A 129,957-nucleotide genomic window follows, 5' to 3' on the forward strand; every position below is an offset into this window, starting at 1 on the left:
GTGAGCGGCCCTCGCTCCTCCCCCGCGCCTGGCGACCATAAAACAAGCTTAACACTGCTAGCGAGACATGTTATTCTGATGCATTGGAAGAGCCCTCGTCCCCTCTCACACACCCATTGGATAAAGGATGCCCTCTTCTTTGTCAAATTGGAAAAGATGAAGCATGCTATCCGTGGTTCAAATGAAAAATGTGCACAGATTTGGCATTCATTTTTAGAACATGTTGGCTCTCTCCACCTTGAAGTCATGTCCACTGACTGAGAAAGCCGGATTGAGGGTATGTGTCCTGGTCGTATGTATACTTTTTACAACCCAGTTTAGGTGAAACCACGCCCCCATGTGTCACGTCACTTCCACTCGCTCGCACCGAAACCAGCAAGCTTGGAAAATACTTGGGAAAGATGAATGAAGATCTGCCGTTATGCAGCAGAGCAGATATAATACACTTTAAGCATAATATGACACATTAATTAGGCGGATATATATCACTATGCTATAATATGACATTATTTAAGTAGTAAAACTGATATTAACATAGTTTTTTCTTGGCTTTTAAATGTAATCAACTCTGATTCTATAGTAGTAGTATTGGGGTCTGTGTCACCCACACAGCCATTTAACGTCAGTATGAAAGCAATGCAATTATAATTTTTAAACGGTGATGGTAATCTGAGAAAAATAACAAGTTAATGACCATAACATGATGCTGCATTTGGATTTTGCGACAATCGACTGTATCAATGCACCGCAATTAAAATAACGCTAGTTTTTTTTTGCTCGCAGTCGGATTGCAGGCAGTCTACAGTAGAAGGGCGTAAAAAACTATGTGTAAGTGGATGATCACAAAAAAACAAAAAACAAAAGGCAAATGTAGTTCTCAACGTAAGTTCAAGCAGGAAGACTATAATATCTTTTACCCTTCCTCAATTCACTTTATATCTCCACTCTTCAATCTACTCACAAGATCATAATAAGCTGTCAATTTCCGGGTTTCAATGAACAATCAGCTGGTTGCCGCCCAGTCTCTGTTAACCAATTGCATAGTCACATCACTGCTCTCATTACCTCTCACCCTACGCACCTCCAGTGTAAGCCTATCACGCTGCTCCACAACCCAGTCGTAAGCCAATTGCTTGGAGGCGGGTTCCTTAAATATGCTTGTTTCTGTCTCATTCAGCCTCTCAAACACCGCTGCTGTCAGGCTCGCACCCTCCTCCTTCCCTTCTCCTCCCGGTCATCGCAGACCTATCCGATTTCAGTCTGAAGAGTCTCATCATGATGAGTCTCAGAAGGAAGATCACCAGCACCACCAGTATCTAGACACTGCAGGGGGATATACTGTATCTGGATGCTGATCTGGGCTGATGCTGCTCTTTCAAGATCTCCCTGCGGTGTCTAACCGCCAAAGACTAATAAAAATACTTTATTCTCAACATTCTTTCTGTAGTAAATTATTCACTTTATTGTAATAAATATCACTTTATTCATCCTTTGGTCTCTAGTCTCTCCTGATTGAACTGCACATGTGTCGGAGGAAGCATGGTGCTAGTCTACAGCTCTCCCCAGATCGGCAGAGGGGGTGGAGCAACAACCGGGCAGCAGAGAGGAATTTGGGGAGAAACAATTGGGGAGAAAATGAGGGGGGAAGCAGAAAAAATGATTGGGGGAAAAAACATTTTATCCAGTGAGCTCATAGTTTCAAAAAACTATCTCACTACTACAATAAAATGGCTACTATGGGAATTAACATAATCACACATTAATACAATTGGGCTCATTGAATCATCAAGGGTCTCATCTTTAGTCATATCCAAATGATTATGACTAATGATTATGAATAATTATGACTTTTTAGGGACCCCAGTATGCACATATATTCAAATAGAAGAAAAAATATGAAATGTATATCCTTTATGTAAAATAAAACAAAAAGTAAATAAACAAACAAACAAATAAATAAATAGTGTTCATACAGTATATAAGCCTGTAAAATAAATCCAAACTTACGGGACTCTGGGCTCTCCGCAGCCAGCAGGCAGGCCCACAACAACCACATCAGAGTTACAGAAGGCCACATCCTCTTCTCTCTAACCTATAGTATAATACAGGAGATTACAGTATATTAAAGTATATTACCGGATATTACAGTATATTTCATGATCTTACAGTATATTACCGGATATTACAGTATATTTCATGATATTACAGTACATTTCATATTACAGTATATTACAGTATATTGTAGTATATTACAGGTTATTACAGTATATTACAGAAATGGATGAAACATGTCAAATAGTTAAAAGTTTAAAGGATTACAGAATATATTAGTGATGGGTGAGTTTGAACGAATCATTCGGAACTTGAGACTCTTTTTACTGACTCGGGAGTCGCGAGTCATCATCTGACTCGACTCGATAGTGTTGCATTATATATTTGAGACATAACTTTTGCTTGGAGAAATACATTGAAAACTACTGTAGTCAGATATGACTTGAATGCCACTTGTAACATAAAGACAGGAAGTCGCACACACAAAATCTCCTCTGCTGTTTAATGGTTTACCCCAACATGTTTCGGCGAAAGTGCCTTCGTCAGGGTGTAGTGCAACATCAGTAGGTGTGACCCTTTTTATAGGGCACACCTCAAATCAGTTGCAGGTGAGACATGACATTTAATGTCACTTTTAAAATCATCCAGTTTAACGTTAGTGCGACCACTATTTTGACTGGCTCGTTTTGGGCGATGTAACAAGCACTCACTTTTGGCACATTGCCACCCCACGTTATCGCCTGAATAATGCATTGAAGGGTTTTCATGGAGTGGAGAATTGCTTTCTGAAAAATATCTCTGATCAGGCTCTGATCTTCCAGTTCATGGCTCACCTGATCCAGAGCAGAGAATTGAGTGACTGGTGTTATCGTGCCATTTGAGTGTGTTGCTGATGTGGGTAGCAAGGAATTTGTGATGGTTATGGGTTCTCCAGAGATGTAGAGGGGTGTCTTGGGGGATGGGTTCCGTCTGAAGTCTGTGATGAGTTCTTTGGTTTTGGAAGAGTTGAGTTGGAGGTTATTGTCCTGGCACTAAGTGACAGCTTGGGCCACCTGTTCACGGTACTGAGTCTCGTTGTTGTTGGTGATGAGTCCGGTTATGGTGCTATCATCGGCATATTTATAGATGGAGACTGACCTGTGGTGGGATGTTAGAAGATTGGTGTAGATGGAGAAGAGCCAGGGAGAAAAGACGCAGCCCTGGGGGGCACCGGTACTGACAACAAGAGGGTCAGGATAGGCAGCCTCCTGTCCAGCCCCCTGACCCTCTTGTTGTTATTTATGTTACCTATAGGGTATTTATCAGGGAAGATTTGTCATTAAGAAGTTAAGAATAGGACGAATCAGCCTAACGTCACTTGCCACCTACAAATGCGGAACCCCGCGGCAGTTAATAGTATGAGTTGTGCCAAACAAATGTTAATATCTCAAAAACTATATATCACATCGCTTATATTTTGACATTCTGAGTGAGAGCAGAATTAGCTCAAGAGTTTGATGTATAATACATGCATGTCATGTTAAAGTTGTGTGAACTGTTGCAGTTTTTAAAATGTAAACAGAGTTGGCCGGCTAGAGTCAGACACTCAAGCCTCACGCCACTTGGGCTCCATAGGGTTCCATTGCCGTTGCCACCCAGTGACGGGGTTTGTTTACCAAAATGCTGCTCGGCTGATCCCTCGTATAGGTATTACAATACAAACCAGACTTAATGAAGGCAGCTGACTCAGTCATGAAGAATAGACACCCCAGTTTCAATAAACACATAACCCAATGCCTCCTCATGCTTGTTGTGTTTACAGATTTGACCAAATTGATAAAGACTCAAACTAAAGACATTTTCTGTATGTTTTTTTAGTTGGTTTTGTAACCACAACCATTGTTTCAGTTAGTTTTTTCTTAAGCCTAGTTTATTTTGATATAAGTTAACTAATGTTTTTCACATTAGCTTAAGAGTTCTCCACATTCCTTAGTCAACGGTCTCAGGCTTAGCATCTTTGTGAACAGGTTTTAATACAAAACTCAGAGCTAGGAACTTTTCATGCAATTTTTATTTAAGATAAAATGCTTTGTGAATATGGGCCCTCTGAGGAAGAGACAGCACAGGTCAGCTGATGTAGTTCTACCTTGTCCACTAGATGGAGACATTAACCACATCATACAGTGAACTAAACAGACCATAGCAGAACAGCAGAGAATGTTGTTTATGGTCACAAAGAGAACCCAGGTTGGATATGATGGCACTATGAAGGCCATCTGCTAACAGCAGGTGATTTGAAAGACTTTAGCAGCTGGTCTTCCAACAGTGGACTATATATACACATCAAAGCCATCCATCAAACAGTCATGTTACAGTACATGTACCAGTACAGTACCAGTACAGTACCAGTACCAGTACAGTACAGTACCAGTACCAGTACCAGTACCAGTACCAGTACCAGTACCTGTACCAGTACAGTACAGTACAGTACAGTACAGTACCTGTACAGTACAGTACCAGTACCAGTCATGTTACAGTACCTGTACTTTGGAAGATGTTTGCCTTGTGAGTTCACAGCATCAAGTCACAGAGACCTTCTGTCTTAATCTGGAGAGGAGACACAAACAGAGAAGACAAGCCTCAGTTCAGACTGTCTGTCTGGGAAACTTTTCTGAGGGTGCGGCCATTTCCTCATAACTTCTGCCTCCCTGTGCTCTGCCTTGAAACAGGAAATCAGTGAAACAGCCTGGCTAAATAAGTCAATATAAGACATGGAAATAAAGTTTCCACAACATCACTCATGTTGAACTAGATCTGCTCACAGAGTCAGGAAAGTAAAATAGACTGGAAACTGTCTGGACAAAGATGTTACAATACCTTTCCAAAAGTTCGGTGACTCCGGATCCGATGATAATCCAAAGAGAGAGGGAGGAGCAGAGGAAGAGAGAGAGGGAGGATCAGGCATGAGGGAGAGACAGAGAGAGAGTGAGATAGAGGGGGGAGGGGGAGGGTGTGTTTGCAGGTAACAAAATGTAGCCTAGGCAGATTGTTGTGAAATATGTTTTCAATGCTCTGATGCAACTACACCACACACACACACACACACACACACACACACACACACACACACACACACACACACACACACACACACACACACACACACACACACACACACACACACACACACACACACACACACACACACACGGTGTGGTAAACCACCCGGAAACATGAACTCACATTTCATTTACTTCTACCAGACAGTCTGGCCTTCAGCCCTTCATCTTCTTTTGTGGTGTTTGGAGATTATACCTGCCAACACGCGGGAGTCTCCCTATTCTTAACCCTCTCTCCTGTTGTGATAGATGACAAGATTTATTGAGTTTTTGGGGGTTGTTTTGTTTTTCTTTGAGTCCGGTGTCATGCCGAGTTTTGCACCCCTGCTGAGAATTGCATCCCCACCACATTTTGGGGCTGTTTTAACTTAAAAACAGGGTTGCAAATCTCGGCAGGTACAAACAGCCGAGACTTGCCGAGTCTCGCACCGGAAGACGGTGTTACACTTGCGTAACAGACTAGGCCCCTGGGGCAGTGGTGTGTGAGCAGACGCTTGCGTGACAGACTAGGCCCCTGGGGGCAGTGGTGTGTGAGCAGATGCTTGCGTGACAGACTAGGCCCCTGGGGGCAGTGGTGTGTGAGCAGATGCTTGCGTGACAGACTAGGCCCCTGAGGGCAGTGGTGTGTGAGCAGACGCTTGCATGACAGACTAGGCCCCTGAGGGCAGTGGTGTGTGAGCAGAGGCTTGCGTGACAGACTAGGCCCCTGAGGGCAGTGGTGTGTGAGCAGACACTTGTGTGACAGACTAGGCCCCTGGGGGCAGTGGTGTGTGAGCAGAGGCTTGCCTGACAGACTAGGCCCTTGAGGGCAGTGGTGTGTGAGCAGACGCTTGCATGACAGACTAGGCCCCTGGGGGCAGTGGTGTGTGAGCAGAGGCTTGCCTGACAGACTAGGCCCTTGAGGGCAGTGGTGTGTGAGCAGAGGCTTGCCTGACAGACTAGGCCCTTGAGGGCAGTGGTGTGTGAGCAGACGCTTGCCTGACAGACTAGGCCCTTGAGGGCAGTGGTGTGTGAGCAGACGCTTGCATGACAGACTAGGCCCTTGAGGGCAGTGGTGTGTGAGCAGACACTTGCATGACAGACTAGGCCCTTGAGGGCAGTGGTGTGTGAGCAGACACTTGCGTGACAGACTAGGCACCTGGGGGCAGTGGTGTGTGAGCACACTTGCGTGACAGACTAGGCCCTTGAGGGCAGTGGTGTGTGAGCAGACACTTGCGTGACAGACTAGGCACCTGGGGGCAGTGGTGTGTGAGCAGACACTTGCGTGACAGACTAGGCCCTTGAGGGCAGTGGTGTGTGAGCAGACGCTTGCGTGACACAGACTAGGCCCCTGGGGGCAGTGGTGTGTGAGCAGACGCTTGCATGACAGACTAGGCCCCTGGGGGCAGTGGTGTGTGAGCAGACACTTGCGTGACAGACTAGGCCCTTGAGGGCAGTGGTGTGTGAGCAGACACTTGCGTGACAGACTAGGGTCTTGAGGGCAGTGGTGTGTGAGCAGACGCTTGCCTGACAGACTAGGCCCCTGGGGGCAGTGGTGTGTGAGCAGACGCTTGCCTGACAGACTAGGCCCCTGAGGGCAGTGGTGTGTGAGCAGACACTTGCGTGACAGACTAGGCCCTTGAGGGCAGTGGTGTGTGAGCAGACACTTGCGTGACAGACTAGGCACCTGGGGGCAGTTGTGTGTGAGCAGATGCTTGCCTGACAGACTAGGCTCTTGAGGGCAGTGGTGTGTGAGCAGACACTTGCGTGACAGACTAGGCACCTGGGGGCAGTTGTGTGTGAGCAGACACTTGCGTGACAGACTAGGCCCCTGGGGGCAGTGGTGTGTGAGCAGACACTTGCGTGACAGACTAGGCACCTGGGGGCAGTTGTGTGTGAGCAGACGCTTGCCTGACAGACTAGGCCCCTGAGGGCAGTGGTGTGTGAGCAGAGGCTTGCGTGACAGACTAGGCCCTTGAGGGCAGTGGTGTGTGAGCAGACACTTGTGTGATAGACTAGGCCCCTGAGGGCAGTGGTGTGTGAGCAGACACTTGTGTGATAGACTAGGCCCCTGAGGGCAGTGGTGTGTGAGCAGACACTTGTGTGACAGACTAGGCCCCTGGGGGCAGTGGTGTGTGAGCAGACACTTGCGTGACAGACTAGGCCCCTGGGGGCAGTGGTGTGTGAGCAGACACTTGTGTGACAGACTAGGCCCCTGGGGGCAGTGGTGTGTGAGCAGACACTTGCGTGACAGACTAGGACCCTGAGGGCAGTGGTGTGTGAGCAGACGCTTTTGTTCTTTAAACTGTGCTGACTCCACTCTCCTCCGCTCCGTTCCGTTCCTCTCTCTTGTCATCAAGGCTCACTGACAAAAACTCACTGACAAAAACTCACTGACAAAAACACTATATAGCCTATCTACTTTGCTTTTGAGATCTGCTTTTCTCTCCCTCTCTGCTTCCCTCCCTCTTTACACATCCTCTGCACGCTGCTAAAATTGAGGGAAACATTAGTGATTATTCGGGATTAAGGTTTGAATGAAACACATTACGTTTTGTTAACTATGAGCGAGAAGCGCCCCGGCTAGCGGGGTAAGTCCAACGTGCCAGAAAACCACAAAATAAACAATGATGCTGATAAGAATACAATTATATATGGATATATGATTCAGTTTCAGTTGTTCTAGCCTCATAGTCTCGCAGCCTATATGGGCGACTGAAGTTTATTTATCCACCTTTTTTTATATAACAGCACGATGTGAGAAAACTGCCTCAGAAATTAGTTTATCCACTTTTTTGACTAGTGACCACTAGAGCACTGCTCCACAGAAAGAAAAGAGCTGCATGATGTTTATAATTGACGAATGGTAGGTTCATTTAACACAATATAATGTTGTGCCAAATAATGTTAAACTTCCTTTTTTTAGGCTACATTTTCCCCTCCAGATAACATCCAATTCCGCAATCATCCTATGAGAAACATGATATGTGCACGCTTTACCACACCGGCCATCATAGGCGATTCTAGGCTTTCCAAACAGGGGTTGCACCACCAAGAAGGTAATATGATTCCGACTGGGGGGTATCTAGGGGGGGCTGTGCCTCCCCTCGACAAAGACATTTTGTACATTTTAAAATAAAATGCATTAATCTGGTGCACTCTGAGAGCAAAATGAAGCGGCTAGTAGATATGATATAACTTGTCGCAGAACATCAATTTTGGTTTATTTGGTAAAAGTGGAACTGTATTCCTTCTGGTTTTCTTCATGGTTCATGATTTTGTGGAAAGTATTCACTAAAGAGTCTATAGTGAATGCTGCTAGTAACTTGTGTTTACTTTTGCTACTAAACCAACATCAGGACATCCAAGCAAGTTCTGACAGAGAGCAATGCCATTGGACCCATTGGACAAATACATTTGCATATCCCCCAGCATGCATTGTTCCTTCCAAACTTTTGACCACAAAGTAAAGTAACCACATTAAATAAGTGGTGAGTGGAAATAATCATTAGCCTATTCTTAGTTAAGCATGCAGTTTTGGAACATTCAATAAAGACAAATAAAAAAATAGACTATGACTCGACACCCTAAGTGATACACACATGTTATGAGAGTGGTATCACACTAACATCCGTTTTAGTGTAGAATGCTTAGTTCCGCTTTGCTCTCCCCTAGAGTGCAACAGACAAACAACCCCAGTGAGCCAGCCCTCATCAACCATGGTTTATATGTCAACATAAAATAAAAAATCATCTGGCCACTAGGGGTTACACGTGCAGCCAGTGCACCAACGTACAATCGCCTATGCCGGCCATATGCTAGGTTTCGACCTAGCCTTGTTTATTTATTTTTCAACTGTTTTATATATGAGGGGCGAGACTTCTCAGACATGAATACCGGCAACCAGCAGCTTTACAGCTCACTCTGTCAGTGGGTTGGTGGGTTGAACGGTCCACAAATATGTCTCCGCCCTCTGGCAGCCACAGTTTTCACACCTATAGAGAGGCAAAGTGACCCCCTACTTCCTGCTTCAGCACTGTACCAGAGATTTTCATCCACCATTTATTTTCCCATGGACATTTCGTAAAATGCTTATAAAAATAGTTTTACTTCGTCAAACCAAACTATATTTAGAATCGGGAGAGACCATAGAACATTTAACTCCGACCAAAACTTTAAAAAAAATCCATGATTTGTTTACGTTTGGGTCAGAGTAAAATGTTATGCGGTCTCTCCTGTTTGTTTCTAAATATATCTGAACCGTTTGGTTTGACGAAGTAAAACTATTTGGTAACCCTTTATTTTACAGGTACCCTAGTTACATATGAACTATTTGTAATTACACATGAACACCAAATGTAATTACACAGTAATTACCAATAGTTATAAATGAAGTTCATATGTAGTTACATTGTAACAGACCTGTAAAATGGAGTGAGTCTGTTCAACTGTAGTTCATATGTAGTTACATTGTAACAGACCTGTAAAATGGAGTGAGTCTGTTCAACTGTAGTTCATATGTAGTTACATTGTAACAGACCTGTAAAGTGGAGTGAGACCGTTCAACTGTAGTTCATATGTAGTTACATGGTACCGGACCTGTAAAGTGGAGTGAGACTGTTCAACTGTAGTTCATATGTAGTTACATGGTACCAGACCTGGACCTGTAAATAAGCTCCCGGCTGGGACAGAGATTGCTAAAACCCAGTGGTGGATTCGAACCACTGAACTTCTGATTGCAAAGCAGGCGGCTTTAACCCCTCAGCCACGAGGGCTTTCCAAATTTCATGGTGGAGTTTAAGAGGATAACTGTATGTCAGTCAGATGTAGTTGCTGTCACTTCATAGCTTTGTTATTATACACAGAGACTTGGGGGAAAATATTGATACTTTATTTAGTTGTAGGTATGATTTTGTCCAGAATTCCCATACAAAAATTCTAATAAAAGTATTGTAGATATAGAGGTAACAGTGAAACTATAATCAAAATAGCCATTCTTCTACATTCTAATTGTTAGCTTATTGTAAATGAGTCATTTCCCCATCAATTTCCCAATTTCTCAATTTGTTGGGGACCCAGTCGAAGCCCCTCAAAGACCCCTTTGGTCACCAGACCCCCGGATCATCTCTCCCCAAAGTCTATACCCAGCCCAGCCCCCCCACCCCCCACCCCCCAAAGTCTATAAATCCCCTAATCCGCATAAGGGGGGAACTCCCCCCTATTTGCTAAATAAATTGTATGAACTGTGCTCTAGAAACATTTAGTTATATTTAAAGATTTTAAATAAAAAAATTCATTCTAATAATTTTCTGAATTGTGGTGTAAATAGTCCCACGAGCCATTTACAGCTCATGGGGGGGAGGGGGGGGGGGGGGGCTGGCACAGTCACACTGCAGAAATGCATTCACATTAATCAATATTGCCTGTCTTTCAAGCTACAACTAACAAAGTATCAACATTTCCCCCCAAGTCTATGCTTATAATAAAGCTAGGAAGTGACAAACTACATGTGACTGACATACAGTTATCCTCCCAAACTCCACTAAGAAAGTTGGAAACCCCTCGTGGCTTAGTGGTTAAAGCCGCTTGCTTTGCAATCTGAAGTTCAGTGGTTTGAATCCACCACTGGGTTTTAGCAATCTCTGTCCCAGGCCAGAGCTTCTTTACAGGTCCGGTACCATGTAACTACATATGAACTACAGTTGAACAGACTCACTCCATTTTACAGGTCTGTTACAATGTAACTACATATGAACATCATTTATAACTATTGGTAATTACTGTGTAATTACATTTGGTGTTCATGTGTAATTACAAATAGTTCATATGTAACTAGAGTACCTGTAAAATAAAGGGTTACCAACTATTTTTATAAGTATTTTACAAAATGTCTATGGGAAAATAAATGGTGGATGAAAATCTCTGGTACAGTGCTGAAGCAGGAAGTAGGCGGTCACTTTGCCTCTATAGGGGGCTGAAGTTGGTGCAGCTATTGCAAATTCACCTTTTTTTCTTTTCTGAAGTGTTGCTTCTTCTCTTGCAGAAAGACAGAGACCACTTCCTGTACTTTAGTCAGACAGCCTCCATCTGACAGGTAGGCTACTGTTGTATAGGTCTACTGTTGTGTAGGTCTACTGTTGTGTAGGCTACTGTTGTGTAGGTCTACTGTTGTGTAGGTCTACTGTTGTGTAGGTCTACTGTTGTGTAGTTATAGCTTTACTAAAAACTCAGAGAAACAAAGCCAACACTGCACCGTTCTTTTGTTTTTAGGTTTCCTTTTCTCTAGCCTGCGACAACAGAAGGTAAGCCTATACTGATACTTTTTCAGGGGTGATAGTTTGCTCTCAGCAGGGTGACCACTTTAAAATTGTGTGGCTAAAATAAAGTCTAGATACAAGAAGTCAAAATTTAAGTAAAACTACTAGCCCTCTTGGGATATCCAGCTTCTATAGGCCTATGTAAGCTAAGGTTGGGTTAGCGAGCTAAAGGGGAAGGGACTCCCCCCACACTAAACCAAGGGCCTGTGGGACGAGTGAGGCTACAGGGTTTGTAAGTGATTCTGAAGAGCATCCACCATTGTGCCATTTCATGTTATGTTTTATTGGTCCTAATTTAGTCAATAAATACAGACCTTGGATTTTATTGAAGTTCCCAATGGCACAACGACAAAACAAACATGTTTTCTATAGAGCTGTGTTCAAATCTAATGTGATTGTAATGGAGCCTCTGGTGTCCATGTTATAGTTTTGCAGGTACATGTAAATGGGACATATCAAATTGATAGATTTTTTTCCTCAGTATTTTTTTTAATAAACTTCCTTCATATAAACAGCTAGAAACATTCAACATAAAATACTAATTCATTCTAATTCATTCATTCTACTTTCATTCTAAGTGACTACACGTCTCTAAGAAAGTAGAAAAAAAGTCCAAGGCAACTCTTCTTATGAATAAAAAGCCTTTATTCTATCTTGGCTAGTTCAAACACTCCAACATGTTTCGGCCTAAGCCTTCATCAGGGACAATCAACGACTACACGTCTCTATACAGTATGCTTGTTGTGGAAGTTGTGTCCCAAGACACGTCAATGAGTCATGTGACCTACCGGGAGACACACACACGCGCACACGCACGCACGCACGCACGCACGCACGCACGCACGCGCACACACACACACACACACACACACCCACACACACACACACACACACATGCACGGTCTGCAAAAACCCTTCACATGGTGGGAATTTGACATTTTCATTTTTTGACATTTCCATGAATTAGAAACTCTCCCCTGGCTATTTATAACTTTTTGAATGATCAAGACAGCTCTCTCAGATCAACAGTTATAAGCAGGGGCGGAGCGACCCTATCTGCCCAGGGGGGGTGAAGCTCTTAGGGGGGCCCCCCATCCCAAAAAAAAAAAATCAATTAAGGCCGGCGGCGAAGAAAAAATTGCCTTTTTTGCATGTTTGAATCTGTTTTAGCCATGCATATTTAGTGGAATAGCTCATTTTAAACACATCATTGTTATTGTCTATTGATTGAATTGCTCTCACCAGGACTGGCCTGGAATGATTTTTTTTTTTTTTTTTTTTTTGATGGGGGCCCACTGACGAGTGGGCCCGGGGCGGGCGCACCCTCTGCCCCAGTGTATGCTCCGCTACTGGTTATAAGTATTTAATGTGTTATGTGTCTAAAAGTAAAGCGTGAGAAAAATGGCTTTAAACATTCCACAAGGTTGTATTTTCTACAGTGGCAGTCCATCAAAACCATACAAATAAATAATTTTCCTTTTGTTTTATGAAAATAATTATTCACCATGATGTACTACGGAGATGAAAGTAACCAAATCACTCAAAATCTCAAAATACATGAAAAACTAATTTTCGTCCTTTGGCTTATTACCAACAATGTGCAGCAGTGGCATGTGAAGGGTTTTGCACACCACACACACACACACACACACACACACACACACACACACACACACACACTGTGTGTGTGTGTGTGTGTGTGTGTGTGTGTGTGTGTGTGTGTGTGGTGTGCAAAACCGTGACCTGGGACACACACAACTTCAGCTATAGCAGCAGTCTGACTACCAGAGCTCATCTTGACCAGCTCACACTCCTCACATAGAGAGCCGCAGGGATGACGTATTTTTGTAGTCGGAACGCAGAAGTCCCGGACTTCATGGTTCTCCACTGTTTCTGGCCTATGGGAATTTTGAATGGGTTTTTGGCGCGATGCTTCAAATAAGGTCTCTGGGCAACGCAAGCTTAATCAAACGCGAACCAGTGTTCAGCGGGATAATCTTCACACATGAGGACCACTTTCATGAGTTGTGAAGCATAAATGCGAGCCCTAGAAGTAAAAAGCTTGTGCTAAGTTAATCCAGAACTACACAGTATCGCATAGGCTTCCACGTCACGCCACCACTCAACCTGGAGTGTTGTTGATGTGTGCGCTGCTGTGCACTGATTACTCCGGGCTGAACCAGGTGAGGGAAAGAGAATTTCCGTGTTCGTCCTTTGAAGTGGTGACGTTATTGACGTATAATATACCCGTCGACTCAACAGTGTAGTCTCATTCAACCGTTTGCTAGCTAGCCGCCCTTTTAACGGCACTTAAAAGCTTAAAAACTCATGAAAGTGGCTCTCATGTGTGAAGATTATCCTGCTGAACACTGGTTCGCGTTTGAATAAGCTAGCGTTAACCACAGACCTTATTTGAAGCATTGCGCCAAAAACCCATTCAAAAATCCCATAGGCGAAAACAGTGAAGAACCAGGAGTGTTAGCATCGATGTTTTCCGGACTCATTCCTGCGGCTCTCTATTAGAACATCAGGGGCCCTATCTTCCCACAGGCCTTAGGCGCAAACCTGGCGTTAAACGCAAAAAAAAACGTGCCTTGCGCCTGCCTCGGGAAGATAGCAACATGGTTTTAGGCCCCGAAATGCGCTTTACGCCAAAGAGGCGTGGCGCAGTGCCAGAATAGGCCAGAATGGGCGTTTCGGCCTTAAATACCGGCCTAACGATATCTTCCCCCCTGGCATTAATTTAGCGCTTAGCGCTTTTCATAACCAGGCCTTATTCAGTGCGCCGCGGATATTGTGCATATTTACACACAGTTCTCCTCTACCGATCTCACACGCTCTCCCCCTCTCTCTCTCTCTCTCCCTCTCTCTCTCTCCCTCTCGCGCGCGTCTCTATCTCTCTCTCTCCCTCTCTCTCGCGTGTCAGACAGGCACAAAGACCAATGGAAAAAAGTTGTTATATCTCGTTTTAAGCCCCTGTCATTCAGAGGCTGTTGAGCTACATGTGAAATCTCCCAGCATGCATTGAGGCTAATACATTGACAAGAAATATCAACCAAATCAGCCTAAATTGCCTAAAGTGGTAGATAGAAATAATGCTCACACAACATGCAATTCTCGAACATTTCAATATTGGCCAAAATAAAACATAGAAATCCAAACACAACCCTAATGCGAAACATATATGTACCCCAGGTGGTATATATATCCCTCGCAGATATAACGTGATTGAGATGAGAGACGGCCGTAACACGGTTCTACTGTGATGTCCGTGTTTTACAATAAAAACACATTTATGCAATGACTTTACATAATGTAGGCTATATTTATGTGCATCATCTGCGGCACTGGAGAAGAAAAGGTAGCGAGAGAAAACAATATCATTCTAATCTGGACAAACTTTCACCAATCTAATCTCATCATGACTTAGGCCACATAGGGATAGGCTATATTTTTCTAGCCAATGCGTTTAGAACATTCTTTTCACTTTGATCTTGCTATAGTGTAGTGTATTTACATGCTTGTAGTATTTAAACTGCAGTGAGATTGGTTTGAGAAGCATAATAATATGGAATATTATACATGTATATGGAGACAGACGGGGATGAAACAGGGAGGGGGGGGGGGACTCAGAGCGCTTTGGTCGGCTTTTCTGACCAGACCGGACTGGATCGCTTCGTGGAATTGGAGCTTATAAAAGGGAAGCTTGTGATTTGTTTACTGCACTTCTCCAATGAGCAGGTTGTGCATAATTTTACGCTTAAAAGGCGTGGTTATAATGCTTAAGGCTGCGTGTAGCGCCGACACCAAAATATCGAGTGGGCCGGTCCACGCCCACTAATCTGCGCTGCGCCTGGCACTAAGCGCAGTTTTGAGGCCGTTGCAACGATAGAGGGCCACATGTTCAATCTATAGACCTAAAAATTCGATGGGGATATTAACATATTTACTTTTGTCTAATATTGACCTAATAATATATTATTAATGATGAATGATTAATGATTAAGTATTAATTATCAATTATCAATTATCAATTATTAATTATTAGTCTGACATTAATGTAATCTAATATTGATTAAATAGGATATAAATAGGATAGTAGAAATTATTTGATTATGGTGCCATGCTAGCATTACTTACGTCAGCAGCATTTTGAGTTGACATAAGTGCTGGTAGAATCCTCTATGCACAAGGCTTTCAGTTTTTGTGTAATTAAAATGGGTGAAAATTTCAGTTGTGTCCTTTTGTCACTGAAACAATCTTTCAATTGATATAATGCTCATATTCGCTCCAAAAAGCGCTCGATATGTACATGGACCCTATAAGTCTCAGCTGTTCTGCTCAAATCCTCTTTCACTATGAAGGAATAACACACAGTCCATTCAGTCTAGGCCAGTCGTCATGTTTGTGGATACTAAAGTGCCTGGAAACCAAAACATAAATATGTGTTTTGAGTTTGTCACACCAAAGGAAAATTTGTTATTAACAAAGCCGAGAATATTAACTTATATTAACGAATATTAACTTATACTAACGAATATTGCTGTAATGCTCATTAACAGTGTCAAAATACATTTGCCTCGGAAACTTGGCAAAAAGACTGTTCTGTGTGTTATGGAACGCATTTGTAGCCTACCAGCGGCCAATAGAATGCTACAACGACAACTGGGCAGCTGTCAAGTTAGAGAAAGCGTGTTGTAAACCAGAATCTACGGGACTATCTAGAGGAGAAACAAATGAAAAATCTGAGCTGGAGAGGTTTTGTTGTGGATGTGCAGTGCATGGAGAGGTGCACTATACTGTATAGCTACATCAACATAGAGGTGAGTATTTCTTCTTTGTGAAGAAGGAATGGAAAATGTTATTCTACTGGGCTATCTCAATTTGTCTGTTCAATTTGATAATTGTAAGAATTTTGAGCATAATATGCCTTTCTTATCTCATAGTGCAAGTCGAGCTGGTTATGTGCTTTGTCTAATTTTGTCCCATGCCTGCCTTTATTGACACTGCGTTGTTTCACAAGCGATTTGTTCACACAAAGGTGGGATTACAAAATATGCCTGCCTGGTAAATGTGCACGGCTGGTACAATTTCAAATCGACCAGCCACTTTGGCTGACAACAGGCTCATCAATGCTTTCCCACGCCGGCCATACAGTATGCTACGTTTCAACCTAGCCTTGTTTAGGGTACAGTTTGACATTTTGACTTTTTTAGGGTACAGTTTGGCATCTGTCTGAAAGTGGCGACTGGCTCAGCTGAGGGTGAACAGAGACATGGAGGCTGTGATTGGACTGTTGATGGTGCTACTTGGAGTCTCTCATGGTGAGCTGTTTCACTATTTCTCACATAAATACATTGATGATTGTATATTGTGTGAATAAGCTGTTTTGTGTTGAATCAATATAAATGTGACCAGGCCAGGCCAAAAATGGGAGGTCGTCCTGTCAGGCCTAATGGTTAAGGAACCTCTTTGTGCCTTACCACAATGTTCAATATCCAAGGTTTCAGACAGAGCACGACACATACATTGAGTTCACACAAAATGTTTATCTGATTTTCTCTAAACAAAGTGAAAAATTTGCAAGGAAACCAGAAAGATTTTTTTTAACAATAATCTGTATAGCAAATAATATAAATTATATGGATACAATTTTGGCTGTAGCCTGATACAAGTTAGCATCAAAGGCGGCAATAATTTAAGGAAACCAACACTAGGTGGTTGTGAGAGTGGGGCGTGTGGAAATGGCCGGCCCTCTACATCTGGGGGTCCTAAGCAGGGTAAATTTGGGGGTCCTACCTCGCAGTAGATAGGCGGTGAAGTATTCATAGAACCAGCTACCATATGCAGTTATCAGTTAACACTCAAAGTAAAGCTGACTGACTGCACTTGCAATTCCAGAATATTAGATTCAGAGATTTCAGAAGTGTTTTACTTCGTTTCGAACTCAAGCTCTACGCAGCCACTGGAAGAATGTTATTTTTCCTCCAAAAATGATCTTTATATAAAACCAACCACCCACCAACAGGTGACGTGGTACCCCCCTGGGCTGAGGCGGCCACCCTCATTCCTTACCCACGTGACTACGTCACGTCTGCCAGATCAGGGGAGGCCACTCCTCCGTTCTTCCAGCTCGCTAGTGGACGTGTTTTTTGAAGCTCCGCGTTAACTCATAGTTTGCACTCTTAAGCTAAAGCTAATTCCGTCTCATTTGCCCACCTTAAGAAGGCTTGCGTGGACGAGATTCTTCAGGCTTCGGGGACCCGATCCTGCATCTCTTCAGCAGTGGCAACGGACAAGCTCATCATAAGCTAAGAGCATCTTGCCTTATTGTGTGGTTAACACCTGTTGCTACCGCCGTGTAGCTTGCTTCATCCACCCCGGCTGGGGTGACGATAGAGAAAGGGCATTCTGAGAGCTAACTCGAGTGGTTGCTGCTCTCAGTTATTGAATAGATAGCTAGCTTGCATCCGTGCGGATAGCATCTATCTCGTGTTAGCACATTACAATAGGCTACCGCCGTGTAGCGCTCTTACGTTCACTCCGGCTGGAGTAACGTTAGAGAGAGTAGTAGCTCAAGAGCTGTGCTCTCAGTTTTTAGCTAGATAGCTAGCTCGCACCTGTGCGGCTAGCATCTGACCATATTGTGCGTTAGCACTTCTGCTACCCTTTTAACGTTGCACGCGCAGGTTCGCTAGCCTCAGGGCGGCTTACTGCATAGCTTCATATGGTAAAACCTCCGCTAAACCGGGTACAGCCTGCGAGTGCTTGCTACGAGTTAGCTTAAAACTTAACTCGTGCAATGAGCCATGAAGAAGGGAGGGACAGCCAGGGGCTGCGAGGTATGCAGGGCTACGCTGGCCGAGTACGATCAGCACGATAGCTGTGTGTCCTGCCTAGGGCACGAGTACGCTGCACAGGCGCTGCTGAAAGCGAAGTTTTGCAGCGTCTGTGCTGGCTTTAACCTGGTGGAAGAGGAGGACAGTCCACCATTTGCCGGGGCTATGCGCCCGGCAGGGGCGGCAGCTCGCCAAGGCCTGGGCTCGGAGCCAGCCTTCGGCTTGTAGCTTAAGGCTGGGTTCACACCGGGGACCCAAGCCTTGCCTATGCCATGCCTTTACCCACGCTTTTAAATAGGGGTCCGTTTTAGTCAACGAGGCTGTGTACACCGGGCGCCTGAGCGTGAACCCTGCATGTACCCACGCCTTGCCTGTGCCTTGCCGATTTTATCATTTAGGCGTGAGTTCTATTTTCAAGCCGACTAGGCGCGTGCAGGCAGGCTTCTTCTGTCAAGCCATGAAAGAAAAACGCGACAATATTCGTGGGAAATGGCAAAGTCAACTGAATTTCAAAATAAAATGGAGTTACTACAACAGTGTTGAGCAGAGAGAGAAAGAGAGAGAGAGAGAGATTGACGGGTGGCTATCACGTGGGGCTTTATCCCTGTCTGCAAACAAATCTTCATGAGAGAATAGCGACCGGAGAAGCAAGATGGACAATGTTGTTGTGCCAGCACATATTCTTGCAAGATCACCTCTCTAAAATGTCCGACTATAGTCAGACCTGGTTATACATATCCAGCATCAATAGAACATTAAATATATCAGATTTATTTGACCTACCCATGATAATTCGGGACCACACGTGAAAAAATACAGTCGGGAGAGAGGAGAGGCGCTTGTGACTCGGCTCAGGTTCAGCGTGCAAAGGCATGCGGTGTGATCGCAAAAGCGTGTAATAGGTTCACGCCCAGCTCAAGGTCTGCAGGCGTAGGCATGGGTTGAGGCAAGGCAAGGCGTAGGTTCTCTGTGTGAACTAAGCGTTAGGGACAAGCCCACCGTCCTCGGCGCCCAAGACCCGAGTTCGGTCGGGAGCCAGTCCCCGCAGTCGCTTAAGGTGTACGTAGCCACGATTTCTGCTTGCCACATGGGAATTGAGGGGAGCCCCGTAGGGGCGTTCCCTCTGGTCTCGCGCTTCATGAAGGGAGCGTGTAGGTTGTGCCCGCCGTCGCGGTGCGTCTTTCCCAAATGGGACTTGGTTACGGTGCTGGACGGGCTCGCGGGTCATCCGTTTAAGCCCTTGGACTCCGCTGATCTGAAATTTCTGTCTTTGAAGACCGCGCTGCTGCTGGCCTTGTCATCAGGAAAGAGGGTTGGTGACCTGATTGCCCTCTCGGTGCAGCAGGCCTGTATGATTTTCGGGGATGATGGGCGCAGGGTTACGTTGCGACCTAACCCGGCATATCAACCTAAGAATATTAATGCCAGCTTTACGTCTATGGTCATAGACTTGTCAGCATTCTGTCCCCCGCCGTTCAGTTCGGGCGAGGAGAGACGTTTGCACATGCTGTGCCCCGTAAGGGCGCTCTCGGCCTATGTGGCCAGGACGCGTTCATTACGCACTACAAACCAGTTGTTGGTCTGTTTCGGGCAGAGGGCCCAGGGTGGACCCCTTTCCAAGGATCGCTTATCACACTGGATAGTGGAGGCGATTGCTTTGGCATACTCTGCCGTGGGTAAGGTACCCCCGGAGGGTATCAAGGCGCATTCTACGCGGGGCGTTGCGACGTCTGCCGCGTTGTTGCGTGGTGTATCGGTGGAGGACATGTGCGCTGCGGCCTCATGGTCCTCTCATCACACGTTTGTTAGATACTACAACCTTGACGTGTCCGGTTCGCGTTTCGCGCATGTGGTACTTGTCAGTGGCAAGAAGGTAGTATCGTTGCCGCTCCAAATGCCACACGGTTTGGCATGGGCGTTTTGCCATGCGGCCGTGGTTCACCGATGACTCTCGGGTCGCTCTGAGGAGTCCTCCCGGCAGCAAGGGCGGTTGAATTTGGCACTAAAGTGAGAGCTTGAGTTCGAAACGAAGTAAAACGTTAGGGTTGTGCTACAACCCGGGTTTTACGAGTGAGAACGAGAGCTCTCACTACCCAGCGTCGCTGCGTCGTTGCATGCGTCGTTCTCAGCGAGCTGGAAGAAGGAGAGGCCTTCCCTGGTCTGGCGGACGTGACGTAGTCAAGTGGGTAAGGAATGAGGGTGGCCACCTCAGCCCAGGGGGGTACCACGCCACCTGTTGGTGGGTGGTTGGTTTTATATAAAGATCATTTTTGGAGCAAAAATAACATTCTTCCAGTGGCTGCGTGCGCAGGGGAGATGGCAATAGAGTGAGAGCTCTGGTTCACACTCGTAAAACCCGGGTTGTAGCACAACCCTAACGTTTTAAAGGTCCCATTCCGTGCAAAAGCTGTTTTTACTTGTAAATGCATATATACTGCTGTCAGCCCTCCCTGTAATGAGTTGTCACAAGCTCAGAACTGCCACAGTTGGATTTGTCCCTATACAGCTTCCCCCTGCAATCTCCTCCAAGCCACACCCCCAAACGCTTCGTTTGCCCAGAGGGGGATTTGGGACGTCACAAGCTTCCTCACGCATACTGCGCGGGTCTCTCTCACACAAGCTACCTGCACCATTTTGTCTATAGCCACAAAATTAACACTTCTAGCTGGAGCGACGCCAACTGTACGTGATCCAGCAACTGCAGAGGTGCATTCGGTAAGTCTAGGCATTTTGAGATGTCCTCTTTAGCGTAGTAACCGTTAACTTAACGATAACTCGCAACCTAGCGTGTTGGTCCACAGACGCTAATCTGATTGGCCGCTGGGAGCCTGGGGCGGGCTCTCCCTCAGCGGCCAATGGGAACTGTTAGTTCTGAATATATTATAGAAACAGACCGTTCTTGGGAAGCGACGAGATGAGGAAGTGAGAACTCCGTCACAACAAACGGGGTTGCTATATTTTCGACAAATTAATCCAGAATCATGTTTTATGGACCAGAGACACACGTTTTTAAGATGTTACAGCTGCACGAATTGGGACCTTTAATGACCATGGAGCTCTTAAACCCTATATCGCTGACATGTCAGAAATGGCTGACTCATGTGACTTGTGTGGTTGGTTCTAATTAGTCCAATTTCATTCATTCATTCATATCTTGATGTGAGAGGTCAAGGGACCCGTTTGAAAATAGTCAAGTCCATTTACCTTTGTCAAAAACACCAAATTTTGAGCTATTTTTTGAGTGCTTGCCAGCGAGCTAGCATACTGTCAGTTCCAACGTTTTCGTCTGGATGTCTAATTTCCAGAATCTTCACTGTAGCTTGAGCGCACAAGAGCTCCAGTCCTCAAACATGGACTGCACTGTGCCATATTCTTCTTCCCACAGGGGCCCCCTGGTGGCTGCGGGGCTCTAAGCAGCTGCTTAGTTGGCTCACAGGGAGAGCAAAAAGAAACTAGATACCCATAAACACTGTTTCATAATCAATACATGAATATTTCCCCACAACTCAAATCATGGATATGGATATTGATTGTGACATTTATTTTTTGTGTCTTATTTTTCTGAATGTCTTTAGGTGTGGAAACCTACTGTGATGGCAGACAGAATGGAACTCAATGTTTTGGAGCTCTGGGAGAAACTGTCATTCTCCAACTGGTCACTCAGTTCTCTGAATCATATAATTATAAATGGATGAAAAACAAAGCTCACACAGTTTTCTTTATGAGAAATAATATGGTTACGGCTAACATGTTAGAAAACAGATTCTCCTTTACTCCCAGTAATGGAACTTTTAGGATAAGTAACATCAACCCGACTGACAGTGCTCAATATACCCTTCACATCTATCATCAAAATGGAAGTACAATCGCAGATCAAAAACTACAACTGTCCATTCAAGGTAAATAATTACTCTTATGAACGGTTGGAGAAATTGGTAATAATGAAATAAGCCACATATTCCAGTATCATAGCCACTTGTCAATTTGCAGCACAAAGTACTGGTCTAGTAGGAAGCAGGTTTCCCATGCACTAATAGGTTTGAAAAGTGTGTTTTGCATCAGGATGTAAATCGAATGATAACAGACATTTAGCTAGCACTGGTGTAATGCTATCACATATTTTCTAACTCTAGAGATGCGTATACATTGCCAAAAATCACTATGAGCACTAATCCCAAACCTACTGGCTCACGACTAATAGGCAAATATTTTGCTATTTGCCATTTTTACTATACCAAACTTGCTAAAAGTGAAAATAACCCTCTCAATCAATAACTCGTGCCAAAATTACACAGAAACTCTTTGTCATTTGTCTCTGTATGTCTAGTTCAAAAGTTATGATGATGATCCATTTTCATTGGAATTCCAAGAAGGCTGCAAAGATTGCCACCAAGACCCTTGCGACAATATTTCGAGTTAACATCAAAAAACTAATTTTGATGTTAACATGTGGACACCTTGAGGATTACAGGGGGTTCATGGGGACCCCCTCCCTCCATGCACCCAATTTATCCCCCACCCACCCGACTATAGGGGGCATGCTGTCTCAATTTGGATTCATGAGAATACTCAATATCAGTCATTTAACTGAGAATAATATAATGTGTGATTAATATAATTTATTATAGTAGATTATCAGGCCACTATGCGGCCTGCAAGTCTAGTTTGGGACTCCGGCCCAAGATTGTGTTGTGTGTGAAAGGTATTGGTAGGTGGCGCTATGCTGAATAGCATGAAATTCAGCGCTGAACTCTGTCAGGTACCGCTAAGCGCACTCCCTCTATGAGTAATATCTTTCTTCTGTATAAAGATAAGATAAGATATGGTATAAACCAAAGCTAAGAACCTATTGTCTTATAAAAGACAGTTACTGTGTAGAACCCTATGTGAAGTTTGATTTGGACAGATGGAAAATACGCTCTGGAACTCTTCCCTTGGCATTAGAGACTGGCAGGTTTAATGCTACCCCTGAAGAAGATAGATTATTACCAAATTCCATGATTCTGTCTGTTTTTTCTGCATTGCAGAAATCATATAGACCTACTAATTCAGGCCTGACACCAGACTCTGACAACGGGCTGCCGTCTGAAATCGTGTTTTTTAATTGCATTGCTGATTCTGTCAAAGTGCAAACTGATGTGAGTCTATTCCCTCAGCCCGTGTGTCCTCCCCCCTGCTGCTCTCTGAGTGTCTGTCCCAGGAGAGGATGAGGGTGTCCTGCTCCTGTGAGGGGGACAGTCCTCAGTACAGCTGGACTCTGGACGGACGAACACTGACAGACCCCCAGCTCTTCTCTGGAGATCATGAGAAGAAGAACAACATCATCACTCTGACACCAGGCCTGTCAGGAGAGCTCGTCTGCTTGGTCAACAATCACGTTAGCAACGCCACTGCAAGCAAGAGACTATCAGCCTGTGAAGGTGAGCCAGAATGTAACATATCAGCCTGTGAAGGTGAGTCAGAACGTAACATCAGCCTGTGAAGGTGAGCCAGAACGTAACATATCAGCCTGTGAAGGTGAGTCAGAACGTAACATCAGCCTGTGAAGGTGAGCCAGAACGTAACATATCTGCCTGTGAAGGTGAGCCAGAACGTAACATATCAGCCTGTGAAAGTGAGTCAGAACGTAACATATCAGCCTGTGAAGGTGAGCCAGAACGTAACATATCAGCCTGTGAAGGTGAGCCAGAACGTAACATATCAGCCTGAGAAGGTGAGCCAGAACGTAACATATCAGCCTGTGAAGGTGAGCCAGAACGTAACATATCAGCCTGTGAAGGTGAGCCAGAACGTAACATATCTGCCTGTGAAGGTGAGCCAGAACGTAACATCAGCCTGTGAAGGTGAGCCAGAACGTAACATATCAGCCTGTGAAGGTGAGCCAGAACGTAACATATCAGTCTGTGAAGGTGAGCCAGAACATAACATATCAGCCTGTGAAGGTGAGTCAGAACGTAACATATCAGCCTGTGAAGGTGAGTCAGAATGTAACACATCAGCCTGTGAAGGTGAGCCAGAACGTAACATATCAGCATGTGAAGGTGAGCCAGAACGTAACATATCAGACTGTGAAGGTGAGCCAGAACATAACATATCAGACTGTGAAGGTGAGTCAGAACGTAACATATCAGACTCTGAAGGTGAGCCAGAACATAACATATCAGACTGTGAAGCTGAGCCAGAACGTAACATATCAGCCTGTGAAGGTGAGTCAGAATGTAACACATCAGCCTGTGAAGGTGAGCCAGAACGTAACATATCAGCATGTGAAGGTGAGCCAGAACATAACATATCTGCCTGTGAAGGTGAGCCAGAACATAACATATCAGCCTGTGAAGGTGAGTCAGAACGTAACATATCAGACTCTGAAGGTGAGCCAGAACATAACATATCAGACTGTGAAGGTGAGCCAGAACGTAACATATCAGACTGTGAAGGTGAGCCAGAACGTAACATATCAGACTGTGAAGGTGAGCCAGAACGTAACATATCAGACTGTGAAGGTGAGCCAGAACATAACATATCAGACTGTGAAGGTGAGCCAGAACGTAACATATCAGACTGTGAAGGTGAGCCAGAACGTAACATATCAGACTGTGAAGGTGAGCCAGAACATAACATATCAGACTGTGAAGGTGAGCCAGAACGTAACATATCAGCCTATAAGACCACTTTAACGGGAAGAAGCCTTCAGCAGCTGGCTCTAGGTGGGCTTCCATCTGCCTTGACTGGTTGGCTTGAGAGAGACAAAGAGAGAGAGCAGATAGAGCTCAGTGTGTCATGGAAAACACTCCCCTTTAAAGGGAAGAAAACTCCCCTTTAATTGGAAGAGAAGGCAGTCTAAGCCTATAACAGAATAACTAGGGCCCCTAACTATAAGCTTCATCAAAGAGGAAAGTTTTAAGTCTACTCTGAAATGTGGAGACTGAGGGTGTCTGCCTCCGGGACCGAGACTGGAAGATGGTTCCAAAGAAGATGAGCCTGGTAGCTCAAGGCTCTGCCTCCCACTTCTACTTCTCAGAACTCTATGAACCACAAGTAGTAGTAGTAGTAGTAGTAGTAGTACTATGCACTCCGATATGATGGTGCCTGACCATTAACTCAATCACCGCCAGTTTAGGACTGCCAATATTTAGCACAGGCCAAAGATTTTCATAATTGTTGGTCATCTTTCAAGACCCACAGTAAATTATCTATTAGCACCAGAGTGATTTGCAATACCTCAAAATGAAGATGTACGTCTCTGGGTTCACCAGGGGAAAAAAAGTGAGCTTTTAGCATGTTCTGTACTCTACTTATAGCCATTTATATACACCCTGTTTTCCCCCAAAATGTCTCTCTGAGAAAAGAAATAGCAGAAAATGGCATTTATGTATTTATGCACACAATCTCATGCAGAACTCGCTCTCAATTCTTTTATTTTGAACTGTATTGACATCAGACATGTAAATATTATTTGTTAGGACACAAATGACAAAAAAAAAATATATATATATATATATACACATGAAGTGCTTTTTTTTTACACAGACAGACAGACAGACAGACAGACAGACACACCGACAGACAGACAGACAGACAGACAGACAGACAGACAGACAGACACACACACACACACACACACACACACACACGATCCCCCTTTTAGATTTCTAACCCCACATATGATAAGCAATAACCACGCCCTGTGGCGCTGGGATTGGCCAGGAGCAACACTGGAGGGCACGCAGCCCAGCGATTACATGAACCAACTGAATAGCTCTTGAGAAAGGACAGCGGGCTGCTCTGACTCCCGCTTCTGCCTTGTGCCTTGCTGTTGTGTGTTTATTTTGCACCCTTCCTCGTCCATGTCTCCCTGTCATATCCCCTGCTATCTGATCGTTCCCGTTTTCCCCTCGGCTATTCAACACGTCCTCACCGCCCTCGCAAACTGATCGATCATTTCCTCATTCCTCCGATGATCAAACACATCTCTTGATTACTTTCTCCCGGCTGGCACAGAGGAAGGCGACTCCAGCTCGTGCAGCGCGCCGAGGCGCGTTTCAATGGCGTTTCTCCTGTCTGCACAAGGAAGCGTTACCAGTTTTCTGCTTTTCCTCCTGCTCAATTTCAAAACAACAGCTGCGGTATGTGTTTGTTCACGTGTTGTCTTAGATGATAGGGACCTGATACCATGTGACAGGCTGGGGAAGTGTTTAAACTACGCCCTGCAGTAATAAAAACAAAAACACGTCAAACACGTCATTGGCGGGGAGGGCTATTTCTGATAACACGTCAAAGACGTCATTGGCGGTGAATGAGTTAAAGGACGGCTTTACCGTGGGGAATATGAATATATATTAAATCTCACGCCCCTAAGGTTTTAGAATCCGTTGAAATTTTTGAAATTGGAGCTTCACTGCCTGACCTATCAGGCATCTCTCACATTTTTAGGGAAGCCGGATGACGCGTTACGCGTCACCCGGCTTCCCTCCCCGCTTGCGGAACTTGAGCGCCTATGAACTACAAGTCTTGTGAGCCATGGTCCCGCCTCTAGAGGTCCTCCACGCCCCTTCAGAGCTCTCGACGAAAAGCAAAAGGCAGCCATCTTGTTCAACCGCATAGCATACTGTAGCTAGGTTAGCTTTCCATAGCTCCTTGCCAAGAGACCATATCTCTGGAACGGAAGCACCAAAAGACACGGGACTGGCGGCATTGGAAAGCTCGTCAAATTTTACATCTAGTAGTAGGTGAGTTGAAGTAAGGAAATCAACGCTGAGCAATGTACCCAATTTTACACATTTTTACAGAAAATAGTTACAACATCAGATGCGCGTAACTCCTACGAAAATGCCTTAAAATGCATGAATTCTTTTTTTATGAAGACATCTCCCGACATATATACATCGGTTTAAATTTGGTGCAATTTGGTGCAATTTTATTTTCGATTTATTTTCGATTTTTTCTTGTTCTCTTGTTTTATTGTCGAAGCCTTCTTCTTCTTCTTTGAGTTTTATGGCGGTTGGCAAACATATATGTGCATTACCGCCACCTACTGGAGTTTGATATCAGCCAAATGCCTGAGGGGTGGGCATGTAAACGAAGGCCACGCGAGCCCAGTGCATTGTGGGAAATGTAGTATTTCGGGTCCCCGCACCCGCCCCTCCCCTCCACCACCCCCCCCCTCCACACAGAGTGGATTTCTGGTGATATCTCTGGCAGGAAACAACCAATTTAAAAAATTTCAACGGATTCGAAAACCTTAGGGGCGTGAGATTTAATATATATTCATATTCCCCACGGTAAAGCCGGCCTTTAAGGGCCTTGTAGGTGAGGAGAAGGATTTTTAATTCTATTCTGTATTTTACAGGGAGCCAGTGCAGAGAAGCCAGTATGGAGAAATATGCCTATTATATATGCATATATATATATATATATATATATATATATATATATATATATATATATGCATATTCCTAGTTCTTATCAGAAGATATGCAGCAGCATTCTGGATCTAGTCCAGCCTGAGACGTATAGGTAGATGATGAGACAAAGCGTGCCTGGGCACACATACAGCTTCTGGAGAGAAAAAACAGCTTGAGTCATGTGATGTTTGCATGTGAGTGTGAGAGAGAACCTGACAGGCAGGAAACCTTGAGCAATACTGAGAAACAGAGAGCTCTGCTAAACAGGATGAGGTTAGGTAGAAGAAGAGGCATTGTCACATCTGCCTCTGTCACAGATCAGAGAAATGTTGGTTCATAGAAGCGGGGGTGGGGGTGAGGGGGGGGGGGATTGTCTGATGAGCTCTGGGTTAAGGCCCCCTGAGCTCTTGAGCCTCTGGGCCAGTTCCCCATTGGTCCGTCCAGTAATCCATCCATGGGTAGAAGAACAAAAATGTATGATAAATGACCAAATCAAGTTTAAAGTGGAGCTGAACCCAAAAATGACTTTTCTTTTCTTTTAGTTCAAATACCTGGGTATTCAGTGCAGCTATTTAATAATGTATGCCAAAAAAACGAGACATACGAAAACATACAACATTAAGGGAGCAATAGAAATCAAACAATGGTAAGAATTAGATAGAAAATAGACAGATAAAAGTAAATTAAAAAGCAATACAAGATAACAAAATGGGAGAACTATATAAAACAGGGAGACACTACAGAGGCACCTTATCCAACAGCCATGCTCTAGTTAATGTTTTTAACCCATTGATACCTGATGCAGCATTTGTGTGTGTATCCCTTTGCGGTCTTAAAGGGATACACACACAAATGAGGGATATACACGCAAATGCTGCATCATGTATCAATGGGTTAAACTATGCAGGATGCGAACAGATTTGATGTGCAAGTCTAGGCTGTTCCACTCGGAGGCTCCTATGTAAGAAAAGGTACCTTTGCCAGTGAGATTTTTGAACCTATCCACCTTATTTTTGTGAGGCTCCCGCTGTAAAATAATTCTGGGAGCAATATCCGGTCTACAACGTGAGCAGCTGTGTTTACGCTGGCTTGACGCTGCCTGGATAGTACTCTGCACTGCAGCCCATGACTGCAGCGTGTGCTTCCTCGCATCGCATTTCCTTGTCGAACTCCGACGTTAAAAGTTTGCTCGTCACAAAATAACACTTGTTTCGGGAATGTAGCCCATTGAGATAAATAAAAATGGAGGGAGGATCTCCATCTCCTGCCTGTATTGTCTATTGAAGCCAAAATCTTGTCAGATCAGAGAACCAGAGTCTGCGCAGTAGCTCCGTTGAGTTAGAACCTCTGAGAGCTCCCCGCCCCTCTGAACTTTCTTCTGTAGAGCTGCTGTTTCTAGAATGCGCACAGTGCGTTGTGTATTTATATACAGTCTAGCTCTGTAAATATTACACTTTAAGTTGTAATATTTTTTGTCTCGCCAAAAGTAACCAGGAAGAGTCCCACTATGAGATCAGTTTATCAAAATGACGCCTGTACGAAAATCTGATTTTGGTTGTCGGGGATTTCAGGCCTCCCGGTCTGCTGCTGACTGCTGCTGTGCTCTCAGCGCTCTCAGCGCGGGCCGGAAGTGGAGGCAGGCCGCCTCACTCAAGACAACAGCCTCACTGGGGCAGTGTAGTCCATGGGCCAAAGCCCCAAATTTCACTCATTGGTATCACTCAAGGTGGCAAAATCTAGTCACATTTTTTGAAAAGGTACATGTCCATAGATGATATTTTGGTATGATAACCTTTGCTAAGTGGTAGCTTTGTCACAGTTATCAGCACATGAAGTTAACCACCCCCTACAATAAATTGGTATCTAGGCGCTGGTGCATATCCTACTTTAGGCTCATTTTCAGGACCTTTACTCATGTTTTATGAAGGCATGGTTGGTCTAATTTTAAAGGGTAGACTCATAGGTTCATTTAAGCACAGTTGTGAGTTTGTCTAATAAACATAGAGGTCACATGGGCTCTTCAAAGTGTCAACAACATTCGTTTTTGCACCATTTCCGCCTAAACTATAGTCTTTATTTGAGCATTGTGACATGTAGGAACATCACTGACACAAATAACAAAACCTGAAATACTCACAGGACTGTAACAATTGAGGAAATGTATAATCTTCCCATATTATCCCACTATGAAGGCTGATTGTTGGATTTTGATGGGCCCGGGCCAGAATTTTCACTAATTTATTTATCCTGGTTGCTGCTCCACCCTCTGCCGATCTGGGGAGAGCTGAAACTGGCTCCATGCTTCCTCCGAGACATGGGCAGTGTAGCCAGTCACTTCTTTTCACCTGACAGGGGAAGCTTCACCGGTAGGACATAGCACGTGGGAGGATCACGCTATTCCAATGAGTTACCCTCCCTCCGAACAGGCGCCCCGAACGACCAGAGGAGGAACCACATTAGCAACCAGGATATTGCATGTTTTGGTGTGGGGTTCCTATATGAAGGAAACCCCCAGGGGTCACGGGGAGAACATGCAAACTCCACACAGAAAGGCCCTTTTGACGACCCCACCCGGGCGGTGGCCACTCGAGGACATTTGGTGCAGAGCAGCAGGTAGCAAAGATTGTTGGCATCACATACACTGGATGACGGTGCATACGTCCTGCAGACAAATTATTCCATATTGGAAAGATTATGGTAGACCAGACAATTGAGGAGACGATAAACAAGGACAATCAGACTGCTGGAGGAACCAAGGGTTTCAGCCTGAAAGCTGGTGCAGTCACTTCAGACAGAAGTCAGTATCTGAGGCAGCTCAGGAACACGAGAGGCAACAAGTCCACAGACTGTTTCAGTCATCACGATCTACAGAAGCCCAGAATAGAGAAGGATAGGGCAGATGTGAATGCCTTTGTAGAGCTTATGGAGAAAAGCTGGGTAAACCCTCTAGGTCCAGATCAGTCTAATATCATCAGCCTTTCCACAGGAATTGCTGTGTCACCAAGTCAAGTCAGTCAAGTCAAGTGTATTTGTATAGCCCTAATTCACAAGCATGTCTCAGGACTTCACATAAAATATGTCTAGCTAATTCTAGCTACCACAACAGTAGCAATTACAGTAGTAATAATAACACATTGAACAATCATATGATAGAGAAAGAGTAACCAGCAACCAAGTTCCATGACAAAGTGGGAAAAAAAGAATCTGAAAGACATTCTCAGGCATCACAAAAAGAGGTAGAGGAAACCAAACACAAAACAAGGAGCTGGTCTTGAAAGCAGATAGAAATATTTTTGGGCATATGATCATTGCTTCACAAAGTAAAGATCTGCACATTGAAGATGTCCTGGCTCATGGTCCACTGCCTTGGTCACTTTCAATCCAGATGTCTCATTGCGGAAAACCAACAAAGCCGCTGCACTCGCTAGCGACTTAGAGAAATCAACATTAGCAGTTGAGGATATTGGAGACACTCATGCTGAAAGATGATGGCAAGACTTTTGGAGAGATTGCTGGTTCTGTGTTGAACCTAGCGTTGCATGAAGGAGAAAGAGTTACTCTTTCTCTCTCTTTCAGTTACTCAGTAACTGAATAGATGTGGTGTTTGATGTGTACTGAAAAACATCAATCAAGAATGGCGAGAGATGCAGTTGTGGTTCAGCAAGTAGTAGCACTCAATGGAAGAACATTGCCCCAGGACACAATGTCGTGCAGTGGAGAAAGCTTTTAAGTAATCCAGACAGCAAAACTGCCTTGATAACATTCATTGTGGACCAGTGAAAGCTACCACAGAACTGGGCAAAGCTTCAGGACAAACAGCTATTTTCAACCTGTGGAGAGACATGCTATTGTCTCAACAAAAAAGATTGTAATGTTGAAGAGCTAAAGTCTTCCCATGAGGAGGCCGTGACCCTGGATGACTATGATGATAATGATGATGATCAATAAAACAGAATATGAATACTGTTTAATATTATATTTGTGATAGTGGTGATGATAAAGATCATTGGTTAAATAAATGATAAGTTAGAATTCTTGATTTTTTTCTATCACATGTTCTGTTCAAATAAAGGGACACGATTGTCTCTTTCTTTGGATCAACGTTTGGTGTCATTGAGGGTTAACTGTGACTAATATACCACTTGGGAAGGTTTATCAAGTTCAAATATCATCTAAAGGTACAGACCTTTTCAAAATACAAAACTAGAATTTGTCAACTTGGATGGTACCAATTAGTGAAAATTCTGGCCCGGGGTCATATTCTACTTTAAGGCCCACAATCAGCCTTCATGGTGGGATAATATGGGAAGATTATACATTTCCTCAATTGTTACAGTCCTGTGAGTATTTCAGGTTTTGTTATTTGTGTCAGTGATGTTCCTACATGTCATAATGCTCAAATAAAGACTATAGTTTAGGCGGAAATGGTGGTTAAACAAATGTTGTTGACACTTTGAAGAGCCCATGTGACCTCTATGTTTATTAGACAAACTCACAACTGTGCTTAAATGAACCTATGAGTCTACCCTTTAAAATTAGACCAAACATGCCTTCATAAAACATGAGTAAAGGTCCTGAAAATGAGCCTAAAGTAGGATATGCACCAGCGTCTAAGATACCAATTTATTGTAGGGGGTGGTTAACTTCATGTGCTGATAACTGTGGCAAAGCTACCACTTAGCAAAGGTTATCATACCAAAATATCATCTATGGACATGTACCTTTTCAAAAAATGTGACTAGATTTTGCCACCTTGATTGATACCGATATCTGGTCTGGCCCATGGACTAGTGGGGGGATTGCTGTGTTGACTAAGCTAGCCTAATGTTTTCGTGGCATTTTGATTAACTTTATGATTTAATTCCTTTTGGAGCAAATGTTGGTGTTACAAATCTAACCTTGACGCTTTACGCAACGTTGTTTGCTGGTGTTGTGGGTACTGCAGCCTGTAACGTTCTCCGTTGTCGGAGAGTTGTATCAGCCAGACAAGTCAGACCTCCGGGCTGCTCTCAGCCCGCAAGAGGAGCCAGGGCTGCTTGGCTCAGCCTCTCACTGGGGGTAAATTCTCGGATGAACAGCTCTGTGTTGATTAGCCTAATGTTTCCGCGGCATTTTGATTAACTTTATGATTACATTTCTTTTGGCGCAAATGTTGGTTTAGCAAATGTAACCGTGAGGCTACGTTGTTGTACCCGCCTGGTAGTGTGTGTAGGCAGGCCAACCTACGTTAGCCTAGACCTGAGCCAGGCTGCCTGGTCTATTGCCTGGTATATCGTTACTAAGAGAGGAGCTTGTGAAGAATGAACATCCCCACAGTCAAAGCATTTCCCCCAGATATGCATATAAAAACGTTTGTTGCTTTAATAGCCTACAAAAAATAAAACGTCTGTTTGTATGTCATGCTAACCTGTTAGCGATGAGCTAATGGTGCTTGTGTACTACTAGGCCGCATCTCATCTTATACCCGGGACGGGAGTTAACGTTATAAAACACATTTCCTGTCGGTTGGGCAACCTGGTCAGTTCTGAAAACATGTGTCTATTATTGTGTTATTCCAGCTATCTTTATCGGTTGTTAAAGGAGAATTTCGTTTTTTTACACCACGGTCCTCATTTCCAGTTTAGAATATGATGTTTTACTCACCAAAATAGTTTCGCGTCATTCGGATGCCCAGGGAAGATTTTGAGCTCCGAGTACACTCTTCAAACAGGCTAGAACCGCTAGAACGTGAGCCCACGGGGCATTCTGCACGGCAGTGCACGCGTTCTCTAAATGACACTTTTTCTGTCAGATCACGGTTCATTATGGTTATAAATATAATTATTTAGCTAATAGCTAGAAGCTAGGCTAACAACAACACCGCAGTCAGTGTTGATCTGCCCCGGATGGGGTTACAGTGCGTATCGTCCCCCTCTGTGAAACCACTTCTTCAGAGAAACCACAGAAGGGGGACGATACGCACTGTAACCCCATCCGGGGCAGATCAACACTGACTGCGGTGTTGTTGTTAGCCTAGCTTCTAGCTATTAGCTAAATAATTATATTTATAACCATAATGAACCGTGATCTGACAGAAAAAGTGTCATTTAGAGAGCGCGTGCACTGCCGTGCAGAATGCCCCGTGGGCTCACGTTCTAGCGGTTCTAGCCTGTTTGAAGAGTGTACTCGGAGCTCAAAATCTTCCCTGGGCATCCGAATGACGCGAAACTATTTCGGTGAGTAAAACATCATATTCTAAACTGGAAATGAGGACCGTGGTGTAAAAAACCGAAATTCTCCTTTAAGTTATAGTAATATGAAAAACAGCCGACTAGCGCAAGCAGCTAATGCTAGTGTAGCACTTATGCTGCAATATATATGAATATATGTACTGTATGGTCAAAGTATATAACAAAGTATGCAAAGTATGGACTAGTTTCTAATTTCCAGGTTTGACTACGGAGCTGAGTGAAGATTAATGACACAGACACAGCGCTGCAATTACCGGTTTGTATTGAAGAAATTTAACATAAAACACTTGAAATATAAATCAAGGAAAATAACCAATAAAGAAAATATAAAGAGGCCTTTCAAAAATAGCAAAAAGTGTGAGCACTTTCAATATGGAAATCAGTAAGTTAACTACTAGCAGGTAATCCAAATACTCTTAGTCCATCAATTCTTAGTTTCACATTTCTTTTCAGTTCATAAACATCAATTCAATCCCCATATCAACTACCATATATTGCACAATACTTAATTGCACACTCCCTATAAAGCCTTCAACTCAATGCATACACTTTAAAGTGACTGCAGTGCTAAAGTGCTTAAAGTGATAGTAGTGCAAACAGCGTGTTGGTAATGATATATATATTTAAATTATTGCACAGTCCGGACATATTCAATGTACAGCAATAATTAAAAAAAGGGGAAAAAGAAACTGATTAGGGTGAATCAGAATAAATAGTGTACAGCCCTACCACCCAGTGGGAATGGGGCCTATGGGAGTTCAGGCTTGAGGCCTGCTGGGGGGATCTGTTCACGGAGGGTGGTTTCCATCAAGGGTCGTTCCGGTAGCTCGCCATCCATTTGTTTGCTCCAACCTTAAAGCCCGACCTGTTGCGATGAACAGGTATACATTGTATGAGCTAAAAGCATTTTATATTATTGGCATCATTTTCTCTCCATACAGTATCACATTGCATGTTTCCAAATCAAACTCCTGTTGCGTCTCACCAGTGTCCTAGCAGCAAGTCTCTGTCCACAGCAGCAGCAGCAGTCACATCATGGTCAAAACTGTTGGATGGTGAATGGCTTGGTTACAGTTTGCATGTAAAGTGAAGGCAGCTGGCATGCTAGCATTTAGCTTCATGGATAGCATTGTTTGTGTAGCATTGCTGCTAGGTTTTAATGCTTGCTGTAGTGAGAATCACTCACCAATTCCATCATCCAAGTTGAAGAGGTCCATGGGCTTGAGTGTCCGAGTTCCAGTCTCCAAATGTAAAGTTTCAGTCCATAATAAGTAGATTGCCTTTCTTAGAAGGGTTGCTGTTAGAGAAGTTGCTGCATGAGGTTCACCAGGTGGCTGTGAGTGCCATGGAGAGGGTGATTGCCACCTCACAAAGAGAAGGGGGCGGGGACAAGGCAGAGGAGCCTACAGCCGATTGACTCAGGTGTTTGGACTGACAGATTGCTAGTCCAATGCTTATAGGTGTGACTGTGGTTTGATTGACTGACAGATGAGCTATGGCAAAGTTGACAGAGATTTGGCCATTATTTCACCTGTGTTACATCCTCCCCTCTTGAAGTAATGCACGTCCCGCTGCATCCCTTTAGTGGCTGCGTGGTCACGGGGCTGTCAAACATGGGGAGCATTTGCATAGAGGGTACAGTAGATTGATAATCAGGAGGAACTAAAGAGTGAGTGACAGCGTTACTTAGGCCTTGAAACAAGGACTGAATGACAGAAATTAAGGGATTTCCCAATGCAGTATATTGGAAATGCTCTGGTTTCTTTCTCTGTCTTTTAGGATATCTGTCAGACTCCTCTGGTTGAACAGGTTGCAACAGGTCATTCTCCTGATTAAGTTCTTGATTGACATTGTCCTCTTCGACTTCATTTCTGTCTCTTTGATCGGGCAGTTCATCATCCGAGATTACGTTTTGGTCAACATTGTTTATTTCAGGTAAATCCTCTCTTTCAGGTGTGATGTCGTTTCCAGCATTGTTTCGTTCAGGTGAGTTCTCTCCGTTTTCCACTTCCGGTGTGTCGTCTCTTTCAGGTAAGTCTTCTTGGTGAGAATCATGTTCCACTTCAAAATCATGTTCCACTTCTGGTGTATTGTCTCTTTCAGGTAAAGTTATATCAGGTTCTATTTCAGGTTCAGGTACTTCAGGTTCAACCTCTTGTGAAATGCTGGCCGGGAGCTGTACAACTGGATCAGACACTCCAACCTCTTCTGCCAAAGGAAGTGCAGCAGATGGAAGAGGAGAGGAAGTTGTAAGCGGAGGCCAAGGACCTTTATCAAGAGGCTGATTCAACTGGTTTCCTTTGCGAACTCTGGTGAACTGGTAGGGTTCAACAGGTACATGTCTTTGCATAGGAATGTCATAATCGGAATCAGAATTAATGACATCCTCTTCAGCACTGTCACTGCTGGGACCAGGATGGTTACGAGTGTGGGGCCGTCTGGGCAATTTGGGAGTGACAGGAATATCTGTGGCAGTAGCGGGCAAAAATCCACATGGCAGAAGTAAGTCCCGATGTAAAGTACGAAGGGGGCCATCTTGGCCTTCAGGCTTGACTGTATACACTGGAAGGTCTCCTGTCCGTTTAACAACAACATAAATGTCGGATGCCCATTTATCTGCCAGCTTGTGTTTCCCTCTCAGTCGAACATTCCTGACAAGGACTCTATCACCCACATTGAGAGTTGACTCAGTGACTCGTTTGTCAAAACGTGCTTTGTTGCGGTCTCCACTTTTAACAGTGTTGCGACTTGCAATTCTGTAACTCTCCTCCAAATTACTTTTGAGCTTTTGAACATACTGAGAGTGCGATGGGGGTGCTTTGTCAAGGGGAAGACCAAAAGCCAAATCAATCGGTAGACGAGGTTGTCGACCAAACATGAGCTCATAGGGACTAAAACCAGTGGTTTCATTTTTTGTACAGTTATAAGCATGTACTAATGGCTTAACAAAGTCTTTCCAATGAGTTTTGTCCTTGGGGCTTAAGGTACCAAGCATTTGCAGAAGTGTTCTATTAAAGCGTTCCACAGGATTTCCTCTAGGATGATATGGGGTTGTGCGTACTTTCTTTATTCCTGTTATGTCACAGAGTTCCTTGATGGTTTTGGACTCAAAGTCAGGTCCTTGGTCGCTGTGGAGGCGTTCAGGAAAACCATAATGAACAATGAAATTATCCCAGAGTGCTTTGGCAACAGTGCGAGCCTTTTGATTCGGAGTGGGTATAGCAAGTGCATATTTGGTGAAATGATCAGTGAGAACCAATATGTCCTTAGTATTGCTGCGATCGGGCTCCAAGGATAAAAAGTCCATGCAGACCAACTCCAATGGTCGGCTGGTCAAGATGTTGACTAAAGGCGCAGCTCTTTCTGGAAGGGTTTTGCGTCGTACACAACGCTCACACGTGTGTATTTTCCTCTCAATTGAGGCTGCCATTTTGGGCCAGAAGAAGCGAGCTCTTACAAGGTCCAGTACACGCTCAACTCCCATATGTCCCATGTCATCATGGAGACTTTGTAATACCATTGCTCGCAGTTCTGTTGGCAACACCAGTTGAAGAGTTGTGCTTGCACCTTCGTTTCGTTTTCTGTACAGAATACCATTTTTGAGCATTAGGCGATTCCACTCTCTGAGAAGAAGAGGAAGTTCTGGAAGTTCGGCTCGGACTGTAGGGGATGGTGTCACTCCTGACTCCATTTGATATATGACTTCTCTGATACAAGGATCAGCTCTTTGTTTCTCCCTCAGATCATCTTCTGTTAGATGAGAAATGACAGGGAAACCACTTTGGTGTTCATCAAGAAGATGTTTAGGAACAGCATCAGAATGAAATGCAAGTGATTCAATAAGTGGTAATGGATGATAACCATCACTCACATCAGCCACAATGGTATGACAGACGATATGTTTATCACAAATGGCCTGGACATCTGACTCAGACAAATGCTGTAAAGCAAATTGACGAATTCTTTCATTCTCCTTTTGGGAAGAATAATCATCAATTAATTCACCATGGGGAAGTCGTGATAGGGCATCAGCATCAACATTTTGTTTGCCGGCTCGGTACTGCAGCTTGAAAGTGTAGGTAGAAAGATCGGATAGCCATCGATAGCTTGTGGCATCCAGTTTAGCGGTGGTCAAGATGTAAGTGAGTGGATTACTATCCGTGACAACAGTGAAATCAATACCATATAGGTAATCACTGAATTTGTCAGTGACCGCCCACTTAAGAGCTAGAAACTCTAACTTGTGTGCCGGATACTTGGACTCACTGCGAGATAACCCTCGACTGGCAAAAGCAATGGCTCTTAATTTCCCTTCTTGCTCTTGATACAATGCAGCACCCAATCCTGTGGTGCTAGCATCCGTATGTAAGATGTAGGGCAGTTTCGGGTTTGCAAATCCAAGAACAGGGGCTGTCGAGAGGTTTCCAATGAGTGTTTCAAATGTCTGCTGACATACTGATGTCCATCGAGATCCAAAAGGTTCCTTTGGGTCATGATAAGGAAAACTGTGGTTCTTTTTCTTTCCACGGTCATGAGGGGGTGGATATCCTGCGGTGAGGTCATTCAAAGGTCTAACCAGTTTGGAGTAGTCTTTAATAAATCTCCGGTAGTAACCAGAAAAACCGAGGAATGATTTCAATTCTTTGAGAGTCTGAGGTCGTGGCCAGGTCTGTAGAGCTTTGATTTTGTCTGGATCAGTTTCAACACCATTGGCAGAGACAATATGACCAAGGTAGCGCACAGAAGATTGGAAGAATTTGCATTTTTCTGGTGACAACTTCAAACCGTATTCTTTCAGCCGTTGAAGCACTTTGAACAGGCGAGTTTCATGTTCCTCCAGAGTATCAGAAAAGATGATGATGTCATCTATGAACACCAACACTTCTTTCAAGTTGAGATCTCCCATACATCTTTCCATCAAGCGTTGAAATGTACTGGGTGCGTTAGTAATTCCTTGGGGCATTCTGTTCCACTCCCAGAACCCCAAGGGACATACAAAAGCGGTTTTTGCTTTATCAGCTTCGTCCATTTCAATCTGATAATAGCCGGATTTGAGATCCAACACCGAGAACCATTTGGAACCGGTCAAAGCACGAAATGCTTCCTCCACATTGGGAAGAGCATAAGCATCTTTAATGGTTTGCAAGTTTAACTTTCTGTAGTCAATGCATAGGCGGACAGAATTGTTTTTCTTCCGAATGACCACAATCGGTGAAGAAAAGGGAGATTCTGACTCTCGAATAACCCCCGCTTCAAACAACTCTTGTAAGTGTTTGCGAACTGCATCGACATCTTGTGGATGAATAGGTCTGGCCCGCTGTTTAAATGAGGTTTCATCACTCAGTTTGATATGGTGTTTCACTTTATCAGTGTGGCCAAAATCCAAATCGTGCTGAGCAAATACTTCTGGCATAGCATTAAGATGGTTTGTTATGCTTTCTTTCCATTCAGATGACAACGGTGAATCCTCAAAATCAAAGTTGAGTTTAGAAGGTTTTGTAGGTTCTGGTGTCTTGGATGAATCAGGCTGAGAAGAATCTGGTTGAGAGACAGACTGCCGTTTGATTATGCACTGTACCACACTCAATTCCGCCAATACAGTCTTTGCTGGTAAGATTACATCATGTCCACTCTCATTGTGCAGTACTACTGGCAGTCGACTGGATTGCTTCTGGGATAAAGTGATGAGACAACTGGGTACTAACACCCCACAAGGTAATGAAGAATCTGAGGGGGGTTCTATGAGGGCCCATTTCTCTGAATGAGAACGTCGATTGTTGATTATCCCCTCTAAGACTACAGTACTATAAGCAGGGATTACTTCAGGGGTTTGGCCTTGGAGTTTTATTAAACCCAGATCACCATTTTGAGAGTACTTGTGCCTTACTTCTAAGATTTTTAAGACAGCACGATAACCATGTTGTGCTGGGAGAAAACTGGGGTTATCACAATACTCTGAGTAGAGGAAGTCAAGTGTATTAGTGCCAATCAATACTTGTTCTGCAGTGTTGCCACCAAGAGGTGGAACAACCAAAGCGAGTGTGGGAACTTCTATTTTAATGCCAACAAAGTCCTTTGGAAATGTTACAACTAGTTCAACATAACCAAGATAAGGCACTTCTTGTCCATTTGCTCCTTCTATCTCTAGAAGAGTAGTTAAAGGCTTGATCGGCTGATCGGCCAAAAACTGGGCATGGAAAGACAGAGGAATTGTAGTGACCTGAGAGCCTGTATCAAGTAAACAAGTTGTTGGGTGACCAGAAACTTTGATTTGTGCTGTACTCTTTGTTCCCACAAGCCCTTTAGGAAATCTAAAAGGGTGATCATTGGCTTTGGTTTCTTTCAGTGCTGCCCGCTTTGCAGTGGGACTCTCTTCATTATCCCCAGCTCCTGCGTGTCCCTCCACAGAAGCTGACTTCAGTTTAAATGACTGGAAGAGTCTTGGGACTGCACTTGTCGCCGTTTCTCTTGCAACTGTGTCCTTTTGAAGGCGACCAAAGAGGGATTTGGTGCTTGATCACAAGTGGGTGCGATATGTCCATCTTCTCCACATTTAAAGCAGTATCCTGGGCGAAGCGAAGTGCTTGGCTTAGCGTATGCTTTAAACTGTTTATCAGGCTGTGAAGACCCTTTTCGTATCTTGGTTTTATCTGCAGGACTGTTATTGTTCACTGGCTTACTGTTTGAGCCTTGATAATGCAATGTGGTCAAGGTGGACAGTTGACTTTGCATTTGAGTAACAAGCTTCTTCAATTCCTCAATCTCTGAAGATGGATCAGCAACTGTACAGGAATAAGCACTATGCACATGTGATTTGGAAGCACTGGATGTGGGCTTGACTGTACCAAGATGATGTTTCATACGACATGCTTTAGCTGATTGCTTATCCTCATCAACACGAAGCAGTAACAGTAACTCAGCAAAAGAGGGAGGTTTGTCTCTCTTCTGTTCCAGCTGAAGGTCACTGATTAAGGCATTGTCCCAACAGCCACGACAAAATTGCTTCAAAAGATGACGATTCAATTCAGTGGCAGAGACACCTCGTTTCATGGCTGTATTCAAGACCACTTGAAGACGATGTAGATACTCAGAAGGCTTTTCACCAGTATTTTGTAAGGTGCTCAAAAACTTAGCAAAACACTCATCCCCATCTGCTACGGTGCCGAATGCTGACTCCAGGAGTTCAAGATATGCATTGGGTAAGGCTTGAGGGCCTAAATGCTTGACAATATCAGCAGCAGGTGGCAGCAGACTATCAAAAATCCTGCGAGACCGATCCAAGTCAGATATGGCTGGATCAGTGAGAAACAAGTCCACATTGGTTCGCCAGGTGTCATAGTCCGCTTCATTACTGGGTCGTGTGACTTTCCCAGAAAAAGCTCTAAGACGAGAAAAACCATGATAATGGGACGCAGCATTCTCTGTCTTGACAATGTGTTCTACTACCACCTTCTGGACGTCAGGGGGATTGAGCACATCACCGGAGAATGTAGGATGGCGTTTTACAGTCGTAGGAGGGATAAGAAAAGAGGCAAAGGCAGTGGTCGAGCTGGTTGGAGTCATTTCAATCTGGGCTGCATTGTCTTTAACTGGAGGTGTTTTAGGAGGAGGTTTCACCACCGGTCCTTCAGCAGCTGGTGGCGCTTTGCCAATACTGGATACTTCAGATTTCACATCAGGTGCCAAAGAAAGTGATGGGTGAGAAACTTTTGCCATCTCCTCTTGAAACAAGACATCAAAGGACTTTCCAGAAAATTTAGCAATTGCCAGCAATTCCCGCATGTAGGTCTGGGTGGCGCTACTACAGGCGAGAGGACTGTACACACTAGCCAAAGTATTCACCTTAAAGGTGATGGCTTCTTTAGTAGGACTTTCATAGAGTAAAGGAAGCAATGGTAAAAGAGATTGCATTGCGGTACCATGTTTAAACTCTACAATGCAATGTTTAGGATATTCAGGAGTGTCAATCTGGAAAACACGGTTAATGGAACCAAATGTTGCAAGGTACACTTCAAGTTCATGATCTGCGTCTGTGCTAGTTAACCCAGTTATGATAACTGAATCAGGCACTTTTATGGACTCTTGCATCACTATTTCCATGATTGCAGTTTTTTTCAATTTTTTTTTTTTTTTTACTGCAATAGGTTCAGAATATGTTCATTAATCTTCAAACACAGCTCCTGGCTAGCTCGCCAAGTTTATGTAGCACTTATGCTGCAATATATATGAATATACGTACTGTATGGTCAAAGTATATAACAAAGTATGCAAAGTATGGACTAGTTTCTAATTTCCAGGTTTGACTACGGAGCTGAGTGAAGATTAATGACACAGACACAGCGCTGCAATTACCGGTTTGTATTGAAGAAATTTAACATAAAACACTTGAAATATAAATCAAGGAAAATAACCAATAAAGAAAATATAAAGAGGCCTTTCAAAAATAGCAAAAAGTGTGAGCACTTTCAATATGGAAATCAGTAAGTTAACTACTAGCAGGTAATCCAAATACTCTTAGTCCATCAATTCTTAGTTTCACATTTCTTTTCAGTTCATAAACATCAATTCAATCCCCATATCAACTACCATATATTGCACAATACTTAATTGCACACTCCCTATAAAGCCTTCAACTCAATGCATACACTTTAAAGTGACTGCAGTGCTAAAGTGCTTAAAGTGATAGTAGTGCAAACAGCGTGTTGGTAATGATATATATATTTAAATTATTGCACAGTCCGGACATATTCAATGTACAGCAATAATTAAAAAGGGGAAAAAGAAACTGATTAGGGTGAATCAGAATAAATAGTGTACAGCCCTACCACCCAGTGGGAATGGGGCCTATGGGAGTTCAGGCTTGAGGCCTGCTGGGGGGATCTGTTCACGGAGGGTGGTTTCCATCAAGGGTCGTTCCGGTAGCTCGCCATCCATTTGTTTGCTCCAACCTTAAAGCCCGACCTGTTGCGATGAACAGGTATACATTGTATGAGCTAAAAGCATTTTATATTATTGGCATCATTTTCTCTCCATACAGTATCACATTGCATGTTTCCAAATCAAACTCCTGTTGCGTCTCACCAGTGTCCTAGCAGCAAGTCTCTGTCCACAGCAGCAGCAGCAGTCACATCATGGTCAAAACTGTTGGATGGTGAATGGCTTGGTTACAGTTTGCATGTAAAGTGAAGGCAGCTGGCATGCTAGCATTTAGCTTCATGGATAGCATTGTTTGTGTAGCATTGCTGCTAGGTTTTAATGCTTGCTGTAGTGAGAATCACTCACCAATTCCATCATCCAAGTTGAAGAGGTCCATGGGCTTGAGTGTCCGAGTTCCAGTCTCCAAATGTAAAGTTTCAGTCCATAATAAGTAGATTGCCTTTCTTAGAAGGGTTGCTGTTAGAGAAGTTGCTGCATGAGGTTCACCAGGTGGCTGTGAGTGCCATGGAGAGGGTGATTGCCACCTCACAAAGAGAAGGGGGCGGGGACAAGGCAGAGGAGCCTACAGCCGATTGACTCAGGTGTTTGGACTGACAGATTGCTAGTCCAATGCTTATAGGTGTGACTGTGGTTTGATTGACTGACAGATGAGCTATGGCAAAGTTGACAGAGATTTGGCCATTATTTCACCTGTGTTACACTAGCCTGCATGTTAAAACCATTGTGTAGCCTACCTATAACGTAGCTGGAGTAACTCATAAAACACATATTTTCTGAACTTACTTCAGTCCCCAACCAACGTTAATTCCTCGCGCACAAAACATTTGTTTTCATTCCTCAAAACAATGTTCTTTTTATTGGGGTCCATTGATGTCTGGTAGCCAGCACAGCCAACATGAGCCACCGACCTCCAGGCAGCGTTAGATAACATGAAGCCGTGTATGTTGTCTATTGACGATAGATCTATAATGTGCAGAGCCCGTCCAGCCAATGACGGCTTGAGACTGGCTGCCACAGCTGTCAATCATCCATTTTTATCCCTTTTTATATGTCAAATAACTACTTAAAAACAAACTGATCAGAAAAATGACCACTTGCACAGGCATTAGCATGATAATGACTATCTAAAATGATACAAACCACCTTTGGAAAAAAATTATCTGACGTATACTGTGATTATTTCGGTTGTGATTTTCCCATCCACTAACATGGGGAGGCGGGCCTTGTGACCTAATACTGGATTCAACCGCCAGAGCGGCGATCTAACATGCAGCGGCTTCACTAAACGGGACCAGGGGCCGGTTGCACCAACTGGTCTTACACTGGTCTTAAGCTAAGTTGGTCGTAACTTTACGACCTACAGCTACGCCGGTTGCACCAAGACGACTTAAGCCTTATTTTCACTAAGACCAGGCGTAACTCCTACGCCTCGTCAGGAGGAGGCGTAGAGCCTGCCTGTAACAGAGATCTCCGCGGAGACCTTTTTGACCGTCATCGTCGTAACATCGCCAGTTCGCCGTCTTTGAAAGCACGACGTTAGATTATAACTAACTACTTGTGTGGCTTAGCCTTCCCAAATGTTGGCGTTAATTCTTTTAGAATTTAATACATAGAATTGGGAACGTTACATTCAATTTCATTCAGACTGCCTGATACTAATGGGCGCTGCCATTTTCCCCCGGGGCTTCCACAGGAGGAGGGGGGTGGGAGGAGGGAGGGTGTAGTGACGCACATACAGTAGTGGGTGACGGCGCGAGGCACATGTGGGCCAATCAGAGGGCATTCCCCGACAATTCACATGAACGCGCATTGCTATGACCAGCGTAGTTAAGACCAGAGTAAGCCGTGTTGGTGCAACAGGCGTAAGTCCATGGTCTTAACTAAGACCGACGTAGGAGTTACGACCAGGCATAGTTAAGACCAGTTGGTGCAACCGGCCCCAGGGCTGCAGCCTTGATGTAGCCTAATGATGTTATCTATCACATCCGCTAACCTGTTGTTGTTCGGCATTTATCAGCTCAGCTGCACCGTTTACAGACGGGTACATTAGACGGGCTGTGTTGTGTCAAGCTAGACGTAACAGGGGAAGAGGACAGCAGAAGGAAGCAGCACCCATGGTGCATCATGGCCGCCAAAAATAAGGTGGATACAAGCACAGGTTAGCAACACTGGATCTAGTAAAAACACTATGAGCTTCCCTGACATGAGTACTTGTCTAAGAACTCGGGGACAGAGCCATAAATGATCTTGTGGACCATGCTAAGTCTACCCTTTCCCATGGTTGTGCCTCCACTGGAAGCCAGCTGGGAATTTGAAAATGGCTCCTGCCAATGTGAGACCGAGGGCTCAGTTTCAATATTACCCTCATCAATTTGTTCTCTGCAGTCTGAAGCCTGTTTTTAAGAATTTTTGTCAAAACAAATAATAATAATAATAATAATAATAATAATAATAATAATAATAATAATAATAAAGGTAATAATAATAATAATAATAATAATAATAATAATAATAATAATAATAATAATAATATGGCCCTAACCTGCTCTCTCTGCCCCCCCCCCCTCTCTCCCATCTTCCCCACTCTCCCTCTAAGTCTCTCACCCAGTTGACTTGCAGGTGTTGGTGATCTGTGTGACAGTGGGGGTCGTGGTTGTGCTGCTGACCGTCAGTCTGCTGCTGCTCTACAAGTGGAAGAAGACAAAGAGGGACAATGATGGTGAGTGACACACACACACACACACACACACACACACACACACACACACACACACACACCTTTTAGCCACACACTTGCTTCACTTGCTTGGTGTTGGCGGTAGCCTGCAGTTGGTCTTGTGGAGTGTTGCATTATGGGGCACTTGGTAACGCCAGGTTATCCTCAGGATGTGTTGCAGACAGAGATGGGGACTTGAGACTTGGTGACTTGGACTTGAGTCGACTTGAGTCCCTGTTTCAATCACTTGCGACTTGACTTGACAAAAACGCAATGACTTGAATCTTGACTTGGACTTGGAAGTTAAAGACTCGGGACTTGACTTGACTTGAGACGTAATGACTTGGATGACTTGTTTGTGTTCATCAGTTTAAATATTAAATATTAACTTGTTCAACGTGTTCAAGTGTCTGTGTAAAGTTATCCGGTATGCAAGTTCCCATGATAACCCATTCTCATTCAAATATCTTGAGGTGAGAGGTCAAGGGACGTCTTTGAAAATGGCAATGCAATTTTTTTTCCCTCGCCAAAATTTAGCCTATAACTAACTAAGTTTCTTTTCTTTCTTTCTTTCTTTCTTTCTTTCTTTCTTTCTTTCTTTCTTTCTTTCTTTCTTTCTTTCTTACACTTTCATGGACAGCATGAAGGAAGCAGAGCTAACAGACTTACCGTTGTTGTAAAATGCAGTCAGTGACCCATACAGTGTTCACTGTGGGGAAGTTGTCAGTCAGCAAGTTAATGAATTGTGAATTGTAAACTAATAAATTAAATGTGTTGACATCAGACGATATGAGGATCTGATTCTTATCTCTGATCACAAGATCCTATTGTTAGAGAAAGCACGCTGATGGCACAGTGGCTCAGTGCTTTACACTGTTGCCACTGTTGCCTCACAGCAAGAATGTCCCGGGTTCGAACCCCGCTCCATCCCAGGTCCTTCCTGTGTGGAGTTTGCATGTTCTACCCATGTTTGTGTGGGTTTCCTCCGGGTGCTGCGGTTTCCTCCCACCATCAAAGACATGTACAGTATGTTAGGGTTAATACGTCAGTGCCCCTGACCAAGGCAACGGCAAAAGAACTGGAGTTGGTCCCCGGGCGCTGCACTGCGGCTGACCACTGCTCCTAGTTCTAAGTAGAGGATCTGTCAAATGCAGAGGATGAATTTCTCCATGGGGATAAATAAAGGATAACTTAACTTAAGCACCAACATACTAATACTAATAATACTAATTATTATTTTTGCATATAGCCAGCATGAAGGAGTTCATACAGTATCTAATCTCATGTCAGGGTGAAGTAGGCTAGTAGTAGTTTCAGATTCCATTTAGATTCCATATTTAGATTTCCATATTTACCGTACCCCCTCCATATTTGTACTTTTTGATTACATTTAGATAACATTTCTATGGTGCAATTACTTTTGAGTTACATCTTCACCCATAATATTTTCATCTCTTAGCATTTAATTTTATTCTCATCTGAACTTCCATGGCAAATTTGTTCAACTTGAAAAACAAACTTCCTGTGGTGTAAAGTTCACAGCCCGTGACATCGTCATCAGGTTCGGTGGAGTCGCCCTTTGGACTTCCTTCTCCGTCTTCATATCACATGCTTTATGGTTCAAACGTTCACATCTTTATTATCCCCGAGGAGCAATTTGTTGTACAGCCAGCAGTAACCATATAATCATCAGACAAAGCCAAATACTGAGGTAACACTTTACAGGTTAGCATGACGGTTGTTACCAATGGATGCATTCGGTCTGGTCTTCTAGTTTCATGATGCTATCAGTATCGTCACTATAGCTTTATAAATGAGTCTGCCTCAGCCTCTGAAAGATAGTCATGTTGGCCACTGGAAATGTCTTGCAAAAAGGGCACAGTCAGAGGTTAAAAAGGCAGCAGTTTTGGCACCACCTGGTGGTCTACCTGTGCACGTCCCTGTGTGAGTGCAAGCTGGAAATGGCATCGTCATGATTGGATGACTCACTCATGCTCCTCCTTACGGCATTGTCATGATTGGATGACTGGCTGTCAGTCACACTCCTCTCACTGGATTTTTTCCCCATGGAGAAGGCACTTACATTAGTAGTTATTTAAGCATACAGTTATTTGACTTTTGTTTGGTTTGATTTCATTTATTTAATTATAATACAAATTAATTCATTTGTCATACTTTTTGAACAGGTTAGATGTATTGGTCAATAATATCACTACAGTATTAGACAGATATGCTACTAATACTGTACCGTGTCTTTTCTCTTTATAAAGCAAGGTAAGACTAGTATCTTGGGAGGGGGGGAAGTGACTTGAGACTTGACTTGCCTTAACTAAGGACTCGACTTGACTTGACTTGATATAACCTGTGACTTGACTTGACTAGACTTGCAAAAAACAAAATGACTTGGGACTTGCTTGAGACTTGGACCAAATGACTTGGGACTTACTTGAAACTTGGACCAAAGTGACTTGGTCCCATGTCTGGTTGCAGACATCTGATATGGAAGGCCTCATGCATCCTGAGGTGGGACCGTACAGTGTTCACACCTTACAGCTGGAGAGGAGAGTTGTCATGACGTCTGCCAGCTAAGCAGATATTTTGGTTTAGAAGTTGAGGTCTTTATTTTGAAAGACTTCTCCTGAGTCTGCCAAAGAAGCGAGCTGACCGGAAGGTCGTCGGTTCAATCCCCGGGACCGGCAGGATAAATCTGGGTGGGGAAAGTGAAAAGGCAGCGCTTGCCCCTCCCTCATCAACACCACTGAGGTGCCCTGGATAAATCTGGGTGGGGAAAGTGAAAAGGCAGCGCTTGCCCCTCCCTCATCAACACCACTGAGGTGCCCTTGAGCAAGGCCCTTAAACCCAACTGCTCCAGTGGAGCTGCTCAGTGGCCAGCAGATCAGACTGTGGTTGTACTGGTCAGCTTCCAGGTGTGAATGTGTGTGTGAATGTGAACAGGGCGCTCCTGAAAAATTGCTCTCAGGGAGAGTCTGTAGAAATAAAGGTTAAAAAAAAGAAGAAAAGAAAAGATAATGCTTGTTTAATATGGTTTTGTATCTTGCTTTCGATGCTGCACTGGTCAGAGAGGAAACTGTCCTGGTATTTGGAAGATTCCACTATTGCAAGTGGTTTGTCAGATATGATGAAAGCTGGTATATGAAATAGGGGAGTAGATGCCCACTAGCATACTACTTTGGTGTTTGCCACATGTACAGAGAGATGCAGCCTGCCATATGCTCTAGCAGCAGCTGTGAGGGTAGCTTGCAGTGCCTCCGGTGTGTCGACCACAACTGCACAGTCATCTGCATCCTGTAGTTCCATGACATGCTCACATGTTATTGTTGTGACTGCTTGAAGCCTTCTGACGTTAAAAAGGTTTCCATCAATTCTGAAGTCTACAGTTAGCCCACTGTCCCCCACAGTATACAATAGTATTACTATAGAGTACCCTCCCCCACCTCAAAAACACACACACGCACGCACGCACGCACGCACGCACACACACACACACACACACACACACACACACACACACACACACACACACACACACACACACACACACACACACACACACACACACACACACACACACAACCTGTGTACTGTCTGTCCACAGGTTCGAACTCCAGGGGAAACTCGGATAGCAGAAACTTGCAGGTGAGTTTTTCTTCTACTTTTTCTAATGTTCTACTTTTTCTAATGTCATTGTTGGTTTCCATGGTTTCTAACACTAATATATATACACACACACATATATACTGTGTGTGTATGTGTGTGTGTGTGTGTGTGTGTGTGTATACATGTATATATACAGTATATATACAGTATATATACTGTGGGGGCGGCTTTAGCTCAGGAGGTAGAGCGGGTCGGCCAATGACGCAAGGGTTGGCGGTTCGATCCCCGCTCCCTCCCAGCTGCCGTCGCTGTGTCCTTGGGCAAGACACTTAACCCTCCTTGCTCCCGATGGTGTGTAGGCACCCTGCGCGGCAGCCTGCCGCCATTGGTGTATGAATGGGTGAATGTAGACTATCTACTCATTGTAAAGCGCTTTGGATAAAAGCGCTATAAAAATGCAGACCATTTACCATTTTACCATATATATATATATATATATATATATATATATATATATATATATATATGTAACACCCGTCCCATGTAGCTAGAGTATCCAAATAGGCTTAGCGTGATAGTACTATGGGGCGGGGCCTGGGTTATGGTTTCAAATTTAATGGCGCCATATACCTGTTCATTAAATATTCACTCTTATTCATAAAACTAATATAACTGGCGGTGCCTCCAATAAAGTTCAGGAAATATAAAATATATATATATCCCTGTTGTTGTATATTGTGTGTTTTTAATCTACCTTTTTAAACAAATATTTATTACCCAAATATGAATTACTTGTATATGAATTACACAACAAGTATGCTTTAACTACAATAAACCCAAAACGTGGGGATTTATTACTATAGGTAACAAAATGTAGAAAAAAGTGCTTCGGATCACATATAAAATAAATGCAAATAAAATAATATGGACAATTGACAAACAACAATTATTATTTATCTATTTATATTCCAATTCTTTGTTATTGATTTATCCATTACCTCTAATTTATATGTCCAATTACTATTATGTATAACCTCTTTGAAAACAATACACCTCGAAAATATAGACGGTTTTCACCAGAGCGCAACCCCACCGCACTTCCTTTTTCTCAGCATTCGGCAAACTGCAGAAATATTCACTCGATATCATTACTTTTGTTTTCGCTGCTCAGCTGTATAGACGGTTTTCACAGAATGGTCAGTCCTGCACTTGAATGTTTTCTTTTCTTTTATGTCCATGGCAAACACTGCAAGAGGAAGTGAGCGGGGGTTCAATTTAGAATGTTTTTGTTGTCAAGTTAAAACCGTCTATACTGTGGGCCCACACTCACACACACACACACACACACACACACACACACACACACACACACACACACACACACACACACACACACACACACACACACACACACACACTCACTCAAACCCAGAAACCCCTGTTGCAGGCCTGAGTGTAGCTTGGGAGCATGGAGGCCTGAAAACTGTAATGGCCGCTTCACTTGTTCACACAAGCAGGTAAAACAAAAGGCACGTGCAGTCAGTACTCACGGAAACCAGGGACTAATCAGACGGGGGTAGTTCATGGAAGTAGGGGGTAGATGATGGATGGGGCAGATGAATGGCAGAAGAAACAGCAGACAGTCCAACAGCAGCAGCACACCCACAGGACAGAGGGGGAACTTCTCCACATGGTCCAAACAGAGCTTTCCTGGTCCGCTCTCTCTCAGTGACCACTGTCCGTCTCCTGAATCAAATATATCAGCTAAGCAACAAGTCCAAACACTATTTCATGGCGATTTAGCAGTAGCTTGTCTTAACCAGTTGCTTCAAATGCAAAGCTAACAGTTCGACTGCAATGCTAATGACGATTTAGCTAAGCTAACGGCTAAACGCTATTAGCAACAAAACATAGTTTTTACACTTCTAACATTCAGTTACAGCATATAAAACAACACACAGACTTGTATTTACCTCTTATAGATAACACAACGTCCAAAACCACAGGATACTGGTCGTCAAACCCTTGAGTTATGAACGAAATGCTCTCAGTAAAATATCTCTTGTTCTCTGAATGGCAACAAATTGCTTCTGTCATTCCCCAACTCCGATAGATGCTCAGCTCACCACTAAGACCCGCCCCTAACCCTGAGACTGGACTTGGGTTGGCTGTTTGATTTACGACTTCCAATTACATTAAAGAAAACCAATGATGGACAGATTAGGCTACAAAGCAAGTTAGGCTGATCGTCTGACTACACAAGTTTAATCCTTGAATGAACAAACAAACTATATGGTCATTTGCATGAACTCCAAACTTTGACTCTTAAAGCTGTAAACAGCATGACTTCTATTTTATTTTATACATTTTATCATCCATGTACAGTTTTATATTTATTTATTTATTTTATCCATGCATACATATTTAAACTGTATTTATGCATTTTTAACTTTATTTTTACTTTAACTATTTACATCCTGATGTCTACATATATGTTTTACCAGGGCTATATATATATATATATATATATATATATATATATATATATATATATATATATATATATAATTATGAGAACGGTGGCCTATTTACACCTGAGCAGGATCTAAAGTGTTAAGTGTGTGTTAATACAGAACAGATGTAGGATACATGCAAGATGTAGGTCTGTTTCCATGGCTCGCACTGTATTTGAGGTGTGCTGTCCTGTCTTGTCACCTTGCTATACTTCACATTGTTTGTTGCAGAGTGTCACCTTTAAGAACTCTGCTCCAGCCTCCAAATCCAATCCAGACCCCACCTACCAGAGCCTCAATCCAGCCACCATGGATCAGCACCAGTCATCCTCTAGTGCCAGACAGGTGAAGTCAACATCAGAGATGCTTTGCTACAAGCAGAAACTGCAGGAGCTACTGAAGATACAGATGCAGCCACCTTGATTTGGCAGCGGCTCCCTGACAGGTCCTTGGCAGATTAAACAAAGATAACACAGAAACTTAACTTAATACTTAAAGGAGAACTTACCTCCAAAACACTTTTTTTCAGCTTTTAACCAATATATCGTCGCTGTGCAATGGAAGCCACTTATCTCCAAATCGCCAACTTTTCAGGAAACGGAAAAAACCCCGTGCTCATAAAATACTGAACACCACGTTGTCATATTTGACACATGTCTTCATTGTAGACAGTTTATCGCTGAATGTGTTATTACATTATAAATATCTCACCTGAATAAGCTCAAATGCTGTTACCGGATTATCACACGGAGTCTTGAGCACTTTCTGGCGGCCAGACAGCAGCGTGTGGGAGCCTGCCTTTTAGAGAGCGCGAGCACGAGCCGCTGTGCTCCAGGCAGCGGGGACGCACGGGCGGAGAGCTTCACTCTGCCAAGCCGAGGAGAGTGGCTCTGTCATGGGTTGAGCAGTCCCGGAGTAACGTGACATTATTCTTGTCAGAAACAACTGCGATTTGCATACTTTAAATGAGTTTGCAGCCCAAGGACAACCCGAAAACACCTTATTGATCTATTTACGTCAGACGATGCCAGAATCACACAAAACCAAGCCGAAACACAGCCGGCATTCGGGTCAGCAGCTGCCTGGTGACTTTTCTGGGGAAGTCCTCATGACGTGGGGCGGAGCATGGAGGTCTGACTGTCACATACGTGAGGTGATGGGCGGGTCTAGCATCCAATGGTGGTACGTGTTACATACTTTACCCAGTAAAACGTGTTTTTATTGGTCATTTAGACGCCAAAACCTGCCAGTAGATGCAGGAGAATGGATATATTCCATTTATACTCAAAAGTAAAAATCATAAAAAATGGACTTAGGTGGTTTTCATTGCACAGCGACGATATATGACTTTGGGGGTGATGTGTGAAGAATTCTGGTCAGAATTTCCACATTTGACACCAAACTGTTGCCATTTTACCATTTGTATCATTTTTCAGCAGCATACCTGGCATAACACTGCTTTTTTTTTTTCTCAAATGAATGGGATATTTGACACGTCATGACGTCATGGTGAACCAAAGACTATGGGATTTCAAGATAGTTACTCCCCTACTCCCCCTGTACCCTTTCGGCTCCTCACAACTCCAAGCCTATTGCCATGATGTCACTTGACCTGTTAATTTATTACAATCGCCTGTTATTTTCCTACCAACTCCTATGTAACACAATACTATCAATAAACGCCACTATAATCATAAAAGGAAGGACATAGCAAGTAAATCATTCCCAACCTTTTTCATACTAAGGGGCCCTATGATGAGATTTGGTCTCATGTAAATCTTATTTTTTATTTTTTATAGCCTAGATATGATTTTGTCCAGAATTCCATATAATTAGGTTGAGAGACAACGAATGCTGGAATCCTCTCAAGGACGACTGGTGGTCTTCTGTGCCCCTTTTCACTGGGGACACAGAGCTGCTGCACTGAATGCCCGGAGGGAGGGAGGGGTTTATTGTGTGTTTGCAGCAATCAGCTCCGAGAGCCCAGCATCAAAGTGAGAACCTCAATTTCATCCTTCCGCAAACAAATCTTATCGCAGCGCACATGTAAAATATAACGCTATACTACGACGTGAAAGCAGCAGCAGCAGCAGCTCTGTGCTCTCAGAGCACAGAGAGCACAATCTGACATTTCCGCGGCTATCAGTCCGACTTGGAAGCACTTTCTCTCGGCCAGTCTGCTCTCTCATGCACCCGCGGGGGCGCGCGGCAGCAGCACACAGCAGCAGTGAGAGGCGGGGGCTTTCAACAGTGACATTTCAGCAAACAAATCTCGTCGCAGTTTAGCGGACATGTAAAATATAACGCTATACTACGACGTGACAATGTGACAAAGCTTCTCTAAACATATCGGCTAATATAATATCATCACTGTGTACAAGCAACGCCAACTTTTCTGGAAATCAAGTCAGCAGAGCAGAGCGACTGGCTCTGTCTGTGTGTGTGTGCTGCTCGGGGGGATTCGCATGGGAACAGTGTGAGGAGGAGAAGAGCTCTGCGCTGCCTCCTGCGCCCTGAGAGGAAAAATCAGAGGTGTTGTAACTTTCAACAAGAATCACGAAAAGCCCCAAAACGCAAATTAAAAACGGATTTCATTGCGCGGTTTATCTCTAGTTAGACGAGGGAATTACGTGGAGAAATCTCGCATTGTGTTACCCCAGAGCGAGAGGTTTGTCCTATTGTGGGTCTGCTGCTGTTAACGAGCCCATGTCACTTTGCTCTCGTAACGTAGTTTGAGTAGTTTCCATAGAGATACATGCAGAAAAATAATTAAATTTCTAGTTCGCCACTGAATTACCAAATTTATATAACTTTCAACCATTTTGAGCAAAGCTCTTTCCAAACAGGCCACCAGCGTTGGCTAGTTGTTGATATTTATAAAGATATAAAGCCCCTCTCAAATAAATTATTTTTGAGGCAGTAGGCAAACTGTAATGGCGTCGATTTCCGAAAAAAAATCTGGACTTGAACACAGCCAAAGAGTCCAGTATAGACAAGAGTATATGTCATTTCTTGGTTTTTTCCATAGGTATTTTCAAATCACTGTTCTAATACATATCTAGGGGGTAAGTCCTCCTTTAACTTGACTCAACTCAATTTATCCTAAGTTTAACCAATTCAACCTCTTAATAAACAATACATATATTCTTAGTTACTCCAAAGCAGGGTCCCTTATGGCGTAACAAAGTTCAGTTCTTTGCATGGCAGCCACCTGGCAGCTGGCTGGGATCTGGCTGTGAGCGCCAATTCAAGATGGCTGCCACTGTATGGTGTTGCCAGTTCCTCCTCATGGTGGTCTTCCTTGGTTAAGGGTGGTCAGAGGATTCACATTTTTGGGAACACTTCTGCATCTTCAGCAGGTAGGTTCACAAGCGTTTTGTCCCTTAGCCTGTAGGCTACACCTCGCCTGAGGGGGGCAGCAAAGAGAAAATTAGCCTTTGCTTGCAGAAGGTTTCCAACTGCGGGCTCTCGTCAACACAACCATCTTGAGATGGTCTCAGATGCCATGGCTCCATCTTCCCAGTGGATTCCTTCAGTTGTTTGGGTTCCAAGCCGACCTTCTGTAAGAAATATCACACTGATGTTGCTGGGAAACCGCAGCAGCTGACTTCAGTGGGGAATAAGGTTGCGTGCCATCCTTTGACAAGAGCCAGTCCAGTCTAACTACTGTAGACAGCGGCCTCTGTTGGAATAGAGTTAAACAGCAGTACAGACTCATTGTAGACATTCACCTCCAGATGTATTAACATGATGCTGCCTTTTATTGATTTTTTGGGGTTCGTTTTGTTTTCCTTTGAGAACGTTGAGGGCCAGATTGAGATGATAGATGGTCCAGTGGCCGGGGTCCGGCTCTGGGGCCGTATCTTGCTCATGAGTCATGTGTGGTTTAAACTTTAGAGTGTTTCGTGTTAATGCAGAACAGTTTCAGCTCCAGCCTCTAAATCCAATCCAGACTCCACCTACCAGAGCCTCAATCCAGCCACCATGGATCATCAGGACCAGTCATACTCTACTGTCAAACAGGTGAAGTAAACATCATGCAGAGATGCTTTGATACAAGCAGAAAATGCAGGAGCTACTGAAGATACAGATGCAGCCACCTTGAATTGACGACGGCTCCCTGACAGGTCCTTGGCATATTAAACAAAAATATCAACAACACAGAAACTTAACTTAATATACTTGACTTGACTCAACTCAACTTATCCTAAGTTTAACTAAGTTTAACCAATTCAACCTCTTAATAAACAATATGTATATTCTTAGTTACTCCAAACCAAGGTCCCTTATGGTGTAACACAGGTCTGTTCTTTGGGTGGCAGCCGCCTGGCAGCTGCCTGGGATCCAGCTGGGAGCACCAATTCAAGATGGCTGCCACTGTATGGTGTTGCCAGTTCCTCCTCATGGTGGTCTTCCCTGGTGAAGGGTGGTCAAAGCATTCATATAGTTGGGAACCCTTCTGCATCTTCAGCAGTTATCTCAGGTTCACAAGCATTTTGTCCCTGATGCCGGGATTCCACTGAGTGCATTTGCATTGAGTTGCTGCTGTGCTCCGGTTTTGCTCCGTGCTCTGCCAACACTAACCGGCGGCGTGCAGAGCACGTCACGGCTCCGCTCCGCCAGACAGCTGGAGTGACGAGACCGACAAGTTCTTGCGGTGAAATCGCGTGCATTCACGCGAGACAATTTTTATGTGGGATAAATACAACAACAAACAGGCAGAAGATCATTGTTGATCATTGTAGGAGGGGTGGACTTGCTTGGTGTTGTCCTTGTTAAAAGGATGTGTCGTGTCATATATTATTTTGTGGTTTTCCACTTCAATGATGAACTTTTGCTCATCCATGTTTGTCTTCTGGCTTGATCTTGAATGCTGTAAGCACCTCTGACCTGTTGACTCCAGGCCTGGCTCCGCCCATTGTGACGTTATGTTGATGTGATTATGTGAAATACGATCTGGGGTCAACACGGAGTGTTTTATTCTGAAAACCACCGGATGTTTTATTTTGTTTCTGTGTCGTACTTCCTGTCCCACTCTACCCTTATCTGTGGGAACTTGCTGCGGCTTTGCTCCGACATCCGGTAAAAATAGAAGCCTTGCGTATCTGCTTCGGAGAGCTCTGGATTGTTGGAGCTGGGACGGAGTAGACACACAACGCAGCGGAGTTGGTGGAAGTTGACACATTGATTAGAGTGGAAACGTATCGGCTCCGAAGCCATACCGGAGCGCAGCCGGAGCATGGCTCCATCTCCCCAGTGGCTTCCTTCACTTGTTTGGGTTCCAAGCCGACCTTCTGTAAGAAGGTCCGCCCTCCACCAGTGCAGGACGCCTCGCCCCTCCTCTGCTACGGGGGCTCAAAAGTCGCTCATCCCGATCGCGACTCTTCTCGTCCCTGGATGGAACGAGCTCCCACCATCGGTCAGGACGGCCGAATCACTGCCGATCTTTCGGCAAAGACTAAAAACACACCTTTTCAGGCTCCAAAATATCTAGATGTCCTCTCTTAGTTAGAAACTCGACATTCAGAGGCAACATTTCTCTTTTTTGAAGAATTCATCCTAACTCTGTTTCTGTCATCGCAACCGCTAACGTTATAACCTGCCACTTGAGTTGAGCAAGACTCAACTTGAGTCCTTTAGTCCAGTCTAACTGTAGACAGCGGCCTCTGTTGGAATAGAGTTAAACAGCAGTACAGACTCATTGTAGACATTCACCTCCAGATGTATTAACATGATGCTGCCTTTTTGGGGGTTGTTTTGTTTTCCTTTGAGAACGTTGAGGGCCAGATTGAGATAATAGATGGTCCAGTGGCCGGTGTCTGGCCCTACGGCCGTATCTTGCTCATGTGTGGTTTAAACTTTAGAGTATTTTGTGTTAATGCAGAACAGATGTACATGCAAGATGTAGGACTGTTTCCATGGCTCCCACTGTATTTGAGGTGTGCTGTCTTGTCTTGTCACCTTGCTAAACTACACCTTGTTTGTTGCAGATTCCCACCAAGAAGAAGTCTGCTCCAGCCTCTAAATCCAATCCAGACTCCACCTACCAGAGCCTCAATCTAGCCACCATGGATCAGGACCAGACATACTCTACTGTCAAACAGGTGAAGTCAACATCACAGATGCATTGATACAAGCAGAAACTGCAGGAGCTACTGAAGATACAGATGCAGCCAACTTGAATTGGCAGCGGCTCCCTGACAGGTCCTTGGCAGATTCAACAAAGATAACACAGAAATTTAACTGAATATACTTAACTCAACTCAACTTATAACTTTAACCAATTTGACCTCTTAATAAACAAGACAGATATTCTTAGTTACTCCAAAGCAGGGTCCCTTATGGTGTAACAAAGTTCAGTTCCTTGCAAGGCAGCCACCTGGCAGCTGGCTGGGATCCAGCTGGGAGCACCAATTCAAGATGGCTGCCACTGTATGGTGTTGCCAGTTGGTTCCTCCTCATGGTGGTCTTCCTTGGTGAAGGGTGGTCAGAGCATCCACATTGTTGAGAACCCTTCTGCATCTTCAGCAGGTATCTCAGGGTCACAAGCCACTACTAACATGATGCTGCCTTTTATTGATATTGTGGGGGTCGTTTTGTTTTCCTTTGAGAACGTTGAGGGCCAGATTGAGATGATAGATGGTCCAGTGGCCGGGGTCTGGCCCTGGGGCTGAATCTTGCTCATGTGTGGTTTAGAGTGTGTCGTGTTAAAACAGAACAGATGTAGGGTACATGCAAGATGTAGAACTGTTTCCATGGCTCCCACTGTATTTGAGGTGTGCTGCCCTGTCTTGTCACCTTGCAAAACTTCACATTGTTTGTTGCAGATTCCCACCAAGAAGAAGTCTGCTCCAGCCTCTAAATCCAATCCAGACTCCACCTACCAGAGCCTCAATCCAGCCACCATGGATCATCAGGACCAGTCATACTCTACTGTCAAACAGGTGAAGTAAACATCAGAGATGCTTTGATACAAGTAGAAACTGCAGGAGCTACTGAAGATACAGATGCAGCCAACTTGAATTGGTAGTGGATCGCTGACAGGTCCTTGGCAGATTAAACAAAGATAACACAGAAACTTAACTTAAAGTGAGAATACGAAGATTTTAATGCAAATAAATATCTGTAAAGTCACTATATATCCTCAAGTGATTTACACAATGGTGATTGAGCCCATCGCCCATTGATGAAAGCCCTTGCATCTCTCTGTATTGTAACATTTAAGAATGTGTGTCTACTACACATGCCACTTGAGTTGAGCATAGTCTGGGGCCAAAAGCGTAGCACCACGTCATCCGGTGCAAACACACTTGGTATTCCGGCGGAAATGCGGGGAACGGCCCAAAAAAAGTAATTCTGCTCTGAAAACAGGGCATCATAGTAACGTAAATAAATGTAATGCGTGTTATCTAGCTATGTAGCTACACAAAATGATCTAACATCATATAAAACAATCCTTCTATGGGGGACAAAGCGGAAAGAGCACCAGAACACGGGGCGGGTCTTCCTGTCTGTAGTAATGGCAAAGAACTTTTATGGAAAGAAATGACAGCTCCATATTGCCCCATTGCAACATCAGCGCCCAGCAGCCTCCGCCATTTTTTATTTTTGGAAGCGTGACAGCGCCAAAAGAACCTCGCACAGGCTCGCAGTGGTCAGCTGCGGTAGCGCTGGCCCCTATAATCAGCCTCTCTAAACAGTAACTCAACGGGAGAACACTCTAAACTTTGGGGATTCACATCTTTTCCGGGCGTACTGCAAATCTTGATTGAAGTGGTGTAGTACAGGGATGTAAAACAACAACCATATTGTGAAAACTAAGCAAAATTTTTCGTTTTCTTTGTTTAGTTTTTTCAAGATAAATACCTAATGAAAAGGACCCGAGGTTCAACTCCCATTGAGTTACTGTTTAGAGAGGCTGATTATAGGGGCCAGCGCTACCGCAGCTGACCACTGCGAGGCGCATTCTGTTTCCAAAAATGGCCGGAGTGTCGTCTCTTTCCTTCCACGCTCTTTGGTAATGGGTACCAGACTCTCTTGAGAGAAGTTGAGCAAGAGTCAACTTGAGTCCTTTAGTCCAATCTAATTGTAGACAGCGGCCTCTGTTGGAATGGAGTTAAACAGCAGTACAGGCTCATTGTAGACATTCACCTGCAGATGTATTAACATGATGCTACCTTTTATTGATTTTTAGGGGTTGATTTGTTTTCTTTTGAGAACGTTAAAGTCCCTGGAAACCAAAATCCACAAAAACGTTCTAACTATGTTATTTAGGGTCTTATGTTAGTAATTGTGTGGCTCAGAAATTATGATACATTACTTTCAACCCAAAGCCTTAAAATCTACACTTTTCTACAAGATTCTACAAGGTACTTCCTCATTGAAGAGAGCAGTGCGCGAGGTGCTAAAATGCAGGAGCTTATGATGTCATAAGCTCTATATAACCTTTGTACATGCGCGCAACCCGCCCTTGCGAGTGCACAGCGCTTCTGTCTCCCTCCCACTCTGTGTGCTGTGTGTCGAGCGCTATGCTGCCTGCTCTCTCTCTCTCTCTCACTAGTCCCGAGAGAGAGAGAGAGAGAGAGAGAGAGAGCAGGCAGCATAGCGCTCGACACACAGCACACAGAGTGGGAGGGAGACAGACAGACACTGAGCGAGCGCTGTGGGGGCAAAGAACGGACAAAAGCGGCAGAGCAGAGATCTGTTCCTCTCAGTACGCTATGCGTGGAGCAACGCGCGAACACAAACACACACACACACACACACACACACACACACACACACCATCTCTCTTTCCTTCTCTCTCTCTCCTTCTCTCCCTCTCTCTGAGAGAGAGGTCTCCTCCGAGAGAGAGACAGAGGGAAATTTCCCTGCTGCAGACGGGACACGCCCACACAGTCCGCGGGAGAAAATCTAACTCTAAAACTCTAAAAACTAATTGATTCTCATGACTTTTGCCATGACTGTCAAACCTAAATTTATATACTTTGCGATGTTCATCATCGTTCAAATTTGGCTGGTGGCTTATTAACATAGGGTCCTGTGATGTGATGAACTCAAAATGCTAAATAATAAAGACATATTTCTGGTTTCCAGGGACGTTACGGGTCGGATTTAGATGCCCATGTGTGGTTTAGAGTGTGTCGTGTTAATGCAGAACAGATACACGGCTCCCACTGTATTTGAGGTGTGCTGTCCTGTCTTGTCACCTTGCTAAACTTCACCTTGTTTGTTGCAGATTCCCACCAAGAAGAAGTCTGCTCCAGCCTCTAAATCCAATCCAGACTCCACCTACCAGAGCCTCAATCCAGCCACCATGGATCAGGACCAGGCATACTCTACTGTCAAACAGGTGAAGTAAACATCAGAGATGCTTTGATACAAGCAGAAACTGCAGGAGCTACTGAAGATACAGATGCAGCCATCTTGAATAGGCAGTGGATCGCTGACGGACGGAGGCTACTTCAACTTAGAAACAAAAGAGGCCAGGTCCTCCCCCCTTCCCCAGCAGGGGCACACAAATGGCACTGAACACAACCATTTACAGCCTTCAAAATAAAAACATACACTGTTCTGTGCTGCGTAAATTCTTACCAAAATAATCTTAAATCACTCAGAGCCAGATAGGAGGCAACTCAATCAACTCAAAAGGTAGCCTACACTTCTGCCATTTAAAATCAAGCTACCCGTTTGAGTCATTGGTTCAAGTGTAGATATATAGTATTGTGACGATTCAGGTATTTGTCCAGGAACTGGAGACTTATAGTTGGTATAGGCTTTTATTCATGGCTCACACTCATGGCTCCTAGCGGTAGCTGCGCTCCTAGCTATACACACGTCTACTCCAGCTCCTCACATAGCTTGACTGGCATCACACACGAGACAGGAAGTGCCACTTACACACCGTTCCCCCCAGGAACACCCCCACACATCAGTTCCTAGCTACACCCCCGAATCACCACATTACACGTAAAACCCCGGATCGCTACAGTATATTGAAATATACTGGAGGTCACGCCCACATGACCCCCCCTGATTATTTCACCCATTCTACCATGATATGAACTAGGAATATTTGGGGCAGATTGCCAGGTCACCACCTAAAATCAGTCTTGTGGTAGGTTTAAATGAATTGATTTAACCATGCAATAGCCAATGAAAAGGCTAAATAACACCAACACAGTACTGTTTCAAAATCAAACTTATTTCACAGCGGGGAACTTTTGAAGTCAGTATTATTATTATTGTTTATTATTATTATTAATAATAATAATATTACGCTACGCCGTACAAAGCACTGTATGCTTTTATTTTGAAGGCTGTAAATGGAAGTGGTTCAGTGCCATATGCCCAACACTGTGTGTGCGCCAGAGGGAAGGCTGGTGTTGTCAGACTGTATAGTCACAATGTCTGCAGTTGTTGCTCGTTTGGTTTGGCTGCTCTGCTGCCGATTCCGGTGTGCCGCTGCTGCGTCGGTGGCGGTGTGGCACTGGTGCTGCGGTGGAGTGGCCGGTCAGAATGAGTAACAGCTGTATGTATTCCCTATAGGGCTGGGCGATACTTCAGTACTATCATTTTTTGTCTTTAAGTGGCATATCGTGATGATATGACAATTGCCAGGTAATTATAATATATGATTATTGGATTACTAAACATGACTTTGCTTGCATGAACCATATTGTGATATACATTGTTTCCAAACTGACCCCTGAGATTATGATGACATTGATTTTAACCGTATCGCCCAGGCCCAGTATACCCTGTTTGTTCTGCTCTCTCTCTATCCCTTCTCTCGCTCTCCTCTCTCCACACTCTCTCTCCCTTCTCCCCCCCCTCCCCCCCTCTCCCTCTCACATATAAGATTGTTTAATTATGTTTATTGATAGTGCAAGACTTAGCTAGACATATTCTCTGTAAAGCTCTCTGAGACATGCTTGTGAATTAGCTATACAAATGTAACCGAATGAATGTGAGCCCTGAGTGGTAGCGAGGAAGTTGGTTAAACTCACTCCCCCAGTATAAAGGCCTGTTAATCAGCTCCGCCAAGGGAGCTAGCTCTCTTGTTGTAGTGGTTAGCGTGTGCGCTTTGGAAGCAGGAGGTCGACAGTTCGAATCCACCCCTGGGCAAGCCCTCTTAACATGAGTTGCTGCAACTACCATCAACACAACGCTGTTACAAAAATCAACTTGACTTGACTAGACTGCTCTCCACTTGAGTGTGCTGGTGATTAGAAGAAAGAGTAAATGAATAAGGACATATCAAAACGAATCAAATGAAAATCTGATCATTATTATGTGCAACAAGGGAACAGTTTAGTAATACTATAATAACTACTATAATAACTAACATTCCAAATAATGACAAGGAAATGAATCTGAGGCAAATTTATTTGTCATAGTTTCTCAAACAAACACATTATTACTGTATGGAATGATGGTTTCTGTAACAGACAGAAGTTCATGCTCATGTTCTCTGTGATATGGTCAAACCTCGGGGGGCTTCGGGCACAGCCACCAGAGGTGCTGTTGCAGGGAACTGCAAAGTGCCGCTCTGGAAAACCTCCCTATAGGACAAACAGCCCTCACTGTACAGGGGGTCCAAATGTGGAAGTCTGCCCACACACATTAAACAGCATCATAGCTAGGAGAATTTTAAAACCAATATAAAGGAGTTACTGAAGAATAACTACCAATGGTCCCACAATTGACTGTTTGTGGGTGTGTGGGTTATGACCTATATAATGTTTATATCCTTTGTGAATGAAATGAAATCATTATCATGCAGAACTACATTATTGCTCTCATTAGGAGGCAGGGCAGACTGATTGAGAGCCATGAATCTTACACTGCAGGCAGAGATGGGAAAAGTACACACACTCTTTACTTAAGTACAAGTACAGTTACTTGTGTAAAGAAAAGACTAAGTAGAAGTAGCCTACTGATTCAACTTGTTTACTCAAGTCAAAGTAAAAAAAATATATACAGCCTCTGAAATGTAGGCTAATAAAGTATAAGTATTTCTACCGGCTGTTTCTGTGCAAAGCTAACTGATACTCATGTCATATTAATATCATTCAAAGACTATTAAACTTGAAAGATCCCCTCCAAACATGTTTTAAGGTGTATAAAGATACTTGTTTAATAGTTTGTGTGATCTGATTTTTCCACCAAAAAGGTGCACATAATGCGTGACAACTGGGAGGCTGCGAGAAGAGAGAGACAAACAACAGTTACAGTACGTCATGTTTGTCTGTTGTGCGTTAAAACTAAAGTAACTCTGTTTTGAAAATGTAAGGTACAGATAGTTGGGTTAAAATGTAGGGAGTAAATGTAAAAAGGTAGTCAGAAAAATAAATACTCAGTAAAGTACAGCTACCTGATCTTACTTACTGTAAGTACAGTAACAAAGTATTTGTACTTAGTTACTTCCCATCTCTGACTGCAGGACAGGGACAGGGTCATTTCGGACCAACGAGATGTCAGAACAATGAGCTTTTGATTTCTGTGATAACGAGCTGTCGGACTAATGAGACATCTGTCCAATGCTTCATTATTTGGCCTATTGAGGTGTCGGACGCATGAGGTGTCGGACTAGGAGGCAGTCCCTAAAATATCATTTTGCATTGTGTTCTTCTATTGAATGTATGTATACGATGCACTGTACTGTGATGTCTGAAATGATGAATTATATTAACAGAGGGATACAATGTTATAGAGTCCATGTAGTAGAAATAGCTAGTTCTGAAAAAAAAGAAATGTAAAAAAAGGAAAAGAAAAGACAAAATGTTATCGTCCATGTTGGCGGAAAAAAATATATTTTTTGTTGTAAAGTTTGCTGCTCATTTTCTTGCTGGTGCATTATGTGATTGCTGTTTCAGAGCAAAGTAATGGAATTAAACGCACTGAAAGTGACAGAATTGTGTCCGTCTTTATTTACATGCTAATATCCAGTTATAGTCACAGCGCCACCTACTGGCAACAACAAAAGTGGTGTGTAGCTCGACTGTACAGGGTCACAGCTGCTCCAAATGTCATATTTTGATGAGCATCCCAGCCAGAAGACGCCCACCTGCCAATATTCAGTTGTAGGCATAGCACCACCTACTGGCAACATGAAATCAGCCATACATATGTGACAAACATAATTCTAATACAAGCAGATGTGACTACTGTGGGCCAAGAGGAACAGTACAGCCTCTGCTACACTGTCAGAAACATTTGCCAGAAAGAAAGTAGCAGAATTCAAACCTCAGATAGGTGAACGTACACATTGAGCTAAGAATATTGTGCAGAAGAGCTCATAGGCATTATCAAATCTGAACAGTGTTTGAGTATCGTAGCTGAGCAAATATGTCGAGCCAAGTAAAGCGTGAGGGCTAACCAAGCCAGATATTGCCAAACCACTGCCCCCCCCCCCCCCCCCCAACTCCCACCCCCAGGTGCTGTTGCCATGGTAGCTAGGAGAATCTCCCAAAATGTGGAATTGTTCCTTTAACTGTAACAACCAACCTTTTTTAATTCAGCATTTAAGAATAACATTAAGATTAACATTAACCAATAAGAAAAACATTCTTAACAATTTAAATGGAATCAACCTTCATTCTCCTGCACTGCAGTGCAGGCAAAGGCCAAACCCCTCCACCACAAGCTCTTAACCCACCATTTCCTCTGGACGATTTTCTCCTTTAAGCATGACCATAATACCCTTTTAAATTCTCTAAACAGCTCAGCTCTGTGGTAAAAAACAGCGTTTTCCAAAGACCAATGCCTTCCCCAGAGGGACCTGGAGAGGGTGATCCATGCCTTCAGAACAACTCGGCTAGATTACTGTAATTGGCTGTATGTTGGCATGGATCAGTCGCTACTCCGTCACTTACAACTGGTTAAAATGCAGCTGCCCGACTCCTCACTGGCACCAAGAAGGGCAACCACATCACACCAATCTTGGCCTCACTCCACTGGCTCCCCGTCCACTTCCGCATTGATTTTAAATGACTGCTGACTGTTTTTAAAGCCCTAAACGGGCTGGCTCCACCGTACCTCACCGAGCTCCTGCACCACCATACCCCACCCAGAGCCTTGAGGTCAGCTGACCAGCTGCTGCTGGAGGTCCCTATCAGAGCATGTGAGCGGAGCGGAGCGGAGCGGGGAGCGGAGCGGGAGGATCTTGGCTTGAGCGTGGAGCGGGGACCAGAGCGGTACTGATCACCCACTCAGTACCGCTCAGTCCCGCTCCAGTTTGGATCACAACATGTTCGAAACAGAATGCATCTGTGCGTGGCCATGCTGGCCTATGCTGTTTTTGAAGATTTAGCTTGAATGAAAAGTTTGTATGGTCTGCTGTCAACGAGCCTCAGCCCAAGAAAATCATCTCAGAGCTCAGACTTCAAACTTTCTATTTCTCATAGTACCACAGGGATGACGGATCTTTGTAGGCTTACCCAGAAGTCCCTGCACTTCCTGGTTCCTATGTGTAAAAGTATTGTGAAATTTGATTAAATGCATGAAATAAGGTCTGTGGTTAACAAAGGTTTGCGAAACAGCGAACTTTGTATTCAGCAAGATATCATCTTCACAAATGAGAACCACTTTTATGACTTTTGAAGCATTTTCTTGAGGGGAAAAATGCATTTACGCTTCTAAAATCATAAAAGTGATCCTCATTTGTGAAAAGTATCGTTGCACAACACAAAGCTCTCTGTTTCATAAAATGTTGTTACCACAGACCTTATTTCAAACATTTAACCAAAATCCCCATAGAAAAACCCCATTGACTTTTACACATACTGTAGAAACCTGAAGTGTTAACATGCAGGTCTTCTGGACTCATTCCTGCGGCACTATTATATTTTCTCTGTTTTGATGTTTGTTCTTTGTTCCCCCCAAAGAAATCTGAATAAAGAGAAAATGTGTTTGAGGAAAAGGAAGTGTCCGTCTTGTTGAATGTGCTGCAGCCTTTCTGCAGTGGAGGAAGTCAGTCTGTGTGTTTACAGCTCTGCAAGGCTGTGGTTGACACAGTGTATTGAGAGCGCTTTGGGGTTTTTCTCTATTCTTTTTGCCTCCTCTGTCATCTTCCCCTGAAGCACAGAGGCAGCATCATATGTCTGGCCTGCATCTGCATGATGTCAAGTCCACACCGACAAATTATGTCTTCAATGGTCTCCGTTATGGACTGTGCATCCATACATTCCAATCAAATCTTCATACACTGTGTGATCACTGGTGATGCATCGAATTGAAAATGACAGCTGCTCTCTCTTGTCTCTGCTGGTGATATTATTTTTTACCGAGCTTCCGACCAGTGGCGCTGTTGAGCGCTGTGACGGCTAGGCTCTAACAATAATATAATATAATATAATAATAACAATAATATCACCAGCACAGACTTCAGATGAAAAGAGGCATTTATGAGCAGCGTCGAGCTTTCAAACCCCGCCGTCCAGAAGCTATGAACCCTTCTTCCCAAGTAGGTGGCTTTTAAATGTTTCAGTGACACTTGTAAATACGGGCGTCTCGCTGTTTTAGACAGCTTGAGAGCGAGAGTCGCAGGCAAGTCTATGTACGGAGACGGGACTCTTGTAGGGTAGACAATGACGTCATAACCGGAAGAGTCATAGCGGGGCTAATCCGCCCCAACTCTGCTCAACTCGACTCCACTGCATGTAAAAAGTACATTAAAAGCTATCTTTGTTTTTTCCAAATGCTTCACACTAGGCTACGCCACCAATTCAACCCTCCAAGTGTATTTTGTCCAAACAATGGTTGTTTGTCAATCATTTTAACATTTTAGTTAGAAAATAAGAGCCATGTAAAGATAAGGGATACAATTAAATAAACACAACAGTCTTCCTGGATCACAACAGTCCAGCCCGCCATCTTGGATATCATCAGAAATTAGAGAAGCGACACTTTCCATTGGTATATACGGCATATGATATTCTGACTTATCTAGCTCATGTAAGCCCCTTTGCAATGACACAGTCAAACTTCAACACTTCAGAGTCAACCTGTCAAATGTTGTGTTTTTGTCTCAACATTCCATCAAGTGATTGTCATCAAAAACAACAAATATGGTTTACTCACTGTTTCATAGTCATTTGAGTCCATCCAAGCGCTTATCCCATCAAAACAGACAGCACTGGACGATATATTGGCGAGCTATAATGCTGAGCTTCAATTTCATACACAGTCTTTTGCTCCCATCTAATGGATGTTTGGTGGTATTGCAGACTCCAAACTCAATGCAATCGTATGGTAAACATTGCAAGCTTTCCAAAGAGGTGTCACCTGACTGTCAATGTCACTTCCCTGAAAACATATCTTCATCATGCGCAACTTATGCGCAGTTATGGGCTTTACGGGCTGCACTTATGACTGCACACAGCGCATGCACCTCATGCAAACGAGGAAGTAGTAGATATTTCTGTGGTGTTGTGTTTGATATTACACATTAACTCCTGTATGTCTCTGTTGTGTTTGATATTACACATTAACTCCTGTGTGTCTCTGTTGTGTTTGATATTACACATTAACTCATGTATGTCTCTGTGGTGTTTGATATTACACATTAACTCCTGTGTGTCTCTGTGGTGTTTGATATTACACATTAACTCCTGTGTGTCTCTGTAGTGTTTGATATTACACATTAACTCCTGTATGTCTCTGTGGTGTTTGATATTACACATTAACTCCTGTGTGTCTCTGTGGTGTTTGATATTACACATTAACTCCTGTGTGTCTCTGTAGTGTTTGATATTACACATTAACTCCTGTGTGTCTCTGTGGTGTTTGATATTACACATTAACTCCTGTGTGTCTCTGTGTTTGATATTACACATTAACTCCTGTATGACTCTGTGGTGTTTGATATTACACATTAACTCCTGTGTGTCTCTGTAGTGTTTGATATTACACATTAACTCCTGTGTGTCTCTGTAGTGTTTGATATTACACATTAACTCCTGTGTGTCTCTGTGGTGTTTGATATTACACATTAACTCCTGTGTGTCTCTGTGGTGTTTGATATTACACATTAACTCCTGTGTGTCTCTGTGGTGTTTGATATTACACATTAACTCCTGTGTGTCTCTGTGGTGTTTGATATTACACATTAACTCCTGTGTGTCTCTGTAGTGTTTGATATTACACATTAACTATATGTCTCTGTGGTGTTTGATATTACACATTAACTCCTGTATGTCTCTGTAGTGTTTGATATTACACATTAACTCCTGTATGTCTCTGTGGTGTTTGATATTACACATTAACTCCTGTGTGTCTCTGTGGTGTTTGATATTACACATTAACTCCTGTGTGTCTCTGTGGTGTTTGATATTACACATTAACACCTGTATGTCTCTGTAGTGTTTGATATTACACATTAACTCCTGTATGTCTCTGTGGTGTTTGATATTACACATTAACACCTGTATGTCTCTGTAGTGTTTGATATTACACATTAACTCCTGTATGTCTCTGTGGTGTTTGATATTACACATTAACTCCTGTATGTCTCTGTGGTGTTTGATATTACACATTAACTCCTGTATGACTCTGTGGTGTTTGATATTACACATTAACTCCTGTATGACTCTGTGGTGTTTGATATTACACATTAACTCATGTATGTCTCTGTGGTGTTTGATATTACACATTAACTCCTGTATGTCTCTGTGGTGTTTGATATTACACATTAACTCCTGTGTGTCTCTGTAGTGTTTGATATTACACATTAACTCCTGTATGTCTCTGTGGTGTTTGATATTACACATTAACTCCTGTGTGTCTCTGTGGTGTTTGATATTACACATTAACTCCTGTGTGTCTCTGTGGTGTTTGATATTACACATTAACACCTGTATGTCTCTGTAGTGTTTGATATTACACATTAACTCCTGTATGTCTCTGTGGTGTTTGATATTACACATTAACACCTGTATGTCTCTGTAGTGTTTGATATTACACATTAACTCCTGTATGTCTCTGTGGTGTTTGATATTACACATTAACTCCTGTATGTCTCTGTGGTGTTTGATATTACACATTAACTCCTGTATGACTCTGTGGTGTTTGATATTACACATTAACTCCTGTATGACTCTGTGGTGTTTGATATTACACATTAACTCATGTATGTCTCTGTGGTGTTTGATATTACACATTAACTCCTGTATGTCTCTGTGGTGTTTGATATTACACATTAACTCCTGTGTGTCTCTGTAGTGTTTGATATTACACATTAACTCCTGTGTGTCTCTGTGGTGTTTGATATTACACATTAACTCCTGTATGTCTCTGTGGTGTTTGTTATTACACATTAACTCCTGTGTGTCTCTGTGGTGTTTGATATTACACATTAACTCCTGTGTGTCTCTGTAGTGTTTGATATTACACATTAACTCCTGTGTGTCTCTGTAGTGTTTGATATTACACATTAACTCCTGTATGTCTCTGTAGTGTTTGATATTACACATTAACTCCTGTGTGTCTCTGTGGTGTTTGATATTACACATTAACTCCTGTGTGTCTCTGTAGTGTTTGATATTACACATTAACTCCTGTGTGTCTCTGTGGTGTTTGATATTACACATTAACTCCTGTATGTCTCTGTGGTGTTTGATATTACACATTAACTCCTGTATGACTCTGTGGTGTTTGATATTACACATTAACTCCTGTATGTCTCTGTGGTGTTTGATATTACACATTAACTCCTGTATGACTCTGTTGTGTTTGATATTACACATTAACCCCTGTATGTCTCTGTGGTGTTTGATATTACACATTAACTCCTGTATGTCTCTGTGGTGTTTGATATTACACATTAACTCCTGTATGACTCTGTGGTGTTTGATATTACACATTAACTCCTGTATGACTCTGTGGTGTTTGATATTACACATTAACTCATGTATGTCTCTGTGGTGTTTGATATTACACATTAACTCCTGTATGTCTCTGTAGTGTTTGATATTACACATTAACTCCTGTGTGTCTCTGTAGTGTTTGATATTACACATTAACTCCTGTGTGTCTCTGTAGTGTTTGATATTACACATTAACTCCTGTGTGTCTCTGTGGTGTTTGATATTACACATTAACTCCTGTGTGTCTCTGTAGTGTTTGATATTACACATTAACTCCTGTGTGTCTCTGTAGTGTTTGATATTACACATTAACTCCTGTGTGTCTCTGTGGTGTTTGATATTACACATTAACTCCTGTGTGTCTCTGTAGTGTTTGATATTACACATTAACTCCTGTGTGTCTCTGTAGTGTTTGATATTACACATTAACTCCTGTGTGTCTCTGTGTTTGATATTACACATTAACTCCTGTATGACTCTGTGGTGTTTGATATTACACATTAACTCCTGTGTGTCTCTGTAGTGTTTGATATTACACATTAACTCCTGTGTGTCTCTGTGGTGTTTGATATTACACATTAACTCCTGTGTGTCTCTGTGGTGTTTGATATTACACATTAACTCCTGTGTGTCTCTGTGGTGTTTGATATTACACATTAACTCCTGTGTGTCTCTGTAGTGTTTGATATTACACATTAACTATATGTCTCTGTGGTGTTTGATATTACACATTAACTCCTGTATGTCTCTGTAGTGTTTGATATTACACATTAACTCCTGTGTGTCTCTGTAGTGTTTGATATTACACATTAACTATATGTCTCTGTGGTGTTTGATATTACACATTAACTCCTGTATGTCTCTGTAGTGTTTGATATTACACATTAACTCCTGTGTGTCTCTGTGTTTGATATTACACATTAACTCATGTATGTCTCTGTGGTGTTTGATATTACACATTAACTCCTGTGTGTCTCTGTAGTGTTTGATATTACACATTAACTCCTGTGTGTCTCTGTGGTGTTTGATATTACACATTAACTCCTGTGTGTCTCTGTGGTGTTTGATATTACACATTAACTCCTGTGTGTCTCTGTGGTGTTTGATATTACACATTAACTCCTGTGTGTCTCTGTGGTGTTTGATATTACACATTAACTCCTGTGTGTCTCTGTAGTGTTTGATATTACACATTAACTATATGTCTCTGTGGTGTTTGATATTACACATTAACTCCTGTATGTCTCTGTAGTGTTTGATATTACACATTAACTCCTGTGTGTCTCTGTAGTGTTTGATATTACACATTAACTCATGTATGTCTCTGTGGTGTTTGATATTACACATTAACTATATGTCTCTGTGGTGTTTGATATTATACATTAACTCCTGTATGTCTCTGTAGTGTTTGATATTACACATTAACTCATGTATGTCTCTGTGGTGTTTGATATTATACATTAACTCCTGTATGTCTCTGTGGTGTTTGATATTACACATTAACTCCTGTGTGTCTCTGTGGTGTTTGATATTACACATTAACTCCTGTGTGTCTCTGTGGTGTTTGATATTACACATTAACTCCTGTATGTCTCTGTAGTGTTTGATATTACACATTAACTCCTGTATGTCTCTGTGGTGTTTGATATTATACATTAACTCCTGTATGTCTCTGTAGTGTTTGATATTACACATTAACTCCTGTATGACTCTGTGGTGTTTGATATTACACATTAACTCCTGTATGACTCTGTGGTGTTTGATATTACACATTAACTCCTGTGTGTCTCTGTGGTGTTTGATATTACACATTAACTCCTGTATGACTCTGTGGTGTTTGATATTACACATTAACTCCTGTGTGTCTCTGTAGTGTTTGATATTACACATTAACTCCTGTGTGTCTCTGTGGTGTTTGATATTACACATTAACTCCTGTATGTCTCTGTAGTGTTTGATATTACACATTAACTCCTGTGTGTCTCTGTGGTGTTTGATATTACACATTAACTCCTGTATGTCTCTGTAGTGTTTGATATTACACATTAACTCCTGTATGTCTCTGTGGTGTTTGATATTATACATTAACTCCTGTATGTCTCTGTAGTGTTTGATATTACACATTAACTCCTGTGTGTCTCTGTAGTGTTTGATATTACACATTAACTCCTGTGTGTCTCTGTGGTGTTTTATATTACAGGTGAAGTAAACATCAAAAGATGCTCCGCTACAAGCAGAAACCGCAGGACCACCGCGAGGACAACACACTGCAGCCCCCGCGGACCCCGCCCGCAGCAAAGCACCCCTGACGTTCACTTCACATCAAAGATGCCTTGCCACAAGCAGAAACAGCAGGAGCCACGACATGCCGCCCCCACGGCGGTATTCCTTGGTGAGAGTGTGGCCAGAGCACTCACACCGTTGGAAACCCTTCTACATCCTCAGCAGGTATCTCAGGGTCACCAGCGTTTCGCCCCCCAGCCTGTACGCCTCGCCTGAGTGGGGCTGCGAAGATTAATCTTCGTCTGTAGAAGGGCTCCAACTGCGAGCTCTAGTCAGCCACACCCATCTTGCACCCCCTCTTCTTGTGCTCTGAGCAATTGAGCAGAGAGGTCCAGAGCACTGTGGTTTGACCCCTGACCCTGGTCCTCAGCCGACTAACAAGCAGTACTAATAAACTCAGAGATAAATCTCTGGGTAGTATCAGGTGCTTTGCGTTGCTGTAGCTGCTCTTTGCACTTGGTCTTGTACTTGTGTGTGTGTGTGTGTGGTTTGAGAGTGTGTCTGATGATGACGTATATAACGTTCATATTCACGTTCAGGACTGTCGCATGTTGGAGTACGTGGCTGGGGCCTACACTGGTGGTGTAGCGTCTTAAGAGCAAGAAGAGAGTGCTTTAACTTTAAGAGAGTGTTTTAACCCCAACCCAAACCATAACACTGTCCCTGACCTCAACCAACCTGCTTTGTTGCCTAAACCAGTGGTTCCCAACCCCCACTGGCCGTGGACCGCCATGCGGGCTGCGAGGAGAAGGGGGGGAAAATAGGGAGAGAGACAGAAAGACTGACAGAGAGAGAGAGAGAGAGAGAGAGAGAGAGAGAGAGAGAGAGAGAGAGAAAGACTATTTGTGTTCAATGAAGAACTTGGCATGGCCTGTCTGTGTGGACCAGTGCGGTGCTGCCAGCCGTCACCTCTCCTCGGTCCACAACACGCACGCCAGGTCATCAGACGGTCATCAGACGCTCGCGGCCCGCTGACCAAAATAGATGGGCGAGTTCCAGCGAGTGAGTTTGAGAAACGTTGCTTGAGACTTTTTTCAGAAGAGGTGAGACAGGTAAAAGGAGACCTGACCTATTAAATGACGATGATAACACAGAAACATTTTGAACTTGGCATCTTGGCATTCTGGAAGAAAGTCAAGGCTGAATATCATTTAGCCATTTTGATTTAGCCACAAACGCACTAAAAAACATTGCTTCTATTTCCATCATCATCATCATCATCATCATCATCATATCTCTGGATGTGACCGTCTTGTTGTGTTGTGTTTTATATGTTCATGAGAGGAAAACACATGTACGTGCTGTGCCTTTAATATCCAACGTATGAACGATGCACTATGTGTAGCCCCTCCCCCCGCCGCCGGTCCGCCGCAATAATGTCAGTAGCCTATTAAACCGGTCAGCGTTGCAAAAAAGGTTGGGACCACCTGGTGTAAACCTAACCCAGTTCTTTCCCTTGTCTAAACATAACCAACATTGATGTATTTGAGTTGAACGTTGGAAAGGCAGCCAGGCTTTCTAAGTAACCAGCGTTTTAGCTCAAATGGCTCATTTAAAAAAAACTACAGTAGGGCAATATCTTACACTCAAGTGTAAGGGCAAATCTTTGCTAGTTTCCAGCACTCAGTCTTTTTTCTTTTAATTACCACTGGGTCAGTACATCAAAGGACCTGTTTCAGTGACCCAGTGGTCATTAAAAGGAAAACATTTAGATTTTGAGTGCTAGAAACTAGCAAAGATTTGCCCTTGCACTTGGGTGTAAGATATGGCCGCTAGTCTGACGTTAGCTCCCAAATGTCCCCGCCTCTTGGAGGGGAAAGTTGGTCAAAACTGATGTTAAGGCGGGACACCTGCTCATTTCTCCAATCACCTATCTCGGTTTTGTTTACATGTGTCGTGATTGGTCAAATACAATTGAACTTCCTTCCACAATCTCAAATTATAAATGTTAAAGTGCAAAGTAAAAGTCCTTTATAGTGACGTGTGTGTGTGGGTGTGTGTGTGTGTGTGTGTGTGCGTGTGCGTGTGCATGTGTGTGTGTGCGTGCATGTGACGTGTGTGTGGTGGTAATGAGGGACATGCAAGCGCTGCCTTTTCACTTTCCCCACCCAGATGTATCCTGCCCGTCCCACCAGGGGATTGAACCGACAACCTTCTGGTCACAAGCTGGCAGGCCACCACTGCCCACATATGGATGACGATAATGATCATGAAAGATTATCCATCCTCATCAAGTTTGCTTTTGACAACAAGAAAAAAAAAAGTGCAGTGGAGAAGGCCTTGTTGTCCCCCAGGTCCTCCAGTTTCTACTGTGGTAAGACCTCACCATGGTACCCCAGGTCCTCCAGTTTCTACTGTGGTAAGACCTGACCATGGCACCCAGGTCCTCCAGTTTCTACTGTGGTAAGTCCTGACCATGGCACCCCAGGTCCTCCAGTTTCTACTGTGGTAAGACCTGACCATGGCACCCCAGGTCCTCCAGTTTCTACTGTGGTAAGACCTGACCATGGCACCCCAGGTCCTCCAGTTTATACTGTGGTAAGACCTGACCATGGCACCCCAGGTCCTCCAGTTTCTACTGTGGTAAGACCTGACCATGGCACCACAGGTCCCCACTTTCTACTGTGGTAAGCCCTGACCATGGCACCCTATGACCCCAGTTTCTACTGTGGTAAGACCTGACCATGGTACCCCAGGTCCTCCAGTTTCTACTGTGGTAAGACCTGACCATGGCACCCCATGTCCTCCAGTTTCTACTGTGGTAAGACCTGACAATGGCACCCCAGGTCCTCCAGTTTCTACTATGGTAAGACCTGACCATGGCACCCCAGGTCCTCCAGTTTCTACTGTGGTAAGACCTGACCATGGCACCCCAGGTCCTCCAGTTTCTACTGTGGTAAGATCTGACCATGGCACCCCAGGTCCTACAGTTTCTTCTGTGGTAAGACCTGACCCTGGCACTGCAGGTCCCCAGTTTCTACTGTGGTAAGACCTGACCATGGCACCACATGTCCTCCAGTTTCTACTGTGGTAAGACCTGACCATGGCACCACAGGTCCTCCAGTTTCTACTGTGGTAAGACCTGACCATGGCACCCCAGGTCCTCCAGTTTTACTGTGGTAAGACCTGATCATAGTACCACAGGTCCTCCAGTTTCTACTGTGGTAAGACCTGACCATGGCACCCCATGTCCTCCAGTTTCTACTGTGGTAAGACCTGACAATGGCACCCCAGGTCCTCCAGTTTCTACTATGGTAAGACCTGACCATGGCACCCCATGTCCTCCAGTTTCTACTGTGGTAAGACCTGACCATGGCACCCCAGGTCCTCCAGTTTCTACTGTGGTAAGACCTGACCATGGCACCGCAGGTCCCCAGTTTCTACTGACCATGGCACTTTCATGCTTGTTATCATTTTCAGTAGCTTATCTTTTAGCCAAGGTCATGTGTATTGTTCTTTGTCAGGACTTGATAACGAGCCCGTATGCTAAAGCTAACACTGGCTTTTTCCCTGCACATTTTCTTAAGAGATACGTCTTTTTTGGCGAGGAATACTCTATATTTGGATTTCCCTGTCACTGTCAAGACCTAAACCACTATTACTCCCATCACCACTAACGGCAGCAGAGAGGCTTATATCATAAAGAAACAAACAGGTTAATGTAAGACATATTAGTACATTTTACTCAGTATTTCTCAGTAGTGTCTTAAGTAGGCTATTACTGAGATATGATATATTTTCTAGTTATTAGGGTTAGTTTCTCATCATCATCCAACTAAAACAAAATTCAACATAAATAGAGGACATTTGACTGTAGAGTATCTCCCTTGCATCATCATAAACTGTACAATAGAACAGAAAATGTATCTTGTTCTCAATTTCACACAAGTCACAAAGCAAACAAAGTCTATCTTCTTCAGGGGTAGCATTAAACCTACCAGTCTCCAGTGCCAAGGGCAGAGTTCCAGAACACACACAGACAGCACAACTGTGCACACAGGGACCTTTTTCGTCTGTCCAAATCAAACTTCACATAAAGGGCCCTATTCTCCCACAGGCCATCGGCGCTATTACGGGCCTTAACCGCAAAAAAACGTGCCTTGCGCCTGTTTCGGGAAAATAGCAATAGGCTTTAGGCTGCCAAATGCGCTTTAGGCCGAATGGGCGTGGCGCAGTCCCTGAATGAGCCAAAGTGGGCGTGTCGGCGCTAAATACCGGCGTACTGCTATCTTCCAGCCATCTTCCGACCTGGCCTACTTTTAGCGCTTTGCGCTTTTGAAAAGCAGGCCTATTCTGTGCACGGGGACAGGAAAGTGAATGGAGAATAGAATATATAGAAAAAAATAGTTTAGAATACAATAGAATATAAGATTGCAACCCTTCTCAGGCTTTGGGTGAAGCTGTAATGCACAGTTTCATTAATTTAGTTTAGGCTATCATAATAATCCCTATTTATGTGTAATATAGCTCAACGTTTTATTATCCCCCCCCCCCCCCCCGAAATTAGCTAGGCTACTAATATTACTAATATTCCTAATTAATATGTATTATTATTTAATTCAGATAATTGACATTATAGGCATGTATATCGTTTAATGTGAGAGAAAGGGAGAGAGAAAGAAAGAGAGAAAGAAACTGGAGAAACGTTTGTGTAGCGCTTCTTCATACCCCACTCTCATTACAGCTATTCATTACAGAATTGTCTGTTGTATTTATATTTTCTGTTTGCAAAGCAGAGTAGTTAGAATTATTTCCAAATGTTTCCCCCGTCTGTGGCAGCGGAGCTGTCCGAGGTGCCGTGTAGCCTACATTAAGTGCAAGAAAGAATGAGAAAGAGAGAGGGGGATATTTAATTAGGCTACAATTCTAAATAAAATATGAAAAACAATGACAAAGCAAAAGATTAATTTAATAGGGGCGTCCTCTATACGTTCTCCTCTCCCTGCACGGGGCCGTCCTCTCCTCCTCACAGGACGCCGCATCACGCAGGAGATGCGGGGAGCGGAGCCGCGCTGGTGCGCTATGAGGCGCTGGTGGTCGTGCAGGCGGGTCGTGCAGCAGTGGAGCTGACTGACAAACAGATTGAGTGCTCATACAATTATTTGATTTACAGCAGTGGAAACCACTGAGTCGGAGGACGACGGCGAGGGCTCTCCTCCCATCCACTCCCCCTCCCCTCCACCGGGACCTGGGGTGTGCGGCGCGCGGCCTGGGTCGCCGACAGGCCGCTCGAGGCCCGGCCGCTCCCCTCCCAGGCACCCCCTGGCTTTTAAAGCCAGTCTGATTGATTACTGAAGATTTTATTGAGAATGAACATATTTGTCAGAGCCTGTGGGCAGGGGGTGGGGGGGGGGGGGGGAAAGCATAGGCCAAATAAAATACTATTACTCAATAATAAAATCCAGTAAATTAAATAGAATAAAGTTATCAGATCCAGTAAAAGTGATAGGTGTCATTCAGAGGATGTTGCATCGTGCAGTGGGGGAGAAGAGATAAAACGATATCATTCTGCCCAAACTTTCATCTAATCTCATGACATCCAGCCATAGGCAATATTTTTTTCTATCCGATGCATTTAGAACATTATTTTCACTTTGATCTTGCTATAGTGTAGCGTATTTACATGCTTGCAGTATTTAAACTAAAAACGATTAAAAAAAAAAAAAAACGAAAAACTGCAGTTAGATTGGTTTGAGAAGCATAATAATATGGAATAATAGCCTATATATGGAGATAGACAGACCGGATGAAGGGAGGGGGGGGCCGCGGAGCCCTTGGCTTTGTCTGGTTTTACCGGATTTGTCCAGGAATTGGAGCTTAAAAGGCAAGCGTGTGTCTCTTCCCTGCAATTCTCCAATGAGCGGACAATGCATAATTTTACGCTTAAAAGGCGTGGTTATAATGGTTGAGGCTGAGTTTAGCGCCGATACCAAGATATCAAGTGCGCTGGTCCACGCCCACTGCTTTGCGCTGCGGCTGGCGCTCGGCCTAGAAACTGCGCCGCTGCAACGATAGGGCCCAGTGGCTCCACACACTAACTGTCTTTTATGAGACGATAGGTTCTTAGCTTTGTTTTATACCATAAATCAACAGACTATTTGTCTTTATACAAAAGAAACATATTACTCATATAGTCTCTTGAATATCACAAACTAACCTGTTATGAAAAATAAACGACAAATCATTCAAATAGAATAAGGATTTCAATTCAATTGCATGTCTTTATACTCTTTACACACTACCCCTCAGCTTTTAGGAGGTTGTTTCAAATGCTCCTTAGATTTTAGAATGCTTTTCTAGACGGCCGACCGGAGCGCACCACTGCGAGGGAAAGGGGTGCGCTGGATTTACAACACGAGACAAAACGAGAGCTGATGCTAAACGGAATGCGGCACGTTTTACAGCGTCTCAATTTGATCGTGATTCTCTTGTTTTCATGATTATGCGAAAGGCAAAAATCTTGATCACGAATCATGATTAATATGAGATGAATTGTGCAGCCCTTAGTTAGTTAGTGCAGAGAGGTCAGGACAGGAGGACTCTCCAGTCCAGCTATTCAGCTGTCATGCCGAAGCTTGTGACGGCACAAACATAAACAGGCGTTATGTAAGCCTCCTAAATCACATGTGACAGTGCTAACGTACCGCCGCAGGCCCTCACTCACTCTGGATCATTAGAGAGAGTGTGTGTGTGTGTGTGTGTGTGTGCGTGTGTGTGTGGGGGGGGGGGTATGGGGGGCGTCGTGCTTCACTGGATTTTATCCGTCAAAATGTTTATATAAATAACTTTTATTTAACTAGGGAGTCACGTTGAGATTAAAAACCTCTGACTTTTACAAGTGAGACCTATAGCCAAGGCAGAGGCAGGGTCAAATAGCAGCATCAGATCACATAACAGGACAACAACATCAAATTACAACACAGCAACAAATACATCAGAAACAGTGCATAAAAAAGGAAGCAATATTTAGTCGTGTGTTTGTTAATTGATGCAAGTGCAGCTAACAGCGACCACTTCCATTATCCTATATGTTTAAAATAATTTAAAATCAGGGCCTGCAGGTCATTCCAGGACCAAGGGCCATAGTCGAACAGGCTTGCTTTGCCAAAACTCTGTTAAAACCCTGGAGAAAAAAAATAATAATGAAAATACACGTAAGGTCTGAAATGAGTATTGCAGAGCTGTTTTTTGGGGGAAATGTCATTTTGAGGAGCATGCAGAAAATGTGTTCAAAAGTAATCCAAAAGTAGCGTAAAGTAATCAGTTACATTGTGATACTTGGATTACATTACCCATTACAATTTTTAACAGGTAATTAGTAATTGTATCGGATTACATTTTTAAAGTAACCCTCCCAACCCTGGTTGTAGCCTACGCAAAGTGAGGGGTGACCATCCTAGCATGCTGATGTGTAAGGTACAGTGATGGGTCCTCAAGCTAGAATACGTGATATTCCTCTCAAGGCTGAGTGATGCAGGAGGTCCAGGTTGGAGCAGGTGGACGATGAAGCAAACCTAGTATAGTGATAGTACCATAATCAATCTGAGAAGAAGGCCAGCAGCTAAGCCAGTGGTCAGTCCTTCACAGTGCACTGAGCCATGGCTCTTCTGATGGAGACTCTCGCCTCTCTCGTCTCTTCTGATGGAGGCTCTCATCTCTTCTGATGGAGACTCTCATCTCTTCTGGTCCAGAAAGGAGCAAAACATGTTTTGCTTTGACAGCTGCTGTTTGCTGGATTTGCCAGAGTACAGAGAGAGAGAGAGGGGGATGTTGTGGAAGGAGTCCAAGGCTGGATTTGAACTTGGCACATGGTGGGGTCATCTATCTATCTATCTATCTATCTATCTATCTATCTATCTATCTATCTATCTATCTATCTATCTATCTATCTATCTATCTATCTATCTATCTATCTATCTATCTATCTATCCATCCATCTAAATAAAGGCAGAATGTCTGTCTGTCCCTCTGTCTGTCTCTCCTTCACATATCTCCCGAAACCGTTTGTCCAAACGACTTCTGTACACTGCTGTAAACTGGGGGGGGGGGGGGGGGGGGGTAATACCGCTATAGCCTAATAATACAATAATAATACAATATAATACTATAGCCTACCTACCTTGTGCTAAAAAGAATCAGCATGACGATCAGGCAGATATGGCTCATAGACAATCGGGATCGGTGGCAAAAAAAAAGGGATCTGCGCATCTCATGTCTTCTAAGGGCTCTGTAGTTTGTGCACTATTTTGGAGAAATACTTATTGTAAAGTGTCTGGTTGCTAGCTACTAGTCCTAAGGTTACTGTAGACTACCACATAATAACTGTTGAGCCTGTTGAAAGATGAAAAATTTTCCTTACTGGGGCTTCCCTAAACACCTCTTGGGGGGGGGGGGCAGATCAAATGAGATGTTTGGTGAAATATGGGAGGTAATTTGAGGTGGAACTGATGTTACTTGAATTATGGACACGGCAGATTCGCACGGGATTACGATCACAGACAACCTCCGCAATCATTACAAATGACCTAGCAGAGGTCCCCGGGCTCTTTTCACAGCAAAGCAGGAAGTAAAGCATGTGTAACCAATGACATTAATGAGGAGGGCCCCTGGCACTGGAACACTGCTTTACTTCCTGCTTTTACCACCTCAAAACGGTTGCTGTGAGATGGGTCCATACTAGTGCCATGTGAATAAGGGCTTTAGCCAACTGAGTCAACACTAAGTTTGTTTATTCCCATTTGGATTTGGTCCAGCTGAGCTGTTTCCACTGTAGGGCCAAGCTGGGCTGATCAGGGCTTGGACATTGCACCCCTTCCCCCGCCCCCCTCCTTCCCCCCATGGCTATTGATTCAAATATAGATAATTGATGTGATCTTTTGGTCACCACAGAGCTAGTTAGCACCCAAGGAAAGACTTCCAAGAAAATGGCAACTTGATTTGAGATTGTCTATGTGATTATTAGTAATAATAATTAATCCATACTTTCCCATTCTTCAGCTCCATATGCTCATTAAATTACAACACTATGTGTATATCATTTTGGGGTCAGTGGAAATAAATAGACCTATTCTGTCATTTTATCTGTCTGGATTCCTTCAGCCAATCAGCGTAGCCAAATCCAGTCCTTCAGCCAATCAGTGTCGGATCCAGTCAAAACCAAATCCACTCGGAAGAACGGCGAAAACGTCTTTTCTTGTTCTTGTTTAATTGTTGTTTTTGGATTTGCGTCTATTTCTGCAATATCTACACTTACGGCCGTGTAAACTCTACCAACCTTAACATTACTGCCCGTGCCCGTTGCTTCGGGAGCCGCAGAGCCATGGGAGCAGCCATTACTGTTTCGCCAGCGGCGTCCCTGATTGGCTGGTTATGTTTTCAACTACCAGCCAGGTCCCTGATTGGCCTGTGCATTTTGTAATTTCTGAAAAGGCCCGCCCCTGGCTGGAGGCCAGACGGTCCCTCAGAACCAAACAATGTGAGATCACGTGACCGGATGGTTTAGCAGCTACTTCTGACCCGTTCTTATGTCTTCCCTTCACTTCTCTCATCCAAGATCATTTAAGGTTACAGGAAGATCTGTTCTCTTGTCTGGGTGCTGTCAGCCCTGTATCTTACTATTGGTGCCTCATTCTGGTTAAGCCTGTCAGTTAGATGCTTAAAACGTAACACGTAATTGTAGGTTGAAGACCAAAACACACCCTAAAAGCAGCTGAGGCAGGAGACTTGATGGTAATGATAAGGTGGTTTTTGGACAGTCAGTAGTTGAAACAAAATGGAGTTGAATCAGCGAATCCCTCCTGGTTTTATTTTAAGAGCTGGGATGCCTTCAGAAGCTTCTTTGAGTCTGTGTTTTTTGTCTTATTACCTTATGTCTTTCAGCAGGATATTTAAAGAATAAATGTGTACATGTATTTGGGTGAAATTTGACGTACAGATGTAGCATATTATGTGTTTTCAGGATCAAGAAATCGCTTGAACTGTACGTCAATGATTTGGGTGTAACATAAAGTCAGAGAAGTTTTAGGCACACATTTTGATCATCCTGTGTGTTAAACTACGCCTAACCTTTACAACCTCCACACCCTCTCTCCCCTACCTTCTCCAGGGAACATCATCGGCTCTGGGATCTTCATCTCTCCCAAAGGGGTGCTAGAACATGCGGGCTCGGTGGGGCTGTCGCTCATCGTGTGGGTGCTGGGAGGGGGCATCTGCGCCCTGGGGTCCATGTGCTACGCCGAGCTGGGCGTCACCATCCCCAAGTCTGGAGGAGACTACTCCTACGTGACGGAGATCTTTGGAGGGCTGGTGGGGTGAGTAGTTGTCATATTTCAACACGTCTGGTGGTAGGGCTGTGAATCTTCACTGGCCTCACGATTCGATTCGATTACGATTCAGAGGGCTACGATTCGATTCGATTACGATTATTGATGCATCTTGATGCATCTCGATGCATCTTAAATCGATGCATCACTTTTTTTCCCCAATACATGATTTATTTTTTCTCACTTTATTTTTTCTCACTGTGTGCCTACTTTTAAAATAAAAGTGCATTTGGAATTGCATTGTATTATGATCCATAATTAAAATAAACAACTGCATGTACTTCCATTATATTTTATTTGATTATTATTATTTTTTATTTTTTTTACATTTTAGATTTTTGACATTTGTGAATCGATGCAGAATCGTGCACGTCCGCATCGCGATGCATCTTATAATCGATTATTTTTGACACCCCTATCTGGTGGTGTACAGTTTTGGATGCTGGTCTGTCTTTAACACAATATACAGTATGTTCATAACAACATGAGACAACATGTTACACTGTTGTCATGTGAAAACCTCGTCACTTCAATTTTACGTCATTTCCATGGTCCTCTGTGGGACCTTCTGGGCTTATGAATCTCAGGTTCTCACCTCTTGGTGTGGACCTTGTTATACAGCAGTCGAGATACAGATGTATGCAGGGAGAATGGTTCAGTTTAGCCGGACTCTTCATCTGGAACCAATCAGCTGTGAATGTGTTGTGAAGCTCATGTGGTCATGTGATATGTAAAGTGACCCTGGAGCAGCACTGTTAGTCTGAGAGTCAAAGAGGCCCTCCTCTGCTGTGGGGACGGATCACTCCTTTCACTTCTTCTGTCTCCTTTCATTCATTCATTTGCACAAACGGAGGGGAAACGGAAAGAGCAAACATTTGTGCATCAAAACGCCAAAGAGCCTAATCAGAGCCTTTCACGTCAAACCAAGCAAAGTGAAGAGAGCAGTCCTGCTTTGAACACAGTTGATATCGTCGTCTTAACATCCATCTAGTTGATTTAACTTTTGAATCAGCCCGAGTCGCCACAGGCAGAGAGAAACCTAAAGCTGGGCCAAAAGCTCCTGGCTGTAGTTCTGGCTACTTGGCTAGTAATTGCGGCTATTGACTGGAGCCTTTTTTGGCTACAAGTGAGCGACTGTTTTCAGCTCATTGTAAATGTTTTGCGGTGAGACACGCCGAGATCCAGGATGTTCTTGTCTTCTCATGTCTCCTCTCCTCTTCTGGTGGTGAAGTGAAGTGTTTGTCTGAAATGATGTTCGGACCACAATCAAACAACCACGGAAGTCTTAGATCATCAATGAAGTTGTAGCAGCCAGTCAGCCAACAGCAAACAGCAACACAGCAAAAATGGCATCCAGGACTAGGTAATTTCAATGATTGTAACATGAAATGACACAATACAGTAATATCGCTAGGGGCACGGTGGCGCTGTCGCCTCAGAGCAAGAAGGAACCTGGGTTCGATTCCCACCTAGGATGCTGTGGCCCCCAGGGCATGCCCCCTTTACCGCATGCCCTCAGGGCCTATAGTGCCCAGCTGAGGTATCTTGTGAAAAGGGCCTTTCTGTGGGGAGTTTGCATGTTCTCCCTGTGCTCCCCTGGGGTTCCTCTATACAACATCGGTATGGACCCACACTAAAAACATGCAGAAGATCGTCATCTGACCAGCGACGACTACAACAGAAGTTGGTCTTCAGGCGCTGTACACTAGAAAGCTGGACACTGCTCATCGCTGCCCCCAAGAGGAAAGACAAACTTGGATGGGATAAATGCAGAGACTATTTCACCGGCCACCGTCAGCATGAGTGTGTATGTGTGGCTGTGGCTATGGGTGTCATGTGAGACTGGTTTGTCCGTCCGGTTCTTCTAAATTAAGTCCTGTAAAACGACCACAATGGCTTCCATTCCATTGACACAGATAAGGAATGTGGTCCTCTTTCAGGCACCATTTTTCGAACAGCTTCCACTTGTTCTGAATAGTAGGAGACCGACCGCGGACAGCAGGGGCCACGCCCACAGTGCCAGGCTCTCTCAGGGGCCACGCCCACAGTGCCAGACTCTCTCAGGGGCCACACCCACAATGCCAGACTCTCTCAGGGGCCACGCCCACAGTGCTAGGCTCTCTCAGGGGCCACACCCACAGTGACAGGCTCTCTCAGGGGCCACACCCACAGTGCCAGACTCTCTCAGGGGCCACGCCCACACGGTCAGAGAGATGTGTGAGAGATCATGTGCAAATAAATCAGTATAGTTTTTCGGTGGAGTGCCCCTTTAATGTGTTTGAATTGTCAGCTTCATGTGGATGTGTCATTAAAGTGCTAATAATTTGTCACATATTAACCCTTGGTGTCTTGTCCCTGTAGTTTCCTGCTGCTATGGAGTGCTGTCCTCATCATGTATCCCACCACGCTGGCCGTCATCGCCCTCACCTTCTCCAACTACGTCCTGCAGCCGGCCTTCCAGAACTGCGTGCCTCCATACATGGCCACCAGACTGCTCTCCACCGTCTGTATCTGTGAGTCCCACACAGTCTCACTCATTTTAACCCAGTTTGAACACCTTTCACTGGTAGTCTGGTAGTCTTCTCTGATTTTGTCTCCAATTTGTCACTTAGGTTGAGAATTGCAGACATCTTTGTTAAAATTGGCTAAGTGGTGCGGTCACGGTGGCGGTGTCTGTGGCGGTGTCAGTCCCGATTATGATGTCATCAGTGATGTCACTCGAGCAACTGTGATGTAATATAAGCCGATGGCGCACAGTTGCATGATGGCGCCTAAGTGGGTGGGCGGTGTGTGTCTCTCTGTCTGTCTGTCAGTCACAATTTTGGGAGGCTGCGGAGCGGGCGATTACCATAACTGCAGCCATGGCGCATCATCTCCAGAGTCTCCACGCTACGCGCTTTATTTTTGTACTTTGTCTTGTTTCATGTGTACAAATGTGCTCTCTTTATGTTTATGAATATGATGATTTTAGTGGTTTTGTATTCTGCGTCGTTTTCAGGACACTTTACTGCAAGCATGAATTAATGAAGTCAAGTCAAGCCAGCACAAACAAACCACTAACCATCTCCTGGGGTGGTGCTTTGTTTTAGAGGGGTCAGAGTTCATTTGGCACGTTCACATTATGGACAAAGAAATGGCTGAGTCAGGACTGAGTCCACTGGAACGACTGCACTGTAGCTCCTCCCCATACTGTAGGCCATATTTTTTTCCGGATGATGGCGAAGGCTGGAGGCACCCTCTCTGCCTGTGATTGGCCTAGCGTCAAACGTTCATCCAATCACATTCGCTTGGCTATCCTGCGTCTATTTCTACAGTCTGTGGTCAGACAGACAGCAGTTTCGCTTGCTAGCATGCATGAAAGACTGTGTGTGTTTATGTTTTTGATATAGTCTGGTCTCTGATTTATAATGCTGCCGCTACTCTTGGCAGTGCACGTATGTAGCCTACAGACAAATAAAAAAGAAAAGGTAAAAGATGAATGAGAATTGATCAAGGGTTATATAAAAACAGTGTCAATGCCCATTTACTCATTCTAACACAAGAGTGACATGCATTTGAATTGAAATATATATCAGTATGTGGTGTTTGCCCAGCCCTTCATTGGGAAATGCAGCTTTATGGAGTGGGATCAGGTGGAGATGGTCTTCAGAAACTTTGATGAGATTGACAGTAAGTAAACATTGTTTCAGATACATGGTGTAGTTGTGGAAAAGTGTGTGTGAGTTTGGAAGAGGAGTGCACCACTAGGTGGAGATATGCATCCATAGCAGTGTTGATTTCGTCGACGAAAACTACCGTATGAGGAAAAATGTTAGTCGACTACCTATTTTCACTGGTGAAAACTAGACTAAATGTTAGGGAGGGACGAATTGGGAAGAGATCCAATCAGAAGAGAAGAAGAAGTTAAAGATCTGTGTCTGTATTGCACATTCAAACCTTAAAGGGCCCATATTTTGCTAATATAATGTATTATTATTTTATTGTTGGCCTCCACTAGAGTAACTTATTGCATCAGTCATAGTTTAAAAAACTCAGTTTATCTTGTACTGGCTCTCACTGCCCCCTTCAGTTCACCCTCTGTCTGAAACGCTCTGTTTTTAGGTCCTGTCCCTGAACCCCCACCCTCCGGAAAATACTCCAGGTGGGCAGCGCGAGGAGTTTTTGCGTTTGCAAACTTCTGCCCAGAGAGCTATAGCGCTGTAGAAGCGAGACTGTCTGTCTGTCTGTCTGTCTCACTATCTATCTATCTATCTATCTAGATAAGATAGATAAGATAGATAGATAGATAGTCATGCATAACAGAAACAGACAGGCGATCTCTGCTATGGCTAATAAATTTGGTAGTTGTAAAACAATTATATCAACGAGCAACGGATTGTCAAAACGAATTTGACCATCGGTGAAAAACGTGACTTGGACATAAAGCAAGCTATCAATTGATTTATCAACATCCCCCTAGCTATCTACAGCTCCGCTAGGCCCGGGCTGCACCCGGAGATTTCCTTCGGTGGCTGGCCAAGCAGGGATTCTATTACCACGGCCTGCCATAACGTTACACCCTGCCCGGGGAGCTTCACACTAGCTAATGTAGCTAGTTAGCTAACTTCCCAAATGCTTGTGACTATAGTGTGCCTCTCCTAGCAAAGGCTACACGGACCAAACCAAAATGAGGACTTGGAGAAGTCAGCAAGTTGGACTAACGTTACAAGTTCTGAAAATATGTGCCTTTCGTCATTCATCGGTTGTTCATATGTCTATAAGGCAGCTGTGCTGCTAGGCTAACATTGCTAGTGCTAACGTTACCCAGCCGGTAAGTAACGTTAGCGCTTCCTAGCAGCACATTGGACCGATGCTGGAATGAGACACATATTTTCAGAACTTACCACTTCAGTCCTACATCCTGGCTCACTTCCATGTCGTCTCCTTGTTTTTGCGGTCTGGAATCCGTTATTCCATGAGACTACGTCCCAGACAGCCAGGCTAGAGAGAGCCTGGTGAGTGGTGACGCGGGTTAGAACAGGGAAGAGAGGGGAAGGGTGGGAGCTAGCGTGCGCGCGCTGCGCGCCGGCCGGCGGCAACGCTTTGTTGCCAGGGTAACAAGTCCTTACTGACGTCACAAAAATTATGGTTCTCGCACAAAATCGCCATAAATCCATGTCATCTCGTCTACGAGAGTTCATAGGCGCGAGGGGTGGTTCATGGGGGTAACATTAAAACACTTTCACATATTTATTTGAAGCTTAGCCCATGTTTAATATGACCATCCAAGATTGTAACAACATATATATGATACAAAATTAAGAAATGCATAATATGGCCCCTTTAAAACAATTCCAGAATAGCAGATTAATATATCTTTACAATAAGTTTGGAAATTCTAATGAATAGTTACGGTTTTCTTTGACTAAGATGAGATGAAAATACTTAGACACTTAATCGATGAAAACTTGACTAAATAAAATCAGGATGAGCTTGACTAAATTTGATAAGAGCTTAAGAGAAAGTGGATTATAGCTCACTCAGATAAACATGTGAATGTTGCAAAGGTTTTTGGTTCAATCCCAGCCTCAGGCAATTTCTTAAAAAGTACTCACATTATAAGCTGCAGCAGTGATCCTTCTTTATCATCACCAGTTGTTTGAACACTGATAGAAATAAGCGGATGAAGGAGACTAGTCAGTCTAGCTAAACTCACTGGAACAAATCTCACCTGTCTCACTCTTTATGCTCTGTGTTATTGTCAGTGTCAATACAGTGTGTAGAAATCAGAAGCTTAACTCCCAACAGCTCATAGCTCAGTCGTCTGAGCGGCTGTGTCATTGTCTCTGTCTGACAGGTAGACTGTTGGTTCGATTCCCGATGGAGGAGACATATTACAGCACTGCCCTGACTTTAACATCACCAGGTGACATCATGGTACATCCCTGCTGCAGGTGACATCATGGTTCGTCCCTGCTGCAGGTGACATCATGGTACATCGCTGCTGCAGGTGACATCATGGTACATCCCTGCTGCAGGTGACATCATGGTACATCCCTGCTGCAGGTGATATCATGGTGCATCCCTGCTGCAGGTGACATCATGGTACATCCCTGCTGCAGGTGACATCATGGTACATCGCTGCTGCAGGTGACATCATGGTACATCGCTGCTGCAGGTGACATCATGGTACATCCCTGCTGCAGGTGACATCATGGTACATGGTACATCCCTGCTGCAGGTGACATCATGGTTCATCCCTGCTGCAGGTGACATCATGGTACGTCCCTGCTGCAGGTGACATCATGGTACATCCCTGCTGCAGGTGATATCAGGGTGCGTCCCTGCTGCAGGTGACATATTGGTACATCCCTGCTGCAGGTGACATCATGGTACGTCCCTGCTGCAGGTGACATCATGGTACATCCCTGCTGCAGGTGACATCATGGTACATGGTACATCCCTGCTGCAGGTGACATCATGGTTCATCCCTGCTGCAGGTGACATCATGGTACGTCCCTGCTGCAGGTGACATCATGGTACATCCCTGCTGCAGGTGACATCATGGTACGTTCCTGCTGCAGGTGACATCATGGTGCATCCCTGCTGCAGGTGACATCATGGTACATCCCTGCTGCAGGTGATACCATGGTGCATCCCTGCTGCAGGTGATATCATGGTTCATCCCTGCTGCAGGTGATATCATGGTACATCCCTGCTGCAGGTGATATCATGGTACATCCCTGCTGCAGGTGATATCATGGTTCATCCCTGCTGCAGGTGATATCATGGTACATCCCTGCTGCAGGTGATATCATGGTGCATCCCTGCTGCAGGTGATATCATGGTACATCCCTGCTGCAGGTGATATCATGGTACATCCCTGCTGCAGGTGATATCATGGTACATCCCTGCTGCAGGTGATATCATGGTTCATCCCTGCTGCAGGTGATATCATGGTACATCCCTGCTGCAGGTGATATCATGGTTCATCCCTGCTGCAGGTGACATCATGGATCATCCCTGCTGCAGGTGATATCATGGTACATCCCTGCTGCAGGTGATATCATGGTTCGTCCTTGCTGCAGGTGACATCATGGTTCATCCCTGCTGCAGGTGATATCAGGGTGCGTCCCTGCTGCAGGTGATATCATGGTACGTCCCTGCTGCAGGTGATATCATGTTGCGTCCCTGCTGCAGGTGATATCATGGTACGTCCCTGCTGCAGGTGATATCAGGGTGCGTCCCTGCTGCAGGTGATATCATGGTACGTCCCTGCTGCAGGTGATATCATGGTACGTCTCTGCTGCAGGTGATATCAGGGTGCGTCCCTGCTGCAGGTGATATGGTACATCCCTGCTGCAGGTGATATCAGGGTGCGTCCCTGCTGCAGGTGACATCATGGTTCATCCCTGCTGCAGGTGATATCATGGTACGTCCCTGCTGCAGGTGATATCATGGTTCATCCCTGCTGCAGGTGATATCATGGTGCGTCCCTGCTGCAGGTGATATCATGGATCATCCCTGCTGCAGGTGATATCATGGTGCGTCCCTGCTGCAGGTGACATCATGGATCATCCCTGCTGCAGGTGATATCATGGTGCGTCCCTGCTGCAGGTGACATCATGGATCATCCCTGCTGCAGGTGATATCATGGTTCATCCCTGCGGCAGGTGACATCATGGATCATCCCTGCTGCAGGTGATATCATGGTTCATCCCTGCTGCAGGTGACATCATGGATCATCCCTGCTGCAGGTGATATCATGGTTCATCCCTGCTGCAGGTGACATCATGGATCATCCCTGCTGCAGGTGATATCATGGTTCATCCCTGCTGCAGGTGACATCATGGATCATCCCTGCTGCAGGTGACATCATGGTACATCCCTGCTGCAGGTGACAACATGGTGCATCCCTGCTGCAGGTGACATCATGGTACATCCCTGCTGCAGGTGACATCATGGTACATCCCTGCTGCAGGTGACATCATGGTACATCCCTGCTGCAGGTGACAACATGGTGCATCCCTGCTGCAGGTGACATCATGGTGCATCCCTGCTGCAGGTGACAACATGGTACATCCCTGCTGCAGGTGACATCATGGTACATCCCTGCTGCAGGTGACATCATGGTACATCCCTGCTGCAGGTGACAACATGGTACATCCCTGCTGCAGGTGACAACATGGTGCATCCCTGCTGCAGGTGACATCATGGTACATCCCTGCTGCAGGTGACATCATGGTACATCCCTGCTGCAGGTGACAACATGGTGCATCCCTGCTGCAGGTGACATCATGGTACATCCCTGCTGCAGGTGACATGGTACATCCCTGCTGCAGGTGACATGGTACATCCCTGCTGCAGGTGACATGGTACATCCCTGCTGCAGGTGACATCATGGTACATCCCTGCTGCAGGTGACAACATGGTACATCCCTGCTGCAGGTGACAACATGGTTCATCCCTGCTGCAGGTGATATCATGGTACATCCCTGCTGCAGGTGACATGGTACATCCCTGCTGCAGGTGACATGGTACATCCCTGCTGCAGGTGACATGGTACATCCCTGCTGCAGGTGACATCATGGTACATCCCTGCTGCAGGTGATATCATGGTTCATCCCTGCTGCAGGTGACATCATGGTACGTTCCTGCTGCAGGTGATATCATGGTGCGTCCCTGCTGCAGGTGATATCATGGTGCATCCCTGCTGCAGGTGATATCATGGTGCATCCCTGCTGCAGGTGACATCATGGTGCATCCCTGCTGCAGGTGATATCATGGTGCATCCCTGCTGCAGGTGATATCATGGTACATCCCTGCTGCAGGTGACATCATGGTACATCCCTGCTGCAGGTGATATCATGGTGCGTCCCTGCTGCAGGTGATATCATGGTGCATCCCTGCTGCAGGTGATATCATGGTACATCCCTGCTGCAGGTGATATCATGGTGCATCCCTGCTGCAGGTGACATCATGGTACATCCCTGCTGCAGGTGATATCATGGTACATCCCTGCTGCAGGTGATATCATGGTGCATCCCTGCTGCAGGTGATATCATGGTTCATCCCTGCTGCAGGTGATATGGTGTGACCGTACAGACCTGTATGAGATGAGTTGTGTTTTGATGATGTGTCGGACTAACAGCTGACAGTTGACTCCAACGAGGAGACATGTGTTTACGATGAGAGAACTTAGGAAGCCTGGTCTCAGTTGAACTCTTCGGTATAAAAGAAGATGATAATAATTCAAGGAAAGTTACAACACTAATGGATGATTTCTGTAAACAAGCCCAGTAACCATTAACTGATCAGTTATAGGGCCAACGGTCTAACCTTGACCAGGATCAAAGACTTCTAATCTAAATGACACAAAGACACTACTGATACAGATGGATCAGTAGATAATCAGTCTGGATGTCAATAGACAATAGTTAGTGTCTCTCTCAGATAGGCCACGTCACTATAATAAAATACGATTAAAATAAACTCCTCAAAAAAAGTTTGGAAACGTTATTTTGCTCGATTATTTCTCCCCTTTAATAATACCAATTGGTATTGTATTTTATATAGTTGGAAAGCCTGATTAATCACCTTTACAACGGGGTACAACTTGTAAGGATTGTGCATTCGTGGAATGAGAAACACACAGCTAAACGTGTGGGTAGCGCCCCCAAAAAATGTGCAATATTCTTCTGTTGGTATTTTTTTTTTTTTTAATCTAGTAGCCTAGATTTCCATTATCCATTCATGCACATTGAAAATCGAATATAACATTATACTGTAGGCCTACATCTAATATAAGATGTTATCTTAGCCAGTACAGTAACATGTTTTTGATTATTCTTTTTATTAAATAGAAAAACACATTGGGTTATGCGGTATAGATTTCAGTAGTGACTGGTAGGCTATAGCGAGAGGGCAATATGTCAGAGAACTCATTCATGCACTGTTCTATACATTAACAATAATAATAATAATAATAATGTAACTGTTTAGATTTGCTGTCATTTGATGGGAGAAGTGTGTTTGCAGAAGATGGTGGTGACTGAGGAAACGTAACGTTACAGTAGGCTCATGGGTGCATGAGAAGACTCACATTCAGTGGCGGACTGCATAATCGGGCACGTCGGGCAAATGCCCGGTGGCCTGGCCTGGCCTGCCAATTTTTTTTTTTTTTTTTTTTTTTTTTTTTTTTGCAGGCCGATGTCGATTAATTAAAAATGCCAATAATCGGCCCCAATTAATCGGCCGGCCGATTAATCGGTCGACCTCTATCACAATCTGATAGTAATTAGGCCTGACATTTTAAAATGACTGATTAGCATGAAGTGGGCATGTCTGTGAAGGGGAGACGTGTGCGCCCCATAGAAGCCATTCTCATTCACATATCTTGAGGTCAGAGGTCAAGTCACCCCTTTGAAAATGGCCATGCCGGTTTTTCCCCCTCGAGTACTTTAGCCTGAATTTGGAGCGTAATTTACTGTAGCGCCCTTCCCGACAAGCTAGCTGCTAGCATGATATAGTTGCTACAATGGATGCCTTAGGGCTTCTAGTCTCATGATACACATCTTCACTAGCCCCGGTCAAATCGCTAGTGGATACAGCACCCCAAAAAATATTAATAAATAAAAAATACAAATAATTTATTTGACGGGGTTCCGTGGACCCCACTTTAAGAACCCTTGGCCTAAGCAAAGGGAATTAGCATTGGAAGTCGATTTACTATGAAGTGATTTTTGTAAAAAAACAAACAAAACAAACAAAAAAACAGACATGTTCCTGGTGGGAGTGTTTGGCTGCTGGAACAGCCAATCAGGTGACAGATTAACTGGTTGTTCTGGACCCCTGCCAGGCCGACTAAACTGTTTTTAGTTTAGCGCTCTGAATGTAAGTCAGTCTAGATATGTGCTCAGCTCACACACACAAACACACACGCTATCTCCCTCCCCTATGAATGTACTCAATGAGAGTCCAGAACACATCCAGTCACATTACCAACAGTGTGTGTGTGTGTGTGTGTGTGTGTGTGTGTGTGTGTGTGTGTGTAGAGTAGGTGTGTGTGTGTGTGTGTGTGTGTGTGTGTGTGTGTGTGTGTGTGTGTGTGTGTGTGTGTGTGTAGAGTAGGTGTGTGTGTGTGTGTGTGTGTGTGTGTGTGTGTGTGTGTGTGTGTGTGTGTGTGTGTGTGTGTGTGTGTGTGAGCCGGTCGGGACCAGTTAACGCCTGGCTGTTCTAAGAACTTCTAAGAATAGGAGCCTGGTCAGTCATGTGTCCATGTCAGGACATTCAGTAGCACTGCTCTCATCACATCACCACACATTAACATATTCATATGAATATATGAATTCATATATTCATATTAATAACTGCCAAAAGACCCAAATGCCAATCTGCAAAAAGTACATGTATGTTTTCCCAGGAATGATGGACAATCATCATTTCAATCACGAGAGACAAGCGAAGTATTAAGTACAGTAGTGGGGCAGTTAATGGTGTGTGTGTGTGTGTGTGTGTGTGTGTGTGTGTGGGGGGGGGGGGGATGTGATAACGGCAGCATGAATGGACTAAAGTGGACTGAGAAACATATTAAGAAGCAGCAAGATGATTGGCTAACAATGGAGGTGTGTCGCTGTGCTATGTGACCAGCTGATGTGAGCAGCTGATATCTCGATCGACGAGCCGGGAAATGACAGCAAGAGTTATGAGAGGGCATGTGTGAGAGATGGCAGGATGGTGTGAGACATCAAGCTACTGTAAGCATGCAGAAGTTAAGTTAAGTTAAGTTATCCTTTATTTATCCCCATGGGGAAATTCATCCTCTGCATTTGACCCATCCTCTACTAGGAACCTTCCTAGAACTAGGAGCAGTGGGCAGCCGCAGTGCAGCACCCGGGGAGCAACTCCAGTTCTTTTGCAAGTGTCTTGGTCAGGGGCCACTGACAGGAGTATTAACCCTAACATACATGTCTTTGATGGTGGGAGGAAACCGGAGCACCCAGAATATGCAAACTCCACACAGAAAGGACCTGGGACGGACTGGGGTTCGAACCCGGGACCTTCTTCTTTTTTCTTTTTTTTTTAGACTTCCTGATAGGAAGATAGACTTCCTGACTGGACCGCCATTACTGAGAACCATGACTTTTTGAAATTATTTGAAATCCATACATGATCATGGAAACTTTGATCATGATCATGGAAACCCTGTGCCTGTTTATATTTTTTGTCTCACTAATTACCTTCTGGCCTCTTGTGTTGTTATTTTTTGTGTTTGGTGAGCCAAAGACAATGTTCTACCTTAAGGACAATAAAGTTATATTCAATTCAATTAAATTAAATTCTAAATTCTCCGTTTTCAGCTAAACACATGACAACTTGGCATCTAAGGGGTTCTGGAGACTTGGATTACGCCAGACGAGCAGGATGGAGCCTTTCTTATGCCTCCGCCGGCGATAGCCAGGCTTGACGCATTATGGATTTGGCTTGTCCGTGTGCCCGTCCGTCCATCTGATGTTCGTTAACACGATATCTGAGGAACCCCTTGACGGAATTTCATCAAATTTGTCTCAAACGTGGACTTGGACTCAAGGATGAACCGATTCGATTTTGGTGGTCAAAGGTCAAAGTTCAGGGTCACTGTGACCTCACGAATGCCATTCCCAAGTTTGTTACCATGATATCTCAGGAACGGCTTGACGGAATTTGTTCCAATTTGGCTCCAATGTCAAATTGGACGCAAGGATTTTGGTGGTCAAATGTCAAAGTTCAAGGTCAATCTGTTGGTTCCAGCCTTAAAACTCATAAGCATTTTCCGAAATGTCTATGGAGAAAATTAATGGGGAACTCTCTTCCAGGGCAAGACACGTCATGGAAAGTCATGTGACTGTTGAGCTCTATAAGCCACAACCAGCAAGATCCTACTGCTTAAGACCTCCTCAGAGGCCTACATTTACAACCTAATGTCTGTTCAGCACTCTTTGGCATTGCATCAACTGACCAACTGACCAACAGATTATTAATAAGCATGAGCACATGATGACCTTCATGACTCTGCTTGGCTGTAGGATCTTGTTGCACTGGACATCCTCCAAACCAGCAAACTCCTCACTATGGACGAGTGATCTGATGCTCCACTTCAAACTTGATCCAAATGAAATACACACCCAGAGGGTCCAAAGAGCAGTTCTACTTCACCTGGAACTCAGTAATGTATCTCAGCAAACTCAAATCCCCGTGCTTATAACCCAAAACGATGTATGCATTTATTTTGCTAGAATATATCAGATATTAGCCTTTCTTTTTTTATTGTCTTTTTCCCTATTGGGATGCACAATCAGGGATTTGGTGGCATGGGTGGAAGGAGAAGAAGAAGAAGAAGTTTCGATGTTGGCATTCCAACAAGAACATGAATGGTTCTGTCTGTTATCCAATTCTTCCCATAAGATGACATGAACAGAGCGTTTTCTGAGCTGCATCCCCGACATTCAATTCAATTCAATTCAATTCACTTTATTTGTGAAGGGACAGTGTACATTAATCAACATAGTCATGTAAATATACCCGATTTAGCCAGAAGGCTAATTTTCCCTTTGCCTGGTGTTGATTGGCATCCTATAAAGAAAAACTTGCAATAGTTAAAAACAACAGCAAAAGACAGGAAACAAAATAAAAAATAACAGCAACAACAAAAAACACCATTGTTAGGAAAAAATAAGGAAGTGCACATACAGTAGAGGTAAAACAGGATAAAAACAACATAGGTAAATCTGAAGTTTGACAGACTGAATTTTATTTTATTGCAGATTCGTTTATTGTGATGTCCGTAGACATGACTGTAATCAACATGGCAGCATTCAAGTGTTTTAAGCTTTCAGGTGGACTTTCAGGTTTCTGCTTGTGCATGATGATCTAAGCAAAAGGAAATAATTTTTCTCCATTGATAATTAAATGTATTAATATAAAGCTATATAAACTATTAAAAAAACGACTTCAGTGAGTGAGTGAAATCAGTGTGTGAATTTGTGCGTGCTGTTGTTGGGTTGGGTAGTGGTGGGAGGGGGGTCACGAACCCCAGCCTAAAGTTTTTTCGGGGGCTCAAAAAGGTTGAGAACCACTGCCTATAGACCTTATTCACAGCGCGGCCATCTTGGATTACGTCATCGCACAGGGTGGCAAAGTTGCGACAACAACAATGTATTGTTGCTGTGTGCCCGGGCTGCAACTCTGATAAACGTTGGGAATCTGGCAAATCATTGTCGTTCCATCGTTTCCCAGCTAACGACAAACTCAGGAGACAATGGATTGTGAAAATCCGGAGGGATATTGGACCGAATTTCCAGGTAAAACAAGATTTTGCTTATCGTTAGCCCCTGTTAGCGTTATCTAGCACCACGTTAGCATTACAGCCTAGCTAGCTTTCAGATTGCATTAATACATGCTATGTAATGTACACGAGCTGAAATATATAATAATAATATCAACGCACATCTTTGACTTAATATTTAAGAAGCAAAACCCACCAGATTTAACCAAGATTTCATGTGTAGCAACCATGTAAAGACTCACATCCCTTGCAACGTCAACGTTACTGTAACTTGTCTTGCTGTCACCCGACCTCAAATGTTCAGGTTTATAAATGCTAATTCAGTAACGTGATGTGGTTATATGCTCAATGGAACACATATTTATTCTGTGTAATGTTCATACAGATTACATCAAACACAAAGGTGTGTTCAAAGCACATCAACCCTGAGTGTTTTGAGGCTGGCCTGGCTGGGAAGACATACCTGGTTCCAGACAGTGTCCCCCAGCTGTTTCCATGGACTAAACCCACCCGTGTCAGGAGATGTATCACCATAGTGTAGTAAGTGAATATTATATATTATATTATATGTATTTTAAGTACTGTGAGCACTAATGAGGGTTTGTTTATATACTCTCTGTGTGTGTGTGTGTGTGTGTGTGTGTGTGTGTGTGTGTGTGTGTGTGTGTGTGTGTGTGTGTGTGTGTGTGTGTGTGTGTGTGTGTGTGTGTGTGTGTGTGTGTGTGTGTGTGTGATGTGATGTAATGCCTCTTGAACTATGACTGGTAGCCTCTATTCTTTTTTCCTTTCTGTAAGAGGAGCTGTGTAGTATTGTGTATTTATCTGTTGTGTTTTTTGTGTCTATCTATCTATCTATCTATCAGTAAGGAGCGTGCAGGTGGAGAGGGATTTCAAACGGGTTTGCTCCAGGCGCGCAGACTTTGAGGGTCTTGCCTCTGCACTACGCAAACAGAAGTCCAGCGACATGAAGAGAGGAATCACGCTGCTGGAGGCAGCAGCGATGTATTCTGAAGTCACACGTCACCAGTTTCCCCAGTGGGTTTGTGGTGAATACAAATGCCCCCCATCTAGGATGTCCACCTGACAGGAGAGTCACAGATCTGAATGCAGACCCCTGCCATGGCCTTCTTGAAATAAAATGCCCAAATAAGGACAGCTACAGGAGTTGCCCATACCTAATTGAAAAGGAGGATGGTAAATATTCTCTAAAGCATGGCCTCTTGACCGATTAAAAATAAATAAACATTTGTTTGAAATCATGTCATTCATTCTTTCAGGTTCCCATAGGGCTTCACAATTATGTCAACATCACAATTTAATCATGGTTTTTACAAAGTTCAAGGGTATTTCTTGTTTACTATTCAGCACAATATTGCATTTTGAAATAGCATGTCACATCAGTGCCATGGATACCTGATTAGGACAGTGTAATGCAGTGTTTCTCAAACTTAAAAATGTCAAGGTCTCCCCTTAACTCAGTTACAGTTAGACTTGTATGGGTCAATTTAGACCCCCCTAAAGGAACCCACAGAGTCCCTGGAATCCACTTTGAGAACCACTGGTGTAATGGAAAGAATATTGGCTACTCTGAGTTTTAAAGACCAAATTTGTGTGTTTAAACTTTTTTCCTCAAGAGATGAAGGATTGCAATCACAAAGACAACATTATACAAAGGGATTGTTTTTAATTAAATTCAGAAATAATAATTACAATACATTTCAAAGTGCTTTTTCCTTTATCATTCAAAGTGTAATTTCAATGATTAGACTCACACGGGGGAAAACTAAAACAGATGCCGTTAATATGCCTCCAAACGTGTTTCTTTGGCTCTTTAAAAATAGCAGATATGAGCATGTTGGTCTTCTATTTTTGAAAAATCTTGAAAAGTTGTGCAAATCTTTGATTATATATATATTGTAGCGAATCAGTGTTACACATACAGTGGTGAGCAATGGTAGTGTCTCGACTACAGATAGGAACTGATGTGTGGGAGTGTTATTGGGGAACACTATGCTGTTGGGGATACTTCCGGGGGGAGACTGAGCATGCGCGGTCAGTCTCCAGACACTGCCTAGAGGGAATGCTGCTAGCTATGAGCGTGACAACCGCTGAGAGTTGTAATATAACTAACTGATAATAAAGAACCCTGTACCAGCAAGAAGCCTCTGCCTCATGAGTTACCAGGAACGTTACAATATTTTTTTTGGGAAGCGAACATTTTTAACTCAAATCTTTGCTTCTGGGGGTCCCTGGAACAAAATATTTTGAGATGGTTCGTGTGACTTCAGAATACAACGCTGCTGCCTCCAGCTCAAGCGTGATTCCTCTCTTCATGTCGCTTGTCTGGATGGACTTCTGTTTGCGTAGTGCAGAGGCAAGACCCTCAAAGTCTGCGTGCCTGGAGCAAACCCGTTTGAAATCCCTCTCCACCGGGCACCGGCACGCTCCTTACTGATAGATAGACACATAAAACACAACAGATAAATACACAATACTACACAGCTCCTCTCTTACAGAAAGGAAAAAAGAATAGAGGCTACCAAGTTCAAGAGGCATTACATTACACACACACACACACACACACACACACAGAGTATATAAACAAACCCTCATTAGTGCTCACAGTACTTAAAATACATAATATATAATATTCACTTACTACACTCTGGTGATACATCTCCTGACACGGGTGGGTTTAGTCCATGGAAACAGCTGGGGGACACTGTCTGGAACCAGGTATGTCTTCCCAGCCAGGCCAGCCTCAAAACACTCAGGGTTGATGTGCTTTGAACACACCTTTGTGTTTGATGTAATCTGTATGAACATTACACAGAATAAATATGTGTTCCATTGAGCATATAACCACATCACGTTACTGAATTAGCATTTATAAACCTGAACATTTGAGGTCGGGTGACAGCAAGACAAGTTACAGTAACGTTGACGTTGCAAGGGATGTGAGCCTTTACATGGTTGCTACACTACATTGAAATCTTGGTTAAATCTGGTGGGTTTTGCTTCTTAAATATTAAGTCAAAGATGTGCGTTGATATTTCAGCTCGTGTACATTACATAGCATGTATTAATGCAATCTGAAAGCTAGCTAGGCTGTAATGCTAACGTGGTGCTAGATAACGCTAACAGGGGCTAACGCTAAGCAAAATCTTGTTTTACCTCGAAATTCGGTCCAATATCCCTCCGGATTTTCACAATCCATTGTCTCCTGAGTTTGTCGTTAGCTGGGAAACGATGGAACGACAATGATTTGCCAGATTCCCGACGTTTATCAGAGTTGCAGCCCGGGCACACAGCAACAAGACATTGTTGTTGTCGCAACTTTGCCACCCTGTGCGATGACGTAATCCAAGATGGCCGCGCTGTGAATAAGGTCTATAGGGGTACGCGTAGCGCAGTTTGGGAACCACTGGGCTTGACCATTAAGAAATCAAATCAAATAAATAACTTAACATAAACACTCACCTTATGTGCTGTTTCCCCTCATGCTTTTGATAGATGTCACGAATTAGTTTCTAGTTTTTGTTTTGATCTTACTATACCTGTATGATTGAAATGAGCGTCACACTGACTAGACATGTCTTTTTGTGGACAAAATTAAACAAGGTGGTGGTTGTTGTTGTTGTTGTTGTTGTTGTTGTTGTAGTACTCCTGTAGTAGTTAATATTAACAGTGATTAAAAGATTAAATGTTGTCAGGAGTGTTCACAGTCAGACTGGTCATGCTATATATTAAATGCTCTTGAAAATCACATGACTGTTTCATTGAATGCTGCACAGAACTCATTTAGAGGTTGATTGAGGGATCATGGTAGGTCACCAGACCAGCTACTGCTCTGATTGGCTGGCAAAGGCCCGGCCTACTCTTAGCGCTGATTGGTCAATTTCAGACCACATTTCCAGTGTCTACAGTACATAGACACTGGAGCAAAATCTGACTGGCTTGTACAAGGTAGTTGGTGACTGTGGGTAAATAGCATAGTAACATTTTAATATTTTTGGCATAGTACATTTTTTTGTATTACTTCGCACCGCCAAGTCCCAAAATCATATACTCATTGCCACATCGTATTGGCTCTGTGATAGCATTTTGAAGTTTGAAGTGTAAATGTAGCATCAGACCAGAGCACGTATGTCTTTAATCCCACACAGCCCTGCACACTTTGAAGCTGCAGCTTCTCCTGAATTCACATCATAAACATGTGTGTTCTATTCTCAGCTCTGTGTCAAACACACGGTGGAGAAAATGTACGAGCACATTCCTGTCATCACAGAGGAATGCCAGACCTGATTTCCTGCTGTAGGAGCAACTCACACTCCAGTCTCTGCATAAAATGACTCTGTGCCCTTTAACAGCCACAGCTGTAGTTTGAGGGCGGGTCTAGGGGGTTTGAAATTGAATGAGTGACAGGTTGTAGCAACCAGTGTTGGGGGTAACTCATTACAAAAGTAACATATTACATGTAATATATTACTTTTAGCAGTAACTCAGTAATATAACTTATTACTTATAGGATTTCAGTAATATTATACCAGTTACTTTGTCAAGTCACTCAAGTTACAAATTGAGTTAATGCTTTTTAATCAAAGCACCTATTTAAATAAAGATACAATCATTTCCTAAACAAACTGTGTTTTCATGCAAATAACCACTATAGATGACAATAACAAAGGAAAATAATAAAATTTAGTATTTTGGATTATTTACACCAGGCGCGTAGCCACGGGTGTGCTAGGGTGTGCCAATGCCACCCAGACAGGCCGCTGGCACACCCAAAAAAAATGGGGTAAAAAAGGTTTTTTGTTTTGTCTGCAAAACACATCAACGCTGTCATGCACTGTGTCCAACTTATCCTATGTGCGAATAGAAATCACGCTCCGCTGACCTATGTGCCCCGGAGCATCATGGGAATAGTTAAGCTGTCGTCCACGTAAAGTAAACAAATGCACGCACAGCTGTAGCAGCAGCAGCAGCCCAAATCAAGAAGACATGAAACAAAGCTCGCTTTTAAGCTTTTTCGGCAAAGGCAAGAAACGTCGCTTTGACGACGAGGAAGAAGATGACTCGTTGTCACCCTCCCCCTCAACAAGTGCGGATTGTAGTGCACCCTTCCCGCACCTGTATTGGTGGTGTACAGTGGAGAAGAGAGACGATTATGAAGAAGATGATGCAGCCGAAACAATGACGTTAACAGCGGGGAACGCAGCCAACAACACACTGGAGGTTTGTGCAGAGCCAGAGGACACTGAGAACGCTACAGATCTCTCTGCAGTAGACGAACCTTTATGCCAACCAAATTTGCGTTCTTTCCCGACTACACACTAAACACTCATTGGAAAAAGTAGGTGAGACTTTTTTGAGATACTAAACAAAGTGGTTTTACATGTTGCCAAAAAATACAATTTAATTGACTGCTTCTACCTGCTAATAATGAGTGTGAAAAGGAGCAAACAACACACAAATATTCCTCTAAATCTGGTTTGAAAAGACCCAAATTTTTTTGGCCGCCAAATGGTCCGCCCCCTGGCATACCCTGGCTTTCTGTGGCACACCCAATGAGCCAAGTCTGGCTACGCTACTGATTTACACTGACTTCAAGGCGGTTGAAATAATTTTTCGGGATGGTCCCGGGGCAGTGATGTCATTCTGCTGCTGCTGTTGTTTTGGTCAAAGTAATGAAAAAGTAGTGTAATAAGTAACGAGTTACTCTACACAGAAAGTAATATTGTAAAGTAACTTATTACTTTCAAATGAAAGTAACTAGTAATATGTAGTATATTACATTTTGAAAGTAACTTGCCCAACACTGGTAGCAAGCAACCAATGGGAGGGTGGCTTTCAGTTCGACGATAGAATGCAAACGGCAAACTTCTAGCAGTGAATGGTGCAAACTATTGTCTTACACTTGCATCATATAACGTTTCAATGCAGACCTATGTTATGTAGTTATGTATGTTATGTTATGTAGTTAGGTGGAGAGCAGCGAATCAATGTTATATTTATTCTTTGAAGAGTGATGCTGCAGAAGCCAGGCTTCCTGAGGCAACCAGGCGGGCGGTCTCAGGGTGGGCGGGCCTCCCTGATCGCCAGCCGGAGCCAATGGCAGAGCTGATCCCCGCAGCCTGCTTCCTGTGACTCAGACTAGCCTAAACCAAACCAGGAAATGCCACGCCCTTTTCAACCAGGAAACAACCCCCCTGAGCCCCTCCTCCTGTCAGCACCGCACCGGTGGCCTCGAGAAATGACAAAATGACAGGGAGACATTCGCTCATGATGTTGTGTGTGTGTGTGTGTGTGTGTGTATGTATGTGTGTGTGTGGTGTGTGTGTGTGTGTGTGTGTGTGTGTGTGTGTGTGTGTGTGTGTGTGTGTGTGTGTGTATGTCTGTGTGTGTGTGTGTGTGTGTGTGTGTGTGTGTGTGTGTGGGGCAGTTATTGCTGGCTCAGTGGCTTCAGGGAGCTGATCCTGGACCAGGGGAAGGTGTTGGTGATCCATCCCAGCTGGTGGGGATCAGAATGCTAAAGGCTAAAAGCTGTGATTGGTTTAGTATTCGGGTGCTGAGGCTGCCTTCAATAGGCTGCTCTGACAGCAGCAGCCAGATTTACCTGCTGCTCTGTCCCAGCCAGAGCCGCGTCCACTTCCTTCCTGTCCGGGTCAACACCGGGGGGGGAAGCAGGGGTGGGGGCTTGGCGGAAACGGACGCAACCCCCCCGAGGTGCCCGGTGCCACCCAACCTACTGCCAACAATCCACTAGTGTGTGTGTGCGTGTGCACGTGCGTGTGTGTGTGTGTGCGTGTGCGTGCAGCGGAAGCAGTTTGTTCACAGTTGTGTAGTAGTAGGAGGGGAGCCCTGACCCAGTAATGGATGACATGGTGGATAACGCCCCCACCTGCACGCCCGCAAAGACACACACACACACACACACACACACACACACACACACACACACACACACACACACACACAGACACGCATGCTTCAAACTCAAGACCCTGCCCTGCCCACTTAGGAGCTGTGTTCTTCAGCTTTTCACAGAGCTTGCCGACAGACTTTCAATGCAAGTGGAAAGTCTCGAGAGGTCACTATTCAGGAAGTCGGATGTACTTTTGTTTACAGGCGGAGGTTAGCAAGTGCTCAGGGCTGCTTTTATACTGCTCGGGAACAAATGTAACGCTTGTATTTATATTTGGAGGCCTAGGTCACGTCCACAGCCTGGTTGTAAGTGGCCTGCAGAGGGCAGGATTGCCCAACCCAAAGGCCAAGGAAGGCACTGGTTCAATTCTGCTCTATTTCTGCATAAGGAGGTGGTTTTTGCTGTATCATAGACTCAGACTGGATACAAATAAATATATTAAAATGTGTGTGTGTGTGTGTGTGTGTGTGTGTGTGTGTGTGTGTGTGTGTGTGTGTGTGTGTGTGTGTGTGTGTGTGTGTGTGTGTGTGTGTGTGTGTGTGTGTGTGTGTGCAGTGTTCCTGACCTGGGTAAACTGCTCCAGTGTGCGTTGGGCGACGAGGATCCAGGACGTCTTCACCATCGGGAAGCTGCTTGCTCTGGGACTCATCATCATGGTTGGACTGGTCCAGATCTGTAGAGGTAAACACACACACACACACACACACACACACACACACACACACACACACACACACACACACACACACACACACACACACACACACACAGGTTCTGGTGAGAGAGAACGTCTGCTTTGGTGTGCCTGGGTAGTGCCATAGACGGATTATGACTTCACGGGCCCCTGGGCCTGCCCCCCTCACGGGCCCCCCCTCACAGCGCCAAAAAAAAATAAAAATAAAAATTGCCCTAATTTTTTTTAAATCCAGAATGCAACTCGGGCAAGTTATCAGATATCTGCACTGATTGCAAAGGGTGGACACGCTTTTTCATGTGGTGACTTTGTGAAACAGTGTCTGAATGTGGCTGCGGATATACTGTGTTCACTCCTGAGATTGCATCCCTGCAAATTGTCATGGCAAATTGTTTACAAAAGATGGACAATAAAGCTGATTTTCAAAGTACCTTGAGGATTTTTCAAGTTGTGAATTAAGTCAAATTTCTCTCTTGATTACAAAGGTGGAAAATACAACCGTTTTTAACTGGGTGTTTACTGATTAAATGTTTAAGCTCCCCACAAATGCAGATGTTTTTTTTTAAATATATATAACCAATTGCAAATTATTACAATTACCAAACAGATAAAAAGTAGATTATTATATTGAAATGTTATTTTAGATTTAGAATGTTAATTTTCTATAAAACACAATACCGTAAATTCCGGACTATAAGGCGCACCGGTGTATAAGCCGCACCTTCAAAGTTGACTATTTTTTTCTTATATAAGCCGCACCGGACTATAAGCCGCGGGTGTTTTAATGGTATTTTTTGTTTTTTTTTACAGTGCACACAGTGTCCGCGGTGTGGTGAAAAGAGGGCAAGAGAGGAAATTAAAACAGAAGTGGATTTATAGTTAGAAAGAGTGCTAAAGAAGAGAGAATTCCGTTTTTTATTTTTTTATTTTAGTTACTCACAGTACTATTGACCAGTCCAACTCAAAAGATATTCGGCAGTTTCACTTTGAGCTCTTGTTCCGCCGCTGTCCATCAATGGTTATGATGAGTCTCGCTGGGTACAGTACGCCAAAGCGATATCCATTGACTTTAACCTTTTCAATGATGCTGTTGTATGTTGCGCGTTTCTGTTGCACCAACGCGGAGAGGTCCTGCCGGACGAAAAAGCGCGTACCCTCCCAGGTGAGGGGCTTCTTCCCCGCAGCCTGGAGGATGAGTTGACGGTCGGGCCAGCGGAGTAGGCAGATGAAGATGGCCCTCGGTGGCAGGCCGGGGTCTGGACGTGGCCGAGGCGCCCGGTGTGCCCTGTCCACCTCTGGTGGTTTCTCGCCTTCCTTCAGGTCCAGGATGTAACACAGGATTTTGCCACGAAAGCGTCCATGTCACCAATCTCAGCTCCCTCTTTTACATTGATCAGGCGAATGTTATTTCTTTTACTCCTGCTGATTAAGTCATCAACCTGCGTGTGCAGCGTTTCGATGTTTTTGCATTTTATCCACTTTCGGACTCACTGTGTTGTTTTTGTCCTCCAGTGCGCTGATGCGCTTTTCCGCATTAGAAACTCTGTTCACGGTTGCATTATTTTCTTTAGTGAGTGATGGACTTCTGCACGTTTTCAAACTTGTTTTCAAGCTGCTCAAACCTCTGAGCGATGTCGGACTTAATCGATAGTGTTTCACGGAGTAAAAGTTTAGCCCAAGCCGTGTATCTCCAGCCTCCAGCAGGTGAGTCATTTCCTCATTCATGGCGGTGATTGCTTCGTCTTTTTCTTTCTGCTTACCTGTGTTGTGTTATGTTATGTTATGTTATGTTGTTAAAAGAGGGCAAGAGAGGAAATTAAAACAGAAGTGGATTTATAGTTAGAAAGAGTGCTAAAAAAGAGAGTTTTTTTTTTTTTTTTGGAAAAAATCCATAGATAAGCCGCACCGTTATATAAGCCACAGGGGCCAAAAAAGGCCAAAAAACGGGAAAAAAGCCGCGGCTTATAGTCCGGAATTTACGGTACATTTTAATGTAATTCCACAACGTTTATTTTTGGCCCTCGGCCCTCCACCCAGATTGAGTTTTGGCCCTTCATGGGAAAGAATTTGGGCACCCCTGAGCTAGAGTCTCTTCGCAGGGCCCATAAGCTAGAGTCTCAGCTGCGTAGTGAGCTCAGGGGCCCATAAGCTAGAGTCTCAGCTGCAAAGTGAGCTCAGGGAGCTAGAGTCTCTAGGCGGCCTGCGAAGAGACTCTAGCTCATGGGCCCCCTGAGCTCTCGGGCCCCTGGGCCTGGGCCCGGTACGCCCGTTCAGTAATACAGCCCTGGGTAGTGCAGCAGTAGATTCCCTGCCTACCAACACGTGGGTCACAGGTTCGAGGCCCTGTGATACCTCCGGCTCGGTCGGGCATCCATATGGGTTGGCCGGGGAGCCTGTTCGGGTGGAGGGGAACCGAGGGGAATAGTGTGATCCTCCCACATGCTATGTCCTACCGGTGAAACTCCTCGCTGCCAGGTGAAAAGAAGCAGCTGGCGACTGCGCATGTATCAGAGGAAGCATGTGCTAGTCTACAACCCAGATCAGCAGAGGGGGCGGAGCAACGACCGGACAGCAGGGGGAATTGAGTACTGCAGGGATTTTTGTAGGCTTTATCCAGAAATCGCTGCCATTTGGTTCTTCAGTGGAAAAGTCTATGGGCTTTTAGAATGGGGATTTCACTTAAATGCATATAAATAAGTTCTGTGGTTAACAAATGTTTATGGGAATGTGAATTTAGTTTCAGCATGATACTCTTCACAACCCCCCCCCCCCCCCCAGGTCACTATGAGGCCCTGGTACCCAGCGTGGCCTTTGAGTTCATCAGAGAGCCGTCTGTGGGACAGATCGCCCTGGCCTTCCTCCAGGCCTCCTTCGCCTTCAGCGGCTGGAACTTCCTCAACTACGTCACCGAAGAGGTGGTGGAGCCACGCAAGTATGGAGTACACACACACACACACACACACACACACACACACACACACGCGCGCGCGCGCGCGCATGCACACACACGCACACACACACACACACACACACACACACACACACACACACACACACACACACACACACACACACACACACAAAACATGTACCAAATGTGTATTATTTGTATTAGGAACCTGCCTCGTGCCATCTACATCTCCATCCCTCTGGTGACCCTGGTCTACACCCTGACCAACATCGCCTACTTCTCCTCCATGAGCCCTGAGGAGCTCCTGGCCTCCAACGCCGTGGCAGTGGTGAGGACATCTTCACATATTCAATATATGTCTCAATATATGTATTCAATATGGGTGAGAGACGTCAGTCACTCCTTAGTCAATTAATCAATGTACCAATCCATCACTAAACTCATGTCAGTTGTTGTGTTGTGTTGTTGTTGTGTTGTGTTGTGTTGTGTTGTGTTGTGTTGTGTTGTGTTGTTCCAGACCTTTGGTGAGAAGCTGCTGGGAATGTTCTCCTGGGTGATGCCCATCTCTGTAGCTCTGTCCACCTTCGGAGGAATCAATGGATACCTGTTCACCTCCTCCAGGTCAACACACACACACGCACATACACACACACACACACACACACACACACACACACACACACACACACACACACACACACACACACACACACACACACACACACACAGAATGATGAGGATGATGATGATGATGATGATGATGATGATGATGATGATGGGCTGGGCGATATGGACAAAATCAAATATCACAATATTTTTAACCAAATACCTCAATACTGATTTTGCGACAATATTGTAGGGATATACAATGTGGATATAATGACTAAGTGGGTAAAGGCAAATAATAGAACAGCTAGAACATTCTGGTAAGTTCAGAACATTACATCACTTTACTGTACTGCAGCCTTTAAAACACAACACTTATGCCATATCACCATATTACAGGAACATATCTAAGATAAGATAAAGACTCATATCACATCCATTATAATATTAATATTGATATACACTATGTGTATTTGCAGATTGTGTTTCTCAGGGGCCAGAGAGGGTCACCTGCCCTACCTGCTGGCTATGATCCACCTGAAGAACTGCACTCCTATCCCCGCCCTGCTGGTCTGTGTGAGTACTGCACCACCAAGTCAGCTAATTATACAGTAGTGAGAGGAGGGTCTTGGGTCAGTGTAGTCAGGGCTGTAGTGGAGGCTAAACGCATGCAAACACCGTTTACGCACCTTTTTCAATACGACATAGCGTTTACTCACCTTGATAAGATCGTTTATGCACTTCTTATTGGGCGAGTTTGACAAGTTTGAGTCAACTCCGTTGTTGACAGAGCACACCAAGATCCAGAGATCTGTCTCCTCGTTCCTGTGCACTCCACAGTTCTGTTTTTGTCAAGGTTCTGTTCTGCCTGTTAGTGGTTCTGTTCTGCCTGTTTTCAGCCGAACAGTTTAAAATGTGCTTGACCTTTGACCCTTCCTCTGTCTCCCACAGTGCAGTGCCACCATAGTGATCATGTGTATTGGAGAGACACACAACCTGATCAACTATGTTTCCTTCATCAACTACCTGTCGTACGGGGTGACTATCGCCGGGCTCCTCTACCTCCGCTGGAAGAAACCCAACCTCATGAGACCCATCAAGGTACAACAGCCTGCCAATAGAGAGGCAAAGTGACCCCCCTACTTCCTGCTTCGGCACTGTACCAGAGATTTTTATCCGCCATTTATTTTCCCATAGACATTTTGTAAAATGCCAAACCAAACGGTTCAGCTATATTTAGAATCGGGAGAGACCATACAACATTTCACTCTGACCAAAACTTTAAAAAACTACATTGAAAAAATATTTTCTTTAAATCCGCAATTTTTTTTTATGTTTTGGTCCGAGTAAGGGGAAGTGCTTGTGTCTGGACAGACTGAATGTAGACTGCTGACTTGTGGGCGGCGACATACAACCACAATGTGGTATTTCTAGTTCTATTCACCTTATTATTTGCCCACACATGGACGCTTCCGCATTACGTCATTTCGTAATAGTATTTCCGTTTTGACTTGCCAAAAACCCCGCAGGCAAAATGGCCGTGCACACTCCCCTCCTAAAGTGGCAAAACTACTCCCCCATGAACTAACATATCTTGGCCAATACGTATGTAACATACAAAATAAAACAACCCGTAATATCTTAATTTTATGTAGAATGCAGAGGACATGTAACTGTTTAGTTAAACTTGCATTCCAGGAATATTGTGCTCTAAAGATGACGTTAGTGGAGTCGAGGCTGTTGCGTCCTGAAACGCACATAGGTTGCGTAACGTATGTGCGATTCGAAATAACGCATCCGAGATAGAAACATTATGAATATAGCCACGTTATAAACAACAAAGTAACGCTGGTGATCCGTATGGAAACAGTGTTACTCGAAATGGTTAAAAGTTATATCAATTTGGTCATTCAGTGGCATTTTACTGCCATATAACATAACTAACTAGCGGCTAATATTAGCCACAGAAGGCATTGGCAACTAGCGCTGAACCGGAAGAACAAATACGTTTGCGTTGAACACGGAAGAGAGAAAAAGTGGGCGTGGTGAATAAGGTGAATATACATTTACCGTAACACACACGCAGAAATAATGTGCAGACATGTTTTATCCTATTGAGATATGAATGTGTGTGCATCCCAGATGGAGTTGCAAAGAGACACAACATGGAAAAAAATAGCTTGAAATCATGTTGAAATGTGTGTTTTGTTGTTGTTTGCAGGTGATCATGTTGATATGTGTGTGTTTTGTTGTTTTTCGCAGGTAAACATGTTGATTCCCATCAGCTACATGCTGTTCTGGGCGGTGCTGCTAGGCTTCAGTCTGTACTCTGAGCCGGTGGTTTGCGGTCTGGGAATGGTCATCATGCTGACCGGCGTCCCTGTCTACTTCCTGGGTGTTCAATGGAAGAAAAAACCCAAATGGGTCTACAGAGTGGTCGGTGAGTCGGTCTGCACCATGGGCCTGTAGCCTTAGCTCATCAGAAGAGTGATTTTTCTCTCTTGTGCTGAGATTAACTTAGCTTAGTGCAGGGGTGGCCAAACTGACCTGGCCATGAATTTAGCACACACAAAAAAAACGTTTTTCCGTTTTAAAGTTTTAAACGGAAAACGAATACGGGAAAAAAACGAAAAAAATAAAGAAAAAGAAACAGAAAAACAAAAACAAAAAAACTGATTCCCCCCATTTCGTTTTTTCAATTTAAAACCATTGAAAAGGGGTTATACTTGACTACCCTGACCTGGTCTATTTATAAAAATAAAAATAAAGTTTAATACTAATGTTATGTTAAATTATCTCTGTCTTAACACGTTCACTGCCAATGACGTGTTGATACGTCAAAAAAAAATCCAACGGTTGACTGCCAATGACGTGTTAACACATTCAGTGCCACGGGGTTTGCCAAAAGGTTGCTATAAAGTGCCACATAGGCTCCAATGCATTTTAAAACAGTCATATCATTTCTTTAATAATTACTATGTAAACACTGAACACGCACAAATAACGATGAGACTCTCTTCTATCACCTGCAAAAAAAAGTTTATTGATCCCATTTTCCGTTCTTTAGTTATGAGCCGGAGAAGATAGCTTGATTTGACCAAAAACAGCAATTTTTTTCTAGAAACCTGAGATATTCAGCCTTTTGTGAAAGGAAGCATTTCAAGCACATCATTGACTCATTGCTAATATTTTCTGATGTAATGACACCTCAAAAATAATTTCCTTCAATAAAAGAGTGAAAACAAAGGAATTTTGTTTGGCCAAATAATATTTTTTAGCTGCAACCAGCAGCGCTGGCCCCTGCGTGCGCAGACCCTACACCTTCTTGCTGGTCTTGATTTACTGCTGGTGGGCATCAGATAGCCTATTCTAGCTTGTTTGCTCTCTGTGCATCGAGCCTGCTGCAGCTGCCTGGGTCTGTTGTATGCTGTAGTGCCCTGCGTGCCCCACCGCCCCCCCCCGTTGTGGGAGGAGTGTCTCTCTGGGCTCTGCTGTGAGTGCGTTTGCTCTGCGTGTGCTCTGCGCTGAAAAGTCCGCTACATCCAGCTTTTTTACAGCCGCGTGTATTTGTCACCAGCTCCCATGCTTCCAGTTGAGAATAATAACAACTCCACATGCGGATGGGCTGTAGCAGCGGACACGGAGGTGCTCAATTGTGACAGCAGATTGGCTGCTGCAGGGGCACAGCTAACGTTATGCTTCAATGAAGCAGCTGCATACGGACGGATGCGATGCGATTTCCTTTTCCCCAACGACTTCTTCTGTGTGTTTTACTCCACGTTCTCTCATCTGGAGAGCGCTGTCGCCACCTAAGGGTTCTGTAAAATAGGTTAGACACATTCAATAGCTCTCATATTGTAAGAGGCGATGTAAGAGGCTTAGATCGACACCCCCCCGTCAAAAAAACAATTTGGAGTTATTGACGCCATTTGGCGTCGCTGGCACTCTACGGTAAATTTCTCTTGACGCCATATGGCGTCGCTGGCACTCAATGTGTTAATAGCCTACGTCAAAAAAAAACGGACGTGCATCTAAGCCTTTTACATCTCCTATATAAATATGGGAGCCACCGAACGTGTACAACCCATTCCACCGACCCACTAAGTGGCGACAGTGCTCTCCAGACTAGAAACAGCAGAGCCAAAACTGCAGGGGAACGCGCGATGAAACCATTCTCATACGGTAAAATGGATTGGCGAAAACGCTTTCGCTTTCGCGCTGATTGCTGGCGGTGGGGGATTGCAAATTTGCATAATAGATTATGGGTGCAACACACTTTGAAACACGCAGCATAAATAAGACCAGAATCGCAAAAGCTTCATCAAAGCTCTCAACCGAAACCCCAAGAAACGAGCGAGCCCATCCAGACTTGCCCAGCGGCCGCCAGCAGACAGGAGCAGCAGCAGCAGCAGCAGAAACGAGCTTGTGACACGCCCGCTGCAGCCAAGAAGAACACACACGGAGGGAGGAGTTTGAAGGAGAGGGGTGTTTCCTGCTGTTATGGAGGAAATTACTGTTCAAAACTATTGTTTAGATGTCTGACGTCTTACTGATGCCAAAAATGAATGGTTAAAGTGACTGTTCTATCGAATTTCACAAAAAGCTATTTATCTCAGCTTAAATTTTCAGACGCTGAAACCATGCTGTATTCAAGTGCTAATGCCTACATAACTACTAACTCTACAAACTAACTCTTTTAGACAGAGAAAGCACACATTCTATTAGTTCTTTTGAGATATTTTGTGTTCACAAAATCTTAGCAGAAAAGAATCCTCGGGTCTTAAAAGATGAGCCAGAATCCTCAAAAAAACCCTCTGGCAGAAGCTACCTACAGTAAAAAAAAACGGCTGGCAGTGAATGTGTTAACCTGTTGGCACAGGAAAAGAAAATTTGAAAAGATACAGAAATACCCATTGTAATAGGTGAGCACATCAATAAACTATGTGCCATATATTTATTTAGGTAGAAATTAAATTTTTGATGGCACAAGGGTTTTCTGGTCCAATTTCTTTTCCGCGAAAACTATTGTTTGAAAAATATTGTTTGGCCCGCAACTCCTTATATTTTTCTGTATGCGGCCCACAACCAAAAAGTTTGGCCACCCCTGGCTTAGTGGTTGACTTAAAAATCATATTTAAAGCCGGAAATAAGGTCCAGGTTGTAAAAAAAACCTGAATTCTCCTTTAACTGTATTACCCCTCTGCCCTCTCTGTCCAGTAAAAGTGCTGTTCTTGTCTGTTGTGTTGCAGAGAGAGTCACCTACATGGGCCAGAAGGTGTGTTACGTGGTGTTTCCTCAGGAAGACCCTTCAGAGACCGAATGCCTCACCGCCTCCAAAGCCGAAGACTGAGCACTGCGGTCAACCAAGAGCTCCCTCCTTCCTGCCAATACTCCATACCTTTTCATTACTTTCTCCCCTTTTACGTTTGGTCAGTTCCTGAATGGTGAAGAGATGGCTTCACCCTTGTTCTTGTCCAGATGCAATTTGAATGGGTCTGTGTTGACCCCCAGTATAAAGGGAGTGGATGGTCATATGGAGGTTCAGACATCCAGCTAAGACAGATCTTTATTTGTTGGATTGTTGGTACCGTCCACCCCTTCCTCAGCAGAATCTCAAGTCTACTCTGTCATGTGGAACTTCTCCCTTCTCCTCATTCAAGAAGCCTTCGTCTTTTGAAATTCTGCTTTCATTTCCGAGATTGGTACTTTTTTTTAGTCGAACAAAATACTTGCGCTATTGTGCCTTATTGAAATGTGGGAGCATTGTATTTTGCTATGTTGGATTGGCCTGTGTGGTTAGTTTGCGTGTGTAATACATTTTGCTGAATAACTTTTATGGGGGGAATATACAGGGATTTGACTGCACTTAGCAATACTCTTCTATTACTGCAGCTGCTCTGTTTAACTCTCCACATAATGTTGGTCTAGTTTGGATGCTCTGTGTCTTTAGCTATCTCATGCCCATTCCTTCTGCTTGACACGCCCTGTGCTCTTGTTCGTTACTCTTTGCATTGAGACACTGCATGAAATAGGCCACGCCCATCACGGGGGAAAGCTCTCCATTCACTTCCACACACCAGCGTCATTTTCCTTGAATTAAACATAGCTAAAAGCTGTTGTGTAGTGGGCTGCACAGACAACAAATGTAAAAAAAATCGACAATTAACGTTTTTTTGTACTCCCGAGCAAAACAAGGAAGCCATTGAGAATTTGCGAGAAGAACAATGTGGATCTAGCTGTCAAGGAAGTTAGTTGGAGTGTTCATCTTCTGTATATATGATCTTTGTGTGCAACACGTGACATAGGAGAACGTCAGGATTGGTGGGGGAGTTTTTGTTTCCCCCCGTTTTGGGCGTGGTTTCTGAATGATGACGCGCTCTGCAGTGTCTCTATCCCTTCTCTTTCTCCTCTGAGAGATGCTGTAGGTGCCTTCATGTTAATATTAGAGAGAGCATCCACACTTATGACACTTCCTCATCTTCACTGTCTTTTCTATCAATATTTTCAAGACAGAGAGACAGGAGGAGGGGGAGAAATGACACTTTTGTTTCTGTCAACTGGGGAAGAATGGCCATCTCTAAAGAACAAGCTGTGTCTTTAGAACACAGGCTGGCTATTCTTAAAGGTTTTCAAGTCTTTTTCAGCTCTCTTTGTCTCTTCCTTTGCTTTCTGAGTTGAGCCCCTCTGTTTGTATTGAGCTTGATGTTTGGAAATGTTCTCATACCACTGTGAACTTTATCAAGGTGCTCTTAACATCATGATACAGTACTTACCACTAAACATGCTGTGTTTAACATCATGATACAGTACTTACCACTAAACATGCTGTGTTTAACATTAGCAGAAGTCATATTGACAGATAGATGGATGTTATTTGAACCATCCGCAGATTACTAGGCTGCTTTCTCACTGGGAACGATTCCTTCCGTTCCGTTCCGTTCCGTGCCCGGGCACGATTGTCCCCTCTCCCCTCTCCCCCGCTGGTCAGCTTTTACATTACATTTCTTCCGCGCTCGGAAACGGAACAGAGTGCACTTGCATCATCAACTACGCCTGGAGTGTATCCTCACCCGTGTGTTGTCTAGACCAGTGGTTCTCAAATGGGGGTCCGCGGACCCCCAGGGGTCCGTGGCACTTTGCCAGGGGGTCCGCGAAAAGTTTTCAAGTAAATTTTTTTTTTTTTTATAATTAAAAAGAAAATGCTACATGTTACTTATTCCTTCTCAAACTACTTCCTACATGGTGCTAGTCTATCAAAATATCTTGGCTGTCATTTATTGTGTTGCATAGTGGTTTTCTGGACTGTTGACAAATTGTGATATTGTAAGTCGCTTTGGACAAAACAAAAGCGTCTGCTAAATGACGTAATGTAAATGTAATGTAATAAAAAAAATATATATATATATATTTTTTGCAAAATCTTCATAGTTCAACGAAAATAGTTTATGCTTTAAATCTAAAATGGTTCATGGATTACATTCTAATAACAAACCTATCAAATTAAAAGTCAAGCATGTTACCGTGGAAACAATTAAGCTTAGCCCAAAATCACAAATCAGAATGAGGGGGTCCGCGGTATATTTTCTATCTTGTAAGAGGTCCTTGGCTGAAAAACATTTGAGAACCTCTGGTCTAGACTCTATGTGGTTCGGAACAGTAGGCGTTCACATTCGCAAGTGTTCCGCCAAAGCGTGAAAAGGTGGTCTGGGGTCTGGACCACTTTTTCCCAGGAGCGGAATGCAATGTTCACACTCATCAAACGTTCCGAAACTGGGGTCAATTTGGGGAGAAGTGTGCTGGGGAACGTTACTGGGGCACCAGTGAGAAAGCACCCTTAGACAGATTTCTAAGCTGACCATACGCATGATACAGTACTTACCACTAAACATGCTGTGTTTAACATTAGTATAAGCCATATTGACAGATAGATGGATGTTATTTGAGAAATGTTTGTCATTTGCTGGCTGGCAGTGGCCCTGTTTCCACATCTACAGCACTTGATTTCCCAGAGGCACCTCATCACTACGATGACCCTTGTCCCATTGACTTACTATGGTCCCATTGACCTACTATGGTCACATTGACTTACTATGGTCCCTTGGACTTATATGGTCCTACTGCCATACTATGGTCCCATTGACTTACTATGGTCACATTGACTTACTATGGTCCCTTGGACCTACTGACTTCCTTTGGTCTCATTGACCTATTGGAGTCCCACCAACTTTGTGTGGCCTCATTGACTTAGTGGTCCCATTGACATATTGTGGTTTTTATAAATGTTTTATTGTAACAGGGCACCCTTGAAAATGAGAGCTTGCTCTCAAGGGCCTCACCCTGTATAAATAAAGGTCAAATAAAATATGGTCCCACTGACATTATGGTCCCATTCACTTATTGTGGTCCCATTGACTTCCTGTGGCCTCACTGACTTCATAAGGCCCTAATGACTGATTATGCTCCCACTGACTTACTATGGGCCCATTTACGTATCATATCATGGTCCCGCTGACTTACTGTGGTCTTATGAACTTACTATTGACTTTATCCAGCCCCATTGACTTGTTATGGTCCAAGTGACTCATTATGGTCCTATGGACTTTCTATGGTCCCATGACTTCTAAGGCCACACTGACTTACTGTGGTCCCATGACTTATTATGGCCCCAATGAATTACGCTGGTACAACTGAATTATGGTCAATTTGACTTCCTGTTGTCCCATTGACTTACTACAGTAGGGTTGTAGTGACTTAATATGGTACCACTAACTTATTTTTGTGCCATATGACTTACTATGATCCAGCGGATAAATTGGTGTTCAGGTGTGTTTAAATCCAACCCAGTTAGCCTATATATCAGGTTTAAGGGGATACGCCAACATTTTGGGACTTTAGGCCATTATCATATTGTCAATGGTTTTATTTTCAATCTGCGTGCCCTACAAAGAGCGGTAGACATCGCTGCTACTTAGCTAGCGCTACAACGGGGGTGACCGGTACAGCTGCATACTCCCATTCAGTCGCCTAAAATACACATTGCAACAGCGCCACAAACACTCACATTTACATGTTGTGACTCGTGTACTCACCAATTGATGAAATAATAATCCAAATTTCAGTGAAACGGTGATTTTGATAGTAAATCCACACACCGAACTAAACAGATTAGCCAAACTAAGCAAGAGTAACTCAAGTTACTTCCTTGTTTGCCATGAGGCGCTGTACACAGCGCATTTGCGAATCTAACTAACTGGATGGCTGTGCCTCACAGTGCACTGTATGCAGAGTGATGGTAAAGGTATTTATCTTGTTTATGTATGGGCAATATGGCAAATATGTGAATCTCTCAAAAAGTTGGCCTATCCCTTTAAACATTTGTCCATAGGCTGGTTGTGTTGTAAGTTGACCTGAACACATGTATGCTGGTTGTGTTGTATATTGACCTGAACACATGTAGGCTGGTTGTGTTGTATGTTGAACTGAACACATGTAGGCTGGGTGTGTTGTATGTTGAACTGAACACATGTAGGCTGGTTGTGTTGTATGTTGAACTGAACACATGTAGGCTGATTGTGTTGTATGTTGACCTGAACACATGTAGTAGGCTGGTTGTGTTGTATGTTGAACTGCACACATGTAGGCTGGTTGTGTTGTATGTTGACCTGAACACATGTAGACTGGTTGTGTTGTATGTTGAACTGAACACATGTAGGCTGGTTGTGTTGTATGTTGAACTGAACACATGTAGGCTGGTTGTGTTGTATGTTGACCTGAACACATGTAGACTGATTGTGTTGTATGTTGAACTGAACACATGTAGGCTGATTGTGTTGTATGTTGAACTGAACACATGTAGGCTGGTTGTGTTGTATGTTGAACTGAACACATGTAGGTTTGGGCCAGTGCCCTTTTAAACATGAAGCAAAAATAGCAGGTTGGAGGAGGGACTGCACTTTCTGTCCTGTCCCAGTGCTGTGCATGCTGGGATTTTCCCCTGCATTAAATCCACAAAGGAGACGCACACACTCCAAACTAATGGTGCATTCCAGTTGTACTGGGAACTAGGAATTTCACAGTTGAATGACGTCACACCCAGTAAAACAGTCGCAAAAGCAGCCAGGGTTAGCTCTAGCCAGGTCAATGCATTACGCAGTATTTTGCACATACAAACACGGTAGCAAGATAGATACAATGTAGACAGTACCGTGTGTACAAGTGATTTAATTAGACAAATAAGACAGAAGTACTAATAAACTACTATTAGTACCGTTTTCACTACTGTTGAAGCACGGAGCTGCCATTTTGGATTTTGAGTTCAGAGCAGGAAAACCCAGTTCAGGTAACTCACGGGGGCGTTCCCGTGAAGTGAGCTGGTAAATTCCTAGTTCCCAGAACAACTGGAAGGCGGCATAAGATGGCTACAAACACGTGGTTCCTGTGCCGGGTCCAGGTGCCCGTTAGCTCAGTTCAGATGTGTAAATACTGTGTAAACAACAAACTGTTGAAAACGCGTCAGGGACTCATGGAAAGTCACATTCCTCAGACGTGTTGGGATACATTTACATACTGTACCAGTTATGATGATGTTATTGGTGTCATTCTGTTTTGTAAAAGAGTGTGAAAATGTAAATGGATAACAATGTAATAGCATATTAAATCAACTGAGAATCAGCAAGACTTGTCTTTGTATGTACACCAAACGATTGAGATGACGGGAGCGCGCCACAACTCCAGCAAAACGCTCATGGTCTCATTCCCACATTGGACATTTGTCTACGACAGCTAGTGAACTCCTAGCCTGGTAAACCATCCGCTCACGTCACGTCAACTCACTTTTCTTTTTTGTTTTTCTTTCTGCGGGACCGGGGCTGCAGGTGTTTTCAGAAATTCCATAGTGCACCAATCAGGGAGCCGTCTCGTAGTTGACATCGTAACCGGCCAATCATCGGCAAAGCAGTAATGGCTGCTCCCAGGGCTTTGCGGCTCGAGCAGTAACATCAACGTTCGTCAAGTTTAGACAGCGATAAGTGCAGTTATGGTAGAAATAGACTCAATAACAACAATGACACAACAACAGGACACAGGAGTATGCAACAGCGGAGTTTCTACGTTTTTACTGATCTTCCAAGTGGATTTTGGATTTTGATTTAACTGATTGGCTTAAGGACTGGATTTGGCGACACTGATTGGCTGAAGGAGGCAAGTACTCACACCCACTGAAATAACTCCAAATTCCAATCATGGAAGTTTGAAACCATCATTAGTGTTTTGCTTGCACCTGTGTTTATCCTGCCTTTTTGACACAAAATGGCCCCCATGAGAAGGGTCTATTGTTGAATCACGCATGCGTTTGTGTTGAGCAGCAGCAGGCAGCTGAATGAAGCCTGTGAGTGACACAGGTGAATGTAATCACCTGTTCAGGTAGGATTCTGATTGAATGATGATGTGTGGCTGCGATGGAAGTCACACAGATGTTAATGTCTTGGGAAGTTAAATTGCTCCAACTACACTGTAACACCCGGGACACATCCTGCATGAGCAGCATGTGTTTGGTGGAACCTGTTGGTTTTCATTTCGGCGGCCATGTTAGCAGGTTAGAGCAGCCACACACAGCCTTATATATGTATATACAGCCTGTATGTACACATGCATGTACAGCCTTATATGTGTGTATATATATATATATATATATATATATATATATATATATATATATATATATATATATATATATATATATATATATATACACAGTATATATATAATATATATATACACAGTATATAAATATATAGGGATGTCCCGATATCACTTTTTTGCTGACCGAGTACGAGTACTGGCATCTGGGTACTTGCCGATACCGAATACCGATACGGAGTATTAATTGGGTTGACAACGTTGTTTTCTTTATCCCTTATGGTTAATTAAAAGATAACTATTAAATATTATGGGTTTTAGTCATTTTCTTTAGTATATATCTGCAGAAGTACCTAGTTTTCACAAGACCACACAAATTTCACATAATGGCTATACTTGATTGTCTCTTCTCTTGATGCCTTATAATCAAAAGTTTCTGATTAAATAAGGAAATAAGGTTTCCCATTAAATAAAGTATGCTATTGTAGCATTGTCAGGAACGAGGCGATAGTCAGGATCTAGTCACCGCACTTTATTCTTTATCACAGGTCCGGGGCTACTGTCAGCCGTAGCCCACGCCAAAACAACCCCACAACACACACCAAAACCCCCGGCTAGCTTCCTCCTAGCTTCTCCGCTCTCCCCACACACAACCTCCCCTCTCAGGTTCCACACACCAACTCTCCGAGCTGTCCCCCGCTCTCACAGCTCCCCTCCCCCCAGCCAATCACAGGTGAATCCCTCTCTCACCCCCCCCACTGGCTACATGTCGCCTTCACAGACCCCCCGTAACTCCCCATGCACAGAACAGTACAACACACAACCGCAGCACACAAACCCAACCCGTTACACTTCCCCCGCACATCAAAGCTTCTGGCCCACCAGAAGCACACAAGTCCCTCTCCCCCCCCCCCAGTGGGGTCACTCCTCCGCCAGGTGACTCTCCTCAGCCCCCCCCCCCCCTGTGTCCCACAGTCATCACACGCACTGCAGTAGTAGTCTAGGGAATCTGTGAGAAAAAATGACCCAACCTTAAACTAATTGCAACAGAAATTATTTGTGTTGTATTCAGCTCTTGAAACCTTCCAATTTAACATACTGAAAATCCCAGAAAATCCCAGTAGTGGAACATTGTCAAAATTGGCATTGTCTCCACAAAGGAGGTGATGTTTTCGGTGCCGTTTGTCTGACCGTTTGTCTGTTAGCAGGAGGATTACGGCAAAACTACTGGGCCGATTTTCATGAAACTTGGTGGAAGGGTGTAGCATGGGTCAAGGAAGAACCCATTACATTTTGGGGCGGACCTGATCCGGGTCGGCTCAATGGAGGGGGCGGGGCTAGGGAAAAGAGTCAGTTGCTAGGGATAGGAAGGTCGTAGAGAGTCTGGATTCGAGAGGTGGGTAGGGGGCATGGACAGGTGTATCGGGGGGGAGTGTATGTGGGAGGTGGGAGGGGGTGTGGTCAGGAAAGGGGCGGGGCTAGGGAAAAGCCCTACCAAACATACTGTAACAAAACAAAACATAAATTATAGCTGCTGCGCAGCAAGGGGTCGTGGCCGGGCGAGTCTCATAGTCCAAGTCGCGTCTCAAGTCTTTAGTCACAAGTCCAAGTCAAGTTTCAAGTCTCTTATGGATGAGCTTTCTATGATCTGCTGCATGCAATCCAGTCTGCTTAGATTAGAACACTGCCGTTCATGACAGGGATGGGGCAGAAGGCAGCAGGTTAAGTACATGGCAGTTGAACATAGAAGCGGAGAGAGTAGGGACAGTGGAGGCAGACAGAGATAGACTGAAAAATTGCTTATTTATACTTTGGCATGTATGACATTACCGATGACATGACAGCAACAACTATGACATCACCGACCCAGTCTGCTCAGCCAGGAAGGATGACATCATTGATGACATAATCACTGATGACATCATTGATGACATCATCACTGATGACATCACTGATGTTGTCATTGCTCAAGTGACATCACATCATTAGGTATAGCTGGTATATAATATCTGCTCCTGGAGTTGTTTGAAACAGTCACTGAAGAACTAAATCTATAAATGCAAATAAATAAACTGACAGTCCTTCAAGTCAGTTTTGGTGGAGCACAAAGTCCTTCATCACTTGTGTTAGTGGTAGGGAGTGGACTTGGTTCAGGCGATGTGTGCCCAGCACTTGGCGGATCCGGATCCTGATGTGGTCAATGTGCTAACCATTACACAGTGGAACGTCCCCTGTGCCTTCTTATAATCAGTTCAATCAGCCTAGATTCTTGATTAACAGCTCAATCAAATGAAATAAATGATAATCAATCATAAATTATAATCAATCATATTATCATAATATAATCAATCATAATAAATTATAATCAATAAAATGGAGACTCAACCCGAGCTAGTAGCAGAGCTGCAGCATGGTGCCTGGAAAGAGAGCTCTCCATTCTCTTCTGTCAGTGTGTCCACTTAACGCTATGTGCAGAGTGGCTCCTGAGGTCTTGATTTTGCTTTGCCAGTTCATGAAGACGTATTTTTAACCTAAAAGAGACAACTGAGCAGTGTTTCTCAAACTGTGGGTCAGGCAATTTATACATTATTAACAGCATGATAACCACTACTCTGCGGAATCCCTTCCGAATAGTTTACGTTACGCAGCACCACATCCAGCAGGAGAGAAGCCACATCACGGGTCAGAACGCCAGCGGACTGGAGCAGCAGGTGGAAGCAGTCCAGGTTGTTGAGTACAGCACTGATGTAGAAAGGGCTGTCTGAGCCGTGTATGTTTCCGTTAGGGTCGGCCCCGGCTTCCAGGAGGATCTGGACACAGTCCAGGTGACTGCACACGGCATAGCAGAGAGGTGTCCAGTTATCCTCATCAGCTAGGTCTACCTGTGCTCCCTGTGTAATCAGGTAGTCCACACAGGCAGCATGACCCGACCGGGCTGCGAGCACCAGAGGGGTCGACCAACACCCGTAAAGACGCTTCTCATTGATCTTGCCTTCTGAAGCGGTCTTCCTGCAGCAGGCTCCTCAGTGTGTCCAGGTCTCCTGCCCCGGCGGCATCATAGAGCTGTGTGTTATCATGCTCTGCTTGAACAGCCATTCCTTCAGATGTGTCACTGTACCACACTGACTTGTATGCTGTGTTTTCCACCACTTATATAGCCTCAGCCAGGAAGGATTTATGACATCACTGATGACATCACAATTGCTCAAGTGACATCACTGATGATGTCACAACTGATTTTATGACATCACTGATGACATCACAACCTCTTATGACATGACTGATATCACAACGCCTCTGACATCACTGATGATGTCACAATTTATGACATCACTGATGACATCACTGAGACTTTGTGTGTGTGTGAGAGTGAGTGGATTTATGACATCACTGATGTCATCAGTGGGACAGACAGACAAACAGACAGAGCCCTAGCTCCCTTAGATAGATAGATGTGCTCATTTTCTATGTATTTCCAGACACTTTTAGAGACACTGAGGGAATAAATTAATTACCGTAACACTTTTTTAATTGGAAATATGAAACAACAAACTTTTTTTTTCCAATGGCAAGCACTTCAATATGCTCAAGGGTATCACTCAAAATGTGTATGATTAACAAATACGAAGTTGTAGCTAACATTGTGAGAAATGCCATGTTGTATTACCACTACATACTTCATACTACATGAGGGGAAAAAATCTGTTCTACTTAGAGACTCAACAACCATTTCTGTGGATTCCTTGCCCCCAAGAATGTGGAAATAGACACCAAATTTGTAATTCTAGGTCTAGTTGGAGTCAAGATATGGCCACAATTTTAATAATGGCAGCCATTTTAAAAAAAACGTCATTTTAACATACTTCCACTAATGGGATTTTCTGGGATTTTTACTACAGTGTTTCGGGTATCAATATAAACATAAAAATGTGAAAATAAATTCTGTTGCAATTAGTTTAAGGTCAAACCTTATTTTCCCTAGACTATAGTTCCGCACATCCTCCTTGTGTTTGCCCCAGTAGTGTCCCCCACGAACACGGCGGAGCGTCTCCTCATGCCCGCGATGCCCGAGACAGCCGAGGCCCTTGTGCGCCCACCGCAGTACCAGCCCTCGGAGGGAGCTGGGTACAACCGTCTGGAACCCTCTTTTCCCGTGCTCCCCCCTCCCCAAAACTCCATCTTCACTCAGACGCAGCTTCGCAAACATGTCCCACAGTCCTTTCGTGGCACCGGAAAACGTGTGACTCTCCTCCACAGGGGGCCGGCGTCCGGCCACCACCCACGTGTACACCGGACCGATATCCGCGTCCTCCGCCTGCCTGCGTTTCCACTCCTTCGCTTCGACCGACCAAATGGCCATGTCGTCCACCGGGTCCACATCTGAACACTCCCCCTCTTTCTCCGCCTCTCGCCCGCGCTCGTCCTCCTGTCCCCCTCCCCCAGGGGGCGGCGTGTTCAGGACAGCAGGGATAACACAACCGGCTGCGACCGCGACCACCACCTCGGTTTCCCGTCCAGCAACCGTGGGGGGCGTAGCGCAGCTCGGCTGTGCCGGTCCCTCCGGCGTTAGTGGCGACACCTGCTCATTTGGAAATATGAGCGTTGCTCTCCCGATCCTAACAAAGTTCTCTTCCCCCCGGCTTTCCACACTCTCCCCAACCCGTGTCTCTTCCCTGACCCCCACTGTCTCAGTGCAGTCTCTGGCCAAATGTCCAGGCCTCTTACACGACCAGCAGAGTCTCACCTGCCAGCCGCCTGCACGTCTCTCCTCTCCCGCCGTCTTCTGCTCCCCGACAGCCTCCGGACACCCCCTGGCGAGATGCCCGAAGGCTCCGCACGACCAGCAGACACCTGGCCGTCCCCAGTATCGTTGCTCCGCGTACCCCGTCTGTCCCCCGGAACCGCTGCGGCACCACCTCGCCACGTGGCCCGGTTCTCCACAGGTCCAACACACTCTTTGCGGCTCCTCCGTCCGCTTCTCTCCGCGCTGCGCGACTTCCCATAGTAGCTCCATAAGCCCCTCTGCCCAGGCAGGCGTAGCCTCCAACAGCCGTCTGACCTCCTGCATCAAGCGGGCCTCCACACCGGCAAGTACCGCGCTGAGCTCTTGCTTCAGGCGGCCCTCCATGCCAGCAAGCACCGAGCCAAACTCCGGGGTCGGTAGCTCCTTTTCCCCCCCGTCCACCGACAGGCGTTCTTCATTGTGCACCATTCCACGTGGTCCTTGTAGCAGCTAGCACACAAACAGCTAACTGCTAACGCCAGGTCGCGCTCGAGCCTTCCAGTCGTTAGTTTTTCTTCTGACGCCAGTGTAGCATTGTCAGGAACGAGGCGATAGTCAGGATCTAGTCACCGCACTTTATTCTTTATCACACACAGGTCCGGGGCTACTGTCAGCCGTAGCCCACGCCAAAACAACCCCACAACACACACCAAAACCCCCGGCTAGCTTCCTCCTAGCTTCTCCGCTCTTCCCACACACAACCTCCCCTCTCAGGTTCCACACACCAACTCTCCGAGCTGTCCCCCGCTCTCACAGCTCCCCTCCCCCCAGCCAATCACAGGTGAATCCCTCTCTCACCCCCCCCACTGGCTACATGTCGCCTTCACAGACCCCCCGTAACTCCCCATGCACAGAACAGTACAACACACAACCGCAGCACACAAACCCAACCCGTTACACTATGAATCAACCATTTGAACCACATATCTGTGCATTTCCTTTGTATTTGTTCTGCTGGTCTATTTTCATTCAAACATTAAACTAGAGGTAGAGGTTCCTCATGTTCATTATGTTCATAGTTAGATTACTACTTTAATGTTTATTGTAAAAACGAACTTTATCGTGCTTTTATTTTGAAGGAAAAACAAATAAACCGGAAGTGAAATTGTAAAAATTGTCGCGGGCTGGCTGTCAACAATAAACTTGCGGCGCAGGGACACGGACCTGCGAGGGCTGGCGCGTTCGTTGAAAGAGAAAGCGGAGAATCTTGTTTTGGGGAAAAGAGAGGACAGTAATGGGCAAGAAGCACAAAAAGCACAAGTTGGGAAACAAAGGTGGAGGGAAAGGAATGGAAGCCTGTTCTCTGAATGATAGTGGTTCTCTGAATGATAGTGGTGGGGCTCTTCGTTATGCCCCTGTTAGTAGTGAGGAGGAAGAGTCGAATGGAGGAGAGAGAGGTAGTGGTAGCGACAACGAGAGCGAGGAAATGGCGGTGGTAGAAGCTGAGAGTGAAGGGTTGGAGGGAAAGATAAAGGAAATAAAACAGAAGGAATTGAGCGATGAGTCTGTGAGGAGAAAGGATTCTTTTCTTGTGGGAATGGTGTCTGTGACATGGGCAGACGGGATCTTTAAGGATCCACATGTTGTAGGAAGGTTTATTGAAAAGAAAGTTGGAGTTGTGAGATCAGTTAAGATTACTAAAAGTGGTATGGTGGTGATTGAGTGTATGTCTGAGAGTCAGAGGAGAAAAGTGTTGGAGATTGTTAAGGGTGATGAGCTGGAACAGAATGAACGTGTGAAGTGTTTCCCGTTGGGAGTAGAAAAGAGAAGAAAAGGTGTGGTAAGTCAAGTGCCGTTGTCAGTGGATGCTAATACTTTTTTGGAGGTGGAAGGTGTGTATGAAGCAAGGAGAATGTCGAGATTTCGGGAAGGAAAGAGAGAAGAGAGTAATTGTGTGTGTTTAACCTTTGAAGGGGAATTGCCATCGCTAGTGTATAGTGATTATGTTTGTTACAGGGTGAGGCCCTTTGAGAGAGCGCCTATCAGGTGCTATTGCTGTCAGGAGTATGGACATGTGGCATCAGTGTGTACTAGAGAGAGAATATGTAGGAGATGTGGGAAGGAGGATTGTGGAGTAGTACTTAATGGAAGTGATATTGAAAGTTGCAGTGTGGGGAAGGAACAGCTCAGGTGTTTGCATTGTGAGGGGAATCATGATGCAGGTTCTGTGGATTGTCCACGAAGAAAGAAGGAAAGGGAGGTAAACAAAATCAGAGAAGAACGGGGGATGTCATATGCTGAGGCTGTTAAAAGGTGGAAAGGGGAAAGAAACGAGGGCAGGGTGATTGTACAAAGGGAGCCGGAAAAGGAAAGAGCAAGTCACAGTAATATCTGTATGGACAAGAAGCGATTCCTGGCATTCATCGCCATGGTGATAAACTGTGCTGCTAGTATGACTGGGAAGACAGAGAGGACTGAAATGGTGGTTGACGCTGCAAAAAGATTTCTGGATGTGGTTGATGTATCTGGAGCAGAGATAGATAAAATACTGAGAGATGCATTTGTGCAAACTCAGGCGTCTGCATCTGGAAAGTAATTATGAATCTGAGTACTTTGGGTGGATATGGATATGGGGTTATTTTGTTTATTTTAGTTCAATTAAGATCAGTTTAGGTTTAGTTCAGTATGGCGGTAATGCAACATTTTGGATGCCAACCGCCGTAAAACCAAACAGAAGAAGAAGAAGAAGAAGAAGAAAAATTGTCGCTAATTTCACAGACATTAACGTTTAGGCCTTACGTTCCACTTTTAAAACGTTAAACTTTAAGGCAGTATGGATTACGGGACACGTAGCACGTATTACAGCGATCTGGTAAGCCTTCCCTTACGAAAAAGTCACATGTGGAAATCACATGTGATTTTGAAATATGTGGTTTTTGGACACACGTTTCGTGTGACTCAACCACATGTTGTAATATCACATGTGGATGTTCACATGTCAAGCCACATGTGGAAGTCACATGTGATTTTGAAATGCCACATGTGATTGACATGTGGTTTTAATTGTGTGGAATTGTGTGGAAAATCACATGTGATTATGGAATATATGTGGTTTTTGGACACATGTTTCGTGTGATTCAGACCACATGTGATTGACATGTGGTTTTAATATCACATGTGGGAATATTCACATGTGGATACTCACATGTGGAAAATCACATGTGATTTTGGAATATATGTGGTTTTTGGACACATGTTTTGTGTGATTCAGACCACATGTGATTGACATGTGGTTTTAATATCACATGTGGATATTCACATGTGGGAAATCACATGTGATTCTGGAATATATGTGGTTTTTGGACACATGTTTCGTGTGATTAAGACCACATGTGATCGACATGTGGTTTTAATATCACATGTGGGAATATTCACATGTGGATATCCACATGTGACCTTGAACCACATGTGGTTTTAGGACACGTGGTTTTGTTATTCCCTCCACATGTGAATATTCCCACATGATATTAAAACCAAATGTGATTCAATATGTTGTGGACCACATGTGGTTTTGGCACACGTTTTGGTTTTTCACATGTGATTCAACATGTGGTTGAAATGTGTAATTTCCATGTCCAACAACCACATGTGGTTCAAGATCACATGTGGGAATATTCACATGTGGTTGAAACACATGAACCTTCCAACATGATCTTGAACCACATGTGATTGTTGGGACATGTGTTACATGTCAATTGGAATAACATGTGAAAAACCAAAACACATTTATCCAAAACCACATGTGGAAAACATAGAATCACACATGGTTTCAACATTACATGTGGGAATATTCCCATGTGGATGGAATAACATGAACAACAAATTCACATGTCCTAAGATCACATGTGGGAACATTCACATGTATTAGTAGACAACCACATGTGAATGATCCCTTCTTTGACACATTTTCCACATAATTTCAGATTACATACAATTTGACACATACCAGTAGGTTATTTGCAACACACAACACATGTACAAGAATAAAATTATCTTATTTATTAACAAAACTTCACCTTTTCATAACTGCATTTATCATACATCTCTAGAAAAGGGAGTGATTGACAGATCGCATGTACAGTGATCACGGAACAATTGCAGGTGAAGCTGCAGCTCTGATGGATGAAAAATAAAGATGGCAACAGCCACCACTTCAACTCCAAACGGGAGACCAAAATCAAAGGGAGTGATTGACAGATTGCATGTACATGTACAGTGATCATGGAACAATTGCAGGTGAAGCTGCAGCTCTGATGGATGAAAAATAAAGATGGCAACAGCCACCACTTCAACTCCAAACGGGAGACCAAAATCAAAGGGAGTGACTTGACAGATCGCATGTACAGTGATCATGAACAATAGCAGGCGGAGCTGCAGCTTTGGGAAACCCCCCAAGGATGAAAAATAAAGATGGCAACAGCCACCACTTCAACTCCAAACGGGAGACCAAAATCAAAGGGAGTGATTGACAGATTGCATGTACATGTACAGTGATCATGGAACAATTGCAGGTGAAGCTGCAGCTCTGATGGATGAAAAATAAAGATGGCAACAGCCACTTTTTGGGGAGTTTAGCTCGATTGCCATTTTGTCCCCACTTACCCTAAATATACACTGTCTTTACGGTCACTCTCGATGCAGTATGGAGAGAGGGGTCATATTTAGCGATACAACAGTGGAGGCGGCACTACCGTTCAAAGGCAACAAAACACAGCGCCTAAAGCTCTATGCACATGTGTACATGTTGTGACTAGTTTATTCACCATGCTATGAAATAAGAATCCATAGTTGCATGAAACATTATTTCCATAGTAAATCCATACCGGGTCACTTCCTTGTTTGTCTGTGGACAGCGCTTCCACGCATGCGTTATTTGCACATGCGCTGTACACCCGGCAGCGGTGTTTACTAAATATTTATTT

General features: G+C 44.1%; 1 protein-coding gene across 1 annotated transcript; it reads left to right on the top strand.

The window, feature by feature from the left end:
• Positions 1-22,139: 22,139 nt before the first annotated feature.
• LOC310791597 (asc-type amino acid transporter 1-like) lies at positions 22,140-113,965 on the top strand (the record flags this gene model as incomplete). Its single annotated transcript, XM_083653263.1, has 13 exons — positions 22,140-22,184; positions 23,486-23,705; positions 45,465-45,575; positions 82,958-83,162; positions 85,536-85,687; positions 104,960-105,085; positions 107,877-108,030; positions 108,214-108,337; positions 108,527-108,630; positions 109,095-109,191; positions 109,567-109,716; positions 110,878-111,055; positions 113,865-113,965. 13 exons carry the CDS (start codon positions 22,140-22,142, stop codon positions 113,963-113,965), a joined length of 1,767 nt encoding a protein of 588 aa, XP_083509389.1.
• Between the last annotated feature and the right edge of the window lie 15,992 nt (positions 113,966-129,957).

Source organism: Poromitra crassiceps (genome assembly GCF_964638095.1).
Source record: "Poromitra crassiceps genome assembly, chromosome: 16".
Lineage (NCBI taxonomy): Eukaryota > Metazoa > Chordata > Actinopteri > Beryciformes > Melamphaidae > Poromitra > Poromitra crassiceps.